Genomic DNA, 118,035 nt, shown 5'->3' on the forward strand with positions numbered 1-118,035 from the left:
AATTTATAGTTTAATTTCTTTATTTAAGCTTCAACGTTTATTACATAATCGTATTGATCCAACGGTAGAGTTATTAAGGAAAAAACCACCAAACTTAAAATGTAAAAGAGTTCTAGACAAAACAGAAACAGTTAGTGTGCCACCTGCCGGCGCACCAAGCTGGTGTTTGAATAGAGAAGCACTTGAAAAATTCAACCGTTTAACCAAAAATATCCCGGTTTATGATTATGATACTGATGAAAGCATCATTCAAGACAACAATGGTGCCGATGATGATGTTGATAATAACGTCGTAAATAACAAAAATAACAACAAAAGGAAAAAAAAGAAAAATAAATCTAAATCAAAAAATAAAAAATCAAAAAAATAAATTTTACAATTATTACACTTTTGCCTAAATAGGTTTATCGTCAAAAATACTAATCAGACTTTAATAAAAATCAGAATTCAAACATTTTCATTTAATTTTTTTAAAAATTGATTGATTAAATTAAAAATATCATGGTTTGATAAAGCTATAGATTACAGTTTATTTTTATTAATAAACAAGTTACGGTATTGATTACTTTATTACAGTAACAATTTAATTACGGATAAGGTATTTAATAAGATATCAAAAACTGATTAATAAAATTTTCTATATTAACATACGATAAATTAGATTAATAAGCTAAATACGATAATATTATTTTTTCAAAAAAATTAAAATGAAAATATACACAAATTTTTGTTTTTGGTATGTAAGTCAAATTAAATTACTATATGCTTAAATCATAACTCATAACCCAAAGTTGAGGATTAACCGGGTACCTTGCTTTAGATTCAGCGACACTTCCCAAGTCAGATGAGGTGCCACAGGTACGCTTTAAGAAAACTCGCTATGATAATAAGGATAAGTATATTCGAAAATACCAGATATGAATAAACATAGGATACGATGAATAATCTCAAATAGAAAAATAAAAAATAAAAAAATAAAATAAAATAAAATAAAAATATAAAAAATAAAATAAAATAAAAAAAATATTTTCAATTAGACAAAGCATCCTCGTTCCTTCCTGGAATTCTCATTTGACTAAATTATTATTGTTTGTAATTTGATCCATTTGAATCCACCATAAATTGCCAGACAGGGCGAACCCTTATTAGACAATTATAGCTTCATCACCAAATGGCTGCGATGTGTTTAATGATATGGCAACCTGTTTAATTCATTTTTAAATGAGCAAACGTGGCCATAAAACTCATTAAAAAGGTAGGCTACAGAGTGCAATGCAACCTACCTAACCTAACAAGTAGGTCTAAGGGTTAGTGAATAAAATACACCCTAAACCCATGCAGTTGGTATGGAAATAAAAGTTTACAAACGGAAGTTTCAGACTGTGCCTGACGACAAAATGGGTGAGGTGCAATCAGGACTTTTTCCTCTAATCCAGCCCGGAATTATAGAGGCAACATTGTTATCGTACAAAGCACATCGACGAAAACGTCTCTCAAAGAAATTAATCAATAAAGAGTATACTTGGGCAATAGCCGATCTTCATCGTCACCCTATAAACTCCAAAAGGACAGGGATCAGCGCAGGCATTTTGGCTTACGTATCTCTTTAAAGATTAATTAAATTGAAAAATAGGATTATGACTGAATCGATCGCCTCCGGTTATCAAACTTCCATCAGAAGTGATCGCTAGAATCAAAGATACCAATAATCACCCTTATCAGTAACGATCGAACTAAAGATGTTAGAGAAATAAAATCCGTCATTTATATGGAATTAGTTTGTATTACAATTTTATTACGATTTGGGTAAAAAAAATATCTCCTTAAAATTTATTTTTTTTCAGGTATCCTGGCTATATGGAAAGATTCCTAATATGGTAATAGTACAATACACCTTATACGCCATTTTGCAAATTCAGTGTAATAGTTTACAAAGAAAAAAAGGGGAACGTATTTATTTTTTTGCCATGAGAAATTTAATTACAATAAGTGGATTTCAGAAAATCGCGGTAATTTGAATAATTTGTATATGCTTTTGATAACGGGTTTGAAGTTTAGGTATTCTCTGGCCGCACTCTTGTATTACTATGATCACCGAGAGTTGGCTTATATAATAATCTTATCATTCAATATTTCCTAAAAAAGTAAATAAACATCATCTATTTATAAGTATTCATGATTTGGAAAAACTCCGTATGAAGTTGTGAAGATAAATGATACTTGGATCAAGCACTCCATAGCAATTATCTTTTTTCGTACACTGTATTACATTTTTACAAAGTACAAAGCGTACAAAGCCAATACCAAATAGACAGAAATCAGTAGCTGTTTTCTATACTACGATAATATTAAATACACACAAATTTTTTTAAAGATCGTACAAATATCGGTGACCGATATATATTAGATAACGGATCGGTGACTAATAGTTTGGATATCGGACACTTAGTAATTTACATTTTTTTAACCATATTTGAAATTTGCGCATTATGTGACAAATCGGGTACCCGATATGTTGTTAATATGTAAAAATGCCCGATATGTACCTAATTAGTCACCGATATATAGGTACCCGATATGTGTGAGATAGATCGTTTTTTGACCTGTGACAAGTCCTGGGACCGACCGGTCCAGGACCGAGTAGGACCGGTAGGACCGATGACCATCCTTAATCCGAAGGGATGCCATATTCACTGCAATTCTCCTTCTCAGATACCCTGCAAAGAATGCGGTGAATTAACTTATGGCAGATATGGATTTTGCGATATTCATGTTAGAAAGTACCGTAAAAAAGAACAGTACCATCGGAACAAGCTGGCGAACTTGGCTTCGACGCAGTTATTGGTAAATAATTTATAGGTAAACAAAAATAATACAACTTGTCACTAGTGGATTCCAAAGGGATCGTGTCACTAGAAAAAAAAAGCCAGTGACAGAACTAGTGACGTGAACGATAGGCTCTTTAAGAATTACGGAGGCTGAAAGAAACCTTTCTTGATGGATGTCACTAGTGTCACTAGTGTCACTAAAAAAAATCTGAGTTCCTTAACTTTTTTTATTTTTTTATAGCATACATTTATTATAATATATCTTGTGTAAAGTAGGTAGCATAGAAAAAATTTGATTTTTTTTTCTAATTTATTACTTTACTAGTGACACTAGTGACACTAATCAAGAAAGAAATAAAATAGCCTAATAATCTCAAGAAAGATAACAAAGCTGTCACTAGTTCTGTCACCAGTTAGTATTCGGAACTAGTGACACTAGTGACAAATTTACCGATGAACAAAAATCGTAGAAAGCTTCAGGAGAATACACGAAAAAAGGGTATGAAAGTAATATAGCCTGAACTAATTCGGCACTTCGTGCCTCATCCTCGGCAATCAAAATGGTCATGGACAGGATTGCAAGAATGGCACAACATCGGCACTTCGTGCCTGACCGGCAATCAAAAAGTGAGTAAATAGATTGCGGTACATCTTCGGCAAATAGATAGATTGCAAATTCGGCACTTCGCATGTGCCTCATCCCTGGCAATCAAAAGGATTATAGAAGGCGGGATTGCGCAGGTTACCAACTCGGCACTTCGTGCCTCATCCCTGGCAATCAAAAAGTGAGGGAATAGATTGTGAAATGTCTTCGGCAAATAGATGGATTGCAAATTCGGCACCCTTGTGCCTCATCCGGCAATCAAATGGGCCGGCCATAATAATGCCTATCACACCAGGCCCTCGAAAGTTACTCAAAAGTTACTTGAAAGTGACGGGAAAGTGCCTGGAACTGGCGAAAAGCCGAACACGTGATTGGCACAGTAAATTTCGTTAATTTCGGCCAGCACTATTCCATATTTTTTTCCAAATATTTGGGACGCAATAACTCGGCATCCAGGCATCCGATTCATACGATCTTAGCATCATTGGAAAGCCCTTAACGCCCTCATTCAAACGATCACAAAACCGCATGAAACCAATCACAGGAAGCCAAGATATTCCGCCCCAAAGATCAGGTTAAAAATATAGCATAGTGCCGGCCAAAATCTGATTAGCAAATTAACTGCGCTACCTGACATGATATTTTTTTTACCATATTTCGGCATTCTGGCAGGCAACAAAAAAGGTAAAGAAGGAAAGCACCCTCGACACTTTAACAGGCAACCAAAAAGACCCAGAAGCAGGTAAACAAATAAATAGCTCTTTATTAATAAAATAAGTACAGACCATTGAAAACAGGCAGATAGTTAGAAGGTAATAAAAAAGAAATAGAGCAATAAAATCAAGCGAATATCTATAAGACAATAAAAAGATTACAGAGTATTAAAATCAAATGGATAGTAATTTGATTATAAAACCCTCACAGAAAACTGAAATCATTAAAGTAGGTAACATTATACTCATAAGTAGGTAACATTATACTGCAAGTAGTTAACAGTCTATTAGACTGTTAACTACTAAATTGATCCATTTTATCGAATATTGAGCTTTTATTAGTAAACTCCGGTATATCAAAACTATTTTAATATATGTGATTTGGTTCCAGCAAAAAAATCCGGTTTAGGCCCAAATCCGGTTTATCGAAGATCCGGTTTATCAAATTTCACTGTGTATTACGCAAGTTTACAGTTTCGTAAATTTTCAAAATATTTTGACCGTAATATTGCGTAAATCTTACGATATTGAAAACTTGTGTAATATTTTAACCATAATATCACATAAATCTTACAAAATTGTAAACTTACGTAATATTTTGAAATTTTTCAAAATATTATGCCATAAACTTTTATAAACTTACAAAATCGTAAACTTATGCAATTTTTCACGCTATAAAATTTTTTGATGAATATTTTGAATTTGTAGGTAAGTCAATTTTAAAATCTCAGTTGTACTATATGAAACCAACTTGATTTTGTCTATTTTAACTCCATTTTTTCTGAATAACATAAGATGTTTTCTAGCCCTAAAAGTTTTCTTGTGCAAGTTATTTTGTGTGATTTTAGTAGGGAGAAATCAGATCTCTTTGTAAATCATTGATCTTGCCATTTTATCTTTGATTCTACCATCAGCAGTAAGAGCACCTACTTTGCTCTTAAATTCAAAGGAATAATTGTACCAGTCTAAGATTTCCTGCTAACCAGATTTTATTGCTGTATCAAATAGATAAGATAAGTGTTGGGCAGAACTTGAAATCATATTCTCTGATCCAATGCAAGAGGAATTAGTATGATATTGTCTTCAGTGGATATGGATGAGCAGATGCCAAAGGTACCACACAGCTTTTGTATTAGTCCCTATTCTACAATTTGATTTTTATCTAGCGATTCCTCTGGAATCAGCTCATCATTATCTTGCTCCATGAGATCTGGTTCGTATCTCTAGTTAAAAAATTAATATAGCCCAATAGGAAAATTTTAAAGTACAAGCCACTGGGCCAGGCTGGACTGACATTTTTGACTCATTCTATATACATTCTTGAAGATTAAAATCCCCTTTTAGGGAATACATTTCAGAATTTCTACATATGACATACTTAATTCTCATTATTTCTTTATTTTTACTTGCCTTTTCATTTTACATAAAAACATTTCCTGTGAAATTATGGATTAAGATCACAGTTATGTATAGATATATTTGAATACAAAGAATAATAATAATTCTTTTCTGTAATATGTTAGTGATATTCTTTGAATACTATTATATAATGTTATGAATTTATGTATTGCGAAATTTTTTGTAATATGACAGTGGACAATCATTAAGGAGATGAAAAAAATAGCCGGTTAAAAAAAAAGTAGTTGAGAACTGTAAAAAAGTAAGACAAAAATGCTGATGCCTTAAAAACCACCTTGCTAATATTATTAATTCGTGATCTGCCAGTGAACCATAAAATTTGACTATTAAAAGGCGGTGATAAGTTCATATATATTTTTATCAATAATTTAGAATCTGCGATTCCGGAGAAAAAATACGGGATAACTCGCCTTCTATTGGTCATGGAGACATAAAATTATTACCATTAGATGCGTCTTGACGAGACGAATCCGATGAACCAAATTTTATTTTCCTACGACCACTAGATGATGAGTTATCTTTAAAATTTTCAAAATACTAAATTTTTTTTTTCAAATTCAAATTTTCAGCTCTTATGAAAGTGTCTTTTAGTGCTTAAAATTTTTACCGGTCTTTTATTATTAAGATAGCCAAATGGCATATTTTTATGCCTATAATATTAGTTTTCATATTATATTTTAGTAATTTGTACCTTGCATTGCCGGAACTGTAGATTCCGCGCTATTAGTAAATATATATATAACTTTCACCAGAATTTAATAGCCAAGTTTTATGGTTCACTGGCGGATCACGAATTAATTCATTTCATAGTTCAATTTCTCTTTAATTAATTTTTTGGACTGTTTCGGTTAAACCGTTTTTAACTAAAAGGATTTGGACCTTGGGCATCATTTTTTAGGACAAATTCCGGTCGATTAAAGGCATGATAAGCAAATTAAAATGGGGATTTTCACATTTTTATTCATTCAAGATGCGCAATTCATAAAAAGGCAATAGATACTAAGAAAACACAAAACTTGACAGAAATTATAAAAGAAACCCAGGTCAACAATCTCGAGACCAAGCAAAACAAAAGTGAGCATAAAACATCATATAACGTTTCTCAATTATTTTTATTCTGATCAACAATGTTCACCATGCAATATTCTAGTGTCACTCATAAACTTATATTCATCATTTTCATCTGTTTTTTGTTTATTCACATGGCTCAGTGTAGGTTTTTAATTCCGTATAAGTACTTAATTTTCGATTATGTGTAGCAACTAACTTTCTGTTCTAATAACTTCGTCTATGTAACAATGTGTAGCATACTACACTGGAATATCCGGTGACAATATTGTTTCTTGTTTGGGAATCTTTCACATATATGTAACGGACTGTCATGGTAAAGTGATACGCAATAAGGGATGGATTACTTGTACAGAAAAAAGCATGTTTGATTGGTATCAGGCACCAAGCTTATATTGTGTTCATGTGTATCCACAAACACATCCCAAAAGAAATCGATATTTTATAATTCAAGATAGTGATTCATGTTTTAGGCTGGAAGGCGACGAGGAAAGTTGGAATTACGAAAGAGTAGATGATGTTTCATTTTGTCAAAAGGATTAATGACCAACATATTTTTTATGTCTTTATTATTTGTAAAATGCTACCTATACTGCACCATATTATCATTATGTATTTATAATTTAATACATCATATTTTTTTTTGTACGATCAATATAGCAATAACAAATATGAAATTAGTAAAAGCCCATATCGGGCGAAACTTTATTTAAATTTCCATATATTTGCCTTTTGTGGCTAAGAAATAAAGAATTTAGAGAAATGGTAAAGATAGTAAGCGAAATAATATGATGCTACCCAGCATCAAGTTAATTCTTTGCTATCAGAATATCTATTACTAGTAACTACAAGATTCTCAGCCCCACACTCCTTTATTACATTAGATTTTCGAAATAAATAATCCCACCCATATCTACGCTTATACATATCACTCCTACCCACACAGACTATGTAAAAGATTATTTCCCGCAAGAGAACCTTCACCGAGATGAAAAAATTTCGAATCTATAGCATAAATTCCGGAGATTATCAACTGAGGTAAAAATAAGCATTACAATATTTCTGATTCACACTTACCACTACGATTCATTTTCACAGCATTCCCTTCCGCCTCGTATTCAAGAAATTTGTTGCTTGATGTGTTATAATAAAGGTGTTTCCACTTTTTTATCACCAATATTATACTGCGCCAAACATCTTTATTTGATAGCGACAGATTTCGTGGCATATGATTAAAATCAGGTGAAATTTGTGAAGCCACAAAAATAACACTGCGCCGATGAGACACATTCTGGCGATCATGATTTTCTCTACGAATATCAAATATGCAGAAAGGATCAAGAATGGTAATATATCCGCTTTGACTTTAAGCATCTATAAATCAAAAAAATTTTTGATTAACATCATGATGACGTAAATCTAGAATCAAGCTGAGAAATCAAACCAACTTCTTGGTTATTACTTTGCGGAATATACTCGTTTGATTGATTGTTGATATTGATGATTAAAATAATGGTAAGTTATTTCGTTTGATTTTTGTTTAATTTGCACAAGGCGGATAAAAGGATCAGTGAACCAAGGCCTCACCTTTTTATATGATTTGTAGTGGGCCTAAGAACCGATTTGAGGAAACTAAATAATTGTATCGCGTACAGACACCCCACCTAATTATCAAAAATGGCTGACCCTTGAATCAAAGGCGTGTTTAACAATGATCGTTTAAAATAAATCCGATGGAATTACGGTTTTATGACGAACTGATGTTACCAATTAATACTAATGGAGAAATAAAAATGGGTCAAATATATACTGTTTATTGTCAAGATCGTACAGATCCGAAAAAAAGAAAATCGGTCACGATTTTTTGCGTAATTGCACGTTACTTTTATTACTATTCGTACTCCATACAAATCGTTCAACTACCCATAAATGGAATTTTGTTTAATTATGTAGAATGGATGATGCTATTGTACCCTTACATTTCATAGGATCGAGATCTGTAAATCGGCAGATCAAGACTCAATTCCCATTCTTATCCCATTCTAACCTCAAGGACATCGGATTAATCCGCGTAATGCTAATTCAAAGATTTGTAATATGTGTACTTTCCAATGATTTGGTTTACTTTGTCTACTTGTCAGTTTGTTGAGAAGCTTTTCTTTATAATATAACACGTATGACGTACTTATCATGGAATATCTATATTCTATAACATAGAGGCACATTATTACATAGTATATTCATTAGTCATTATATTGTATATTCGAAGTACTAAAGAAATTTTTATTTCGAACTTTGATCTCTAATGTGAAATTGCGAAATGTAAATCATGTGATAAACTGATATTTAGTTTCGTCATGTGATAATTTTGTTAAATGATGAAATATTTCAGAATTTCAGAAATTAAGTATAATGACAAAATATATTTCAGTTTCGTCATGTAATGAAAGATTTCAGTATCATTACTGTTAATTATCTTAGATGATTATCAATACCATTAATTATCTTAATGATTAATTTTAATAATTATCAAAATCGTTAATTATCGTTAATTATCAAAATTAACATTTTGATATCTTTTGATAATAATTACCAATAAAGTAATAAACATTGATAATTATTTCCTGAAAAATTTTTCCAATAACTTTTTTTCATTAAAATTTTAGAATTTTTCACGCCTAAAAAAAAAGAAAAAAAAAATAATTCCACTTGCCAATCATATCCATGATTCAAAAAAGTTGTCTAAAAGGAAAATACTATATTCCATCAAGACATTTCAGTTTTAATTTTAAGATTTCATTTGTTATTTGTAAGTTTAATTTAATTAGAGAGAGAAATGAAAGGTGAAATTCAGCTATGACTTTTAATTAATATTTATGTAGTATGTGATATACGTGATAGTTGTGATACATATTTTACATATATAGGGCTGATTTAACTTTACAAAAAGCTGTTATAGTGATTAAATTATTAAAAGTATATTAAAAGTTTTAAATAAATACAAAATAAGTGTATTATAGACATTATAACCCTAGGTATCAAGCTTGATCACATGATTGGATAAACAATTAACCAAAAGGATAAACATTTAGGAAATGGAATGATCTATATAATGTAATATTTATTGAATGATCAATAAAGATCAGAAGATAGTTTAATTATTCTTATGACAAAGATTATTCTTATAATAAAGATTATTTTATATTTACAAAATTATTAAGAACAATAGATTCATTGATTTACATGATGTAATATTTATAATTAAGAAGTCAATTAATTCTGATGTAATAACCAAGCTTATCGAGATTATAAATAGGGAGTAATTATTAGTCATAAAAGATAGATTTATTTACAAACAAATAGAATAGTCTTTTTATAATAGTTTATAAGATTATTCTTAAATAGAATATTCTTTTTATTCTTACGTTAAAGATTAGTTAAGAAATAAGATTAATTCCTTATCAATAGAAACCTATTTTTTGGTGGATTATTAAGAAATAATAGATAAAAAGAAAGATGAATAAAAATATTTTCTTATTTTTTTATTTGTATATTTTTGTAAAACATAAATTGTTATAAATATTGATAGAATTCAATAGGGATTCTGCAGTCTGATCTTCAAACTCAATAAAATATTAATTATTAGAAATTATTTTAAATATATTTATGGTTTATCTAAGTTTTAATTAATGTTTAATTTTACAAATTATAAATAATGAGTTGGAATAAGGATAAACTTTTGTAAAGAGAACCATCAAAATCCAAAAGTTAAGTACATAAATATAAAAATCCAAACCAAGCAAAAATATATTAATTTTTTGTTGAAAACATTTATAAAAGAGATACCTTGTTTATCAACTGGTGGCAAACATTGGTGACAATATATCCCTTAAACTATAGGGGCTAAAATTAATTTTAAAAATTTTTAAATTTTAAGATCTAGTGATCATAAAAAGATAAAATTATATTTATTAGATTCCTCTTATTAAGGTGTATTTAATGGTAATAAAATCATAACTCTAAAATTGATAAATAAAAAGTTATATTAATTCATAAATTTTTAGATTTTATAAATTATCCTATTATCACATAATATTTGTAAAAGAACAATTTTATTTCTATTAAATTCTTCTCATTAAAATGCATCAAATAGTAGTAATTTTATATTTTTAAGATTAATAAATAAAAAGATATTTCAATTTAAAAAATTAAGCTACTATTTGTTATAATTTGTTGATTATTTACTTTTAAAAAATTATTAATCAAATTGAACTTTTTTTTTGATCTTTATTTAAAAAATACTATAAAATTTATTATAAAAATATTGGTTTATGTTGTTAAAATAGAAATGTGGCGCAGTAATTTTATGTAGATCAATTTTGTAGATCATTTTGTAGATCCCTTGATTTTTTCGATTTTCTTGATTTTCTTGATTTATTTGATAAATCTGATAAATCTGATAAATTTGATATATTCAATTTATTTATTTTATTTTATTTATTTATTTTATTTTATTTATTTTATTTGTTTAATATATTTATTTTATTTTATTTATTTATTTTATTTTCTTTATTTTATTTATTTATTATATTTTGATTTATTTATTTTATCAAATATTCTTGATTTTTATTTTATTATAAATAGTGATAGGATTTTACCAAGTAGGAGAGAGGTCAGTTAGATAGTTAAGAATGGTATTGTAGTTTTTGAGTTATATGAAAAGAGTATTATTCCTAGTAGTATAATTCAAGATAGTTAATTTCGCAACCAAGAGATTATCTATATTTTCGTCGTATTCAAAATCTTACATTATTTTAATAAAACTTATTTTCTTTAACTGAACATCCAACGTTATTTCACGTGATTATTTGTGATCAACTTAAGACTCTCCTATTAAGTTAAACTCCTGTTAACCTGTTAAAGCGTTAAAGTTTTTCAGTCAACTTTAATCGTTGACAGGATAACAATTTGGTGCGAGTTGGGTGGAAACTAAAGAAAAATAGTAACCGTGAATGAATAAGGAATTTCAGTATTTACAACAGATTTTTCAGCATATAGAAGATCATAATCAAGGAAAACAGGATTTAATTGAAGATTTATCGTGTGCAGATTGCTATCCAGAAGATCAGAATTTAGGATTATTAGAGAATCCCAGATTTATAGAATTTTGGCAATTCGTTATTTCACCCAGGTATCCAGATAGTGTTTTTACACAAAATACTATACAAATCTTTAGAAAATTACAGCAACAACGAGAAAGCCAAGAAGTTTACAGATTAATTCAGGAGTTAGTACAAACTATTAGGTATATAGTAATACCAGCATTTGATACATTAGTTAAAACGATACAATTCTATTGGGAAGTCACAGATCGCTTCAATAATTGGGAAGCATACTATTTGGATCAATCATCAGATACAGCCAGTAATACAAGTAAGATGTCAGGAAAAGTGAATCAAAATAAGGCAGATAAAAATGATGAAAGTTTAGGTAGTGAACAACAATTTGGAGGAACTGAGCCTATAACAAGTATACAAGACAAAGCATGGCAAGATCAATGAAATGAAGAAGGTGAAAACGAAGAAGCAGAAAGTATAGTATCACATGATACAGTACTCAAAAATGGTGAAGATAGTAGTTTCAGTCAAATAGGTATAAACGATACCTCAAATGACCACATTTATGATCCAAAAAAAGAAGTGAAAGAGAAGCAAAAGGCTACAACTAGCGGTAATTCAAATAAATGGGGTATAAATCCATTTTCAACTTATAAACTATATTCTGGTACTGGATTATTATCAAATCCTACATCATTTGTAACTGTAAAACCGTTTCAGGATTCATTCGGTTCTCCTAATATTAGAACATCAACCTTAAAAACTTTTCGACAGAATGACCTTCTTGATTTTTCTAGTAATAATTTACAAGATAATGAAGAACCAGAAGAACAAACTCCTATTAGTGAAACTGAACAAAATAAGATCATGTTACAGTTTTTTCAACAGGCCCAAAAATTTTATGCAAAAGGAGTTGAACCTAGAGAATCTAGACTGGTTGATTTTCCAGTTTTTAAAGGAGGGAATCAGGATCTTGTCGAATGGATTGAAGCTTTTAGTAGAGCATGTGTAGCTAATAGAGTCAGCGAAGAACGAGCGATTGTTTTAGTAGCATCATATTTAAAAGGGACAGCATTAACTTGGTACAATCGTCAAAATATTACTTTTTGAGTGAATGATAATAACCCTCAACGATCATTTACACATTTATTTAAGGATCATTTCTGTAATCCTTTTAGGATTAGTCAGTGGAAACATCAACTGCGAAATAGGAAACAAAAACAAGGAGAAACAATTGAAGAATATATCGCAGCAATTACAGAATTATGGAAAAGAGTAGATCCCACTGATAGACGAATGGAATTAGATAAAATTCATGAATTTATCGAAAGTTTAAGACCTGAATTTGTTGTACCTGTACAATCTGCTATGCCTCAAACAGTAGAAAAAGCAATGGAAAAAGCACAAGCATTAGAAACTGCTTTTTCAATGGGAATAGATCTATCAGTTTATTCGATGATGCCAGGTTATTTACAAAATATGAATGGAGGAATGATCCCTGCTCGAACCAACTTGGCCATGTATCAACCTGCATATTCAATGAGTTATTCCAACCAAAAAGTATAGAAAAGATGGTTGAATGGAAAATCAGTGAAGGAATTACTGCAGCATTAAGCCAAATGCGCACAGAAACTAAACCAACCAACTTTACTCTAAATAATAACCACAATAATAATCAAAACAGAAATAGTTCAGGATGCTATGTCTGTGGAAGAACTGGACATATCGCGAAAAACTGTCATCAAAGAAATAATCAACAAAACAATAATAATTGCAACAATAATGGGAGAGATTTAAGGAATGTCGATTGTTACAATTGTGAAAGAAAAGGACATGCATCTAGAAATTGCAGGTTATCACCATCAAATAATAATAATAATAATAATGGAACCAATAATGGTTTCCAAAATAATGGTCGTTTAAACTACTAAGCGCACCTCTAGAGAGGGAGAGTGTGAATTTTAGAAAAATTTCTAACAAAATTAGTACTAAAAGAGTGAATTGGAAGGATCCATTAGAAGAAATCAGACCTATTGAAAGGCCAATTCAACTATTAAAAAGACCTACATATGTTCTCAACATTTTATATAATAACTTTGGAATTTATTTATCGAAACAACTACAGAAAAATAAAACAATGTATAATTTATGGCAAGTAGCAGGAGGAAAAGTAGAGAATCGTGAATCTTCTCTTCAAGCTGTGCTTAGAGAAACAAAAGAAGAAACAGCGCTAGATATTAAAAAAGATGAATGTGTATTTTTATTTAACGATTCAGCTTTTAATTGTGATGTTTATATAACAAAAGTACCTGATTATCAAGAGTTACAGCGAACTGAACCTGAAAAACAAGGAGCTTGGACAATTACTTCTTTTGAACAATTCCAATTTATGGCAAAACATAATGAATTAACCCCAACACTAGCTAATTATTATACTGATATTCTTAACCAATTGATTAGAGAAGAACCAGCATATCTTAACCAAAAAGAAAGAGCTGAAGAAGCTTTGTATGGAGAAGCGATTGTATATGGACAGCCTGTTAATGTCTTTATAGATTCAGAAGCTGTAGGCTGTATTATTTCTAAAAGATTCCTAGATAAAGTCAATAAAGGAATTGAATTACCTACAAATATTAAGATCATTGATGTAACAGGACAAAAATCATCACCACTAGGAAAGGACCCCGGAAAATACTTATATAGGTAAGGTCCCAAAAATATTTTTTATTAGTAGCTCTAAGCACAGGTTTTTACTATGATCACTAAGCATTGTTGATATCTAACCTTAAAAATTATATAAAAATAAGCAAATCAATCTTCTAACCTAATTAAATTTTTATTATAACACATATAATTTATAAAATATATTTATTAATTAATATATTTTATTAAATCCAATTTTAAATATGTTGTGAAGCTAAACTAAACATAATATACAAGTAGATTAATAATATTCAATTAATAAAGTTAATAAATAGTAAGAGAAAAATTCGAAATTAATACTATTACAAAAAATGTAAATTTCTCCATAAGTATTATACTTACACCCATAAAAATTAATATGTAGGTAGTTTCGACCTTGCTGAACAATTTTCAATTAATTTAGAAAGTCGATTTCATTTGACCAAAGGGGTGTAATTACGCTCTGAAGTTGTAAACGGATAAATGAAAAATTCGGAAGTTAGTACCGTTATGAAAAATGCACTTTTCTACATAAGTATTATACCCACACTCATAAAAATTAATATATAAGTAGTTTCGACCTTGCTGAACAACTTTCAATTAATTTAGAAAGTCGATTTCATTTGACTGAAGTGGTGTAATTACGCTCTGAAGTTATAAACGAAAAAGTGAAAAATTTAAAAGTTATTACCGTTAAAAAAAATATGCTTTTCTATATAAATATCATACTTAGCCTTATGAAAATTAAAATACAAGTAGATTTAACTTGCTGAATAACCTTACTTAAGCATAAAAGATAATTTGATATAACCAAAGTGGTAAGTAGTGAAATTATATTTTAAAGTAAAATATATTTACAGTAACTTTATTTAACAAAATAAACATGTATAATATAGTAATTTTATATTAAAAATAATACACTGAGTTTAATAAAAATTAAAAAGATACTATTGAAAGATAATTAATAAAACATTGAAAAAAAAAACTGAAATTCCATCAAAAAAAATTTTTGTTTATGTATTTATATAAAATCGTGAAATGTAGTACAAAATTAACACTTACCGTTAGTGAAAATAAATAAAAATTAATTATAAATTCTATATATAATAATTTAAAAAGTTCTATAAATATGAAAAATAAGCAACTAGAAACTCTTAGTATTTTAAAATAATACCAAAAATATGCAATTTAATTATCTTACATAGTATAAAATTTTCTTAAAATTAAGCATTATAAAATTCTTACATCATAAAATTTTTCTATGTTGGCTAAGCACCTTGGTACCTTACATATATAAGCATTTTCCGGGGTCCTGTCGAGCCCCCATTGTTTCTCGCAACTAGTTCATCACGAGTTGGAAGGCCCGACAAGTAATTCTCACTTCCATATCTGATTACCCGACCTGATGTTTTATTTATTTCGACCTCTGGGCGAAAAGGGGCGGGCGCGTCGGAGAGGAACTCTGAAAGTGAGGATTGGGTCATGTTATTATATCACAAATATACAGTTCGAGAGAAACTATATACTCTGGGAGAAATAAGTTTAAAATGAAAATTAATTCCGAAATATATAAATCGACACATAAACCGACTATTCATAGTTATTAAAAATGGTATTTTATCGATGTACTTATATTCACAGGAGTGGTAAGATTTGCAATCGGGGATGCTACCATCCGAAAGGATGCCATATTCACTGCAATTCTCCTTCTCAGATACCCTGCAAAGAATGCGGTGAATTAACTTATGGCAGATATGGATTTTGCGATATTCATGCTAGAAAGCACCGTAAAAAAGAACAGTACCATCGGAACAAGCTGGCGAACTTGGCTTCGACGCAGTTATTGGTAAATAATTTATAGGTAAACAAAAATAATACAACTTGTCACTAGTGGATTCCAAAGGGATCATGTCACTAGAAAAAAAAAGCCAGTGACAGAACTAGTAACGCGAACGATAGGCTCTTTAAGAATTCTAGGCTGAAAGAAACCTTTCTTGATGGATGTCACTAGTGTCACTAGTGTCACTGGAAAAAATCTGAGTTCCTTAACTTTTTTTATTTTTTTATAGCATACATTTATTATAATATATCTTGTGTAAAGTAGGTAGCATAGAAAAAATTTGATTTTTTTTTCTAATTTATTACTTTACTAGTGACACTAGCGACACTAATCAAGAAAGAAATAAAATAGCCTAATAATCTCAAGAAAGATAACAAAGCTGTCACTAGTTCTGTCACCAGTTAGTATTCGGAACTAGTGACACTAGTGACAGCCGATGACAACAAAAAATCGTAGAAAGCTTCAGGAGAATACACGAAAAAAGGGTATGAAAGTAATATAGCCTGAACTAATTCGGCACTTCGTGCCTCATCCTCGGCAATCAAAATGGTCATGGACAGGATTGCAAGAATGGCACAACATCGGCACTTCGTGCCTGACCGGCAATCAAAAAGTGAGTAAATAGATTGCGGTACATAACGGCAAATAGATAGATTGCAAATTCGGCACTTCGCATGTGCCTCATCCCCGGCAATCAAAAGGATTATAGAAGGCGGGATTGCGCAGGTTACCAACTCGGCACTTCGTGCCTCATCCCTGGCAATCAAAAAGTGAGGGAATAGATTGTGAAATGTCTTCGGCAAATAGATGGATTGCAAATTCGGCACTTTGTGCCTCATCCGGCAATCAAATGGGCCGGCCATAATAATGCCTATCACACCAGGCCCTCGAAAGTTACTCAAAAGTTACTTGAAAGTGACGGGAAAGTGCCTGGAACTGGCGAGAAGCCGAACACGTGATTGGCACAGTAAATTTCGTTAATTTCGGCCAGCACTATTCCATATTTTTTTCCAAATATTTGGGATGCAATAACTCGGCATCCAGGCATCCGATTCATACGATCTTAGCATCATTGGAAAGCCCTTAACGCCCTCATTCAAATGACCACAAAACCGCATGAAACCAATCACAGGAAGCCAAGATATTCCGCCCCAAAGATCAGGTTAAAAATATAGCATAGTGCCGGCCAAAATCTGATTAGCAAATTAACTGCGCTACCTGACATGATATTTTTTTTACCATATTTCGGCATTCTGGCAGGCAACAAAAAAGATAAAGAAGGAAAGCACCCTCGACACTTTAACAGGCAACCAAAAAGACCCAGAAGCAGGTAAACAAATAAATAGCTCTTTATTAATAAAATAAGTACAGACCATTGAAAACAGGCAGATAGTTAGAAGGTAATAAAAAAGGAATAGAGCAATAAAATCAAGCGAATATCTATAAGACAATAAAAAGATTACAGAGTATTAAAATCAAATGGATAGTAATTTGATTATAAAACCCTCACAGAAAACTGAAATCATTAAAGTAGGTAACATTATACTCATAAGTAGGTAACATTATACTGCAAGTAGTTAACAGTCTAATAGACTGTTAACTACTAATTTTCTAACCAGCTATAGTAAAAATGATTCGATAAACTGGATCACGTGATCATTAACCAATAAAATTTAAGTAACGTGATGCGGTAAATCTTAATTTTGGCCAGAATTATAAAAATCTTAATTCCAGCCAAAGTTATATATTACTTATATATTCAATTAAAATATTTTATATTTATTTTCATGACCTCTATGACTAAAAACTAAGATAAAAAATTAAAATATAATGTGTATTAATTTTATTAGCATGAATTTTTCAAAAAAATTCAGTATAATAGATTTTTAATATATTCGCTATACCAGATATTCTGATAAACTGGATATTTTTAGTGAAACCGATAGATCTGGTTTATCGAATTTCACTGTGTATTACGGTTAAAATATTTTGAAAATTTACGAAACTGTAAACCTGTGTAATATTACGGTTAAAATATTTTGAAAATTTACGAAACTGTAAACCTGTGTAATATTACGGTTAAAATATTTCAAAAATTTACGAAACTGTAAACCTGCATAATATTACGGTTAAAATATTTCAAAAATTTACAAGATTGTAATATTACTATTCGATCGTTAAAGCTGCATATGCAGTAGCACGTATACAAGGGGCATGTAATACTATTGAATAATCAAAAATAATATAAACACCTTTTCTTTTATATAAACACCTTTTTTTTAAAGTTTGGAAAAGCAAATTTATTTTTATTTACGAATTTTTTATTATTTACAATTTTTATGTTAAAAATTAAAGTAAATTCTAATTTTTATTATAACTTAATAAAAAAATACACATTTGATACTTGTTTGCTACTATTTTATAAAATAGTACCCAGGCTGTACAGTATGGACGTCAGTATTAGTCACAGCCCAAAAAAAACGTGAGTCTCCAGCCGATATTTGGTACGGACTGGGCTTAGCTACTCACTTAATAAATAATAAAAAAATAAAAATAATTATCTTCTTTTACGATACGTAGGTAAGTTTCTCCTTACCTTACGATCGTTATGCATGACTAAAATTAATCAAATTTATCAAATTTAAAACATAAACGTAAATATTAATTATAAATTTTATTATAGTATAATTACCCAGTCTTTCCCAAAATCTCGTTCTAAATTCACGATAATATCTTTGATTAGTACGCGTTCACAGCCGCCGCCCAGGGTTACCATTACGATAAAGGACATAGTTCTAAATATCAAAATCAGTTTGAATATTTGATAAATACATTTAATTTATATGAATGTAATTTTATTTATTTACTTACATGGTAATCCCTGACGAGGTTTCTCCACTTTTAGCTGCACTGTTGCCCAGAAACCCTTATTCGAAATATTCTATTTATTTTGATTCAATTAAATGGATTGGTTAATTTGAATTTAAATTCTTTCTTAAAGAAATTATAGATATTAGTCATATGAACCTATTGGCAACAGAGTCCCAAAAATCATGGCGGCTTCTACCATTAATATTGTGGTAGGTGCGGTTTCTGTCTCGGTGTCACAGGTCGAAAAGTGAAAAATCAGGCACCAATTGGTGCCTGATTGGCATTTTCGCCAAATATCGTCACCAATCAGGCAGTTTGCTAACTTTTGATCCAGTGATCAGAAAAGGATGAAATATAGCTCATTGGAATCGCCTTAGCAAGACGAATCTAATGGTAATAAAATCGCATTTCTAGGATTAATACTTGATGAGAAATTAAGTAAAATATAAAAATAAAAATGTATCATTTATATTTTATTTAATTATTTATTAACTATTAATCCTAGAGATGCGATTTTACTACCATTAGATTCATCATGTTGAGACGATTCCAATCTATATTTCATTCTTTTCTGATCACTGGATCAAAAGTTAGCAAACTGCCTGATTGGTGACGGTATTTGGCGAAAATGCCAATTAGGCACCAATCGGTCACCAATCAGGTACCTGATTGGTGACCGATTGGTGCCTGATTGATGCCTGATTTTTCACTTTTCAACCTGTGCATATGTCAACAAGTTCGTCTATCATAGCCCAGTTCTAATAGGCGTTATAATGAGAATGATGTGAACATGTGTGGTGAGGCATTATTATATTAGATTTGATTTTTATAATTTGATTTTGGGATGAGTAAAAATTTGAAAGAAAGTCGTAAAATGTCACTTTAAATAAAATTTGAACAATACCTCTTTGGTTTGATTTTATTTCTCGTTTCAATTAAAATTTAATTTATTAGACTTTTCATCATTAAATATACTATTAATTAAATCTCATGCGGATATGGATTATCTAATTATAAATATGATTAAATCAAAAAATAAAAAAAATCTTAGTTTGATTTCAATTAAAAATAATTGAAAATCATGTACATATTTAATTGTTTTAAATATAAATATTAATATATCATATTTAAAAATAAAACAATTTATTATTAGCACATTCTATTGAATTTTAAATATTTTGCATACATTTCTTAAAAAAATTAATTTTTTTTTAATCAATTTAATTAAAATTAATTGAAAATTATGAATTATTTTAAATATAAATATCAATATATTATATTTAAAAATAAAACAATTTATTATTAGCACATTCTATTGAATTTTAAAAAAATCAATTTTTTTCTTTAAAAAAAAAATCATCAATGTATCATATTTAAAAATAAAACAATTATATTCTGATTAAATATTTTGCGTACATTTCTTAAAAAAATCATAAAAAAAATCTTGTACATCGTACATGCAATTACTAAATATCATCCTTTTGTGATAAATAAAAAATTACACAACACAAATTCAACACAAATTCAACATAAATTTATCAAATTTAACAAAATTTGGCCAAAATTAATAATTTTTTACCAGAATTATCAACACAAATTGAACACAAATTGAACACAAATTTCAGTCACGATTTATTTATGTCACACCCGCGTTGTTAATAATTAAATAAATAAATCTGCATTTTATTTATGATATGGAAAATGTAACCATAAATTCTTTTAAGGATATAATTATATTAAAATAAATCAAAACTCCTATATCAAGTGACTAAAAAATATATTTATTTACAAAATTTTCATTTTGTTTATCAAATCGGGATACTATGTAAACGACATTATGTATAGACTCTATAGCTACAAAGTTATATAATTCTATCAATTTTAAGTGAGGACATCCATATAAATATGGGTTCCTTTTAGATTTAAAATCGTACCATTGAATTAATGCGAGATTTAGCGGTAGGTCTGTTAATACTTCTGCTAACAATAAGGCTTATAAATAATAAATATTTATTAATACTTTTATAATAAATTATTACATAAATTGGAAAAATACCTGTCTATAACAAAGTCCTTTGTCTGATATATAATCATTTGATTCTTCAGAATCCATTGAAATAGCTATGTCGCTAAACCATACTTTATTATGATACCTGTTTGTGATACGCATTATGGTACCATTTTCCAGTATTACTGATCCGTATATGTTTATTCGGGTTTTACCAATAATTGTAAAACCATTAAGTAAATCTAGATATGAATCCAGATAACCTATAAATCTAGCAAAACTGGTCTGCATTTTATTGTCTACAGAATTTTTTTTTCATTAAAAAATGTATTTGCATCTTGTAAAGAGAATTCAAAGAGTCTTGCAGAAAATTTACAAGTGCGAGGTGTTTTTGCCGGATTCACTGAATGTTGAGACATTCTAATAGATATTACTTGATGTTTTATCTATTAATTTAATTTCCATCTTAAGTTATATAATAAATATATACAATAAATAAATTTCCAAATACTTACAGTTCGTAAAAGCTGAGGTTTGACATCTTTTTTATTGCTAATTCGGTAAGGTATTTTAACGAAATATTTATGAAGATTTTCGTAAGTTTCTGTGGTATAGTCATTTATTGCACCATAAGATCGTATTGAGTCAATAATGTGATAAACCCATGAATGCAATTTAGGCAACTTCAAATTGGAAGGAGAAACAAATTTAAAAGCCTTGACAAACATCCGGGCCCATCTATGTATTGCATCCTAAAATTTAAATGTTAATTTAATTTATTTAATTTAAATTTTCAATTTTACTAAAATTTTAATACATACATTAAATTTCTCCAAGTCACTTTCACTAAATTCTTCATATCTACTTAAAATATACATTTCATTCCAATATTTGTACAATTTCGCAAGATCATCATTATTTACAAAATTATCTACTTCGTTATTATTTTCATCATATAAATTATCAATAACAAATATCATAACTTTTATCAAACTTCGATATTCATTAGCAGTTAATCTTGCAATTGACTGCAGTCCATTGGAAAAAATTTTAATGGTGGGAAAACGTGGAATTGCTGCTAGACGGCGATCTACTTCTTCAACTAATTTATTACCATTAACATGTTGCAATTTTAAAATATTGCATGTGAAGATAATTTGATAACGAAATAAACTCAAATCTAAATGATACATTCTGTCAGGAACAGTAGTCAAGTAGATATTTATATTCTTTGATAATATAAATATTTATAATTAATATATATATATGTTATTATAATTATTTCTACTTTTGCATACTTATGGCAAATCCCAAAAAAAATTATATACAGATTCTATGCAAACAGATTTTTGTGTATCATTTTCAAAATATTTACATATTTCATCATGAGTTCTTAGTATTACATCATTAACTGATAAGTCTATATTTGCAAAATTGTCCCTTTTAATTAAACAGGAGTAATATGAAAGGCTTGAATTGGAGGATTTATAAACTAAATAAAAACTTGCGGCTTCTGGCTAATCTGCAATAGAGCTCTGAATGGGTCAGGTAGGATCGGGTAATTGACTTAACCCAACCTGAGGGGGAGTCACAAATTTGATGATCTGACCCGAATATCACGGATCAGTTCAGGTACTTGACCCGACCCATTGACCTGATATTTTAGATCAAAAAAAAAATGTTTCGGCATTTTTATATATCAAATTATAAGAAAAAACTCTAAACGTTTTTTTTTTACAATTATTTTGTGAAAAAAAACGTTTCAGCATTTTTTTTACATATTAGATTATGCCAAAATGTTTTTTATATCGGGTTGGGTTAGGTACCCGACCCAACCTGTTGATGTTTAAAAAAAAAAACATTTTTTTGATTCATTTAATGAAAAACGTCGGGTTGGCTTTTTTTCATTAAAAAAACGTCTTTTTTGATTTATTTAATGAAATAACATCGGGTTATATAAAAAAACGTTTTTTTTATTCATTTAATGAAATAATGTCAGGTTCGGCATTTTTTCATTTAAGAAATGTTTTTTTTATTCATTTAATGAAATAACATCAGATTCGGCGTTTTTCATTAAAAAAAACGTTTTTTTTATTTATTTAATGAAATAACGTCGGGTTCAGCATTTTTTCATTAAAAAACATTTTTTTTTATTCATTTAAGTGACAGTTCGGTACCCAATAGGTGAAATTTAATAATAACGGTTTACACAAATCATTGCCAAAAATGGCTAAAACCCGATTTTTGTTAGATCGACATCTTCTCACGTGATATTTAATGAAAATTTTGAATATAGCAATAAATAGTGTCAATCCTAGCCAAGTCACTTGCAAAGTTTAAAATCGCTAAAGTTCATCGTCATCGACTTTACTATGGAGGAACATGACATTCCGACCGCAAATTTCCAGCTGATTCAAATATTGAGTGAAATATTTTTGAATAATTTTAACCACAACCGAATTGTATTTGGTTTTTATTTGGTTTTAAAGCCTTTATTTAGTTTATTTATTAGTTTTTGCGTATAATTTCTTGTATTTCGTTCTAATATACAATTTACATTTCTGCTTATTATAAAGAATTCTCATCACGAATATCTTTTATCATGTTTTCTGTAGCTTGTTCTTTGAAGGTTCGTGCATAAGTTGAAATCCAATTTTGTATTGTTGTTATCTTAGGGACATCTTCAGCTTCTAATTCTCCGGATTCAACAAATTTCATCAATTCATTATACATATCCTTTGCTAACATCTTATCTTTTTGGTTGAGATTTCTATTCAAGAAAAAACTTTTTAACAACTCCTTTACTTTCTTTTTCATCCTTTTTCCTTTCCCTTTTCCTCCAAATTTTTGATTGCTTTTTAGCGCCCATCCCATAGGAAATTGAAATTTTACGTCAATAGAACTAATTCAATACAAAACATGTAAGAAATTAATTTGAATTATATTTGTTTTAAGCTTCACATTATTTACCTTGCATCTTCTAATTCATCATTTTCATTATTATTATCCATAAATTCTGGTACAATAGGATCAACCGTATCTGTATCTATAGAATGCATTAGCCAAAGGCTCTTAACGAACCTAAAAAAAATATTTTTTACAATTGATCACCTGGCAGAGTTGGAATTGGAATTGTCCAAGCTGATTCAGGTTCAGTTTGTTCAGAAATTTTTGGATGGGGACGAACAATTGGTTTGGTGCAAAGTTTGGCAATTGTAGAAGGAGGGAAATTGTTCCATGGTCGAAAATGTGGGAGTGATCGTGCACATATGTAACCTATCATTTCACCAGAAACTGGCCATTTCCAATAAAACAAGTTTGAAATGCCCTTTATCGTTTTGACATTTGATCCCAATTGATCTCAATCTGGTTCTAAATTTGCCAATGATGTACCAGATAAATGTTTAGCCGCCTCCACTATATCTTTTCCTTCACGAACATCATATCTAATTCAAACATATCTTCTAATTGAATGGGCAATCTAAAGGTAAATATGATTTTAATGTGTAATTTATTACATAGCAATAAGCAATAGAATACTTACTGCAGCATGATGGGAATCAATAGTTGTTTTAGCTTCGCCTGGTTCAAGAAACTGCCAATCACGAACTTCAATTTGGTACCATTCATTCCAATGTGCAATTATAGCCATAAGTTCTAATGAATGATAATGTGCTCCATTGTCTGACATTATTCTGATCCATTTTGGTTTATGTTTTATTGTTTCAAAAACAGCTTCAAATGAAGAGGCGGTAAACCAAGCATCTTGCTTAGTATCAGTTGACCAGTGATCATAAGCTCTTATCTCTAATTCCTCACAATTTTCTTTTTTTCTAAACATTAAGATCGTATGAAGGGTCCATCCTCTTTTACCAAAAAACTCTGCCTTTGTTTCTCGAGCAAATCTTGGCAAAATTCTCATCTTGTAATTAGCAACAAATAATGCACCATCCTCATCAAGACTTGCCAAAGTAGCTTTAAATTGAGAATTCAAATATATCTTTCGTGTTGAATGGGCCAAATAATACTGTAAGTGTTCTTTAGTTTCTTCTAAAGTAGCTATTTGATCTTCTTTTATATGTAGATGCATGAATTCAAAAAATTCAAAAAATTGGTCACATTCTGAGCATCGTGAGTTATGATTTTCAAGACAATTTCCAAAAGCATATGGCAAACAATGAGAAATACAAGAATCATGTTTTGTTGTACCATCAGCATTAACCACTAATTCTCTTTCATAACCACGACGCAGATGACGTTTCAAGGCATCAATTTTTTGTAATACACTATTCTAATGATGTGATAAATAGGTAAATTACAATTATTATGTATTTTATTACAATAATATATTTATCAAAGAATATTTTTTTACTTACTAGTTGATCCTTTTGTAAAAATGTATTGCGTGCAATAGCTATTAAGGATTCAAATGGAATATAGCCATAATCATTACAGGTAAGACAAAGTCCACCTATATCATCTCGATATTTAATATTACTGCAGTTTGCTAATCGACCCATAAATGATGTTTTTTTCATTCCATTAGGAAAAGTTTCTTCAAATTTTTTCCACAATTTAATTTTTTGATCACGCATATATAATATTGGTAATCCATTTTTATTAACCCAATAAGAACTTTGTGTAACTATACTTCGATCTTGAAAAAACATTAAAAATTGTTTTTCTTTAACTTCTGACATACATTTAACAGTTCTTTTTGTTTTTACTAAGGTTGGTACTTCTGGACCATATAGTCTTGCGTGTTTTTGTGTAGAATTGACTATATCATTTTCTACCTGATGAAAATAAAGAATTGAAAATCAATGATGAAGAATTGGGATTGATGACAAAGAAAAATTAGTGATTGGTGATGATGAAGAAATTGGAGATTGGTGACAAAGAAAATTTGGAGATTGGTGACATGACAAAGAAGAATTGGTGACGAAGAAGAAATTGGAGATTGGTGATGAAGAAGAATTGAAGGTTGGTGACGAAGAAGAAATTGAAGATTTGTGACGAAAAAGAATTGAAGGTTGGTGACGAAGAAGAAATTGGAAATTGATGGTAAAAAGGTTTTACCTTAAGCTTTTCTTTGAGTTTTTTATATATAAAATTTTCAGCAATAATTGAAAGAATTCTTATTTTTCCATCAATTCCTCTTTTATTTGCCTTTAAAGCTTCTTGCAGACTTTTCCAAAGTATTTCACCTTCACTATCAGGCTGAAAAGAAGATTTCTTTTCTACCAACAATAACATTCCTGATTTATAAAGATTTGCTAAATTGTCTCTATCAGATAAAGGCGATCATATGTTGTTTTTTTGTAAATGGAGTAATATTAATACAACCAGAGGCACGAAACATTGCTCGCCATGCACCTAATTCTTTTTCTTGAAACTGATAATTAGCTGGATAGATTTGAAATAAAATATTAGGAAATTGAATTATTGTATTATTTTGTTCGTACCAATTCTTAAATAATTTTGACCAATCTGAAAATGGACTGGCAATTTTACGAGTTTTTATTTGTTGTCTAAATATAAGATTCAATTTATCAATATCATTCCAATCATTGCTCGTACATGTGATTGAATTATTTCTTAACTTGTCCAATTCTTGTTGAACATATGAATTGGTAATTCCAAATAAAGCTGCCCCGTCAAACTTGTTAAGAATATTAATAGACTTCCAAATTTCGTCAGGAGTAATTCCTTCGTTATGGTATTGATTAATATCGCCATCATAAACATCTAAATTACAATTATCTTCTATAGATTGTACAAAAAGTGATTGTTTGCCCTTATATTTTATTATAAGTGTAGAAAGAAATCCTGGACCAGCACCGTAACAACCTTTATGAGATGAAATACCAATTTGACTAACCACAATTAAAATTCGATCTATACGAATAAAAATTGGAATAAATAAAATATCAGACAATAATTTATTAATAATTATTTCATCATCAAATCCCATAACAACCATTCCCGAATAATCTGTCTTATTCTTTCTAAAAACTTGTTTATACGTGTTGTTAATAGTTGCAGAAGCTGATTGTTGAATTCCAGAATCTTTGCCATTACAAAGACAACGAAAACTTGGCTTGTGTGTTTGTTTATTATCAAGAATTGTTATTGCAAAGTTCTCATCATTTAAACAGCAATTAATAGACATAAATATTCGATAGGGTATTGCTTTAATGCAGATTTGATTAGACTTAACGCTAGTTTCGCTAGTTTGGTCAAATTTGTGTGGTTCCCACCAATATCGTGCATGAATACCATAATGTAAGTCTTGTATAATATCTCCCTTGGCTAGAAGAGTTATTGTATACTGTTTTTTTTACTCATTAGAAAAATTTTAATATAAAAAACGGAACATTCCAAAAAACGGTTTTTTTATTAATACAAAGCCCGTAAAATTAATTATAGATTGCCGATCATTTTATCCTAATGAGTGACGATTTATCCCTTAATAAAATAACATCAGTTTCAGCGTTTTTTCATTAAAAAACGTTTTTTTTGATTTATTTAATGAAATAACGTCGGGTTTGGCGTTTTTTCATTAAAAAAAGACATTTATTATTATTATTTTTATGAACAAACGTCGGATTCAAGTCAAAAAAAATGGGTTGGCATTAGAGCATTAGAGGTACGATCCGAGTTCTAAAAGACCATCCGGATTGAATTCGGATGCTCATTAGCACATCCGGATTCAATCCGGATCGTCAAACTAATCTTAATTCTGGCTGAAATTGTAATTTTGGGCGGAATTGAAGTTTCAATAACAAGAGTTAGCTCTGTCTAAACTTTTAGTACTGGCCCAAGCTAACTATAATGCTGGTCAGAATTAAAAATCGGATCAATCCGTCAAAAATAATCGGATATGAATATCCGATTTCAATTCGGATGAACGGATCAATCTGAATTGACCGGATTACGGATCGTAGTACTAGTTGGCATTTTTTATATATAAAAAATGCCAAAACGTCTTTTATTGACCCAAAATATATCAGGTCAACGGGTCAGGTCAGGTACTCAACTTGTGACTAACCTGACCTGAGGTCAGGTCATTAAATTTGCTACCCGACCTGAATTTTTTGGGTCAACCCGCTGGGTCACCCGGGTTGACCTGACCCGTTCAGAGCTCTAATCTGCAATAATAGTTAAAACTCTAGGATAAAACCAGGTATTTTCATTATTTATAAAAAGGTCTATACCATCTTTTAATAAAATAATTAGTTCTAGTAAATGATGTAAAGATTTATGAAAAATATCACGAACCAGATCTTTATTTGCAGCTTCTAAAATTGGTAAATATTCCAAAAGTTGCTTTGCATCCTGTTTATTACGATGCCATATTGGGATATTGCCTAATGTAATATATATTGGATGCAATTGACTTTTTCCTAATGTATCTGTGGTTGTTGCATCTGAATATAAAATAATTGATAATAATTTGGAACCAGTAGGTAAGGATTCTTGCATAGTTTTCCACCATTTTCCAGTGTTTTGCTCACCGTAAATACTTTCTCCATTATACTATCACAGGTCGAAAAGTGAAAAATCAGGCATCAATCACACAGGTCGAAATTAGTTAAATAGGGTATCAATAGGTTATCAATAGGTTATTAATCGGCTATCAATAGGCTATCCTATTGGTAGCCTATTGAACTTGCGCCATAATCCGTCACCAATCGGGCAGGCTCATTGATAACCTATTGATAACCTATTAATACCTTATTGATAACCAATTTGATAAAAATACCAATAGGATACTAATAGGTTATCAATAAGTTATTAATTGGCTAACAATCAGCCTGCCCGATTGGTGACGGATTATGGCGCAAGTTCAATAGGCTACCAATAAGGTAGCCTATTGATAGCTGATTGATAACCTATTGATAACCTATTGATAACCTATTGATACCCTATTTAACTAATTTCGACCTGTGTCAGTCACCAATCGGTCACCAATCAGGTACCTGATTGGTGACTGATTGGTGCCTAATTGGCATTTTCGCCAAATACCGTTACCAATCAGGCAGTTTGCTAACTTTTGATCCAGTGATCAGAAAAGAATGAAATATAGCTCATTGGAATTGTCTCAGCAAGACAAATCTAATGGTAGTAAAATCGCACCTCTAGAATTAATAGTTAATAAATAATTAAATAAAATATAAATGATACATTTTTATTTTTATATTTTACTTAATTTCTCATCAAGTATTAATCCTAGAAATGCGATTTTACTACCATTAGATTCGTCTTGTTGAGACGATTCCAATGAGCTATATTTCATTCTTTTCTGATTATTGGATCAAAAGTTAGCAAACTGCCTGATTGGTGACGGTATTTAGCGAAAATGCCAATCAGGCACCAATTGGTGCCTGATTTTTCACTTTTCGACCTGTGTATAAAATAATATAAATAAATTAAAATAAATATTATTTAAATTATTGGATTAAATAATATTTGGCATTTACCTCAAAGTTTTCGTAAGATAGCGCAAAATTTTGTGTTATGTCAGGAATAGCTAAAATATTTTTGATGCATTGTATTACATTTTGATAATAAAGAAAATAATCTTTATCCTTATGTTTTGTTATGAGGACTTTACTAAATTCTAAATTAGAAAATTTCATGTTATTCATAAATGTTCGTCTTTATTCAATATTTTTTGGTAATGGTGATTCTGTAAAATTTGAATGTTTATTAAAAAATCGTATTATTTCATTACCACCTTTATTGTTTATTTTGTATTTCGTTACTAATAACATTAGATCTTTATAAGCATCATTAGGAAATTCTGTGCAAGTTTTGGAATTAGGATTTTCAGATTCTTCAAAAATTTCAGGCTCTTCGGAAGAATCTAATATATTTTCAAAGTTATCTTCAAGGTTTATCACTGATATTGCACTTCCAATACTATCAAAGGACATGTTTTGTGCATCATTATCATCATCCACCTAAAATTATAAGCTAAATGAGTTAGTATATCTGAGCTTTTTCTTAAAAGCTCCAAAAAGAATAATCTGGAATACATAATTACCTCAACTTTATCATTTTCATATTCACTACTTTGATTACTTCTTGTATCCATTTCACTGTTATATTTTTCACTATCGTTATTTTCATCATCTTCTACTTCTACATTTTTTAAGCATTTCTAGGCGTGTTGAGTATATGCAAAGCATTGACTGAATATTCGCATACAAAGGGCATTTGAAACTCATGTTGCTAATTAATGCGTCAAATTTGATGAAAGCATCGATTCACTATTCAATTTATATGAGATTTCGTATGCTAACAAAATTTTGAGTAGATACGACTACGCATTAACGAATGGCTGTAAGAATCCGGGTGGCTAATATGGCTTATTCAATTGGCTAATCATCCACAAATTTACGCATTAACGGGCTATAAGAATCTGGGTGGCTAATACAGCTTATTCAATCGGCTAATCATCTGAATTTCATCACTAATTTGGACAGATAACCAGCACAAATTTATGCGATAATCAGTTATAAGCGCTATCAATCTGATCAGCCAATTGGCTTTAGCAGTTTACTGGCTGCAACTTTTTTTTGCTATGCATAAAAGCCCCAATATGTGTAACATGTTATTTTTTTTATAAATGGGTGTTGATTAATACTTCGATTGTACTATATGCTTTTACGAGAGTTTTTTTAAAATTCTCTCATGAAAGTGTTACAATTTTTTTTTCGTAATATCACAATGCAAAATTTTTGCATTAGTTCATTCATTTTTCGTAATATTTCGCATTAGTTCATCCATTTTTCGCAATATTTTGCAAGTTTTTTTTCTTTTTTAGTATAGAATGATGGAAATGACGTTATGACAGCTTGCCTCTTTTTTCTAAACCTCTGGTTTATGTATTCCCCCTTTTTCGTATTTTTAGTTCCTCATTTTCAAATTTCTGGTCCATGTTTTTCCCCTTTTTCTCATATATTCTCCTTTCGTATTTCTAGTTCCTCTTCAAATTTCTAGTAATATCTCTTTCTCCTTTTTGAGTTTAGTTTATATCTCCTTCCTCACATATTATCCCGATAGCTACAAAATGTGGCAAAAAATAAAATATTGATGATAATGAAAGAATCTCAAGACGTAATACTGAAAAGAGTAGTGAAGCTGAGAAATGAATAAGATTATCAGACGATAACGTCGAAAGTATATATGACATGATATGTATTATATTCTTTATAAGAAATTATATAATATATAGTTAAATTATATTTTATTGTTAAAGTTAATAAAAAAACAATAGAAAAACTATTAAGAACCAATTTGCAAATAATTTTTAAGCTTGAAGTTCTTATCACCGGATAAAAAAATCTTGAAATTTGTCTCTCGGGCATAGAAAAAAAGCTCAACGATAATAACAAAAATAATAATAATACAATAGATCTGGAGTATGTAAAGGTAATAAAGATGAATATTATTTAATGTAAACCTGAAATGCTAACTTTGTTTGATTAGGAGTTCGTTAAGAAGGTGTCAAAAATTTTATTTGAAAATTTTGTTTATCCTTCACAAGACGAATACAAACTCGCTACTGAAAAATATTTAAAAGACGAAAATCTGGAATTTATATGCCAGTTCAAAAAAAATCAATGGATTATTTTTTTGAAAAAAAATTGCCCCGACTGTAAGTTAAAGCAATTATGAATTTTATTAAATTTCATACTAACATTTTTTTTTAATAGTTAGTACAACAACATAAAAGCATACGAGGGACATTCACATCTAGAGTTAAAGACGTTATGTATTCTGTTTTTGAAGAGACTGGGCATAAATTACCATCTATTAACACTCAGGCTAGTCCATCAAAGATTCAGGAATGGAAGAGTAAGGCGGAAGTGAAAAGATGTTACAACAACCTATTTAAAAAGGTTAAAGATAGGCAACCTACGACATATATGTCGCTGATAATTGATAAGTTGTAAAAAGAAAATAAAAATCCCTCAAAAATACAAATAGCGTATGTGATTAGCATATGTGAAACGTACTTAAATCCTAATAATCAAAACATTCAAATGAGCGAAAGTATAATGAAGTCAAAGATAATCAACAACTTAGTAAGTTTTTAATTTACAATTTGCAAAATGTGAATTATTTGAATTACAGTTTATTTATTTATTTATTGATTTTTAGCAAAAATTGGAAAATAGGGATAAATTTATACATTCAGACGACGATTCTCATGATGGTAATGATGTAGATGATGGTAGTGATGGAGCAGCTGATGATAGAGCAGGTGCGGCTGGCGATGGTGCGACTAACGATGGTAGGTTTAACGATGGTGCAGCTAACGATAGTGCAGCCAACGATAGTGTGGCCAACGATGGCATAGCTAACGATGATATACTTTCTATTGACTCTTATAACACGGAGGAGAAAGGTCAGTATGTAAATAGTTTATTAGAGAATTATGGGTTGCATAGGAAATAAATATTATTTTTTATATATATCACATATAATAGCATTTTTTTACTATAATAATATAGTTTTAATAAATAAAATGGTTATTAATTCTTAACAACACAGGTATGACATAAATAAATCGTGGCTGAAATTTGTGTTCAATTTGTGTTCAATTTGTGTTGATAATTCTGGTAAAAATTTGTTAATTTTGGCCAAATTTCATTAAATTTGTTAAATTTATGTTGAATTTATGTTAATTTATCACGAGAGGATGATATTTAGTAATTGTGCATATACAATTTCTATACGATATACACAGTGAAATTCGATAAACCGGATATTCGATAAACCGGATTTGGGCCTAAACCGGACTTTTTTGCTGGAACCAAATCATGTATATTAAAATAGGCTCGATATACCGGAGTTTACTAGTAAAAGCTTGATATTTGCTATAACGGATCAATTTTCTAATCAGCTATAGTAAAAATGAATCGATAAACCGGATCACGTGACTGGGAACTAATAAAATTTAAGTAACGTGATGCGGTAAATCTTAAATTTGGCCAGAATTATAAAAATCTTAATTCCGGCTAAAGTTAAGTATTACTTATATATTCAATTAAAATATTTTATATTCATTTTCATGACCTCTATAACTTAAAACTAGATGAAAAAATCAAATTATAGTGTATATTAGTTTTATTAGCATTAAAATTTTTTAAAAATTCAATATAATAGATTTTCAATATATCGAAATTTTTTCGCTAAACCGGATATTCCGATAAACCGGATATTTTTAGTGGAACTGATAGATCCGGTTTATCGAAATTCACTGTGTACATGATTTTTTAAAATACGGATTTCCATAATTTTATGATATCGTATTTTCTGGCTAATCAAAATTAGGCTGATCTTTGCATATAATTTAATTATTTAATCATGCACACATTTTTTGTCTTATTTATTTTTGTCTCTTATTTCTTTATTCTTTTATTCTTTTGTTCAATATTTTTAATTTTTTTGTCTTTTCTTTCTATTATTTCTTTAATTATATACAATATATTTACATATATTTCATAATTTATTGCTTTGCAAATATAGAAATATTTGTTTATTAATACTAATTATTTTCATTTTTTTTTACCTCTTTGTTACTTTGTATCATAATACTAACAATAATATCCATGTTTTCTTTATTCCTTTTTACTTGTACTTTAATGCTAACGATACTAACAATACTAACAACATATTTATTTTTTCCTTTCTCTTTATTTCTTTATTCTCTTGTTCAATTACTTTACAGGTATAGAAATATTTATTTATTAATACTAATTATTTTAATATTAACGCGTTTTTTTTACCTCTTTGTTACTTTATGTCGTAATACTAACAATACTATCTACGTTTCCTTTATTCCTTAGTAAGACAATCTTGGGGGTTCTGGGACAGCGGTTATCACATAGGTCTAACCATAATTTAGTGTACCCCCAGACCACCTAGCCTTGTTTTCTGATATGATAACACTATACCTGTTTTTCTATCCCCAGACCACCTAACCTTGATTCCTGATATGTTATTACTTGATAGCTAAAAAGAACCCCCCAAGTAAGGTTGCTTGCCGAAACCTAGGGGTTTAGGCAAGATGGCGTTTCGCCGAAAAGCGAAATTCTGCCGAAACTATATTAAAGTTATATTAAAAAACTGGCGAAACTTTGGAGAAAGGCGAAACTGCCGAAACTTATTATAAATGCCGAAACTGCCGAAACTCTGCCGAAACTATAATAAATCTATAGTAAAATTTTGACGAAACTAATCGTAGGATTTTGAAGAGGTTTAGACAAGCAACCTTACCCCCAAGCGTTGTAGATAAGATTAACATCATTTATTCCTAGGCATTATTACCACGCATGAATCCATTCCAGGGTATCATAATTTTATGCTATATCAGATTGCCTTTATAAGTGCCAAAGGTATAAAGGACACGAAGTGTCTGTAATACCGATGGCACAATTCAGCAATCCATTGTGGCATACTATTTTTATGATACTCTAAAAGGGATTCATTCGATGATTTAAGCCATTCATGCTCTAACCAAAAATGTATAGCAGAAAGGCAACTAGATATATTGTAAAGCTTTCCCTGCTATACGAAAAAATCTGGGACAGTGAAGTCTAACCAAAAATCTGACCCAGGTCTAACCAAAAATGTATAGCAGGAAGGCAACTAGATATGTTTTAAAGCTTTTCCTCCTATACGAAAAAATCTGGGACAGTGAAGTCTAACCAAAAATCCAACCCAGGTCTAACCAAAAAATGTATAGCAGGAAGGTAACTAGACATATTGTAAAGCTTTTTCTGCAATACGAAAAAATCTGGGACAACAGAGGACCCCGGAAAATACTTATATAGGTAAGGTCCCAAAAATATTTTTTATTAGTAGCTCTAAGCATAGGTTTTTACTATGATCACTAAGCATTGTTGATATCTAACCTTAAAAATTATATAAAAATAAGCAAATCAATCTTCTAACCTAATTAAATTTTTATTATAACACATATAATTTATAAAATATATTTATTAATTTAATATATTTTATTAAATCCAATTTTAAATATGATCAATACATTGTGAAGCTAAACTAAACATAATATACAAGTAGATTAACAATATTCAATTAATAAAGTTAATAAACAGTAAAAGAAAAATTCGAAATTAATACTATTACAAAAAATGTAAATTTCTCCATAAGTATTATACTTACACCCATAAAAATTAATATGTAAGTAGTTTCGACCTTGCTGAACAATTTTCAATTAATTTAGAAAGTCGATTTCATTTGGCCAAAGTGGTGTAATTACGCTCTGAAGTTGTAAACGGAGAAATGAAAAATTCGGAAGTTAGTACCGTTATGAAAAATGCACTTTTCTCCATAAGTATTATACCCACACTCATGAAAATTAATATATAAGTAGTTTCGACCTTGCTGAACAACTTTCAATTAATTTAGAAAGTCGATTTCATTTGACTGAAGTGGTGTAATTACGCTCTGAAGTTGTAGACGAAAAAGTGAAAAATTTAAAAGTTATTACCGTTATAAAAATATGCTTTTCTATATAAATATCATACTTAGCCTTATGAGAATTAAAATACAAGTAGATTTAACTTGCTGAACAACCTTAAGCATAAAAGACAATTTGATATAACCAAAGTGGTGAGTAGTGAAATTATATATTAAAGTAAAACATATTTACAGTAATTTTATTTAACAAAATAAATAGTATCTTTTTAATTTTTATTAAACTCAGTGTATTATTTTTAATATAAAATTACTATATTATACATGTTGAAAGATAATTAATAAAACATTGAAAAAAAAAACTGAAATTTCATCAAAAAAAAATTTTGTTTATGTATTTATATAAAATTGTGAAATGTAGTACAAAATCAACACTCACCGTTAGTGAAAATAAAATAAAAATTAATTATAAATTCAATATATAATATTTTAAAAAGTTCTATAAATATGAAAAATAAGCAACTAAAAACTCTTAGTATTTTAAAATAATACCAAAAATATGCAATTTAATTATCTTACATAGTATAAAATTTTCTCAAAATTAAGCATTATAAAATTCTTACATCATAAAATTTTTCTATGTTGGCTAAGCACCTTGGTACCTTACATATATAAGTATTTTCCGGGGTCCTGACAACAGGTCTAACCAAAAGTCTAACCAAAAATCCGACCGAGGTCTAACCAAAAAATATACAGCAGGTAGTCAACTAGACATATTGTAAAGCTCCCCCTGCAATACGAAAAATCTGGGACAACAGGTCTAACCAAAAGTCTAACCAAAATTTAACCCTAATCATAAATTGCTCTGATTCTTTGTCGAAGCCTATTTTCATACCGATTTTGATAGTAATAAGATGGGAAACATTTTAGAATTTATTAATTGAAGAAAAAAATTTTTAGGTTATTAGTACACAACCAGTATGGCAACAAGCAATCAAACTTGTGATAGATGTGGAAAGACTTTTGCAACTTCACAAAAGCTTCGTGGGCATCAAAATAGAAAGTTTCTATGCAAGCCTACAGCTAACCCTCAGGATCCCACACCTGAAATTGTACAATTGCAACCACAACCGGAGCAATTCCAGGATCCCACACCTGAAATTGTACAATTGCAACCACGACCGGAGCAACTCCAGGATCCCACACCTGAAGTTATCCCAGCTCATACAGAGAAAACTCCTAACTTAACAATTGATGAACTAGTAAAATGGTTAGCAGAACCTGGTGATTACAATCAATATACTCCACGAAAAAGAAGAGTTCCACAAACAGATAATGAATGGTTTGCTTATATGCAAGGAGATTATAGAGGAAGATGGTGTGATATTCAATTTGTAAAAAGAGGTCATGATCCTGCACGTCCACATAAATCTCTAAAACATAAGACAGTATGGCAAGCTGATCTTAAACCAAATGTTAGAGATATACCATATTTTCCAAGTATAATAGCTGATACCCACCAGAAAATAACAGAAATTCTTGAGAGGGAACTTGAAGAAAAGGGGCAAATCAAATCAGCTATCACTATATTGGCTACATATACAGATAATAGTGGAACATATAAGCAAGTTTATCATAGAGGAGTCATGCGTGTACTTCTTTTAAAGAATGATATAGATGATCATTTAACAAAATCAGCAGTAGATATCACGGATAAAATTGTCAAATTTATGAAAGGAGGGTCTGGTTGGAAAATTGTTAGTATAGATATATTAACTATTGAGACGTATACTTACCGCCGAGCAGAAGGAGGCTCATACATTCTTACACCTAAGGCACTTGCAAATAAGAAGTGCACTATCAATCCGATAACAAAGATCTCATAGATCCGGACACAGGCTTGCCTTCTGAAAAATGTTTGCAAGGAGCTTTAGGTGCTTACTTTGCATATAAAGATGGTCATACACAAAAACTTGAGCGAATCTTTCGGGCAGAAAAATTTAAGCCATACTTGGAACAAGTCAATCTCAATGCAATTCCCATGCCCACTCCTGTTTGTCCACGCATATTTAGCAAGATTGAGGACCTCAATCCTGAGATCTCCATTAATGTATGGGAATGGGAGGAGAAAACTGGTATTCCAAAACCTGTTATTGCAAGTAAGAATTACAACCGTCAATATATCATACACCTCATGGCCCTTACAGATATTACAAAATCGAATGAAGGGAAGTATGGTCAGAAGAATCACTTCCTTTGGATCAAGAATCCTGATGCTTTAATATACAAAGATACATCCCACAAGGGAAAGAAGTATCTTTGCAATCGGTGCTTCCAAAGCTTTCCATCATCTAAATCTTTAACTAATCATCAGGAATGGTGTTTTGGATTAGGTGAGGCACCACAAAGAGTTGAGTTACCAGTTAAAGGTAAGAATGATTTTGAGGAGTTTAAGAATTTTAACCGAACAATGTATGCTTCATGTGTAATTATTGCAGACTTTGAGGCTGATAACAGAAAGTGTAATGAAAACTATGGTGGAAATATACATAAGATTATGGAGCAAAAGGCTAACAGCTTCTGCTATATGGTCCACTGGATTGAAACTGATGAAACATGGGGGCCATTCTTATACCGAGGTCCAAATGCAACAGAAGAGTTTGTCCACAGACTTGATAAAGAATTAAAAAGGATTAATGATGTATTAGAAGTAAAAGTAGAACGTATTGTAACAGAGGAAGCTAAAAAGGAATTCACTGAAGCAGTTAGTTGTTGGATATGTAATGGGAATTTCAATCAGGACGTGCAAGACAAAAAAGTTTGGGATCACTGCCACATCACAGGTAAGTTTCGTGGGGCTGCTCATAATGCATGCAATCTTAAGCTTCAAATCGAAGCATGGAAGACTCCAATTCCTGTAGTCTTCCACAATTTCCGTGGCTATGACTCCCATTTAGTTTGTGAATCTGTTGGGCGATCAATTGGAGCACATCAAATCAAAGTTATTGCAGAGACATTCGAACGTTACAAATCTATGAAGGTAGGGCAATTCAAGTACATTGATAGCATGCAGTTCATGGCCTCCAGTCTTGCAAACCTTGCAAAGAATTTAGGGACAGATAAACCCCTCACAAAGCGACACTTCAAAAACTTCTCATCTGAACATATTGACCTAATCACACGTAAGGGGGTTTATCCTTATGAATATATTGATTCATATGATCGTTTCAAGGAGACAGAACTCCCATCTATTCATGACTTTTATAGTACTCTTGGAGGAGAGATCACTCAGGATAATTACAAACATGCACAAAAAGTTTGGAAGGAATTTGGCTGCAAGAACTTGGGCGAGTATCATGACCTTTACCTTAAGACTGATGTTCTTCTCCTAGCAGATGTCTGGACAAAATTTAGACAGACAGCAATGCATCATTATGGACTTGACCCAAGTCATTATGTCTCTGCTCCTGCACTTTCTTGGGATGGCATGCTTAAGATGACTGGAGTTAAAATAGAGCTATTCACTGATATGACCATGCATGATTTTACTGAAAAGGCTAAACGTGGAGGAATAGCTATGGCAGGACACCGTTTCTTAAAAGCCAATAACCCTAAGATGGGTGACTCCTTTAATCCCTCTAAACCTACTACCTGGATTTCCTATATAGATGCAAACAAACTGTATGGATGGGCTATGAGCCAGTACTTGCCTATTGGTAACTACAGATGGGAAGCATCTCCAGAATATTTCAAACAGAATCTAGATAAGCAGAAGCAGATACTTAATGTAATTTTTAATACAAAACCAGATGCTGCCCGTGGTTACTTCCTAAATATCAAAGCGCACTTCCCCCTTAAAACTCATGATTATCTACAAGATTTACCTCCTGCAGTCAATAGTATAGCTGTAAAAAAGGATAGGTTAAGCCCATATATAACCAAACTTGTTGATAACTTAGATGGAGGGCGATTTCCTGAAACAGAGAAGTTAGTTCCACATCTTAGTAAACATGAAGATTATGTTATACATTACCAAGAGCTCCAGTATTACATTAAGTTAGGCATGGTTGTAGATGAGATTACACAAGTCCTATCATTTGATCAAGATAACTGGTTAGCTCCTTATATTGCAAAAAATACAAATTTACGTCAACAATCCAAGAATTCATTTGAGAAAGACTTCTTTAAACTCATGAATAACTCAGTCTATGGCAAGACTATGGAGAATGTACGTAAGTATCAGGATGTCAAGCTTATGAGAATGATCAATGAAAATGATGAAAAGAAATTCCTTAAGAAAGTTCGCAAGCCCTCCTTCAAGTATGCTCGTCAACTTGGCAACACACACACGTCAAATAAGTAAAAATCAGTCAAATATCGGACTGCCGATTTTTGGCTGTATTTGCGTGATTCGTAGCTTTATTCAGCCGATTTTATGGCGCGAATTGCTAAAAATAGAAATTCCTCTTTTTAATGACAAAAAATAGGAATGCCGCATTTTAAACCATCATGCCGATTCAAACAATAATCGGACTGCCGACTTGTAAATAAATTTACAAAATATCATCACAATCAGACTGCCGGCATGAAAATAAACATGCTGATTCATAACATATAGAAGTGCCAATTTTTAAATCAGAACCTGCCGATTCTTCAATAATCTCCAAAATCGGACTGCCTATTGTACCGATTCGTATAATAATTTTTCAAAAAATAAGTGCCGATTTATAAATTGGCACAACAGACTTATACTACCATGCAGATTCATGCAGTAATCATCCAAAATCGGACTGCGATAATCATGCCATTCTCACAAATAGAAATGCCGATATATAGATCAGTAAGAACAATACTTAAAATAACATATGCCTGTTTTTATTTTGATCACAAATAGTTTTGAAAAGGAATGCCGATTCATAGATCGGTAAGAGCAATACTTAAAATAACATATGCCTGTTTTTATTTCGATCACAAATAGTTTTGAATAGAAATGCCGATTCATAGATCAGTAAGAGCAATACTTAAAATAATCTATGCCTGTTTTTATTTCGATCACAAATAGTTTTGAATAGAAATGCCGATTCATAGATCAGTAAGAGCAATACTTAAAATAATCTATGCCTGTTTTTATTTCGAGTAAGCCAGAATCTTTCTATTTTTGATTTTTTCGTAATTCATCATTACCCGTTTTTTTCTATTATTGACCGATTTTATTTTATATGAACACATTGTAATATACGTTTTTTTATTTTGCAGTTTATGATATATTTATTATTATATTCTTGCTATATTTATTATTACTATGTGCTATAATCATCTTACTATTTTCTTTCACTTTTTAAAAGAGAACGTTTTTTAGTAGTTGATCTCCTAATAATTTCTTTTGGAACCACTAGTCGAAATGGATCATCCTTTTCATCGCTGTCATCGATAAAAATATAATCATTATTATCGGTTTTCTTATCATCATCATTCTTATCGTTATTATCATCGTTAACGTTATTGTCGTTTTTATCGTTACTAGCATTGTTTTTATCTTTGTCGTTATTGTCATCATTGTTATCGTCATTGTTATCGTCGTCACTATTATCCTCTTCATCACCATCTTCGTCGGATTCTTGTGCAACCCAGCTTGACGAAATCCACCAACTGGGAATGTTCTCCTTTGGTTTGCTTTTTTTGTCAAAATTTTCATCTGAGCGGTAACGTGGACGACTTAAACCAGATCCGATGCTAATACCAATTTCTTCCGATCGATGTAGAATTTTTTGAATCTAATAAAAATTTATAATTTATTAAGCATAAATGTTATATTCATTAATAACATCACGACTTCGCATACTCCCGACGACCGCCACTTCTTGTCGTAAATCTTTATTACTGAATTATTGTTAATTAATCGACCTGATCTTGTATTTTTACTGCGTTCTTTGTTTGCTAATTCCTCGTCTTCTGTGGACCATTCGTCCGAGTGTATGTCTGAAGTATTAGTCGCCTTTATACAATCTTTGATAAATTCTTCCCATTTTAAGTTACGAGGTTGGCATTCAGTCAAAAGTTTGTCTCGTGTCGATATCATGTGCTGCAATCCTCTTCTGCGCCAGTGACATCTTCTATTGAAGAGTAAATTAAAAAATTAATTAATTGTATATGTTTTTATTATTAAATAATGAATTTTATACCTGATCCCTTCTGGATATCATGTGTTGTCTTTTGGTATGTTCCGGCATTTTACCCTCTTTTTGCAGTTTCCAAATCTCTCGGCGAGATTTATGCAATTGTTTTATGATTCTTACTATCTCTATATCATATGCTACAATAGAAGGATTCATGGCCAATTTTACTGCTGGCAAAAGTTTTCTTTCTATTGTTTTTTTTTGTTCACTGTACGTCTTTGATAGGTCGAATTGAAGCGACTGATTAAGATTATTGAGAATATGGACTACTTCATCCTATTTAATAAAACAGTCATTAAATGATCAAATATTTAATTTAATAAAGATAAATTTTAATAAAAATGTATATTTACGTGAAGTGTCTTCTTATAATTACTTGACATGAGTGGCAGCTCACGTTTCTGTTCTCTAATAAGAATAGGCGATAAGCTTCTATTGGGACGATTAACTAAAGGTTCTTCATGACTAGCATTTTTTTCGGTTAGGTTATTTAAGCGTTGTGTGAGATTTAAGATTACATTTCTTAATTCTTGAATTTCTTGGTTTTCAACGCCACCTATTATAAGTCAGTATTTAATATAATTCATTTTGAAAATTTTTTTTTTACATGTAAGTCAGAATAGGAGCGTGAGGGAAATAATACCGCTATTTAGAGCCGGAGTAATTGAAGAGGAAGGTTGATTTTGCAATATCGAAGATTGATTTGTAAGTGTTCCTATAATAATTATGTTAAATCGGTATATGTTTTGAAATGTAATTAAGACTAATTTAAATAATATTACTTTTTGTTAATGATCTCCCTCTATTTTGTGGTGATGAATCTTTGGATGAGAGAGTGGTAAATTGATCATTAGAATCAGATACTTCATAATAGGATCGATGATGGTTAGAACTGTGGGATCTAGATTGTGATTTATGTGATCGATGATGTCGACGTGAACGGATAGGGGAACTAGAATGGGATGGAGAGATATGTTGTTGTCGTAATCGGTGACTACGAGATTGGGAATGACTATGACTACGACTACGAGATTGGGAACGACTACGACTACGAGATTGGGAATGACTACGACTACGAGGTTGGGAACGATAATGGGAACGACGTGAATGAGAACGACGATGTGAACGACGTGAGTGAGAACGACGTGAGTGGGATCGTTGATGAGAACGACGTGAGTGAGAACGACGATGGGAACGACGTGAATGGGATCGTTGATGAGAACGACGTGAGTGAGAACGACGATGGGAACAACGTGAATGGGATCGTTGATGAGAACGATGTGAGTGAGAACGGGAATCTGATTCTTTTTGTTGAGATCTAGTATTGAGGTTCCTATGCATCCCGAGAAATTTGTAAAAATTTAAATCTTTTCATTATGGTATTTATTATTAAAGATCGGACAAGAGATAAAAAGGCACTTTATATACATATTTTGAATCATCCTATCATTTAACGCGTAATTGCCTAATCAAAATAAACATAAAATAAATTATTAACTTCGTTATCACATATCAATAAATTTATACTACATCGCTATCCATCAATTAAATATATTAATAATCAATTAATATCATTAAACTTAATTAAATTAATTACTTACGGAAGTTTGTTTTTCCGGTAGGAAATCTGTGACGCGACGAAATAGCGATACGTGACGAAAAAGCAATAGGAAATATTTTTGAAACCGTGATGTGAACGCAAAAAGCGATAGAAAATATTTTCGAAACTGTGATGTGAACGAAAAGAGAGAGGAAATATTTTCGAACTGTGATGTGAACGAAAAGAGAGAGGAAATATTTCGAACTGTGATGTGAACGAAAAAAAGCGATATAAATATCGTCGAAGAAAGCGTGGTAAACATACACAAATATATCATGATCGGCACCTCCGATTTTGTAGGATTTATGCATCTGGCGCGTGACACTTATGCGTCATCCAGTCACGTGTAGTAACAAACTGCGCCCAAGGCAGAAAATTAGTACTTATTGGGCAATAAAAGAATAACTTTTTATACTTTTATACGTGATTTTGATATTTTGATTAAAAATAACTCAATCAATTAATTTTTAATAAAAAATAATATAAAATCTTTCAACTAGATAACATACAAAATCGCCAAAATTTTTTTTTTCATTCTTTATGAAACTTGATTAAAAAAACAGCGCATAAATTTAACCACTAATAACATCGTTGATGTAATAAAGTTCTGAGTTCCATTCTGCCTGCGTACATGAATAACATCTACAGGGAGATGTTCTCCATGTCGATAGGGAGGATGATCCCCATACTAGACTGACTTTTTGTTTAAATTATAGTTCATATGTATTACTACTAAAATGATAGATGCAAGTTTATCACGATCATTCAGCGCTGATGGACAAATCGTTCGTTGAGATACTTGTTACATGCAGTATGATGATTAATTACTATTAGATTTATACAAAATTTATGACATTTTAAATCGATTTTAAAGGTATTAATATTATCTTATCTTATATTATGAAAAAGAAGCTGGTTTAATAGCCAAAAAAAAACATCATATTTACAAAATATAAAGGAATTTTCAAATTAAAAAATGAAAAAATGAAATATAATTGATTAATCGTGACTTGTGAAATTTGAAGTATTCTGATAAGCTGCTAAATGTAGGTGATTGCGATTGTTGTTGCGATTGTTGTTGCGATTGTTGTTGCGGCTGCGTTTGTTGATGTTGTTGCGAAAAATATAATCGTAAATTTAAATCATAAATTTCTTTTTCATAGTCTTTTATTTTTTCGTCGTATATTTTTAACCACTCCACCAAATTATTGTTTTCACGGGAACTTTTCTCCAACTTATTAAGTAATTTCTCTCCCGAATCGTACACAACTTTTTTAAAGTCCAGCAACTGGACTTGCAAATCGGAAACTTCCTTATCCTACCCCTTTAATTCCTTTAGCATTCGCTCTCTTCTATTTTTTTTTGCGATTTCGCGAGGATTTGCGAGAATTCAACGATGGTTTGCCCATTTTTGCGAAAATAATCTTTCTGGCTAATCTCGGAATTTATAATTCGATGAATAAAGCATGTATTATTGCTAAAAATGGCTAATAACATTCATTATGCTATATTTTAGGGGGTGGGAGAGGCGCAAAAGTGCCTGTCGGGTGGTATTTTCCAATCATATATATATAAATTGGTTAAAATCCTGAAAGATTTTGAGTAAATATTTGTAATATTATAATTAATACAAATTAAAAAAATGTGGCTGATTGTTTCACTTTAATAAGTATCTAGCGGCTTTTTGTGAATCAGAAATTAACCTTTAATATTAATTCAGGATCTCAAAAAATTTCCTAGATAAAAAAATTTTTCAAAAAAATTTCCTATATAAAAAAAAATTTTCAAAAAATTTTCTAGATAAAAAAATGTCTAACCCTCGAGCTGTTGCCAAATCTAATAGAACAAGAATAAGAACTAAAGTATACTGCTTTTGTAAAGAATGTAATGGCAAGTTAGTGGACCCAAGAACGAAAACTAAACATGGGTTAAAATATAATATATCTTATGCGAATAATAATTTTAGTAACAATTATCAAGAAGCTGAGCCTTCTAATGCTAATCCATCTAATAATTTTGGTGATGATTATCAAGAGGCTGGGCCTTCTGATGTTGGACAATATACTGACGATAATAATGCAATGGAATGCGAACCTTTACTCGAGATGATACCTATACATGAATCGGCAAAACATAAATTCACAAAGAAAGGGAAAATATCTGATCACGTTCTTGAAAATTTATTACCGGATAACGGAAGAGATATGAATGATGATCAAGATAGAGATTTTGAAGACTATGACGACGAAAATAGAGATTCTGAAAGTTTTGAAGATGATGACGAAGATGGTGTTTCTAGCGATTTTAAAGATGATGACGAAGACAGTAATTTTGGAGATTTTGAAAGCGATGAAGAATATAGAGACTCTGAAGATTTTGAAGATGATGATGAGGAAGAAGTCAATTTTGCGTCAAAAGATTTTGACGATGGTGAACCAAAACTTCCTAATATCAACAATGATAATTATACCTGGATTATCTTATGGATATTACAATATCAACAAAGATATAAGCTTCCTAATGTTTCAATAGATTCTTTATTTAAATTTCTAAGGTTTTTTCTTTTAACGGTAGATGAAAATAAATTTTCATCTTTTCCTTCCTCCCTGTACGTAGCCAAAAAAATATTGGGAATATCAATGAATATTATCAAATATGCCGCATGTAATAAATGTCACAAATTGTATGACATAAATGAAATATCAAACACAACCGAAGTACCAACATGTAGTTTTATAAACTACCCGAATCATAGCATAGAAAGATTTCGACAAAAATGTAATAACCCTCTAGTCAAAAAAATAGACAGTAATAAAGATGGTGGAAATAATCCAATTATCCGTCTGATAATGACATTTCCATTAGTTAACATTAGGCGCCAACTAACCCTATTTTTCAGTCGCAAAGATTTTGAGGTGACATGTCGAAAGTGGGCAGAAAGGGAAAACGAAACTGAAGCCTTATTTGACATTTATGATGGGAGGATTTGGATGAGTTTTGAAGATGGCAAAGGAGAACCATTCTTCAAAAAAGAATACGCCGAAACTCATATCGGATTAATGCTAAACATGGATTGGTTTCAACCCTATATAAATTCCCAATATTCTGTCGGTGTAATATATGCCGTTATTTGTAACTTACCCCGAAGCGAACGTTTCAAGCCCTACAATATTCTCACACTAGCAGTTATACCCGGTCCTAAAGAGCCAAAGAAACATGAAATCAACAATTACTTATACCCCATCATAAATCAGCTGAATCGGTTATGGGAAGGGTATCATATAAAAACCTACGAATATAACAACGGTCGTTTTATCCGTGGCGCGATAATAGGTTGTGCTAGTGACGTTCCTGCGACTCGAAAATTATGTGGTTTTATATCAGCTCGAATCGCATGTTATCGATGCTATAAATCAGCAAACTTGGTAAATAATCAACCCAATTTTGGTGGGTTTGAAGACATTGACGACTGGTTTGTTGAGAGAGATATTAATTTAATAAGGGAGAAGGCACGTGAATGGAAGAAATGTGCAACCGAAGAATCGCGTAAGGCTCATGTCTCACAGTATCATGTTCGTTGGTCGGAAGTATACCAATTACCTTATTTTAATTCTGTGCGCTTTTGCGTAGTTGATCCCATGCACTGCCTCTTTCTCGGGGGTAGCAAAGTGGATTGTAATGAAGCTCTGGATCGACGAAGGTATATTAAATAATGAAAAGCTCAAAATAATGCAAGAGCGAGCCGACTTGATAAAATTTCCAAGTGACCTCGGTCGCCGTCCCGTTAGAATAGCCACTGGCGACGGCTTTTCAAATTTTACGGCGGACATGTGGAAGACGTTTGTTCTAATTTTTGCAATACCTATCACATGGAATCTCTTGGGAGAGATCGATCGAAAAATTCTTGCTTATTTCGTACGTTCCTGTAAAATTTTAACAAATCGGGAACTACAAAAAAGTGATCTAAACGAAGCATTTACAAAACTACTCGAAATGAATAAATTAATTGAAAAAAAATACGGACAAAAAAATAAGCCCAAATCTTCATTTATGCCTTCACATATGTGAATGCGCTTTAGATTATGGACCTTTATCCTTATTTTGGTGTTTTAGCTTCGAACGAATGAACGGAATTCTAGGTATGATATATTAATTTCGCCGATTTGAAAATCGTATTGTTTTTTTTAATTTATACAGATTGACCAATTTATTTCTTAAGAACATAGGATCGTATAAAAATAGCAAACGTAACATTGAACCAGAGCTATTAAAAATAATGGTTGAAAGTTCCTTTTTAAACTATTACCTCACAAATTGCGATAGCAATATATTAAACACCACTTTGGACATTATAAAGCCTAGAAAATCTGCAGGAAGCTTGGCTGCACTTGACGATTTTACAAGTGATGAGTATCAAAATTTTCTGAGGCTTTCACTTATCGAAAATAAATCGGCTTATGGAACAGAACGTTTTCCCGGGTTGTTAATGAAACCGCGCCAAGAAACATGTCTCCCAAACCGCGTCTTGGACTTACTGGTTGAGTTTTATAATAGTTTGTATGAAGAACATTTCGTCCCCATTTATTCTATAACGGGTCCAAATAACGATATTGTTGTAATTTCCAAAATTATACAATACGGTAGAATAAGAATTGGGGCGGATATATTTGGTTCCATTCAGGCAGCTCGTCATGAGAAATCATCATACATATTAGCTCGTTTTGAGCAGGAAGATGGAACTATAGACACATACCCCGGTCAAGTTCAATTTTATTTTGAACATACTATTTATTTAAAAAATTCATCATCATTAACTCATTCGCTAGCACTAGTTAAATGGTACAGGCCGGCCCAAGATCATAGGACAAGATATTTTTGTCAAGTAGACGATGACATAAAATCATGTAATATAGAATTATGGACAAATGGGTTTTATGATATGAGTCGAGATAGTATTATACCGGTACATCATATATTAGGAAAATTTATAAAATGTGATTTTAATATTGGAACGAGAAAGATAAAAGAATATATGGCCGTGATTCCTTTAAATAAAAAAATTTCGTTTTAAAAAACAAATGAATCTTATATAAAATTGTTTATATGTAAATCGGAATGACGAATTTGAATTATATAACATTTGTATTTGATTAAATTATAACTAATTTTTTTTATTAAAGGATATATCATATTTTTATTATATTATTATTATATTATTGTTACATATATTATATTTATAAAACTACTAAAGGGTTATTATCGTTGTTGTTGTTGTTGTTGTCATCGAATTCGTTGTTATTATTATTGCCACTATTGTTATTATTGTCATCCTCATCATTATTGTCATCATTATTATTATTGTCATCATTATTATTATTGTCATCATTATTATTATTGTTATCATTATTATTATTGTCATCATTATTATTATTGTCATCATTATTATTATTGTCATCATTATTATCGCCACCTTCATTATGACTTTCATTGCTGTCTTCGCTGTCTTCGCTGTCTTCGCTAACTGGCGCCCAGGTGGAAGAAATCCACCAGTCTGGCATTATTTCTGTCGGTCTACTTTTATTATCGATGACATTATCTAAACGATGACGCATACGGATTAGACCAGTTCCAATACTCTCCCCGATTTCATCCGCCCCTACTTAGAATTCTCCTAATCTAATTAAAAAAAAAAATATTATTTATAAATGTTATATTGATAAAGAAATAACTTTACATACTCTCGTAGATTTCCATTTTTTTTCATGTATTTTGATTACAGAATTCGATTTATCTAAACGTTCTGGTCTTTTCTCTAGATTTTTTTCATTGTTGGTAAGATTTTCATCTTCCGATGACCACTCATCGGAATGAAGTTCCGAGATCACTACAATTTTTTCACAATCTTTCATGTACTCGTCCCAGGTAATTTCTTGAGGTTTGCAGTCATTTAAAACCTTGTCTTTTGTGTTAATCATGTGTTGTAAACCGCGTTTACGTCGCGTCATTTTCTGTTAAAAAGTTAATTAATAGTTAATTAATAATGTTAATTGATTGCATAGACAATTAGAAATAATTGACAAATTTTGCATTTTATTAAATTTCGTACTTGGTCTCGCCGAGAAGTCATATGTTGACGTCTACTGTGCGTATCTAATTTGCCATCCTGGGTTATTTTCCAGATATCTCGGCGAGACTTATGAAGCTGTTTGATTACATTAACAATCTCAGTATCGTATACTTCAATCGATGGATTCATTGCCGCTTTTACCGCTGGTAAAAGTTTTTTGTTTATTGATTTCTTCTGGTCACTAAACGTTTGTGAAACATCAAACGAAATTCTGGAACCTAAATTATTAATGATTTGAACAACTTCATCCTATTTAAAATAATAATGAATATGATTAAAGATTATAAAAGATAAATATTTTATAATAGAGGTGTAACTTACACGAAGTGTTTTTTTAAAGCCTGGAGTCATTGGTGATAGTTTTTTTCCTTTATTTCTGCTTATTACGGGTGATAGACTTCGATTAACACTTGTTGTTATACTCGCGATCGTCTTATCACTGGAATGGCTGGAGTTACTGCCTGTCAAAGCCTCCAGTCGACTAGACAATTGTGATACCGCGCTTTTTAGTTCTTGAATTTCTTGATTTAATAATTTTATAATAGGAAAAACAGTTATGCAAAGAAGCGCGAAGTTGATGAAGCGATGATATGAATGGGTCCTCACCTAAAGATTGCGAAGATTGCTCTTCTTGATGATGTTGCTGTTGTCCACCTATCAGAAGTTAATAAAATATTATAAATTTATTATATTTTTAATTGATTTGATAATAATATATATATATAACCACCTTCCGATAAATCCGGCAAATTTCCTATTATTTTACAAGTAATTAGTACAGGTCATATTAAATATAATTTCAATAAAAATATAAATAATAATACTTTTTGTTAACGATCTCCCCCTAGAGGGGAGAGAGGATTGTTGAGAATGAGAATTGGAAGAATGAGAATGATAATGATGTCGACGTCGACGAGAGTGAGAGGAGGGAGAGGAGGAGAGAGAATGATAATGGTGTCGAGAACGAGAATGATGTCGACGTCGACGTCGATGAGAGTGAGAGGAGGGAGAGGAGGAGAGAGAATCATAATGGTGTCGAGAACGAGAATGATGTCGACGTCGACGTCGACGAGAGAGAGAGGAGGGAGAGGGGGAGAGAGAACGAGAATGATGTCGACGTCGACGTCGATGGGAGTGAGAGGAAGGAGATTGATGATATTGCTGAGAGCGACCCTGAGAAGGAGAACGAGGATGTGATTCGCTACGTGAAATAGGAATAAGCGTCAATTTATTTTTTTTTCATTTTAATAATGTAAAGAAACAAGATTGAAACGAAAAGAAAGGTGAAAAGTCACCTATTTAACCATTACTTACATCATTAAAATAATATCATAATCGTTATCTCTTAATTAAAAATTAATATCATCGATATCACTTAATTAAATTAATATCATCGATATCACTAAATTAATTATCATGTGTATATCACTATTAAAATTAAACTAAAAATTGATACCATCGATATCACTTAATTAATTATCATGTATATATCACTATTAAAAATCGTAAAATGAAATTTACTTAGCAAAACAATCAATCAACCATCGTTCTAAAATTCGATAAAGGGATGGAGAAAGGTTTATATAAATAATTATTGATTTGTTTGTTCACGTGAAATATTAACAAATAATTATACTACGATTATTGCCGTTTTCGACAATTGGAATGTCAAACAATATAAGGCGATTTTATAGTAACCAATCAATTGACAAAAGTATTTTTTTTAATCATGATTGTTGCAATTGGGCGTATGTATCAGTTTGGAAACGGCTAAACTATCACTCGTAAATACTAACCATTGTGGGTCCAGAGTGAAAATTCATGTGATTTGCAAATTTTTAGACATTCCGGACCTATAGACCTTAAGGGACAGGTCTATTTAAATAATTACTTGCACTAGTTAAATGGTATAAACCGATTCATGATTCTCAAGATAAGATTTTATTGTCAAGTATATAACGACATAAAATCATGTAATATAGAATTATGGATAGAGATAGTATAATACCAATATATTACATGTAATTTAATGTTGAAGTGAGAAAGATAAAAAATTATATGGCAGTTATTCCTTTAAATAAAAAAATAACATTTTAATAAAATGAATTTTCTATAAATTTGAATAACGTTATTAAAAATCGGCTCAAATCTCAAAATAATATATTACTAATTTAAAGTTGCTATTCTCCTTATTCTAAAAATAATTATTCTAAAATTCACGTGTATTTTCATCAGCTTGTTCGCGTTTTTCAGGACGCGTATTTTTATTATATAAAGTCTACCTTTCATCATTCCATGCCCTTTACTTTCGCTCAATAATTTTTGTCTTTTCATCAATTATATTTTATTAACGCCATTATGGGTTCTCGCCGTTCCACAACCTCGCAGAAAAAATCTAAGGAGCGTTTTAAGACGCTCAAAGCGAAGCGTATGACGACCGTAAAATTTTTGAAAAGTGGGTATCGTACGCAAGGTTCATGGTTGTATTTCTCTAATGGAGTCGCCTGTAGACGGAGTTTTATACTCCCAGAGCTGTCCAGTTCTTAGATGGGTCACCTGAAGAGACGAGGTCTTGTACCTCCAGGGCAGTCTCGGTTCTTAAATGGAACAATCCTGAAGAATGCTTCCAAGGACTATCGACTTATTCACTTAGCTTTTGCTAACCACCCATTATTTTTATATATATGTATTTTTTTTTATTGCTCAGTAAATGCTCACCAAAAGGACTATTAATGCACTCTGGGACGCAGAAGATAGGGTTGAGGAGCTGGAGAACCATGAAGTAGAATCAATTTCTATCTTCTTCACCGGCAAATACGCAAATTACGATGTAAGTATCTTCCTTATTACTTAAAAATATCTTTGTCCTATTATTTCATATTATTTCATTAACATATCTTTTGTTAATTTCAGCGGAAAATCAAGCTCTAAAAAATCCGAGAAACTTATTACGTTCGCGCTCCAACTTACCTGATAATAATAATAATAATAAAAAAAAAATCAAAATAATTTTTTTTTAAATAATTATGTTCTCTTTTTCTTATATGGTATAAGTATATTTCCATTTGTTAAGTTAAGAGCACTTAACTAATTTTCCACCTAAGGTCCTAAGTTTATTATCTTTAAGTATATCGTGAAGGTTTAATTCACTTATTTTCCAATGCTTCCTTTTTTTCTTCTCTATCCGAATTTTCATTGTTATGAAGTCGGTACATTAGTGTATATATATATATATTAAAATTATTAAGTCTGCAGTATTACCGCGACAGTATTATACTTTAAATCGGCAAAGATATGCTGTAATCGGCATGGCTATATTTAAAGGAGCGAATTCCGATTTGTACATCAGACCTGCGATATGAAAAGCGAACAATACTATATAATAATAACAACATCCGAATTTAATATCGGTTTTATTTAACAAAGATCGGTCATTAAAAATTGGTATTTCCGACTGAATTATCGGATTTCATCGAAAGCTATACTGAAATTGGCATGGCTATATTTAAAGGAGCGAATTCCGATTTGTACATCAGACCTGCGATATGAAAAGCGAACAATACTATATAATAATAACAACATCCGAATTTAATATCGGTTTTATTTAACAAAGATCGGTCATTAAAAATTGATATTTCCGACTGAATTATCGGATTTCATCGAAAGCTATACTGAAATTGGCATGGCTATATTTAAAGGAGCGAATTCCGATTTGTATATCAAACCTCCGATGTGAAAAGCGGACAATACTATATAATAATAACAACATCTGAATTTAATATTAACAAAGATCGGCCATTAAAAATTGGTATTTCCGACTGATGTATCGGATTTTATTAAAAATCGGCATAAATGGGCAAATCTATACATAAATACGCGAAAATCGGCATGTATATGCTAATATCGGCAAAACTATTTTAAAAGGGTCAAAATCCGATTTTTTTTCATTCGACCTGTGACACTTGTAGGAGCACATATGGGTAAGGCTAGTGTTATTCTCAATAAACCTATCATTATCGGTGCATCTGTCCTTGGTCTCAGTAAACTCTTAATGTACCGCTTCTGGTATGGTTTTGTCAAAGAGAAGTATGGAAACAAAGTACGACTTGGATATATGGATATGACTCCTTTATTTACCATGTCGAGACAGAAGATATTTACAAGGATATGGCAGAGCGTCCAGATCTCTTTGACCTTAATGATACCAAGACAATCGGGCTTTTCAAGGATGAGACTCCTGGAAATGTAATTACTGAATCCTACCACATCCGTGCAAAATCCTACCACTATGTCTTGGCAGACAAGTCTACAAAGTCCAAACATAAAGGAGTAAGCAAGAAGGGTATGAGTGATATGGCTAAGGACACATATTTCCCATCTTTAGGTGGAACTTTATTAGATGATACAGTAGAAAAAGATGAAATCTTCGATCCTATGACTCAAGTATATCGGGACTGTCTGTTTGAAAATGGTGTCTTCTATGCCAAGAATGTGGGAATGCGTACAAAAAATCATGTAATATCACTAATCGAGTCAGAGAAGAAGGCATTATCCCCAATCGATACAAAACGCTGGATTTGGTCAGATGGTATATCCTCCTTACCATTCGGACACTGGCGTATTCAAGTATATAAGAAACTTCTTGAGCGTGGTACAAGTCATGAGGCAGCAGAAAAAATAGCTATAGGGACCAGATTACCAGAGAAATATTAGAATGATATAGAATAGTTTAGTGATACTTAGGCATATATTAATAATAAATTATATTTTTTCCCGATAGTTAAAATGAAAGACGATCCAATCTATGATATACATAGTGAAGAATATATCGATGACCTTATACATATCACAATTCAGAGAGGTCTCTTTAAAGATGTAGAGGATGCAATAAAAAGTATAAAGGCATTAGCTAAAATGGTCATAAGTTCTAAGACTAGTATTGATGCATTTATGAAATGCCCTGTACCAAACATTCCAAATGCCTTTTATGACTTAGTAGAGGCATTTTATTATTCAATACTAAGAGAAAGACAATCATTAGCACATGACATCTAACAGATTTCTGGGAGGTGTCATATGATAAGATATTCTATGGAATTCTTCAGAATTCTTTGGAATTCCAAAATTTTTTTTTCGTAATAAGAACTAATGTCTTTCAACCAGGTATACACTGAGCTACTAGTTATGTTACCAGCTTCTGTAATACATGAGGCATGGATTCGTCTCACAACAAGGAAGCGTAGTCCACTATCTGTGTCCGATGCCCAGTGGAGTAAATTCCATGGTAGAGTTATTTTTGAAACATGAAGTAGAAAGATACCAGAAAAAATTAGCACGTCAGAGACTAACTGTTAAACAGACATATATGCCAAGAAACAGAATGACACAAGACATGATTAGTGAAAAGGTTTCCATACTTCAGAAGCACTTGCTTGAATATAATAAGGTTACTTTTGGCCGATTCATGCAGAACCTTACTAAAGAATATGAGAAATTGATCAAGACAAATCATCAGATACGACATGAAATTGATACCATGAAGAAGCAAGTACGAAAAATAGAAAAAAAACTTGCTTCTATGTCGTAGTTCCCATTATTCATCAAGAAATAGACGAATGGGTACTGTTGCTTTACTCAAATTTTGTGTGGACTGCGCATGGAATTTTTTTACTGTGCATAGACTTTGCATGGACTTTGCATGGGAAATTTTAACTGCACATAGGCTTTGCATGGGCTTTACATGGGACTTTTTTACTGCACATGGATTTTTTCGTAAAAAATGTTGTTTAAGATTAGAAGGATATGGGAATTCCTTCCCACAATGCTGACAGGTACGATCAGCTAGTTTTTTTTTTATAGGCTGGCTGGCTATCTACTGCAAAAACATTACGTTGTGCCTTATGTACAGAGAGAGGAATTGAGACAACCTGTCCATTTACATTTGCTTTGAACTCACCCTTTACTACAGGTTCCCAACCTGCACGATACTGCCACTGTGTACCAAGTATTAGCAATGATTTGTCCTTACCATTTTGATCCTTCTCGGTAGGTATAACAGAGAATTCGTCTGATATAGTGACTGTATTTGTACCTTCACCGATAGTTATGGGAATTTCATTGATAGTGCCAAGAGTTTTGGTTGATCCAGCTACACCATTAAGTGCATGTATATTCTTTCGATCTATTTTGAGACCTAGATGCTTAGCTACATTTTCAGAGATTACTGAAGAGTCAGACCCTGTATCGATCATAGCATAGGGTATGCATACATTTTTGATTTTACAGGAAATGGTCGCTACATCATTGGGATCATCTAACTGGAGAAAGTTGATTTCTAAGGGTCTTGGCCAGTATAGGTTTTTCTGCTGATAGGCACGTATTGCATGGTTCAGTATTTTGTCTTCTTTCTGTTCTACTTCAGATGGTACATCTGCAGGAGGAGTTGGTAATAGTGGAGTTGCTGTATTTACAGCATGAGCTAGAGGAGATAAAATGTCTTGCATATTTGCTGAAAGAACATCCCAGAGTTTCTTTCTTTCACTAACTGGATAGTCACTAACAAAATGGTTTAAAAGCGGGTCTTTCAGATTCTCATATGCTTGATTGGTATAAGCATTAATCTGTAGGAGGATTTCTTTAGGACATTGTACTGCTAGTGAAGCAATTATAGACTTCAGTGCTGCATGAAAGACTTCATCAGTTTTCTTGAGAATAGGTTCTCTTTTAGATTTGGAAGTACGGGATTTTTTCCCTTTATTTTTTACCGAAATTCCACGTTGACGAGTTTTTTTTTTACACTAAAGCAATTCTGAGGTTCATCCTCCTCCTCTTCTTCTTCAGTTAACTCTTCCTCAGTTTCTTCATCAGTTTCCTCATCACTTTCAGATTCTTCATAGTCAACTATGTGAGTATTGTTAACTTTCTTAGTACGTCTACTCCGTGAATACTTGTTTTTGGAATGACCTGTTCTACCACGCAGTTTGAGCAATGACGTTTAGGAGAAGATTTGGTTGTCTTTGTCACCTTTTTAACCTGACCAGTTCCAAAGTGATCTTTTCTTAGATGTTGTGTTTGTCCACCTAACTTTCTGGTAAGATCACTCTCAATGAAAGTATGTATTGCTACAGGATTTGTTATGTCACCAGTATAGCCAAGACGTACTGCTATATCTGCAAGCTTTTCTAATGCAGTTCTATTCTGTGGTTGTTCTACTATAGTGGTTGGATTTTTCGCCCTCCACTTTCATACCATTTATTACGCAACTCATTAAAGAAAGCATCAAGATCAGCAGGAGCAGCAATTCTAACTCTCATTTCTAAAACATCAGGCAAATGATTATATAGATAAGGTAAAATTTCAGCATATACTTGTCCTTGTGCTAATGATCGAATCCTTTTTGCATATGTATCTGGTGTATCTATAGGAGAAAATGATTCATTCATGAGTGCTATTATAGCACCTTGATTTGTTCCAACCATCACATCTTTATATTTTCCTTGCAGCCAGTTTAGAAACTCTGGTTCTGTATTAATAGCAGCATTGGCATTATATGGATTATTTGCTGGAACAGGAATAAATCTACCAGACATTTTATTTTTCATAACACTACACCTCATAGCAGCATTAAAAACAGCAACAGCTAGTGGACGAGCCATTTCATTGACAGCTCTAAGCTTTTGATAATAAGAGTCTGGCGGCTCTTGTCCATCATAAAATGGTAACTGTGCAAGACCTGGTGATATAGTATGCATGACATCTTGTATTGTAGCCATGTTTGGAGGATTGTTTTGTAACGCTAATATTTGTTGTTGTAAATTTAAAATATTTTGGGCCTGTGCTTGTACTTGGGTCTGTGAAATCCTATATTGTCTTTGCCAGTTTTGTGCCTGACGTATACAACCTGCATGCCTTCTTCTCCAACGTTCTGTATCAGCATTATAGCGTAACATCAGCCTGTGTGCATTCCTTCTATGCTCAGCTATCTGATTCTGTTGGTTTGCTATCTGATTCTGTTGATTTACCAGCTGATTCTGCTGGTTTGCCAGTTGTGCATCTTTACGTCTATTCAGAAAACGTATACCTAGATTGGCTATTTGTATTCCTGCAATACGTGCTTGATTCTGTTGTGCAACAGTTTTCCAGTGTCTACGAGCATTTGTCTCATATGTAAAATCATCACGTACTCTTATTAAGTTTTGATTAAGAGCATTTGTACGATCTAAAGATTCTCCAAGTAATGTCTGCAATCCTTCTATCTGATTTAGTTGGTCTACACCAATTTCTTGCATTAGAGCAGCTTGACGAATAATTTCATCAAGACTTTGAGTGGTAGCATTAAAGACATCATCTATGTCTTGTAGAATTGGAATCCTATTCCGATCAAAAAATAGTCGAATCTCAGACACACAATCTGCAACTGCCCATCGGCGGTCTAGTATTCTTAGAATAGCATTGAATAATTCATTATCTTCATCCATTTCTATCTTTCCTTTACATAAAGATAATTCTTGAATGCGTTTTTTGAGTTTATCTACTATGTATTCAAGCTGAATGATACGTTCATCCTGGGTAACAAGTGCCTCTTCCTTTAACTCTAAGTGATCTCGATACTTTCCAAGTTCAACTAAAGTGGACTGACACTCTGCTTTTAACTGATCGATATCATCCTCACGTGAAACAAGATTTTTTTCAAGATAGAAGATATATTGTTCACATGCCTCTATCTCCTTTGTGAGTTTACGGATTTTCTCCTTATTGGAAATATTATTTGTTTCCTTTTGAACTAGCTGTTTGCGCAAATCAAAGTTGCTATTTAACAAATCAAGATATGCCTGTTCAACTCCCATTGATTCCTATTATTCCAATAGATTCTGATGAAGCACGAAATGTAGAGGTGACTTCGGCTTTATGCAGAATATTCTACCAACCATCTGGATATCAGAGGACTGCCAAAAAGTTGTATGAGACATCACAAAATGCTGGATATGATTTCACCTTAGATGAAGTGCAGGATTGGCTTGAAAGACAGGCAGTACATCAAGTCCACAAACCTCATCCCCGATTTATCCCTCGTGTAAGTTTTAGTTCTATACAAGTTCCCAATGAAGTTCATCAAGCTGACATTTTGTATATGCCATATGACAAGGTTGGATATGTGACTTATCTTTTCTGTCTCAATATAGTTGATATAGCATCGAGGTATAAAGAAAGTGTCCCTATAGGTTCAACCAGTGTTAAAGATCGACAGGGAATCTTAACTTCTCATACTATTGCTCGGGCTTTTGAAAAGGTATATGATGATACAACATGTCCGCTCACTTGGCCAAAATTATTGATTACAGATAGGGGTTCAGAGTTTAAAGGTGAGTGTGAAAAGCTGATGACTTCCCATAGTGTAAAGATTCAGAAGGCCAAGTCTAAGCGTACTGTTGGCATTGTGGAGCGATATAACCGTACCTTGGTTGAGAAACTATTTCCCTCTCAAGATGCATCTGACTTACTAACTTTAGGTAAAACGAGATCTCGAGTCTGGGTAAAAAACTTACCTATTGCTGTAGAAAGTATAAATAACTCAGTGACCCAACAACTTGGTATATCTCCTGCTGTAGCTATAAAAAAATCACGAGTGTCTTCCAGATCTTCTTATCCTCGTGATGGACCTGTTGGGTATGAAGAAGAGAAACTACCACCTAATATAAGTGTAAGGTACTTACTTGAACCAAATGATCTGGAAGGTGGAAGACGTCGAGCAGGGAGATATGAATTGGTCACCTAAGATTTATCATATCCATATATCTTTAACACAGAAAAATCAACCAGTTTTGTACTGGCTTATTGATGATGATGGTAAAGAATCAGAGAGATCCTTTGTGAGGGAAGAACTTTTGGTTATACCAGATGATACAGAAATTCCACCACAATGGGTACTTATGAATTAAGATAGTCTTCTACCTCATCATCTGCTTGGGAGTCTGTGAGGAAGTAGTCTTTTGCCAATTCATAGTATAACCTGTATAGCTTATTAATAGCAGACAAAAGTTTTGGTTCTCTGCTATACCAGGTCTTATAATTTTCCAAGATTTGCTGATACTTTGTCTCATTAGGTAGAATAGATTGTGCTGTTTCAAGAACAAAATTTTCTGGTTCTTCTGCTTGACGCAATTTGATTATCCTTTGTTTGTAACATAACATGAATTTACCATCTTTTGGTTTCTTGTAAAGGATGCCTGCTTTAATTACTGCAATTAGAGCTGACTCAATTTCATGGTATGTTGGCTTAGCTGGTATAGCTTGGGTAGACATCATTTTTATATCATGTAAACTTTTTTTTAATTTAACTTATTTATACTTAATAAAAATGATTGGAGAATATACTTGTGAATATTTACATAACACAGGAAAGCCTTGTGGTCATCCTTGTGTGAGGCCAGAAGGTTGTCGCATTCATTGGAAGACAAAATCACGCTTTCCTTGTGCTGTATGTGGTAAACCTACAGGTTCATCTAGTGGTCGATGTCAATCTCATATTGGGAGTTACTATCAAAATCGGTATGAAAATAGGCTTCGACAAAGAATCAGAGCAATTTATGATTAGGGTTAAATTTTGGTTAGACTTTTGGTTAGACCTGATTGTCCCCAGATTTTTCGTATTGCAGGGGGAGCTTTACAATATGTCTAGTTGACTACCTGCTGTATATTTTTTGGTTAGACCTCGGTCGGATTTTTGGTTAGACTTGGTTAGACCTGTTGTCCCAGATTTTTTCGTATTGCAGAAAAAGCTTTACAATATGTCTAGTTACCTTCCTGCTATACATTTTTTGGTTAGATCTGGGTCGGATTTTTGGTTAGACTTCACTGTCCCAGATTTTTTCGTATAGGAGGAAAAGCTTTAAAACATATCTAGTTGCCTTCCTGCTATACATTTTTGGTTAGACCTGGGTCAGATTTTTGGTTAGACTTCACTGTCCCAGATTTTTTCGTATAGCAGGGAAAGCTTTACAATATATCTAGTTGCCTTTCTGCTATATATTTTTGGTTAGAGCATGAATGGCTTAAATCATCGAATGAATCCCTTTTAGAGTATCATAAAAATAGTATGCCACAATGGATTGCTGAATTGTGCCATCGGTATTACAGACACTTCGTGTCCTTTATACCTTTGGCACTTATAAAGGCAATCTGATATAGCATAAAATTATGATACCCTGGAATGGATTCATGCGTGGTAATAATGCCTAGAAATAAATGATGTTAATCTTATCTACAACGCTTGGGGGGTTCTTTTTAGCTATCAAGTAATAACATATCAGGAATCAAGGTTAGGTGGTCTGGGGATAGAAAAACAGGTATAGTGTTATCATATCAGAAAACAAGGCTAGGTGGTCTGGGGGTACACTAAATTATGGTTAGACCTATGTGATAACCGCTGTCCCAGAACCTCCAAGATTGTCCTACTTCCTTTTTACTTGTACTTTAATACTAACGATAATATCCATATTTCTTTTACTCCTTTTACTGTTTCTTTAACTCTTTTTACCTTAATACTAACAATAATAACAATATTTCTTTTATCTTTATATTTAATACTAATGTTATTATAGCTGTTTCTCTTCTTTTTACATCTAATAATATTGTTACTCTTTACTCTTTCTTTTTTTTACTTTTATGTATTCTGTATATATTAATAAATACTTGTAATTTTTTATGGTTTAATAAAATTATATCTAATAAAATATACATTATATAAACAGAAAATGATGAAGTATTATTTATCAAAATATTTTGAAACATTATGAAATATTAAGTTGTGTAAAATCACAGAATATTACGAATTATTAAATTATAGAGCATTACACATCATAGAATTTTGAAATATTTTAAAAAGTTGCGAAGTATTACACAGTAAAATTACAGAATATTACGAATCATAAAATTACGAAACCTTACATACACTAGTCGAAATAAGGCAAATCAGCTAAAAATTGGATATCCAATTTTAGGTCGAATTATGGCTGAAATATGTCCAATTTTTACAAAAAAATATATTCTAATTGTTATTTAATTGACTGCCAATCAGATGTACTTCGGAACTTAAATCGGATATAAATCAGAACTAAATCATACTAAATTCGGACAGTCAATCAGATGTACTTCAGAACTTAAATCAGACAAAAATCGGACTATTTTTTTCTGAATTTATTTCAATTTTTATTATCAAATTTATTAAATGTATTTATTAATTAAATGCTTAAAAACTTTATAATTATATTATTATTATTAGCATCTATCTAAATTACAAATAAATATTGCTAATTCAAAATTATAATAAAATAATAATAATAAAATAAACCATGATTCGTACTTACGAATCTTGGTTTTGGTTTATCCATTCATCGGAAATCCACCCAAGTCTATAAAAAAAGAAAAGAACGGTTATTAGTAATCGTTCATTAATATTAATAAAAAAAATTTAACTAAGATTCGTATATACCTACGAATCTTGATCTTTTTCCGTTCTCCATAACTTGGAAGCCCACCCGAACCTATAAAATAAAAGAAAGGAACGGTTAGTACCCGTTCCAAAATAATAAAAAATAAAAATAAAAAATAAACCAAGATTCATACTTACTTACGAATCTTGGTTCCTTTTTTTCCGATCTTCGGAAGTCAACCTGAAACCTAAAAAATAAAAGAAAGGAACGGTTAGTAAACCGTTCCAAATAATAAAAAAAAACAAAAACAAAACCAAGATTCGTATATACTTACGAATCTTGGTTCTTTTCTGTACTTCAGAATTCGAAAATCCACCCGATCCTAAAAAAAAGAAAAGAACGGTTATTAGTAACCGTTCATTAATAATATTAAAATAAAAAAGAAAAAAAAATCAAGATTCGTAATTAGTAGTTACTTACGAATCTTGATTTTCCATTCTTCAGAATTCAGAAATCCACCCGATCCTAAAAAAAGAAAAAACGGTTATTAGTAACCGTTCGTAATAATAATAATAAAAAAAAATTAAACCAAGATTCATACTTACTTACGAATCTTGGTTCCACTTTTTCCAAAGATCGGAAGCCCACCCAAACCTAAAAAAAGAAAAGAATGGTTATTAGTAACCATTCATTAATAAAATTAAACAAAACAAAAAATTAAAACCAAGATTCGTATATACTTACGAATCTTAGTTTTTTTCCGTTCTTCGGAACTCGCAAACCTAAAAAAGAAAGAATGGTTATTAGTAACCATTCATTAATAAAATTAAAAAAAAACAAAATTAAAACCATGATTCGTATATACTTACGAATCTTGATTTTTTTCATTTTTCAGAACTCAGAAGCCCCTCCTGAGACACCGAACCTATAAAAATAAAAGAAAAAGAACGGTTAGTAATAACCATTCCAAATATTAAAAAAAGAAAAAAAAACTAAGATTTGTAATACGGAATCTTAGTTTTTTTCCGTTCTTTGGAAACTAACCCAAACGGCCGAACCTATAAGAAAAAGAAAGGAACGGTTAGTAACCGTTCATATAATAGGAAAAAAAATAAAATAAAAAATAAACCAAGTTTCATACTTGTACTTACGAAACTTGGTTCTTTCCATTCTTCGGAACTCGGAAGCCAACCCGATCCTAAAATAATAAAGAAAAAAAGGTTATTAATAACCGTTTGTTAATATTACAAAAAAAAAACAAAAAAAATTAAACCAAGATTCATTTATTTACGAATCTTAGTTCTTTTCCATTCTTCAGAACTCGGAAGCCAACCCGATCCTAAAATAATAAAGAAAAAACGGTTATTAGTAACTATTCGTTAATATTACAAAAAAAAACAAAAAAAATTAAACTAAGATTCGTTTACTTATGAATCTTAGTTCTTTTCCATTCTTTAGAACTAGAAAGCCCACCCGAAACCTATAAAAAAGAAAGGAACAGTTAGTAACCGTTCTGAAATATTAAAAAAAATAAAAACCAAGATTCTTAAGAATTTTGGTTCTAAATCCCCTTCCCCTTCCCCCTTTCCCTATTTTTTACCTTAAAGTCCGGTTTTGTATTAAGGCCGGCGTCCTCTTATACGTCCTACAAAAAAAAATAATGAAAAGAAACGTTAGTTTGTTTCTTAAATTAACAAAACTTCACTTTCCCGTTTTTTACCTTAAAGTCCAGTTTCTTGTTAAAGCTGGTGTCCTACAAAAAAAAACAATGAAAAGAAATTTGTTTCTTAAATTAAAAAAAAAATTAAAAAAAATATGTAAGTTTCGAAACGAAACTTATATTACTTCCAAAAAAAAGAGGCAGAAGAAAGGTGTGAGAAAAGGAGGAGAGCGAAAGGGGAAGCAAGGGAAGGATGAAAGAGAAAGGAAAGGACAATAGGGGAAGGAAGGTGAAGGACAAAAGGACAGGAAAAGTAGGGACGAAGTGAAGTGAAAGGAAGGGATGAAAGGGGAAAGTTTAAAAAAGATCCTTTTTTAAACTTTGATACACGTAACACATGATGTTTAATTAGACTATTCGACCAATGTCTAATCGTAGATCATGGTTGAATTTTTAATTGAATATAGGCCGGCCTTTTTTGACTAGTGAAATTGGAAATCAGCTATGCCGAATGTCATCTGATATACAGACGATCATCAATTATTAGCCAAAATTTAGCTGAAATAAGGATGATTTGCCTTATTTCCGATTTGCCTTATTTCGACTAGTGATATAGTAATATTTTAAAATATTTTAAAAAGTTACAAAATATTACACTTAAAGTTGCTTGCCAAAACCTAAAGGTTTAGGCAAGATGGCATTTCGCCAAAAGTGAAATTTTGCTGAAACTATATTAAAGTTATATTAAAAAACTGGCAAAACTTTGGAGAAAGGCGAAACTGCTGAAACTTATTATAAATGCTGAAACTGCCAAAACTCTGCTGAAACTATAATAAATCTATAGTAAAATTTTGATGAAACTAATCATAGGATTTTGAAGAGGTTTAGACAAGCAACCTTAATTATGCTTACGCAAACTTGTGGTAGGTCTGAAAACTTACAAAATATTATGTAAAATTACGAAATATTGCAAATCGCAAAATTATGGAATATTACAAATCGTAAAATTACGAAGCTTTACCTATCGTAATATTTTGAAATATTTTAAAAAGTTACAAAATATTACGCTTATGCAAACCTGTGACGCAAATGTATTATTCTTGTACCATCAGGTGCTATTTTCTTCTACCACCTTACTGTAAAAATATATTATGCGGTGAAGATCAACATGCATATGGTAGAAGAAGATAATATTTGCACCTGTGGCGGGTCTGGAAGCTTATGAAATATTATGTTGTGTAAACTTGTGCAACTTTTCACACTATATAATTTCCTGATGAAGGCGTATAATGATGAATATGATAACTGTTAGACATTCTCATTAAGGATAGTATATGAGGACCCCGAACAATATATATATAGGTCAGATAAAAAATTCAAAATTTACTAAGGTCAATAAGCAAATATTTTTCATGTCTGCTAAGCAAACTTTTATCTAACCCATAAATTTTTTACACTGCTAAGCAATTTATTTTATGACATATATATATTTATATATAATTTTTTTTATAAAATATGTATATAAAAAAAACTAAAAAAACAAAAATTTTTGAAATAAAGTATGGATAAAGTTATTATTATTTTTTTGTAATATTACAACTTATAAATGTTTCTTATTACAGTTTACGACATAAATATTCAGAATTTTTATTTTTATGCATAAAGGAGTGCTGTCACACCAAGTCTTGTGCAACCAAAATAATAATTAAAATGGAAGTTGATCAGCCCTTTTTAAACATAAATATAGCGTGAAAAATTCTCACCTGATTGTTTATCAGCAGCAAAATAAAATTATGGCACCCACTTCAGTATTTGAAATGCAAAGGTTGACTGTTAAGGAGCTATGGAATAATAATATACGAAAACCCTCTGAAATAATTAAAATGACTGGTTTTCCAAAGTCTACAGTATATGACATTATCAATCGTCTAAAAAAAACAGGAAGTGTTGAACACTTACCCGTTCCTGGTCGTCCTCTTGTTCTGATACCAAAAAAACGTTGATATCTTGGCCGTCTTCTTAAAAATGATAATGCAACAACTTCAGCTTTAATGACAACAAAGCTGAATAATTTGTATCCAAATCTTAATGTATCAACCCGAACTGTACAATGTACTCTTAAAAATAAACTTAATTATATTGTTTGTAGACCATGGTCTGTTCCTCTTCTTAAAGAAAGTCATGTTGAAGCTCGTCTTCAATGGGCCTTAAATCACATCCAAGATGACTGGACTCACACAATTTTTTTGGATGAAAGTACATTTCAGACGTTTCGTAATACTCAAATTGTACGTTACAAGGCTGGAAACCCACATCCAGTACATCCTATGGTAAAACATCCATATAAGGTTCATGTTTGGGGTGCATTTTGCCGCCAAGGGCCAATTGGAGTTGCATTATTTACAGAAAACATGAATTCTGCTAAATACTGTGAAATCCTTCAATCTCAACTACTTCCTAATGCTTATCATGCTGGTTATGGATGGAATTTTCAGCAGGACAATGCGCCAATGCATACCGCGAAGCTTACTCATCAATTTTTTGTGATTAATAATGTTCCGGTTATTGATTGGCCTGCAAACTCACCTGACTTGAACCCTATCGAAAATTTATGGGCGATTCTTAAAGGAAATGTAGAAAGAAGGGTTAATAATTGGGTTATGAAAAAAAAATCACTTGGTGCTAATGATTTTCAAGGCATAATTCAGCAAGAATGGGATAATATTGATAAAAATCTCTTCTTTAGTTTAGCAGATAGCATGTCAGATCGGATTAACATGGTCATAGAAAATAATGGTTATACGATAAATTACTAACTTTTAAAGTATGTTTATCTGCACATCTTAAGCTATTAATGGTATAAATTTGAAATAAAAAAAATAAAATTTATTATGTTTTTACATATTGTGATAAAATTCTGGATATTTATGTCGTGAACTGTAATATTTCGTATATCTGTTCTGTGACTTCAGAGCGTAATTTAGGCACTTTAGTCAAAGGAAACATCTAAAACCTTCTTAAGTAAAGTTGTTCAGCAGGTTCGAATCTACTTACATATAAATTTTTATCACGATTGAATAGATATTTATGGATTTATTCATGTTTTTTGTAACGCCACCAATACGCGGAATTTTTATTTTTAAAATTTACTGTAAAATTTGTCAAAAAAAATATTTTTAAAAAATTTTCTAAGTAAAAATGAAATAACTTTTACTGATTATTACAAAAATTATAGTGTAAAATTATAAAAAAACAGAAAAACACTTATTTTTCTTGCTCTCATTTTTAATATATATTTTTTTACTGTTACACGGACGCGTATATGATTTATAATTTACGCGGACGCGTATTTGTTTTATCAAAAACATGATACACAATCACGTCTAAAAATGATTCCTGTAATACGTATACAATTAACTTATTCTTTGTATTAAAAATAGTAAATTGTTTTTACACAAACATGTTTATAACTTTGTTTACATATTTTATTAAATTTTTTTAATGTGAAAAATGTAAATATATATTATATTATATATATATATTAAAAAAATCTATCCTGCTACGCAAATATATATCTGACTATTAATAATTTAATACTCTGCTACGCATAATTATATCTGACTATTTAAAAATTATGGTATCAAATAAGCAATAATAAATCTCACATAGGAAAAATTTTTATATGTTGGTTAAGCAAACTCAAAACCTACCTTTATATATATTGTTCGGGGTCCTAGTATATGGATGGAAGTTTTTAGCTTTGAGCTCATTGTTGGAGCAAGTCTAAAGGTTTTTAATGAACACTGTGAGCACTTCAAAAAAATATGCTTAACTTCATTAATGCTTCATGCTCATGGTGAACATTTGTATTGAGAATAAGTTTATTAATCACTTTGGACCAGATCATGAAAATGTAACTACTGTACATATAGTCTATAATAAAAGTAAAGGATGTGCAGTGTTGGTATATAAGGATAGAAAAGTAAGTTTATCAATCTTGAGTACTCCATGGCAAGATGTGTTTTTTAAACATTCTGATTGATTCTATATGGAAATAATAATTTTTTGTTATGTTGTTAAAGGAAGCTAAAAATATATAGACCTCTTTATAACCCAGAATCAAAATTTATCTTGTATTAAAATACAATATTTTAGCAGTGGCCAAAATGCTTAATGTTTGTTTCTGATGTGTATGCATTGTGGTGTGTTTGCATATGAATTGGAAAATAAAATACATGTATCAGTATTTTTAAATTATTGCAGTTTGAAAGAAGCATTGACAAAGATTTACTTAAGTTTCGATTACCTGAAATGCACAGTATGGATATCAGAAAAAATTTTCGCATAAATGTCAAGTGTCAGCAAATATTTTTTTTCCTTTTGTCTCACATTCTGTCATCCGGTTGAAGGGATGCCAAAAGATATGATACTACCAATAAAACAATATTCAATCAAATATGGATATTTTTTTACGTGTATGGGATACGCTGTAATGCTGGGGATGTGTATGCTAATCTTTTGTCATTTTTATAGATTTGCAAGGGGAATTAACACAATGACAATTTATTTTGCTATAAAAAGAGACTGGATGAATTGTGTTGACCAAAGCTAACCCTATAAAAAATTTTTATCTGAATATTTCCATTATTTCTCCGTGTCTTCTGTAAATTCTGTGAAAATGATACATTCACGGAATCATGGATATCCATGTTAGCGAGATGAAAATTTCCATAATTTAAGGCTATAAATTCCATTAAAATGATACATTCATGGAAAAAATATGGAAAGATAAAACACGGATCAGATTTTTTACAGGGTAATTAATATACCCAATATGTCAGATTCAAAACAAACCAAGACATCAAGAAAAAAAGGCAAAACTCCAAAATCTGTCAACCATCTCTAGACAATATCATATGAAGCTATCTTGAAAAATCATGATGATATCGTAGGGGATGAAGAAATTCCAGAGCTAGACCGGGGCACGTTGCTATGCACCTGCGTATAAATTTTAAAATATTTTTTAAGTTTTATATTTAAAATATATTTAAATTTTATACTTAATTGTTAAATATACTGAAAATTAGGTCAAATGTTACACACGATGATCCAATTTACTATTTTTTTTTAAATTATAATAACTAGCAGTAGCCCGTTGCTTCGCATCGGGTATACAGGTATGTATTGTAATTATATTTGATCGTCATTTTTGATCACACGTTTATCAAATTTAAATTAATTTTGATGGAAAAAAAGGTTACAGTATGTGATATATATCAGTTATAACTTTAAGTGTAGAATGTATATTTAAAATTTAAATAATTTCTGGAAGTCTTGGCAAATAATATATAATTTGACACAATTAAAATTTTTAATTTATAATGTGGATGGTCTTTTTTAATTATTGCGAAGGTATAATTCCGGCCAGAATTATACAAATTTCCTTTTCCTGCATTAGAATGAATTTGCCGATCAAGTGGTCTTAACTATTAAGAATAGATCAGGCGCAACGCCATTAGTAATTAACATTGTATGATTTGTATAACGTAATAGATCAGGTGTAAAGGCGCAGATGAATAACGCATTGCACAATTCAAAGATTATTTCTACAGGCTAATCTAAACGTTAGTCACACAAACACAATTTTTTTAGATAATTAAATAGATTATATAGACAAACAATTTTTTTTTTAATTATATAGATTGGAAAGAGAAAATCAGCGCGAAATTTTCACGTACTCTCATGAATATTTTTAGAAACATGTACTTTTTTGTATGTTTCCGAAAATTTTCTAAAAAAAAAAATTTTTTTAGGAGAGTATCACAAAGTTTTTAAGTTTGGCTAACTATTAAAGTATGACAGTTATATATATTAATGCAATTGTGCATTAATTAAAAATTGAACAATATGCGTAAGTTTTACTTTATAGAATCAGTAGGTTATCAGAAGTTTTTGATCGCGCAATACTGAGAAATAAAATATTTGTCGTACATTTGAGCCTAATTTTTTGTGTATACATTTCACGTTTCTCAAAAATTTCTCCATATTTTCATATTTAGGCACATACGAATATATGAATTGACCTTTTAAAGTTATATCGAGCGATCTTTACAGTCATACAACAAACACAACTCTGTAGTACATATTATTTGTATTACGATCTTTGTTGGATAAAATTCGATAATTCTTATATAATCTCTTTCGAAGGCGTCTATGTGAATGTTGTGAACTAAGCGCACAACATATTCTTATCAAAGCCTTTCTCACTATATTGAAATTGATCAAATATGAAAAAATTGCATTGAACGAGCCAAATTTGGAGAAATCATTTTATTCACTTCCATTTTATTTATAAAACTAATCAAAAAAAAATTTTTTTTTTTTTCATAATCATTCATGATAAATTAACAAATTTTACAATAATAAATAATGACCTTTTGCTTTATTATTTTTATTACTTTCTTGTTTCCTTTTGTTTCAGCACAATTACCTGATGATGATTATTCTTTAGATGCATTTTCAGGTTATTTCGATATTTTAATTGGTTTTTTGGTTCCATTCCTCGTTTTTATAATTGTAGATTACGATTATGATGATGAAGGTTCAAAACCAATCGCACAATTAGCTAGGTCACTCATATATTTTTTAATTATTGGCTTACAACAAGAAATAGCTTACGCATTTTCTCCAGATAATGTTTCTAGCCATGTTAAAATTTTACAACATATCGTGATTAGTTTATTGTTAATTGGAATTATTGGGGAATTTATCTTACTTATTAAATCAAGAGGAGCAAAAACCGAATCTTCATCAGATAATGAAGAAGAAGAAGAACGCATTGAATCCCTAAAAAGACATATACGAAAACTATTGCAAGGTTTTAAACGAACCCTTGAACAAAGCATTAAAACACAAATTCAAAATCTTAAACAAACCCTTGAAGAAAACTTTAATATAAAAATTCAAACCCTTGAAGAGAAATTCAATAATAAATATGAAATTCTTGTAAAAAGCATTAATAAACATTTTCAAATTCTAGTAGAAAATATTGAAAATCGATTTCAAACTCTAGTAGAAAGTATTAATAAACAACTTGAAAATCTTAAAGAAGACCTTGAAAAACAAATTGAAACTCTTAAGAAAAGCATTGATAAACAAATTGAAGCTCTTAAAGAGAAATTTGAAAAACAATTTAAAGAACAAACTCAATCTCTTGAAAAACTTAGGAATGAATATGAACAGAAAGTTAAAACCCTTGAAGAAAGAGTTAAAAACCTTGAAGGAAAAGAAGACCAATCCCAACAACGTATCATATGTCAATCGATTAATAAGATAGAAAGTAGGAATGCTCTGATGCCTATGCAATATATAAGTTCAACAAACGCTATTAGATCTATGAAACATATTATTGAAAAGGGTGAATCACTAAAAATGCAAAAGATGACAGCAGACCTTGAAGAAAAAGAAAATCTAATTTATGGTGAACGTAGTATTCATGTTGGAAATACATCAACTAATTCAAAAAGTAAAACTCAAAAAATGGTTAACAAAATTAATGAATTTCTTGATTTTACTAACTTTATTCGTTTAGGTTTCTTACTAGATTATTTAGGTTTAATCCTTTTTATAATTTCAATTGGCTTTTTACTTAATGATTTGAAAGGAAGTATTACACGAAGTTTTATCTTAACTATAATTATTACTGTTTCTATCACATTTTTCTTTCAATTTATGATATTAATTATTGCATATAGTAGAAAAAATTTAAAAAGATATATTAAAGAGCATCAACAATCTTATAGTAATATTTTTCCTAAATATCATGCTCATATTACTATTGCAAATGATCTTATAACCACTAATGTACTTTATTTGCCTTCTTTAATCAATTATTTCCTTTTGCAAACTCCCGGTATTTTCAATAAGATATTTCTAAATTTAACTGCTTTGTTTGTTAGTTCTTGGATTGTACTTACGTATAAAACAGTTTTAAACAATGAAGGAATGAAGGAGGAAGGAGGAAAAGAGCCTGAAACTATGGATGAATTGAATGAGGAAATGGAGGAAGGAAAAAAAGAGTCTGATCATGAAAATGTTTAGAATTAAATATAATTAGAAGTTTTTGTTATGACTTTTTATTTATTTGTATTTTTGTTCTTTCCCATTTTTTAGTATAATAAAATATTTAAAAATTTCGCTATATTTTAATTTACTGTAAGAATTTCTAATCGCGTGACCGCACAATTTTTGTCGGACTATTTTATGTTAATCTGATATCCATCACAACTAGGGTCGGTTTCCAACCTGAAAAGTCACGTGAATAAATTTTATTTGTTAAAAAAAAAAAATTCCCAAAATATTAATAATGTCAGTCAAAGATATTGTTCCTATTTGTCCCAAAGCAAAATTGCGATTTATTAAAAATTACCTATCAATACATTTAAAGAATAAAAGAAAATCATCCTTACCGTTTTTGATCGTCAATCTATAATTAAAATACACAATCCCGTGAAAAGTTCTGTATTCGCCTAGACTTTTCTGGATGCCAACGTGTAGGTTATTTAAAGCCAAATTTTAATATTAAGGGCTTATATAAAACTATTTAAATAGATTATCTCGTGAGTATTTTAATATTAAAATAATCACGAATAATATTGCACTTGTTGTCTTGTTGTGTACAGGTAAACTCTCTTAGAGTCAGTATGCTTAAAAAACAGTATTTACATATCAAGTATTTATTTGTTCATTAAATTGCTCGTCGTATTAAATAAAATAATAGAATATCGGCCAAAAATATTGTTCACTAAATTGAAAAAAAAATGCGAAAATCATTAAAAATTTCTAAATTTATCACTATCGCCAATAATTAAAGAATAAATAAAAAACTTTAAATCATTCTTACCGTTTTTGATCAAGTCGATACACATATATAGTTAATATATGAAAATGAAATTATCAAAATTTTTATTGAATTGATCAAATATAGCAATCGATTGGGTGAGTTATTTTGTTTTCCTCTTCCTTTAATTTAAATATAAAACATGAAAATTTCCCTTTTTTTTCGCCATCATCACGGCAATCTTTTCACAATAATAGATAATGTCCTTTTTCTTTACCATCTTTATCACTTTCTTGTGTCAGCACAATTACCTGAAAATGATTATTCTCAAGAAGCATTCTCAGGTTATTTTGATGTTTTAATTAATTTTATGGTTCCTTTCGTCATTTTCGTAATGGTAGATTTCGATTATGATAAAGAAGGTTCAAAAACAGTCGCTCAATTAGTTAGGTCGCTCATATATTTTCTTCTCGTCGGCATGCAACAAGAATTAGCTTTTACATTTTCGTCAGTTAAAGTTTCTAACTTTATCAAAGTTTTACAACATATTTTAGTTGCTTTATTATTGATTGAAATTATTGGAGAATTTACATTAAGCATTACAAAAGAAAAAAGCTCTATCCGCAATCCATTAAATAATGAAAAAAGCTCTAGTATCCATGAACGAAAAGTAGAACCTTTATTAAAAAAATCAGAAACTAAGATTTCAATTTCAAGTTCAGCCGATAGGGATACAAAAACTACTATTGAAAACAATGTGCAATCTGAAGAAAAAGAAAATGAGTTAAAACCAGAACCTAAGATTTTAATTTCAAGTTCAGCCGATAGGTATATGGATGAAATATATGAGCAACCTGAAGAAAAAGAAAATGTGTTAAAACCAGAACCTAAGATTTTAATTTCAAGTTCAGTCATTGACTGGATTATGGGAAACAAAAGTACTTTTATTCGTACATTATTCTTAATAGATTATACATCTTTAATCCTTTTTATAATTTTACTTGGTTTTTTGCTTAATGATTTAAAAGAAATTATTACGCGTAACTTCGTCATAGCTTTAGCTATTTCTTTTTCTCTTACATTTATTGTTCAATCTACAATATTAATCGTCGCAAATCGTGGGAGCAAATTCAATAATTATATTGTTCATCATCATCAAGTTTATTATAAAATATTTCCTAAATATCATGCTTATATCACCATTGTTATTGATATGACAATCACTAATGTGGTTTATTTCCCATCTTTAATTAATTATTTTCTTTTGCAAACCCCAGATATTTTTAATAAGATATTTCTAAACGTTAGTGCTTTATTTGTTAGTTCTTTGGTTATGCATATGTATAAAATAATTTTAAAAAATGAAGAAATGGAAAAAAAAGGTGGAAAAGTGGATGAAGGAAGAAAAGGGTCGGAGGATTACGTATAAAATAAAGGAAAATAATGTAGCAATAGAAATAGTGGAAGAAAATTAAAAAGTCTGACCATGAAAAGTTTGGAATTGAACGCATTTCGATTATAAGTCGGCGTCGCCTAATATTTTATTAAACCTCGCTTGCTGATTTATTGTCTAGTTATGTGGTTTCTCAATTTAAGCACGAATTAGTATTAATCTTAATAGTCTCTTAGTTTAGTAGCATGTATTAAGTATATAATAAATAAAGTAAGGTTCTTTGTGACAAATTTGTTCGATCAAAATATGTAGACGTTTAATCAACATCTTTTCCGCGTATAAATAAATAAGGGTTATATAAAGTTTTACTATTTTTTTTTTTAGATCGGATAATTTGCCATTACTGAATGGCTGTGAAAAGAGAATGATATTCTGATAGGCGGATAATATTTCTTTTGTTATTTGTTTTACTTGCTTCAACAATTCAGCAGAGCTTGCGTTGGCTGTCATTTCACTCTAAATGCGTTGGTTAACTTCTATTTCATAATTTATACTCATCTCTTTATACAAGAAGAGTGACCTTTTGCACCTTGTAGCTTGTAGTTGCATTTTCGCTTTAAATTCCATCGATTATTTGAAGTTGTACCTCCCATCATCTGTTAGGTTTAGAAGTGAAACAGTAAATTTATTTAATGTACTTCTAAAAACCGGTGTTATAATATATAGATCTATATAGCAGCAGCCAGCAAGTTATTGAGCGAATAATTCAAGATATTTAATTTCAATCAAAAATCTACCGTTTAATACATATTACTATTGTTGTTACCTTACAACTTTGACTAATATTTAGTATTTCATCTATAGTGATACAGACGATTTACTAGGCTTGTTCAATTCTGATCGTTCTGGTTTTTTGATCGAAAATCCATTAATCAATCCTATCATGTGAACAAAATCAAAATTGAGTTACTTTGATCAGCTTATTGAACGGTTAACCTTGGTCACCTTATATAAAATATTTTTCTTTTTAAAATTTTAAAAATGGTAAATAAGCAATACCATAAAGGTATATTAAACTTTTTGAGGGCGCGTATTAAAACTTTACTAGACACCAAACACGTTAAAAAAAGGTGATCAAAATGATACCACATTTTTTGTTGTTCGGAAAGTTCAGGTTGTTGATCAGGTCACACAATTTCAAACGAACGGATCAGAATTGCTGCTGATCAAGTTGATCAACACGTACGATATCTGTTGGCTGTTGCACAATATCAAAACGAATTTTTTTACGATTTCTTTATTCTTATTTTCACAGAAAAAAAGTTTAATTTATGGAAGGTAATTATTCTATTTTTTACAATTAAAAAAAAATAAGGTTCTAGTTTATTATATATATAAGAATATTTTAATTGTTCGAAACCTGTGCATTTAACTTATAGTTAGTTTTATGCAGTAAGGCCGGACATAGAACAAACTTAAACATCTAAAAAAAACTTCTCTTTGTTTGCAAGCATTTAGAATTGTTATGTTTTAGATGAGATCTCTTTTATGTTCAAGTTTCATAGTTTTGAAATATTGACAAAGGCAGAGATCAACAATTATTAAAAATTTATTTACAATTACAGTAGCTAATTATTAATTTTTTTTTTTCCTTTTTTCGTGTTCTGATCTAAGTAAAACAGAAATATCTACAACTTATTTTTAAAAAAAATGAATTAGCATATTGCCAATTTTTACGTGAATGTTTTACGTATTGTGCTGGAGCACCATCAGAAGTTGCGTACAGCCATCGCCACAAACTAAATATCTTGGAGCTATTAGATCTTTGATTTTTGGATAATTTGTCAAGGATTTATTTATTAGTAGTAAGTATATTCATTCATACATTTTATATTACGGTGCTTTGGCAAGAGCTTTTTTGAGTTAAAGTTACTCCTAAAAGTGGATTATACAAAGCAATAATAAATAACATTGTTTTTTGGTATATTTTATATACTACTAAAACCCAGCAAAAATTTCATAGTTATGATATTTTTGTGAGGATAGGTGTTGACATTTTAGGAATGTGGAATGATTAACTAAATTTCTTTTATTAAATAATATAGAAATCGATGGTCAACGACGCGTAATGATGGTTGAAATGGCGAAAGAAATAACATAAAGATTCTAACCTACGATCATTTGGAATCAGTGTTCTGCATATAACATTAAATTAATTATTACGTATAGACCAGAAGTATCATCAGTTATATTCAAAACAAAATCTTCCTTATCTGGATTAATTGGTAATAAAATTTATTATTTTGAATAAAATATATTTAATAATTTAATTAACACAAAAATTTAAAATTATTGTAATAGCTTCGAAAATATAATGTCAGCAGCAGCAGCCAGTAACCATTTTAGGAATTTCGTGTCGGACTTTAAGATAGTTATAGTTTTCTTGTTGAATTTTTTCTTTCTATTCCTCCAAACAACCTTACTTATTACAAGAATAATTGTCTTCATATTGGGATGATGCACGTCGTGTCGCTTTACTCCAACATATCATTGCCTCATTTCTCGCTTAATATTATTAGGGAACCTCTTGTGTACAGTAGTATATAATATATAAGTCTTATTCGCGAAGAAAAAAATATATCCTTGGATTTTTTAATGGTGATTAACGGGATATGTAGAAACCATCATTAAAATTGTATATTGAGGTGATGCAAATTTTATTATTAGATAAGTTCTATAATACATACGTTCCTGTCGTATAATTTAAATATATTGAATTAAAATATTTTAGGGTAAAGTGTAAATGATCTTTTTTTTTTAAATTGTTAAATTATGATAAATTGGAATTTAATAAAAATAATATACCTATTCCGAAAAAAAAAGGATCCCACCTTTCTTGCCACCTGATTTAACCTGATTAACCTGATTAACCTTCATGATGTATGTGATGATTAATAAATGTTATAATGAATTTTTTTTTGCGTAACTTGATTTTAATTAGTTGAATCTTTGATGGTTTTTTTTTATTTAACGTAGAAAAAAAAAACGCCTAAAAAAAAAAACTCCTAATCTTCTAATCCCTTTAATCTCCTAAATAATCTCCTAAATAATCTTCTAATTTCCTTAATCTCTTAATCTCCTAATCTCTTGATTTCCTATGGATGAAAAAAATTCTTTTACAGCCAAAGAATTTTTACCAAATAAAACTTCCGAAATAATACTACAATTTTTCAATTGATAACCTAATTTAAATTGAGAAAATTCTAATTTATTAATTTTTAAATATAATAAAGAATCAGGTATAAAATTAATAAAAGATAATATAACATCTTCATTAATTTTAATAATATTAAATTCATAAACATATAAAATTTTTAAAAATTTACAATGTTTAAGTATAGAAAATAAAGCTATAAAATCTTTTTCTTCAGATATTGGAGTGATTAATGAAATAAGTGAAGAACAATTTTTTGATATTAAATCAAATAATTTTATACAACGTTCCATACTTGTATGTATATCCAAATGAGTTAAATTATGTCCATTATTTTTTATAATAAAAGTAATTAAAGAATTTTTTGAACTATATTCCCAATATGTTAATTTTTTTAATTTAGGAAAGTTCAATGAAATAATAATATTATTATTAATATCATCATCATCATTTTCATCATCATCATCATCATCATCATTATCAATTGTAAAATGTAATTGATGTAAGATTAAATCTTGTAAATTATCAAACTTTGATAAACTTTTAATCGCGTCATCATCAATTATGCATGAATTGAGTTTAAGCTTAATTAAAGTTGAAGTATGAATTTGTAAAGATTGAATTATTGGGGTAACAATTACATTATTACCAATTATAGAAACGGATTGAAGAGAATGAAGAGAATTAATAAAATCGATCACATCATCAAATGAATCTTCCGATGAGATACTTAAGGATATTGAAATAATATTATATTTTGAAATCTTTTTTAATATTCTTGAATCAATCATTTGACAAAAATCAAAATGAGATAAATTTGATAAAAATTGATCATTATTATTATGATCTAATTGAATTAATTGTTTACAAAGATGATTTGTGATGATTGAAACATCCATTATATAAAGGGAATCAATCATGGAATAATTAAATAATATTTTAAATAAAGATTCAATTATAAAATTAAAAAAAATTTGTGGATTTTTATCAAAATTAATAAAAGGACAATGAAAATTAATAGAATTTGTCATATAACGAAGATATTCCCAACCACTTAAACTTTTATATAAATAAAAATTGAGAAACCTTGAAGAATTTGATAATGTTTCACTTAATAAATTATTTAACCATTTATTTACCAATACCACCAAATCAACAAAACTAACAAGTTTAATATATTTGGGATAATCAAATGATGATGATGATGTAGGAATTTTTAAATCTTGAATAGGAATTTTTAAATCATAATGTAATCTTGGATAAAAATTTGAAGTATCTTTTGGTATATAAAAATGTTTTGATAAATTATTTAAATCTTTTTTAGAATTTAAATCAAGAAATGATAATAATATTGGTATTATTTTATAAAATTTATTAAAAGGATATTTTGTTGTTAAATTTGTTGAATTTGAATTTGAATTTTTTAAATTTGGATTTGAATTTGTGATTAAATTTGAAAATGATAAAGGAGCTCTCCATAATCGTACTATACTAAATTTACACCAATCATGATTAACTAAAGTGGCGGAATGTAAAGTTTTGATATCATTTTCTTCAATTTGATTTATAATACATTCTATACATTTACTTGGTAATTCTGGTAATATCATTTTTAATTATGAAAGAAAAAGGAATAGAAGGATATTTAAAAAAGAGAAGAAATAGTGAGAAAGAGAAAAAAAGCTTTTAAATAAAATGATTTTTTTTTTTTTTTAGTTGTGAACTTGTGATTGATGAGAAAATTTTTGGTTTTTGAACTTAATATATATGCATTATACAAATATATCATAGTTATTACTATTGGTTTGCATAAATGTTTACATATCGCATAAATTATTTTTTCTATTATAATTTCCTTATTTTTTACAGTAATTAAGTATATTAAAATGTCTGATATATTAAGAATTTTAAGTTACACGAACTCGTTATAAAAAGTAAATGTGTGTGGCGTTTTTTTCCTTCTAACGAAATACAGTATATAAATGTGAATATAATGTGTACACATCTGATAAAATTATATTTTTACTGTAAAAAAAAACTTTAACAAATTCAGCATTATGAATTTTCATGAACTTTCTTTAAATTATCATAAGAGAAAAGTGAAAGGAAGTTCATTAAAGTTCTTTGTTATTTTTTATTATTAGAATGTGGCTTATTTTACACGTGGTTACTATTTTGTATATCAAATGTGGCTTACCCTTTATTATTCTCGGTTATTAAGAATAAAAATTAATAAAATGAAACGCGTATAAAGCGTATTACAAATTATGAATAATTGCATTATTATTATAATAATTTGTTTTAAATATCTAATTATTTATTTATTTATTTATCGATAGTTATAATTTGTTGTTCTCTCCATTTAGCACCTTTAAAATATACGATGATTAATGCTGATACACTCAATAAACTAGCAGCTCCTAATAAAGTAAACATCCAACCTAATCCGATTGAATCTTGTAATAGAATAGTAAATAATGAAAATATTCCTGTTAATACACTTCTTAAAAATACATGAGTTGATATTGCCGAAGCACTTTGATCAGGATACGAATCTATTAAATATGCTGATGTTGAAGTATATACAGTCATTACACTGAATCCACCTAAAAATAAATAAATAAATATTATAATGTCTTCCGGACAAATTATATAATCCCTTGTTACGCTCCGGACTAAAAAACAAAAAATTTCTTCATTTCAATACTTAATTAAATACTTACTTAAGAATATTAATATAATTGGTAATGAAATATGAACTTTTCGTTCAATTAACCATCCATACGCGATAAAAATTAATGGTATAATTATAGAACCTAACCATATACTATTAATTCTTTGTTCAGGTATAAGTTTACCATTATTCTTATTCTTAAATTTAATTAATACAATATCAGACCATTTACCACCTATTACGTTACCTAAGATTTGACCCAAACCTAAACTAATAAATACTAATCCAGCTTTGGATGGGCTTAATCCATAAAACTTCTTGGTATCGAAGATGTTTTAATATTAATAATTCCAAATAGAATGCTCGTGTAAATATTTATTAAGATTACATTCGGATATTTAAACATGTATAAAGGTAAGAATGGATTGAACTTTTTTTTCTTCATCATATCATCATGTTTGATAGTAAAAGTTATTTTTGAATTGTATGTTTCAGAAATAAAGAATAAAGAAATTAAAGTTAATGATCCAAAAATTGAGAGAAACCAAAAAATCCATCTCCATCCAAGATAATCAGTAATATAACCACCAACAATTGGACCAATTATTGGTCCTATTACTATAACTAAACTAAAATAACCATAAGCTGTTCCTCTCTCTGTCGGAATGTAAATATCTGAAATAGTACCAGCTCCTATACATAAAGCTGCTGATACTCCTGATGCTTGTAATCCACGCATTATTAGTAATAACCAAATATTTGTGGCTACCGCGCATGTAATACTCGTAATCATGAATAATAACAATGATATTACATACGCTTTCTTTCTTGTTTCATATACTTCTGAATATGATGCCCATCCAAGTGGAGCTATTCCATTAAAAAATGTGCTAATGGATATCAATGCATTAGAAAGGAATTTAGTGGTATGAAGACTTTCGGTGATATCTATAATTGAAGGGTATAGGATCGAATTGGCTATGGGTGATGTCATTGTCACAAATCCCACCAAGCTTAGCGTAAATAATTTCTTATTTTTACTCCAATTTAATGGATTTAAATTTAAATTATTTACTTTTTCTTCTTTCGAATTTTGAATCGATTCTTCAACAATTATTATATTTTCGTCCTTGGAAATTTGTTCTTTTATTTCCGTCATTGTAATAGAATAAAATAACTCGTATTATCAGTCATACGTTTATATAAAGCATAATCCAATCTCTTTTTAAACTTAACTTACACCATATTTACACATAATTTAATCTAATTTTCACGGATAAATATCTTTAAATTGTAAACAAGCCATAAAATCTATTAAAAATTTCTTTTATTTCATTTTCTTTTTATCTGTTATGTAAATATTTCTTCAGCGAATATATTATTATATCGACGAATATATTATTTTAATGTCATATACAATAAACAATACGGAAAAGTGGAAAACGCGAACCATGTCATTGACCAGTGACCACCTCAATTCATTAAATTTCTTAAAATGTAATCCGAATGCTTTCTTAGTCCTAAAAAAATTCCATGAAATAAGTCAAGATTGACGATTTATTATAATAATGAATAATAATTTGCGATCATAAATTACAGTAAGTAATTCATAGCGTAAATCTTATGATTGGTGTTCATTGTTGATTGTATGATTATACTTACCATTGTACATATAGCATTTAATTGATAGAAACACTAGGAAATAGAAACACATAAGGACTTAAGGAAATTCATTCTTTTTTTATTTATTTTTTTTTTCAAAAAAAAAATAAATTACAAAATTAAAAAAATTTACAAAAAATTTAATACAAAATTCTATCAGTTGCTACAAAATTATAATAACCATCAAACGTATAATTTAAACTAAGACCACTATCTTTCTTTTCTCGAACAAAATCTTCCAAAGGATCCAAATAATATTCATCTGATTCACTATCAATATAAAAAGTGATCTCATTAAACATTGTAGAAAAATGATCAAAACGTCTCTTAAAAGAATTAGAAGAAGAATAATATTGATCTTTTAAAGAAATGAAACGTAAAGAAGGGAAATTAATGAAATTAATATATCGATCAAAATCCTCAATATAACTCATCACATAATATGTAAAATCGGCAGAAAAATATTTTAAATGTTTTAAATGATTGATATAATTAAAAAAGGTGGGTTTTTTTCTTCTTAAATCATCAACATATTCATCATCATCATCATTAATCATTCTAATACTAACTTTTAAATCCAAATGAGATAAATTTGGACATAATTTTGATAAAGGTAAACTATTTTCAATTATATCAATATAAATATTTAACTCTAAATGTTTTAGAGTTGAACCGGATGATTTGATAATTGATTCTACTAAATCATATCTAATCTCAATATCATTAATCTTCAAAGTTACTAATTTAAGATTTGCTCTAATCAAAGGTTCTAATATTATATTAATAGGATAACATTCATTAATTTCAAGATATTCTAAATTAATTAATTGATCAAATGTGTTAAGTAAAAACATATCATTATGATGAATGTATCTTAATACTAATTTTTTGAGGGAATTTGCTTGATGTTTTATAACAGAAATTAATCTTAATATATTAACGAAATTATAAGTTAAATTAATTGATGTTAAATTCTTTTGACTCTTAATCACATTACATAATTTTAATTCCATAGTTGGATCGATAAAAAATAGATCATAAAACCTGACCTTTTTTATATTTTTGCAGACTGTAGGTAAAAGGTCGAGAAATTCTTGAATATTATCAAATTGTTTTACTGAAGAATTCATGATTGATAATTTTGTTATTTCTCTTATACCATGACTTGGATAATTTGATTGATATGATTGATAGGATTGATCTAAATGATTTGAATGATTTGAATTATTTGAATGATTTGAGTGATTTGAGTGATTTGATTGGTTTCCTTCCCCTCCTTCTTCTCCTTCTTCTCTTTCTTGTAATTCTTTAAGAAGGAAAATATTACAATTAGGTATATCCTGATATTTTTCTGCTAAATCCAATAATAAATTTTCAATCTTTAAAGAATTTTTTAATATCAATCTTAATAAAGATTTTTCAATAATATCAATGATTTGATTATTTTTAAAATCAATATAAATATCAGAATAAGGAAATTTTTCAACATAATAATTTTTCAACCAATAAAATGCCGCACGTCGAACTCCTCTTGGATCAAGAATTTTTATATAACATGTATAATTAAATAGTGGCTGATAAGAATCTTCAATATCAAGTTCATATTGATTTTTTAATAAATTCTTAACTTTTTCATCAAAAAATCTAATAAATATTTCAATATTAACTGGTGAATATGTATTTGGCATAGGATTATTCCATAAATATGGTATCACTTGTTTACATAAATTTCGATTTACTCGAACACATGAATATAATGTACTTATATCTTTTTCAAGATAATGAAAGATATTATGTATAATTTCTACGGGAAAAGAATTAAGTCCTCTCGTTTTTTCTTTAGACATTTTTTTTTTTAGAAAGAAAAAAAAGGAAGAGTTGAAATATGATCCTAACGTAAGCTATTTATATATTTTTTTATTTTTGGAAATTTGCGGAAATCATCCGACTTCTAAATTAGAACAAATTAAAGTGTGAACTAGTTTTTGAAGACCCTATTTTTTTAAAAGCATATTACTGCATAATTTATCATATCCCTAATTTAATATTGTTAAATTTAGAATACTATTTATGTTGTTGTATTACTCATTAATACAATAAAGGTTAATAAGGCTTTAACCTTTTACTAGTGAAGATCGACACAAAATAACGTTATTATATCGTTATTTCCTCTGATTCAAACTCATATGATTAAAAACAATTAAATTTGTATTACTTTACATAATTGTGTAACGGAATTATACTTTTTATGATTGATAATAGGTTGTGTAATGAAATTATACTAAATATAATAAATAATAGTTGTGAGAAAAAAAAAAGCTAGGTTTCTTTTTTAGCTTATATCTGTCAAAATCAAATCAACTTTAATTAGAAAATTTGGTTTAAACATAAATATATAACTTTTTTCCTGATTATATCCTTTAAAAAGTTCATTATAACATTTAATTGAAGTTATTCTGTAAGTTTCAAGGATTTTTAAAGAAGTAAGAAAGTATAAAATATTAATATATATTAATAAAAATTTTAGTTAGTATATTTTTTATTAATTTTAATTACATTTTTTAATTTCAAATTATTTAATAAATTATTGTAAATTTTAGTAATATGTATAGTAATTATTCTTTATACCTTAATCTTAATTCTGGCCATACTGGTTTTAACTTTAATAATTATTCTTTATAACTTAATCTTAATTTTGGGCATACTGGTTTTAACTAATAATTATTCTTTATAACTTAATCTTAATTCTGGCTATACTGGTTTTAACTTTAATAATTATCCTTTATAACTTAATCTTAATTCTGGCCACACTGGTTCTAACTTTAAATACTTATTAAGTATTGAAAGAAATCAATTATTATATATATTGTTCATATATATTTCAATATTATATATTTTAAATTTTAAATTAAAATTTTGTTCATTATATAAATCATTAAAAAAAATAAAAAAAATTAAAATTTTGTTAAATTATAAAATTATCATTATATCAAATATCAATAAATAATAAAATCAATAAAAGATAAATTCAAATTTATTATAGTTACTGAATTTTATATACAGTATATTATATAGTAATTATCAGTCATCTTCATATTGTATATTACAATCTAAATATAATTTAATTTAATTTAATTTAGGAATTTGTGATATATCATTTGACCAGTTAAATGTTATATTCAATGGATAAAGTGCGGATAAGTCACCGAATTTACAAAAGTTAAAAGTATGTTTTTTTATATGACCATAAATTATTCTGCATATTATATTGTATATGCATATAAAAATCCTTTTATAGAAATAAAACTCCTTAAAAAGTCAGGCTTACAATTTAAAAATAATAAAGCGAAACAAAATTTTTATGATCATTCGTCTGATTTGCTTTTTTTTCTTCTTTACAATCGCGTTGTAATGTTATGATAACACGTCCATTGATATTGAAGAAAAAGAAAACCATACAAAATTTCTTAAAAGAATCTTCTGTATAAGCTATATAAGCCTTGCGGACTCGCGGCTATCATCACGTCTTGAATTATTAAGATAAAGAACATCTAAGCCAAAATGTGGCAAAGAATTTGATGATAAACGTTATACCAACACAGCCATGATAATAACCATTCGATAATCGAAACTCTTTGAATAATTTGATTTGTTTTTGTTTAAAAGTTAAAAAGTTATTTCATGTTTGAATCAGGAAATTAATCCAAGATTTGTGTAATATTGTACTACAAACAATTATATTAACATACCAAGTATTCCTTTTTAAGGTAAATTACTGGACCTAACAAAATAATTCATTTTAATTCATACATTTTCAAAATTACGAACAAATATGTTTAAAATGTTTGTAAGATTTTTGATACACAAATAAATGCCTTGTGCATACATGCATAATACGACTAATCCGTTTAATTTATCATTTATCATATCAGCAAACGTTATTATAAAAAAATCTTGTTTTCCAAATTTTCTAAATTCTTCTTTCATCTTCTAAAGGTTATGGTCAAAAATTCTAACTTACATTCGACAAATAGACAATTGTGCTCAATAATTCCTATAAAAGATGTCAAAAGAGAAATGTTAATAAGTGTTACCTTCGGAACTATGCATCATTTGCATATCAAGCAAAAACTGTAGATCAATAGATGTGTATTATATATAATAAATCATAAATACAATTATTATTATATAAATAAAATACAATAACATACAATACACTACTAAGCCACCTGTATATAAAGATCCGATCCCCCATTCAAAAGGGCGTGTTTGAATTTTCACACTATCTTTCGCTATTTGCTTTGAATCGAAGGCAAAGTTTATTGTATTTTATTAGCCTCAAAATATACTTTAAATGTTTGGTGTTAATAAGGAGTTATGGATAAATATGATATATTGTTGAGTTGTTTGGTAGCAATGCACATTTTTCTATGTCCTTTTACTAAAGTAGAAGAGAGTTTTAACCTCCAAGCGACTCATGATATTTTGGAATATGGAATAAGTTTAGAAGCCTTAAAAAAGGTAGAGTGAAAGACCTTATATTTAGTTATTCAAATTATTATTTTTCTAAAAAAAAGTTATTTACTCATAACATATACATATTTTTTTTTTTTTAATTATTTAAAGTATGACCACTTTGAATTTCCTGGAGTTGTTCCACGTACTTTTGTTGGACCATTAGTATTAAGTGGAGTGAGCTTACCATTTATTAAAATTATGAACTTTATAATTCCTAACTTAAACAAATTTATTTCTCAATATGTTGGTAAGTTATTAAATCTAAAATTTTTTATTTTTATTTGTAATAAAAAAAAATTTTTTTCTAAAAAAAAAAAAAAAATAATAATAAGCCAAGTTTAATAAATAAATTGAACTTATTTGTTTCATATTACAGTACGGCTTGTTCTTGGATTATTTAATATATACTCACTCTCTCGCCTTCGATCATCGATAGAAATGTCATTTGGTCGTCGTATTTCAAAAGCTTTTGGTATACTTAGTGCGTGCCAATTTCATACTATTTTCTGGGCAAGCAGAACTTTACCCAATATGTTTGCGTTTACATTAAGTATGAACAAAATTCTAATTCAAAATTCAATTCAATAGTATCATGAACATGTGATTCATTATTATTAGTTATTCTTGCATTTTCATATTGGATTTCTGCGATTACCTCTTCCGATTCAAATAAGAAATTACTATCAATGATTCGATATATGACATTTACTATAATAATTTTTAGATTTGAAGTAGCTTTATTACTTGTTCCGATTACGGTGTTGGAATTGTGGTTAGGAAATTTGAAGCTTCTCGATGCTCTTAAAACTGGAATTTTTACCAGTCTGTGGAGTTTAGGTAATTATTATACCAATGCTATAATTTTAATATGAGTTATAAGAGATCATATAGTTTTCGTGATTTGATAGGTCTGTCTTTATCGGTTGATTCCTATTTTTGGCAAGAGAGATGGATGTGGCCTGAAGGTTACGTATATTATTTTAATATCGTACTTGGAAAAAGTAGTGAATGGGGTGTATGTAGAAAGCATTTTTATAACTGTTCATTTTTTTTTTTTTTTTTGTTTAAAATTAATTATTTATTCATTTTAAATTTTTTTTTTTCAATGATGCTATTAGGTTTTGCCCTTTCACGCATATTTCACTTCCTTCCTTCCACGGCTTCTTTTAATATCTTTACCATTAAGCGTATTTTCCGCATTTGTTGATAAGCGTACTCTTAAGTTCTTACTCCTTATGCTTTTTTTTGTAACTGGATTTTCTTTCCTTGGACATAAGGAATGGCGGTTTATCGTTTATGTTGTGCCTATCTTTAACATGTGTGCAGCTATCGGATGGATTTGGGTGTATGTATAATTTAATTCATTAACTTACTGATTTATAGATTACAAATATTTTCGTTTCACTAATTTAATAATTTTTATACATTAAAGAGAACGAAAAGGTTCAAAATTCGTATTTATTTTGATAAACTGGATTATTATACTTTTGTTGATTATGAGCTTTTTAGCAAGTATATCGATGACACTTGTCTCTAGTGAAAATTATCCCGGTGGCGTTGCCTTACAAAAACTTCACAAGATTCAAAATGATTATAATAATGGTGAGATAATTTATTATTATTTTTTTTCTATCGATCTTTTTTGTTTTTTTTTTAAAAAAAAAATTTACTATATATAAATATATTACATACATAACATATTATTAGCAAAAGTCCATCTTGATGCTTATACAGCAATGACCGGTGCATCAAGATTTGGTCAGATTCGTAATGACTGGGTATATTCCAAAAACGAATCCCATTTATCACCATCTGACTATATAGATTATACATATCTGCTGACCAGTACACCTCAAGATCATGAATCTTATTTTAAGGTTATTTATACAGTAGATGGTTATGAGAGATTAAAGTTGAAAATGCCAAAAGTACTCGTTCATAATTGGCTGGAATTTGTTGGAATTGTTTTTTTACGTTACGATAAAAATGCGGTTTTATGGAAATCTTGGCTTCCAGTACATATTATTACTGAGCCAAAAATCTGGATTATGAGAAGAAATTCTAAAACCCTTGAATCTTTCTAAATCAGTTCTATTTGCAGAATAAATGAGACAAACTATATTTATACACGATTAACTGGTGAGTATAAAATTGTTTATTATTTTTATCTATTTTTCTTTCTGTATTATCTGACTTTTATATTTCAGTAACTGCCGTTCATTACCTTTATTGCCTTTGAATATTATATATACGGATATCAGAAATCTTGACCTATCATTTTTGGTTCAATATGCAATTTTTATAATTCGAACGAATTATCGGGAATTTGAATTTGGAAATTTTGTAAAAGTTTATTTATACAGTGAACCCGTTCACATAATTTTGATAAAAAGGGGCGTGTAACCAACCAAATTGTATGATGTCTGACAAAATTAATAGCTAATCGTCACCGTAAATTGTGTCACGTTGTTGTACTTTTTGTGCCCAATGACTCATTGAATATTATATCAATATTATTATTACTCCATGATGGGGTACCTAACGTGGTACCCGGTTTTTTTTATGCTTTGCCCCAACAATCGACTAAGTTACTAAGGGAGACGAAAAAAATACCTATTAAAAAAATAATTCCCATATCCGAAGGAAAGACGGGAAAACAATAAAAAAAAAAACATTTGAAACTTTTTATAATTTCTTTAAGGACTATTAATCTAAAATAACTTCTTCAGTTTTATACTTGTTTATGCCACCTTTGAAAAAGTTTTTTGTTTCGTTGTAATAAGCTCAAAAACTTTAGTAAATTACAAATACACTTAAACATCAGACTGCGCCACGCCAAGATGACATTTCTACAGAACAGTACAATCAATCGAAAGTCGTTTCGTCACCGTAAGGTTGACAATAAGAAACCACTACGAATCTATACACCAGGTGAAATCAACGAAGATGACTGTATACCAGTCAGTAGAGCGGGAATAGAAATAGAGACAGGGGTAGAGAAGGAGGAGGAAGAGGTTCGTTTAACCGTTTCATTGTTAATAATGTACTATATAATTTTAAAAATTCAAAGAATAAATACTATAGTTTTCTTTAATGGAGTGAATAAATTTCTCGTTCTTTATTAAAAAAAAATTGTCTTTTGAATAAGTGTTCTTTCTTTGTTATTGTTGCTGCGGCAAGATTATGTCATCAAAAAATAATCGTCACATGTATTCTTTAAAATTAAAAGAGAACGATCATATCCAAAAGATTTAGAGATTTTGATCTAATACGTGAATTTCAAGTTTTTACTCAATGACTCAAAATTTTCCTCTTTTTTTTTTTAAAAAAAACAAATTAATAATAGGAATGGCATTTAGTGAATGCATTAAAACTTCGTACAGAATCAATGGAAAAAGGAGCCACAGCTTCTGGAAAAGCCACGATTCCTGTACCAACGTCAAGTCGACGTATTTCATATTATGCTGATGTTTATCAGACACACAAATGGAAAAAACCTTCAACATATGTTAAATTTTCTTTACCTGTTGAAGAATGTATAGGTTGTCTGTACTGTATGGACGAAAAAGATGATATATGGTTAGCGGAGCATAAACAAAAAAATAATTCAACGTTAACTGAAGATCAATTTGAGGAAATAATGCAACACTTTGAAAATGTTGCAAAGAATAAACCTCAATTATTGGTTTGTAATAGTTATTTGAATCAAAAACGACATCCATTTTTTTTTTGTGACGTTTGATTCTTCATGTTGATCATTGCTCAAACCTAATTACTTCTTTCGTTATCATTCTTTCATCCTATAACACAATAGGCAAAGAAACAATTCCCATCTTGGCAAGATTGCGAAGCATGTCTTTCAGAATCGTTACTTGTCTTGAAAAGCGAAGCCGAAAAAGTGTATTCATATTGGAAGAATAAACGTTGGGATCGGCTTAAACAATATCAAAAAGTCGGCCCATTAATGTTTGAAATAAAGGTTTGTTAGATCTTACATATAATTATGTAAATAAATGAATTTGATTAAAAATTGTTAAACCTTTTCTTTCTTTTAATTCCAGACACAAGAAGGTAAAGATGAAGAAGATCATCCATGGACCTGTTTCCGTCGTCGTGAACTTAAACCTATAAGAAGAACACGTCGCACAGAGACAGCATCATTTGATAAATTAAGGAAAATAAGGAAAGATATAAATTCTGGCCGTCAAATAATGGTCCATGTAACGATGAGAGAAAAAACAAAGAAACAGAAGATTGAATTAGATCGTAAAATTTTTGAGAAAGAATGTACCGCCAGAGAGCTACGAAAGAAGTTGGGTATTAGGAATGAAATAAGTCATGAGCAACCAAAGGTATATATATATTCATTTAATTTATTGGTTGATCAAGTATATTTATAAATTATTTAATCTGTTTTTTTCTCCTTGCAACTTAATAGAAGAGCCGAAAATCATCTTTGGCGGACTTATTAGGGTATGTTCACATTAAATACCTTTTAACGTTTTCTATTATTATATTTACCTTCGAATTTCATCGCAATTAGTGTAACGAAGACAAAATCTGGTATCAAACTTTCTAAGAAAGATGACGAATATCCAATGACAGATATAACAGATGTAAGTTGATGTAATGATTTAATAATGTTTTTAATTTTAAGTAAAATTTGATAATTAATATACCTATGTTTTATTGTTTCTTGAAAAGTATCCATACCTTGTTCAAAGGAAATCGCTTGCTGCTTCCTATTTCAGAAAATTTGATTCTCTCAAACCAACAGATCGAAATTCAATACAATGTACAGCCTTCAGAAGTCGATTTGGTAGAGGGGGTCGTAGAAGAAGGATTATCGATCGTCTTGACGTCTTTTCCTATCGACGCATACGAGAGACCAACGAAAGGTACAAGTATGATTCAGATGGAATTGATGATGTTTTCAGTGACGACGAGTTGAACCAAGATGATGAAGAGAAGGAAGAAAATTACACAGAAAAGTATGAACTTTTAAATAATTTTAAATGCGAAATAAATGATCGACGTTTAGAAATTCATGTGATTAAAATCAATTCATAAATTTTCTCTTTTATAGTATAATCCGGTTTCATTTGTTTAAAGAGGAGGATTATCAAAATCTTGGCGTTTATCGTCGGATACAAAAAGAAAAACAAAGTTCTCCTACGAAACAACAAAGCTTCGATGCTTTAACGGGAAACAATATACCTGCTCAAAATCCTCAACATACACCTTTAACTTTAACAAATCCAGAACAGCGAATAAATGAACTGCGTCTTGCGTCTCGTTCAAATACGGAATCTCGCACTGTCTCACAATTAGATGCTCGCGCGAATCAAGATTCTCGTCAAAAAATAGATTTGGGTAAATATTACTTTACTATAATGTAATAATAAGAATTTTCTTTCCTCAAAGGCTAACATTAATTATTCAAACAGATCATCGCACAGGTGCTGACTCTCGAATCAATAATATGAGAAATAATGGACTAGATGCCCGTGCGAATGTTAATAATATATCGAATGTTGACTCACGTACATTTATCGATTCGCGTACTTATAATGGTTTGAATCGAAATCAAAGTGTCAATACTGAATCAAGTACGAGTCGAGATCCTCGTTTGAATTCTAATTCTCCATCAACACCACGATTAAATAGCGATTCTCGTACAGGTTCAAGACTAGTCAACAGTGTTAATACTGCAGATCCACGGGCACATAACGGTCTTATTTTAAGACCTACTGTGACGTTGAATCATCGCGAAAACATGACGAATCCATATAGACGCCCAATACCAAAAAATATTCGGATGCCAGATGATCCCAATAATAATTCTATCGGAGGTGTTACAAACGTTGTATCTGCTCTAAATGGGTTGACGCCTGCATCACTAGCTGTAGGATCAAACAATACAAGTATATCAGCCACCAGTTCACTTGCTAAAAATCCAATTACACAAATAAATTCTTCAGCAAGACCATTATCAAGTAATAACAACACAAATGGTCAAGGAAATGGCGATGGACTTACACGTACATTATCTAACCCAGGAATGATTACAAACAATGCGGGACAACTAGTAGGACAGATTTTAATGAGTTCTTCAGGTCAGATGTTAGATCCCAGTAAGATTAATGTGAACTCTGCAGGTCAATTAGAAGCACAAAAGATTAATACGGTTAAACAACAAAGAAATAGAGTACAGTTTACTCCAGAACAAATAAGCCAACTTTCTGATTCAAATCCAGCTTTTATGCAACAAATGCAAAAAATAATGTCTATGAAATCATCGTCGAATCCTTCTACAAGCACTGTTACTCAACAAATAAATAATCAAAATAGTCAACGTCAAACTACAGTTCAAACTTCAAGGCAACAAAATATTACAGTGCCAAGTGTTGGATCAAACATACCTTCTAATTCCACTGTTCCACAAAACATTGTTCTTTCATCTGGGATGGTACAATCCCCTATGAGGCAGAATAACATAGTACAATCAAGTGGATCGAGCGGTTCAGTGCCTCAAAATTTTGCCCTTGCTAATGGGTTCAATATATCGCCATCATCTGGATCGTCAAATGTAAGACAAAATATTGTACAATCAAATGGTGTATTGAGACAACAAAATGTTTCTATTGGTGTTAATGGATCACAAAACAATGTGAACGCTAACATATCTCTTGGCTCGCAGACGATCAATGTGAATCCAAATGTCACAATTGGCACCAACGGTCCTCAACGATTCGTTCATCCAATTCATCAAAATGGTATAGTTAACATTAATAATATGGTACGTTTTTCTTTAATAGATGTATTAACGTTAACGATAAAATGGGATCTGTAGACTTAATTAACGAGATATAATAATTTTTTTTTTTTTGAAAAAAAAACAGCCCGGTGTTATTTCAACAAATGGACAATCAACTCCTATAAGAACCATCAATTTAGGAAATCGAAGCTATACACTTGGAGCAGCTAATAATATGGTTCAACTTAACGGAATGAGACCAGGTTTAGCTAACATGGGGGTTAACCCTATTAATGCTAGACACCTTGGCACTTCAACAAATCTTCGACAGGTATCTACCGGCGCTGCTATTCCAAACTTAACTTATCAGAATGGATTCAATGTAATAGCTAATAGTGGTGCTAACTTTGGACATACTAATTTGAACCAGATGGTGCCTATAATGAGTCAAAATGTGTTAAACGGTGCAATGTTAAATAATCTAATACTTCCAAGTCAAAGTCCAAGACAAAATAACGTAAGCCCATCAAGTGTATCGACTTCAAATGGTGGCAACAATTCTGTTGGAACACCTTCACCACAACCTCAAGCAGAACAAAGAACTGTTCGTTAGAGTGTTATGTATATACTTTTTTGGGGTGAAGGAATTAATTTTAGCAAGAACTTTATATTAATATTTTCTTTCCAAAGATAATTAATTAGGGAAAATTTTTCCCTTCAATTGAAAAAAAAAATGAAAGGCTTGATTTTGATTATTCAGAGAATATTTTCAGAACCAGCAAGCAGTTCTTAATATAACACTCACCATATAAAAGGAAAAAAAAATGAATTAGTTTTTGGTGAGTAAGTTAATATAATTTGTAAATTGAGTTTTGCTTATGCAATTTTGCAAGAATACAAAATATTATCCTAAACATGCTATAAGCTAGCTGAAAGAGAACGCAGAGTGATCAAAATGATATGAAGTTGGTTAGGTTGAATAGGGATTGATTATTATGTTACTTGCAAAGGATAATAGTTATATTTGCTTTAATTAGAAAATACCAACAAAAAATTGAAATCATATTATTTAAACCCGTAATATATAAATTTATATAATATGATTTCACAATGATTCTTATTATTATAATTTTTTTTTTCAGTCCATTGTGTGTATAAGTAAATAAATTTGTAAATTTTTTTTTCTTTATGTTATGATGAATCCTTTTTTTTTTTAATTTAGATAAAATACATTGTATATAGTTATATAGTATATAATTCAAAAATTTTTTTTTAATGAAAAAAATTTTTTACCTTGTTTCATTCCATTGTTATTTCATCCTTTTGATTTGTTCCATTGTAATTAAAAAAAAAAGAAAAAAAATCAATAATAATAATAATTATTATAATACTGTGTTTACTAATACAGAAATCAAAAAAAAAGAGTAAAAAACCGTTATTTAAAATTGATTGATTTATATACAATTTTTTTTTAGGGCTTTAATTTTTTCCGTTTTTCGAAGAAGTAGGTCATTGTATCCACTTTCGAACAATAAAAATTTTTATAAATGGAATAAACTAAATGTGGTGTAACGGATATGATAAAATTACATTGTCCCAATATTTTGAACTTTTAACGTGTCACACTCTGTCAGTTTGCATTCATGTGAATCGGGTATTCCGATAATATCATTTTTGTGATGAGAACTTTGATAAGAACTTAAAACATTTTATTGAAAGTTGACAAGAGAAAAAAAAAGGAAAAAAAAAAGAATTTCTAATTATCATTTTTTCAAAAAAAAAAAGAGAATTTCTAAAGTATCATTTTATCTGTTTCTAGAAAAAAAAAAAGAGTTTCTAAATTTATCATTTGATTTTAAAAAAAAAATTTCTAAGAAAAAAAGAGATCAATTGATCAATTCTATATATAACTTAAATTATTTATCTTATTTACTTAGATGATTTATCTAAGAAGATACCTTCTGGTTTTTTAATTTTTTTTACAATGGTATGCCATCAAGAAAAGCTTTATTGCCTTCTCTAGTAACAACAATTTGAACATTACCCAAAATTCTTGAAACGAAACCTCCTTCACAATAAGCAAAATAAAATTCCCATTTCTTTTTGAAAATTTCGACATCATTTCGAGTCATATTGGGCCAACTTTTTAACAAAGCAGGGTGAATGTGTTCATCAAATACTGAAAGAAATCTTTCACGCCACAAACGCAATGTACGCGCGTAATGAGGTCCAATGTTTTCAATATCATCAACTATAAGGTTACCTTTTGAACCCTTGTTAATCGCTTCTACTAAGGTTGTCACACTTGGAACATGACATCCTAAAAAGTTGAGAAGTAAAAAAAGATTTTTTAAAAGACATTTTCATGTGAATGAACCAATTTTTCTTAAATTGTTCGAATCTTACCTGGGAAAATATATTTTCTTATAAAATCGACCTCTTTGCAATATCTATCATATCTCGTTTCAGGCATAGTAATAACTTGAAATACACCAACACCATTTTTTTCGTTCAAAAATTTGTCACAACATTCAAAATACGTTTGAAGATATTCATAACCAACAGCTTCAATCATTTCAATACTAATGATTTTATCAAATTGATGAGAAGCAGGTAAATTACGATAGTCACATAACAAAACAGTTATACGATCAGAAAATCCTGCATCTTCAATACGTTTTTCAGCGAGATTTTTTTGTTCAATTGAAAGAGTTAAGCTCGTAACACGGCATCCTGTTAGTCTTACGGCCTAGTATTAAAATGCAATTAGTAATACGAGAAATTAGTAGATATACTTTCTTTTGAAAAAAATAAATAATAAAAATACCAAATATTAAATACCTCGATAGCAAGAGAACCCCAACCAGTACCAATTTCCAAAACGTGATCATCTTTAGTGATTCTTGCTTTTTTGATCATCATTCTCAATTTTCTATATTGAGCTTCTTCTAAACTTTCCTCTTCATTTTCAAACACGGCACTGGAATAAGTCATGTCACTACTTAAGAAGGCAGCAAACATTTCATTGCTTATATCATAGTGGGCGGAAATATTGTTAATGGCGTTGGAAATTGTATTTGCAAAGCGAAGGTTCATAACATAGTTTATAGAACTGAAAACGTATGAAGGAACTGTTGTAAGTTCGTCGAGGTGAGACCTATTCGCTACGAAAATCTGAAGAAAGGAAGTTGATTCAATATCCCCAAAAAATCAAGATAAAAAACCTAACAATTTATAAATTTATAAATACCTTAATAAGAGTTACCAAGTCGTCGCATGTTACATCTCCTAGCATATACGCTTCAGCGTATCCCTATTAATTAACATTAGAAAAATAAGGTGACAATGAAAAATGGTTAGTATTTGTCAAATAAAGTTGGACAAATATATGATCGAATACTTTGTTGTGCAGATCTGAAATCATGTGAAATAAATATATGCTAAACAAAAAAAAAATATTGTACAACAAAAATAAAGAATACTTCGATGTGTAATACATCTTGTCAAACTGTGTAATATTAAAGCGAAATTAATTTAGAAATGATCATATAACTTACCAAATCACCTAATATTAACAAACGAACCCAAAAAGAGTCGTTTATGATTTTGATTTCGCTCTTTAATTTCGAATCTTTAGGGCCAAATTCATAAATACAATCTTTACTAAGTACGCGAAGATGACCGACGTCAATTCGTGACATCAATGAAAGAACAGTATTTCGAGCTAATTAATACCATAATAACAAACAATAATAGTAATTTTTAAATTAGTAAAAAAGACTGTTGAAAAGCCATCTTCGAAAATTGAAGAATTTTAGAAAGAAAAAAAAAAAAATTTAAAAATTTTTTAGTTGAATATACCAAAATGGAGTAAAGGCTCCCATGAGTTTGAAACGACGACCTCTTTTGCATATTGAAAGTAAGAGTCGACAGTCGAAATAACTTTGCTTGATGTATGATTTTTTTTTATATATGACATGTTTAATTAATGTTTCTTTCGTAAGAGAGGAAACTCTTAGCAGAAAGACTGAAAGGTAAATTTGATGGTATTTATATATGCACAGATGTAATTATTATGTATTGTTTAAAAGTAAGTTCGAAAAAATTTTAAGACGATGTACTACATTGTATTTCAGTTCATTTTTCGATTATACCAAGTTTGTGAAATGAATGAGCTAATCTCTTATATCTTTGTATCCATTACAAAGATTATAAATCAAAATAGTATATACGAGTTACTTTTTGGTAAATATGGTAAATATGATTTATGCAGAAATTTGTTTATGTTTATATTTTAATAAAATTGAAACGGTTTCATTTGTAACACGAAACACCGGATAAATCATTAACCACCACTCTCAAATCGTATGACAAATTGATGATAAAGTTCCATAAATGTGATACAACGCGCGAAACGCGTTAAATTAATATATCTTATACATTTCTCATTATCAAATTAAGAAACGATTGCATGAACGAGTAAAATTTAGAAAGAAGAATAACAATGATAACCTTTAATACTCGGTGAGAATGTCAATAATAGACTAGTTGATTATTTTTTTTTAATAGAAGATAGAGGCTATTAACTCAATAGATTTAATTAATATTATCTAGTAAATACTCCAAGCAATATATGCCAGATATGCCGGTAACCTCATGGTAATTGCCGACTGGTGTAATGGTATGTAGATCCAAATTATTTTAATAATTGATAAACCAGGATTAAGGTTAACGAAAACCATAATTAGCTATGATTTTTAATTATTGGGAAAGAGAAACATTTTAATTTTTCCAAATTAAGTGTCATCGGAAAAAAAATAATGAGATAAGGTTACAAATAATGAATTCTCGGGATACTCGGAATTGCGGGTATCGCGCGGACAATAATTACTCGTATTTCCCAATTATGATTTATGACAAAGTAATATAAATATGACAGAATAATATAAACAATGCTGTTGTATAACACTACCGTAATTTTCATATAAGCTCACCGCAGCTTTTATTTCTGGAAATCTATCTTTCTCGTTTTATTACTGATAAGGAGGAAAAAATGTCAAAGATAGATATATTTTTATATGTTGTTATCGCTATTAGTACATTATTTTATATATTTAAAGTACCATTCTTTATAAATAATATATTTGAAATATTATGTTTAATTATTATTATTATATTTTATTATATTATAAATAAAATATTAGAATCATCATTAATTTCATTAAATCAAGTTAATACCCGACATAAAATATATTTTTGTAAAACTTATCATTCTAGATTTTGGCCTGTTAAACATTCTTTTAAATATCCTGTATTATTTGTCGGAGTTGATTTAGATATATTAGAACAACAACAATATAAAAAAGATGGTCATAGTTTGTAAGAATTTTATTTATTGTTTGATATACTTGTATTCTTTTTTTCGAATATTTTGCTTTTAATTAACTTTATTTTCTGGATAGATTTGATATCGGATATAATAATAGTTCAATTATATTTAATATAAATGATGATGATTATCTTGGTAAAATAAATTCCGGAGATGATAATTTAGAAAATCCGTATATACAAAAACCAAAAAATCAAATTAAATCAATCAAAGAAAAATTATTATGGCATATTAAACAACATGTAAGTTTTATTATTAATCTGCTTATCCTTCACTTCGATGATTATTGTTAAATAATTTTATGTGTAATTGTTTTTTAATTAGAATATCCCGACAGATGACTTAAGTAGATTTGAATTAGTTACGATGCCGAGATTTTTAGGATATGCGTTTAACCCGGCTAGTTTTCATTATTGTTACAGCAGAAATAATGAACTTAAAGTTGTAATATTAGAAATTAATAATACTTTTGGAGAAAAACATTTACATGTTTTAAGTAGAGATACTGTTACTGATCAAGAATCACGGAACGGGTAAGATTCTTTCTTAATAATTAATGGATGTAATTTAATATCTAAATTTAAAATAACTTTTATCTTTTTAATAGTTATGATATGAGTTTTACCATGAAACGAGCGTTTCATGTATCCCCATTTAATGATCGTTTAGGGACTTACAAAATGCTTTGTAAAGATCCATCATCGGGTTATTTAGATATGAGGATTGTAATGTACGCAGGTCAAGATAATAAATCACAACTGAAAAAGAAAATGGTTGCTACAGTATCAGGACCTTCATATATATTATCAATGAATAGCTTATTATATGCTATAATAAGATATCCTTTTGATATATTTTTGACATTTCCAAGAATATTAAAAGAAGCATATAAGTTACATTATAGCAAAAAGTTAGGGATTTATCATAGACCAATTCCTATTGAAGGGACTGTTGTTAAACTTGAACCAAATTCGATTGAATTGTATGTATTCTTATTTTTCAGTTTAAAAGTTTTTAATTTTGAACTTAATATATATCTAATCTTTTTCATTTTAAATAGACACGCTCAAGAAATTATTACAAGTTATTTACGTTACTTAATAGAAAGTTCGTTAGAATCAACCTATATTACGATAAATTTACCTGACAAGAACAAATTACCAATAATAATTCGTCCATCAAATCTTCCGATAATATCATTCTCAAACACTATAACAATAAATCTTCATGATTATTCATTTTTTACAAATTTATTAATAAATCAAAATATTTATAGAGCTTTATTAATAAGTTATTTTGAAAAATCTTGGGATTGTGACGAATTAGGATTATTATTAAAATTATTTTTTAACAATAGATTAGATATAGAAAATAAAGTAGATAATAAGAAGGAACCTTTACATAGAGATTATAAAATTAAATTAAGTAATTTTGAAAATAGAATATCAATATTAAGAAGATGGTATTGGAAAAAATCATTCAATAATCAAGAAAGTTCGGGTGAAAGAGCTAAAAAAGAGTTTGATCAACTATTACAAAAAATGTGGCCTCCCATAGGAGTAGATAGAGATTTTATTGCTTCTATAGTACAAAATGATGTTTGTTTTGATATTAGATTGGATGCTACCGTACGTATTTTTTAAAATTTTTTTTTTCTTTCCCTTTTTTAAGCTAATGTTAAGGTAAATTCTTTTTAGATAAATTCACATGAGGAAGTAGCAGTAGCGTTGAGAGATTTATTTGCAATAAATAGCGAAGGGAATACAATAGCATTATTTGGTTATACACATCTTTACATGTTATCACCATTTACATTTCCTTCTTCAGCAACAATATCAAATATTTCACCAATCATAGCGTCAAAACTTCACTTACTTCCATTTCCACCAAGATATCTTGCCTATGAAAATAAAGAACCACTAAAACATCCAATAGATAAATTTATACATTCAAGCAAATTATTTACTAATAAAGATAAATTAAAATATACTTGGATGATGTTATTAATGGTTTTGGGTTATAGTTTTGATGCTGGGTTTTGGCAAATGATAACGGGATTTATTGAAGGTCCTAGAGGTAATCTTTATTTTGCAGAAAAATGGTTATGGGAAGGTATCGTGGATCTATTGAAAAGGTATGAAAGAAAGGATAAGGGTGAAGAAGAAGATAAGGATGAAGTCAAGAATGAGGATGAGGATGAGGATGAAGAACATTGGGCTGAATGTGAGAGTGATATTGAAAGTGATAATAGTATCAGTATTAAGAGTTCAAATGAAGAGAGAAAGAAACAAGTATTTGATGGCTGGGAGGTTGTTTATGAAAGGATAGGTATGTAGTATTATTTTTTTTTTCCGTCATATTTTCTTTTTTCTCAGCTAATTTGTTTATTTCATTTTTAAAAAGGTAATAATGATAAATTGCAAAAAGTTAAACCAACGCCTACCCCATCTTTACCATCACCATCAACTAAACCTACAGAGGTTAATCCTATGATAGAAGAAGATAAACAACAAAGATTATGGCTATTTACAAAAATTTTTAGAGAAGTGATATTATTGAGAACAGATTAAAAATAATATTTTATAGAATTTTAAATTAATTAATTTAGTTTAATGAGTGAAATTTTAATAGATAAATAGATAAAATACTCAATGACTGCTTAATTATAAAGATTTATATTATGAAATTACGATAATTACTCATAAAATGTAATACAACTTTATAGCAATAAAAATTTTGTTTCATTAATTAATTTATTCATCAAAAAATCTTAATACAAAATTACAAATTACAATATACTATGCTAATACAAATTACAGATGTTATTATTTTATATTACACAATTAAATAAATGTTCTTTGTCTAATTTTAAAGCCTTAAAACATTATCATTATCAGTATTATCATTTTTTTTACCGCTACATTTACCTTTTGCTTGTTTTTGCAGAAGACGTCGTTTCTTTCTCTGTCTTCTATTTTCTTTTGGTTTAACCTTCAAGTGAGAAGAAACATTTCCCTCTAATCTTTCCATAACCATATCCATACCACCATGATTAAAGATATTCATCAAAGTTTCATTATAAGTATGTGCAGAACCAGAATCTTTAGCTATTTTCTTTATCTTAAACTTATTTACAATGCTATCCAATTCACCAGGTCCTGATTCAGGATTATGTTTCATAGCGAGATTCGTAATGGCTAATTTTTGTATAGCATCTGCCATCATACTTTTATATTGCTTATCAGATTCAGGAGAAAGATCGGGGATTGGCCATTCTTCATGAGGCACATGTCTACGTATACTATATTCTGTTGTCTCTATTTCATTATTGCTTGATGGATTCGGATCGATTTCATTTGAAATAATTGTGGTTGTTGTTTGTGAATCTGATTCAACTAAAACTTCTACAGGATGTTTTCCTGTATTTGATGATGTTGAAGCAACTGTTTGTACTGCCTGATTATCAGAAACTCCATAAAGTGTTGAAAAATTAGTGTTTAATGTGGGAAGTATAGGGCTATTAAATGTCTGTTTACTCCCTTGAGGTGATACGGAAAAGTTGGAACTTCCGTTTGTCGATTGAGTTATTGAATTAATAAAGCCTCCTTGATTAAATACAAACTTGTTCAAATGTTCCGTTATAGATAACGAAGGTGTTTTAGTATCTATTTTGTATTCAGGTAATTGTACCGCAGAATTCAAAATTTTCTCAAGATCTACTTTGGGCCCATTTGAGGATTTATTTTTTTTGACTTTTTTATTCTTCGTCTTTTTACATTTTATTGCGGGTAAATTGCTGCCAATTTGAGAATTTACAATTGACATTTTTTCTTCACTAAGAGATTTAGCAGTAGAGTGAAATTTATCACTATGAAAAGTGGTCCTATATAACCCTTGCCGTCCTATTTCTAAAATATGTGTAAATAATTTTATTTACATAAATATCATTATAAACAACATAATCACCTTACCTGCACTTTTTAGCTTTTCATAATATTCAGCTGCTAATGTCTCCAAATTAATAAAATCCGTCCCATGAACACCTGCTAATAACAGAAATAATATAAAATTTAAAAAAAAAAGAAAAATTAATTTACGAATCAAATAATTTTATTTCGAAAATTTTACCCGAATTGAGTCTTCTCGACAAAAAGTTACTTAATAGTTCAAGTAATACACAAGGATTATTATGATAAGATTGTAAATGTGCACTGTCTTCTTGGAACATTTCTTGATATTTATTTGAAAAATCAATTACAATATCAAAAATATCAAATGTATAATTATATAAGTTAAAAAATTTAATCACTTTTTCAACATAATTAGGTTCTCTTGCTTGTTGCTCTTTTGGTATATTATTTACCACAGGTTCAAGTCCGGTATCAGTAGTCCAAGACTTTAATTGATTCGAAACAAATGTCGCAGGTTGTGGAATGTCATAATCAATTTCCATATCAACGAGTTCATCATCCGAATCATCTATTGAAACCGTAGCATTGTGAGAATCTTCTTCTCGTTCTTTGTTTTTACCTTTGTCATACACCAAGGATTGATTACTGGCACCAAATGAATCAGATTCGTTTAATTGTACGGTATTCATATTAACAACAGAAGAAATGGTACCAAAGTCGAGATCAGTACTATATTCTCGTTCTTTACCTTTATCTTTATTAAACGCAACAAGTCTATTATCAGTGCTCTTCAATTCAAACTCTACTTCAGAATCTGAAGACGAAAGCACGATAATTTCATTATCAGGGAAAGTGTTATTATTGGAATTCACAGGAAAAGAAGGAACATTATTTCCCAATTCCTTTTGTGAACTTTCATACGCTTTCGGCTGATTATTACATAGTTGTGAATAAAAGAACTTTGAGGTAGAAGAACTAGAGCTTCCTGGTGAAAAATCCATAGAAAAATTTCTTATTATCCTAAGGCATGTGTTTTTTTGACCATCTTATAAAAAATATATATGATAACGTGATTTGATTAAGCCATATTTTTGGGGACGAAAATATGATTTTCCGGATTTTCATAAATTTGAACCGTGTGTAAATTGAATGCAGCTTAAAGGGTCGCGCAATTTTATATAAATTGACAGTGAATTACCCCGAACTAAATTTTTTTTTTTTTTCTGCTCAAAAAATGTCTCAAGAGCAAAGTAAAAGAATAGCAATAATTGGAAGTGGATGCGCTGGATTGGGAGCGGCATGGTTGTTATCGGAACATTCTCCGCATAATGTTACTATTTATGAGCAAAATGATTATTTGGGAGGACATACTCATACGGTTGATTTTACAGTTCCTTCTACAAAGTCCTCTAATTCTCCGCTTACAACGCCGGTCGACACCGGATTCATTGTATTTAATCATGTTACGTATCCAAACCTTATTAAGTTTCTTCAACATAAAAATGTTGAATACATAGGTTCTGACATGGGTTTTAGCGTATCAAGAAACAAAGGAGAATTTGAATGGGCGGGAAAAAATATATTTACAGTCTTTGGGCAACCAGAGAATTTATTGAATTTGAATATGTGGAAAACTGTTTTTGATATTATGAAATTTAATTTTCACGCAACTGATTTATTAGAATTGGAAGATGATCATCCCGAAAAAAAAATGAAACTGGGAGAATATTTGGATTTACATGGATACTCTTCAGCATTTAGGGATAATTATCTTTTGGTAATGTAATTTATGTAACTATTAATTTATGTTTGATGAAGATTCTAATTTAACAAACACGTGATTAATTAGCCGATGACTGCGGCGATTTGGTCTACTCCGCCGGACAAGTGTGCGCTTGACTTTCCCGCATTGACGTTAATACAATTTATGCATAATCATTTTTTCCTCCAAGTAATGAATCGCGTTCAATGGCTTACTATAAAAAATGGAAGGTTAGAAATTTGAAAACGTGCACAAATCGCGTTCATTATTAATTTAAATTGATTATTATTTATTTATTTATTTTTAGTCGCAAATATGTGGAAACGATCGTTCCACATATTCATAGTGTACGACTTTCAACAAAAGTAACATCAATCACACGTAAATCATCAAATCCTTCGGATCCTTCTTCACCACCAATCATTATTATTACAGATAGCAATGGGGGACGCGAAGAGTTCGATCATGTAATTTTCGCCACTCATGCTGATCAAGCTATACAAATTTTGGGTGACCAAGCTACCGATGACGAAAAGCGTATTTTGGGAAAAGTTCGTTTTAATAAAAATCGCGCCGTGTTACACTCCGATCTTTCGGTAAGAGAAATTAAATTTAATTGATTTTTATTTTTATTTTTTATTCTTTTTTTTTTATTATTTTAAATTGATAAAATTATAATTGTACGAATAGTTAATGCCAAAGCGCCGTTTCGCGTTCTCTGCTTGGAACTATATTACCAAATCTACTGAAAATTCTCTTAACACTGATCAAGTTTCTTTGTAAGATTTATCGTTATTTTGTATAAAGTTTATTATGTTAATGGAAAATTATAATTGAAATAAAAAAAAACTATATATATTTTTTTTATAGGACTTATGACATGAACATTTTACAATCAATCGATGAATCAGTTTATGGGCCGGTTCTTGTAACTTTGAACCCTCTTTACGAACCCGATCCATCAAAAGTCGTAGGTTCGTGGTCATATGACCATCCGTTATACACACCAGAAACAATTGCAGCACAAGCTGAATTGCGTACTATCCAAAATCTTCCAAATCTTGCTACAACATTTGCAGGAGCCTGGACAAAATATGGATTTCACGAAGATGGTTTTACTTCGGGTTTAAAGATTGCCAATGAATTTTTGGGTGCTTCATCACCATTTGGAATAATTGATGCCACTCATATTAGAGGAAGACAAGCTGAATTAAATTTAACTGAGAAAGTACAAAAAAGACTTTGGATTTGGTTTGAAATGTGGGTGGAAATGTTATGCGTTATATTAACTATAACGAAAGTTTATTACGAAATGGCCTACAAATGGACTAATCAAAAGAAGAAAGATTAACTTAATAAGTAATATATGACATGAACAAAAGATTTTCTTAAAACTAATTTATTTTATAATTGATACTGTTAAATTATAAAAGATATAGTCACATCTTTTCTTTGATAAATTTTTTTATTTTATTTTATTCTGTAAGAGTGAAATCCGGACTAACTTTGTGTAGGAAAAATACTAGAGGTAATAAAAAGTGGTACTAAATACAAAGTAAGAATAACTAACTAAAGTAAGTGTTCTCCATGTAAGGGGACTTTCTTTGATAAATAGAGTTAATAAATTATACCCGATTTTCCATAAGAAACTCAATCACGTGTATGTATATCACGTGATTGCAATCATTTGATATACTTATTTTTTTTACTTTTTCAATGAATAAATAAATGAGAAACTCTTTCCGACGATCGTAAAATACCAAAAATTCACAGAAAAAATTTTCGTTAAAAAACATATTTCTTTATAGACAAGTACCACTTTTTTCACCAGTTTTGGTCTCTACGTTCTTCTCGGAACATTATCATATGAGTTTTAATATCGGAAAAAAATTTTCAAAAAAATTCCTTAAAAATATAGAAAAATCTCATCGTTCGGTGACTAACGAAGAAGACATATACTTTACATATTCTTCACCAAATACAGTTAAAAATATGTCTAACAGTAAACCCAATAATAACACTGTAACCAGTATCGATAAAGTATCTACGGACTGTCCTATGGAAGAAGTAATAGCTACCTCTTCAACTCATGACCTTTCTCACAGCGAAATTGAACTCACATCACGTGACTCTTTAAAAAATGATACTCACACGCAAACACCAATCAACGATAATTTGACTAATATGGAAGAAGATCCCTCAGAACCTAACCCAGATAAAGGAAAATCACCGGAATCACAAACAGCCACACAAACAAACTTGCCAAATGCGATTCCAATGACCGTGCTAACTGATATTTTTACACAAACATCACAAGCTTCTAACAAAGCACACAAAGGATTTATTCCCAGAGATAGTTTTAAACCTGAACTCTCTAACAACGAAATCATTAACTTACTAAAAACGGCATTTATCCGTGACAGTAACGCCTTTAAATTTGAATCTAATACAACTTCCACATACAAATATTTCACTATATACTTTAGAACACGTGACTCGCTTAACTACTACATAGAAAAGAGTCCCAACAACCTTAAACAAGTTAAAATATACGAATTAACCAATGAAGCTATCAACACATTACTGGATAAAAAATTCGCTGATTTGGACTCAGCAGTCATAAAAATCATGGACATACCTTATAATTACGACACAACAATGCTTATCAAACACCTCGCTATTAAAACCGGCAGCAACATCATAGACCAAAAAGAGCTCAAAAAGCCACCAAGAAAATTACCTAACCGCAACAATCGCGGACGCCCAATTTTCATCAAACCTGCATACAAACAACTAATCGTACGCTTCGATAAACAATCTGCCTATGACTATTTCATGAAAGAAAACTATTGGAGCCTAGAAATAGAAAATTTCGTAGTAAGAATTTTACCAGGCAATCAAAACGATCCCGAATTTCAAAAACGCACCAGTAAATATTTTAAAATTACTGGACTACCGCTTAACACCACTGCTACGGATCTTGATCCACTTATCAAACACATTTATGGACGTACTTGTACGTTTACACAAACTACTCGATACTCAACCATGAAAAATGCCTACATATACGTTTCACCAGAGAATTATCCTGATAACGCAACGGGAGGTGCATCATCACAATTCGCTAACCACACCATCTTCATCATCCCAGGGCACATATCAGCCAAAACATGCAACACTTGTGGATCACCGTTACACATTTCTCAAAACTGTGACGATAAGAACTTCAAAACAACAAGTGACAACCGTAAACTCTATAACAAAAGATTCATTGATAGAAAAGAAGAAAAAATCACAATCCACGAAAACACCAGAAATAGATACAACCACGTGATTTCCCTTAACTCCAACAAAAATTCAAATTCATCTCAAACAAATAACAAACGCTCATCACCACAAACAGATAACCGCTATAAAAAACTACAACCTAATAATTTACAATACCCCCGTCAAACAAGACACCCGTACAACAAAACACACAACATAAATGATATTAACAACTGGGACGAACCCTCCATGTCTACCCCCATAACCTGCATCAAAAATACGTCAAATGATGAGACAGACAAAAGAATTACGGAACTTGAAAAACAAGTCCAAAGTCTCCTAAAAAATATTAAATCTTTACAAGAAAGTAAAATTACAACGGATAAATCGATCGCGGACATCCATCACAACACTAACCTAATGAACACATCACTCACGAAAGTGAACATACGACTAGACAAATACGACACAATCATTGAACATCTCACCACTAACATCAATTTACTTAGCAAGAAAGAAATTTCATCCACCCAAGAACGTCCTCGCAAAATATCCAAAAAAGCTACACCATATGATCAAACTTCATATAGATCAACCAAATCCAAATATAACCTTAGAAATAACAAAGAATACAACAATTCAGCCGATGATAGTGAATTCGTTCCGGCAACAGAAGATGACACTGACATCCCTGATGACAATGCTATGTCGGATGGTGCCGTCTTTGAAGGCATAATTGACAAAACACTAGACGAACCCGTGAAAAATGACACTTTCACCGTTAAATCTTATAACCCATTGAACCTCCTCCCGAGCTTCAACGCGACACGTTAATTGTTGAAAATAACTCCTCAACAAATATTTGGACTCACTTACGATTTCTCCCTTTTTTGATTTTAACGTTTAAATTGTTTTCTACACATTGTTTTTATTAAAATTATTTTTTTTTATGGAATACACCAATTTTACTAACATGGTTGGCGTCGAAAACCAACCTTCATTTCAAGTACCTATTAATTCTTTACCTTCTTCTTCAAAAAATATAGAAAAAACACAAAAAAATTCAAATAATCAAAATACCAAAAACAGATATAACAATAACAATAACAACGACAACAGTCACCACAGCTCAGGATCTACATCATATACTCCTGATGTAAACGACGTACCTAACGAAGAACATATTACTAATTTACACGTCGTTAACACCGATAATAATTATTTTATAGATTACCTCAAAATTGGAACCATCAATATTCAAGGGGGCTACAAAACCAAATTAATTGATATTATCAATTATTTTGATACACATAACTTTAACATCCTCAACCTAACAGAAACACAATATTGCCACAAACATGAAAATAACAAATTAGTCGAAAGACATCCTCATCCGACTAATAAAAATTTATCTATTTACATAATTTTAGACGCTAATGGAGATAACAGGGGCTCTGGCGTAGGTATAATGCTTACTAGTACTTTATACCAACACGTCCATCAAATTCGTTTTCACAAAGGTCGCGTCTTAAATATCGAATTGGGCTTTAAACGTGACTATAAATTGAACATTACATGCCTTTATCTACCTGCGGGAAGAGACAAACATACCAATATTATTAAAAAAGAGTGCAACCAATTCATTGACCAACTATTTAGAACACAAAATACTAATGACGATAATCACAAATTTTACAACCTTATTATGGGGGATCTCAATTGCTACCCAAAAGAAAAAAATAATCTTAATCACCATATAATTCAGATGGCAAAATTAAAAGGCTTCAAAGACATGGCAAAATTCCATGCAGAAAACCAAACTCCAGATATAACTAGAACCACACACAGAATAGATTATATATTTGGCAATAATAACATTTTAAACGCATCAATTCATACTTTTGCACAAAAAATCCCACCATCACATTTCACTAGCGATCATAAAGCAGTGATTACTTTATTACAAAACGACCTTTTCAAACGCTCTCGACATCATCAAGGTAACAGACGAAATGAGCAAAAAGAGAAACCAAACTATTCACTAATGAATGATGATTTATGGGAAAATTACAAATCTCATTCGAAAACATATTTTAAACATCGTTTTCAATACATCGATTTAGATAATATTTCGACACAAGATGAATTGGACCATATTTGGAATATATTTGAACATAGTTTACATAACATCAAAAAGTCAACTATTCCTCAAAAGAAAATAACACCCCAAGAACACCATCATTTATACCCTTTACACATTCGCCAATTGAACCGACACGTGATTACTTTATATAAAACGAAACAATTCCTAAATTTAAAACACATTTATATCAGGAATAAAATAGAAATACCAACAGACAAATCTTTGCTTGTCTCATCTATTCCCGACTCAATGTGGACTTCATATTTTAAAAACTGGAAAGTTCATCGTGATCATATACAAAAAATAGCACACTCAATGGATCACGATATAATATTAAATAATTTTATCACACAAGAAGATTTCTTTGCACAGAGAACAGAAATCTACAAATTATATAACCATTTAAAACTAAAAAGAAATGATGAATTATCACAATGGAAAACTGAACGTATTGATTATTTTATTAATCAAAGAAATTTTGATTTATCAACTAATCAAACAAAAATGATTAATTCAATACTTCAAAGAAAACCTAGAAAAATTACATTGGATCGATTAATTTTCAAAGATAATAATAATGATACCATATTTACTAATAATCCACAAATTATACAAAAAGAAGCTATTAAACATTATCAAAATATAGGTAAACATGATAATCAATCGACGTACCGCTCTATTGACGATTTACCTCTACCGTGGCGTACGATATATGATCCGGCCAACCACCATTCCAATAGTGATTGTTGGGATACGCTTCAACAACAAATTGATATTTCCGATGTATTAGCCATCTTAAAAAATTCTCCTACGAATAAAGCACCTGGTCCTTCTCAAATTACTTATGAAGACTTGAAGCACCTATATAAAGATGTCTTGATATTACTTACCCAGATCTTCAACTTATGTATCCATTTAGATACGATACCCACAAAATGGTGTGATGCTCTGCTATTCCCAATACCGAAACCACATGACTGGGATAGTAAACTTACGAATACAAGACCTATCACCCTTTTGGAAACGACGAGAAAATTGATGGTCTCCGTTTTCTCTCAAAGATTAAATCAATCATTAGCGAAATACAACATCTTACAATTCAACAATCGTGCGGGTGTTTTGGGACAATCTTGTTTAGAACCACTGTTCCAAATACAGCATTCGATCGAACACGCACGTATTTATAAGAAACCACTATGGATTGCCATACAAGATTTATCAAAGGCTTATGATAGAGTCGATATTACATTATTACGATTAGCTCTGCAACGTATTAAAATTCCGGAAAAGATAATTACTTTTTTCATTAATTTATTTTCTAACCGATATAACTCCATCATCCTACCTAATGGAAACCTAGCATCATATAAGGTCCTACAGGGTATAGACCAAGGCGAAGTTGTTTCACCGCTTTTATGGAACATATATTACGACCCCCTGTTTTATCACATTAATCAACAATCACATCTTGCTTACAAATGTGATACTACGAAAATTAAAAATATTTATCACAAAGACTCTGACATTATTCATAATTTTGAATTATCTTTGGTCAGATACCTCGATGACACCACCTGGTTTAGTCCTTCTCTAGAAATACTCGAAACTAAATTAGATATCGCACACTCATTTTATGAATTAGCAAAAATTAAAGTGAACATCGACAAATACAAAATCCTCACCAACCAACGATTAGGTAATGATAGAAAAACTGTACAACTCACCATCAATGGACAAAACACAGATGTTAACATTGTTTCTAAATATAAAGGCACAAGAATCTTAGGATTATATATCAACCCTTTAGATAGACACCAACAAACATTACTCAAAGCGCGCTCGATCATCATGAACCACGTGATCACAATGCGCCACAAAAAAATTGCACATTCTCACGCAATCTATATTATTAACAAAGTCATCTTCCCTAAGTTGGAGTATCTCTTCCAGCACACCATCCTAAATTATGCCCAAGTACAGAAATTAGTTGTACCTATTAAAAAATTATTCAAAAAATTTTTTTCTTTACCACTTAATACGGCAGACAATATCATTTATAATAACATGTATCCACATATTGATAATTTGATGGATTTACTAGTCAAATCACAATTAAATGCACTATCGGCTCTATTCAATACTGATATCCTAAGACCTATAGCGATCCAAAAATTGGATATATTAACTCACGAACTTTGGTATCCAGGTATACCTCGCGACATCAATAAATACATTGGAAAAATTTCCTCACCGAGTTATTTATCAAAGAGTCTAGCTTTACTAGAACAATATCAAATTCATTTGGACCCTACTATCAGTTATGGCATCACAGGAGGACATATACCAATAGTGGAATATCTTCCAAACTTATCTTCTAATGATTACAAATCTTTACGAAACAAAAGGATCATGTACCTCAATCAACTTGTGTCCACAGATGGTAATTACCTTCTGACCTGGAACGAAGTGAAACGTCTAAATAACAACAATTTTAAAGGACCTAAACCTAAATGGTTTAAACTATTAGAAAATGATTTCACCCTAAGTAATTATCGTACTTTAACACACCCGCTTAACGATAATTACACAATTCCAGCACGCTTACAACAAATCCCTGATCAATCCCTGGGTAATCACAAAAAACGTAATGAATGGACATATCATTGGGACGCTAGAATACAAAATTGTATTATTGGAAAAACATATATACAAGATACTGACACGTGTAATTCTATTACTACCATGGAACACTATTTACCTTTTAATAATGCTTCAATATTAAATAATGTTACCCCGCAATCACCACGCTCTTTACCTTTAATTTTAATTCCTTGTTCAGGTTGCCATCTTAATGACCACAGTTTAATTCTACAAGACGCTCGTATTAAATGTTCAATTTCTATTCGTACGAATCGTCTTTCAACCTTTAACATTTTTAACCGTTTAAATCAAGAACATAAAAGATTCAAAAATCTTCCCCTATCTAAATATTATGTCAGCACCAAACCCTTATATCAAATTAGACATAGCGCACACAGCATTTATTTAGCTCAACATAATGTCAACACAGTAACTACCACTATTATAACACCAGAACTACCATCTTTGCACAACCAAAATCATGTTCTTCAACAATTGTCGTCAGTAATAGACTTTGCCCTGTTATGTGACGACAAAATTAAATTAACTTTAATAGACATAGCTTCAAAATTTCTTTCTCATACTAACTTTCAATTTTATTCAGATGGTTCTGTTTCAGATATAGGTACAATTAACAGTAAATCCGGATTCGGTTGGGTACAAACGAATCCCTTCTACCACAAATTTCATTTTTGGGTTCTACAATTTTTTTTCCTTCTTCTTTTAAAAGCGAAAGCTTTGCTATTTTGACAATTTTACTAGTTTTACCTCCCAACGCCACATGTGAAATATTTACCGACTCACAAAATTGTATAGATACTTTTAATCAACGTTTAGGCTCACCTATCATAAGTCTACGACGCAGGCTTAAACAAAACAACTTTTTAATATGGGACCTTATAATGTGGTTAATATCACAACACTCCCTTATTATCCAACTGAGAAAAGTTAAAGGACATAGTAACGATAAGGCTAATGATCAAGCAGATGCCCTGGCTAAACGAGGCAGATATTCGCCCGACCCTATCATCATCAATCACAAATTTTTTTTCCGAACTTCCCTAGCGCTGTTCAATTACAACCATATCAACGTAATTGATCGAAATTTACGCAAGTGGAGCAATATACCTATCCAGTCTAGAATTTTTAACATGGCTATGAATAACAGTTCACTGTCACCTATTAATTATCAAATCACATATGGCGACATTGACTGGACTTACACCAAACAATGGATCAATTCTAATCCTTTTGACATGCCCACGTCGTCTAAATTATCATCTATTCAATCGAACAAATTGAAGAAATCTACTTTTACATATCCAACAGGCAATATTTTACAACGCAATTATCCTAATCTTTATCCTTTCGGGCGTATTAATTGCACGGAATGTTCGATAGACGAAGACACCAACGCACATATTGGCTTATGTCCATCTCATCGTCAATCCATAACATCACTCCTTACAAAATTCAAAAAAAAACTGATCAATCTTATCAGAAAAGAACGCACTAGCAATATATCTTTTGATATCGAATCAAGGATTAATAATTCTAATATGTTCAAAGTTTTTCCAGACATCTTAGACGCTGCTCGTCTACCTGATTCTTCAGATCAAATACGTATTCCACGAGAACAACCATGGATTTTACTATTACATCATCTTATCCCACGAGACTTAGCTGTATTTTTTGATAACTACTTCAGCAATGCGGCGGATAGGTCGCGTTTCCTGCTAGAGTATGTTTCCGCTTTTACCTCGGAATTGAGAACTATTACCTGGTCACCACGTTCCCGCTCATTTAAAAAGTGGGAAAAAAGTTTAGATATTACTTTAAAGAAAAAGAAAAATTATCGCAAACACACGACTACTGCTTCCGGTCGGGCGTCTTCATCGACCACTGCTTTATCTTCTACCGTTGCCCGTAAGCGACGAAGTCAATATACTCGTTACTATCACAACAAAGTGTTACCTTACTTCAAACAAACAGTCAATTTTGATGTGTCCGCGTGTATACGTTGGACGACCTGTAATTTTTTACATAGTGGTTCATGGGAATCTTATAGAGATAATCTCTTATTTAATTTAGATAATTTCTCCCCGGTACAATCCTTTTTAGATTCACTTAGACCGCGTAATACTTAGTTCAAAAGCCTTTACTTTGGTTATTAGGGATGTGATGTCGTGTTAGGGACTCCCCCGGATTCGTCAAAAGTACCAGAGTGGCGCTGTCCTCGGGCGGTTTGATTATAGCTTAGTATCAGATAGCGTTCGACATTTGTATTATCTTTTGTTCTTGTCTATCTTTCTATAATCTTGTTCACGTGGTTTTAAAAAAAAAAAAAAAAAAAAAAAATGAATAAATAAATGAAATAAATTTCATCATAGACCGTCATTGTCTACATTTTTAAAATAAAATAAAAAATAAAAAAAATATCAATATAATCTTGCCGTAATGTATAAAAATGAAGGTGTTGATAAAGACGATCTTCAGTAACGATTAGCAAATACTCATTAATTTATTTACGACGATCCTGCGTACTGATAAGGTTGTGGCGTAGTACTTTTATCTGTCAATAATTTATATATTTCTAAAAAATATTTAATTATACAACAATGATCGATCTTCTTTTAAGTATAATTATAATCCATAATCCATTTTCCAATTAAATAAATAGAATACTGTCACATTACGGCCTAAATATATGCTTTAAAACTTGGTGACTTACCACCTCCTTTACTTCATTACGTGTAAACATAAGAATGAATGTATGAACAAAAGAGACAGAAGGTAGGTCTCAAATTTGATAGTAAAAATTTCCGACAAATTCAGTAAAATTCATGGGTAAATATGCAGGAGAAAAACAACACAATGATGCAGAAATATATTTTTAGAACGGACAGTTTTATTTATGGATCTTCCCATAGCCACAAATGATTAATTATAGAAAATATATAATAAAAAGTCTCATTAAATTAGTTTCATTACGAGCAGTCCTTTTGTTGCTTTTTAAAAAAAGCATTAATGATAAATTTGCCCTCTAAATTTAATTATATTAAATATTGTTTAAGAAGAATACGTACTTTTTAAAGGTTTAATGTCTGGTTACGAGTTTTTCACTTCAGGTGCTCCAAGACAAGCCGATGAATCAGCATGGAAATATCATTTACGAAAATTATTTACGACCAAATCTTTAGAAAGTTTTGAAATGGAAAAAGATACATCGGGTTTAAAAAGAACTTTGAGTGCATTCGATTTGATAATGATCGGTTTGGGGGGTATTATCGGCACTGGAATATTAATTATCACAGGTAAAAAATAAAACAGTGTTTTTTTTTGCTAAAAAACAAAAAACGATCAATTTAATTAATTTAATTAATTTCTAATTCTTTTTTTTAATTCCTTTTCTTATAGGACAAGCTGCAGCTACAAAAGCAGGACCAGCTGTAGTAATTTCATTTATAATTTCGGGAATTGCAGCTAGTTTCGCGGCATTATGTTATTCGGAGTTGTCGTCAATGATTCCGGTGGCCGGCTCTGCGTATACGTATGTTTATGCGACATTAGGTGAACTCGCCGCATGGATTATTGGCTGGAGTTTAATTTTAGAATACGCAGTTGGTGCTTCGACAATTGCTGTTGGATGGTCAGGATATTTCGTTAATTTTTTTGATCATTTTGGAATAAAACTTTCACCATCATGGACGAGTGCACCACTAGTTTTTGATCATTCTACAGGATATTTACTACGAATCCCCGGTGCTTATATCAATTTACCGGCGTTTTTGTTAATTTTATTTCTTACAATTATATTGATATTGGGTATTAAGGAATCTGCAACTGTAAACAACATAGCCGTTACATTAAAAGTTTTTGTTATATTATTATTTGTTATAGTGGGAATAACTAAGATTAATCCAAAAAATTACGATCCTTTCATTCCTCAAAATGAGGGATCATTCTCAGAATTCGGCATAACTGGAATATTATCAGCTTCAAGTGTTGTATTTTTTGCTTATATTGGATTTGATTCTATATCTACTGCTGCTCAAGAAGCTAAAAATCCACAAAGAGATTTACCTATTGGAATCATTGTGAGTTTAATCATCTGTACTATTTTATACGTGGCAGTTTGCGTTGTCTTAACAGGGATTGTTCATTATCCCGAGTTGAATGATCCAGCTCCCGTAACTGTTGCGATTAATGCGATGGGAATGAGTTGGTTAGGAGTTATTGTAGATTTTGGTGCTCTCGCTGGATTATTATCTGGTATACTTGTTTTTCTCATGGGACAAACACGTATTTTTTATGCAATGGCAAAGTAAGTTCTCATGTTACGTGACCTTTTTTTGCAATTTATAAACTCACATTCCTTAATCTTTTTCTTTTGAATTTTTTTTTATTTTTTTTAGGGATGGATTATTCTTCCCGACAATTGCATCAAAGATTCATCCAAAGTATAAAACGCCGCACATTTCAACGGCTGTCACAGGAGTAATCTGTGCAATTATATCATCTCTTCTTCCGATAGGGGTACTAGCAGAATTAACATCAGTTGGCACTTTATTAGCATTCCTTTTAGTAAATATTGGAGTTTTGGTATTAAGAATTACAGCTCCTAATGCACCAAGAAAATTTAAAGTTCCGGGAGGACCTTATTTGATTCCTATTATAGGAGCTTTATTAGATTTATTATTATTGTTTACTGCTACTACTGCTAGTTTAATAAGATTACTTGTTTGGATGTTAATCGGGTTGGTTATTTATTTCCTTTACGGTAGATCACATTCGGTCGCTAATAATAGTAATCAATATATGAAAAATAAAGAATTAAATGGATGAAATAGAAATATTTTTTAATTTATTTTAACATTATGTAATTCCATGTAATAATGAAATATCAAATAAATTTTATAACTGAGAATGATATTGAAAACGGGAAAATGTTTTCGAATGAATTATGATGATACTCCAAAACGCGTAATTTAATGATTCATTTTATAATTACCTTATAATCTAAAATACAATCGTTTTTTAACAAATAAACAAAGTCAGTTCTAACCAAGAAATAATAAAATAAAAGTAGTTCTCAAATTATTACATAAAAAAAAAATATATATATATATTATTAATATAATAAAACATTAAATATAAAAATTAATTAAATTTATTTTTTCCAATCTACGCCATACCATCCTTCTTCGCCATTCTCCCAATCCCATTGTTCAAAAGTGCGATCCACGATCGGTTCTTCAACCCATTCTTCGCCCCAATATCTCAAATTCCAAAATGTAGGATATTTTCTATCTTCTTTATAAACATAATCAACCCGATTAATAATTGAACGTGCTTTTCTCAATCCTTCACTAGTTACTTGTGAAGGTGATGCATAACTAACATCTAAATGTTGTAAACTATCACCTAAATATTCAGTTATAACGCAAAGGTGATTATCACTTATTAAATAACAATCTGGCATATGTAAACTTCTTAATCTAGCTTTACAGTTCTCTAACCCAATTGCAAGTTCGTTTGCGGAAAAATGCCAATCCGCATTAATTATTAAATGTTCTAAGGTAGGTGGAAGAGCGTGAAAGAAATTTTCTAATAAACTATCAATACGAAGAATGCTTCCAAAAATTTCTAACTTATTAAGATATCTACTAAAACTTAATAAAGTTAATAAATATGGTAGGTCAGGCCTTTGAACATCTAATGCCAAATCTACAAGGTTCGGACAATATTTTGTGATTAAATCGATTACTATATTTGGATTATACACATCTTTAATTTCTATTGGTCCTAAATATATTGTAGATAAAGTTGATCCTGCATTTTTTATTAAAGCTGCTAAAACATCATCCCTAACAGTAGACTTTTTAAAATTAAGTTTTTCTAACCGATTTAATGAACTAGAAACAAATGGTTCCATTATATTCTCAAGACTTGAACATTCTTCGAATGTTAAAGTCACTAATTTTTTCGATTCTGCCAAAGGTGCTAATGTAACACATTCTATAAAATCTACCTTAAAGAATTCCACATGAACTAAAGAATTAATTTGACTTTCAAGCAGCGCAGAAATTATGCGACTTGATTTGTTGCAAGTATGAATAACAAAATATTCAAGAGATTTTTGTCCTTTAATAAGATTTATTAAGGAATCATATTGTTTCTCAGGAACAGATCTATTTCCCGAAGTGCAAACTCGACCTGGACTTACAAATAATGTCTTGATATTTTTGCAAATTTTAGCAGCTCC

The 118,035-nt window shown here is 30.1% G+C and overlaps 29 protein-coding genes across 29 annotated transcripts; 16 read left to right on the forward strand and 13 right to left on the reverse strand.

Moving 5' to 3' along the window:
- Positions 1-21,122: 21,122 nt before the first annotated feature.
- Positions 21,123-22,343, reverse strand: OCT59_020230 (uncharacterized protein; the record flags this gene model as incomplete). The annotated part of the gene is made up of 5 exons (XM_066149050.1): positions 21,123-21,134; positions 21,199-21,449; positions 21,527-21,596; positions 21,666-21,902; positions 21,972-22,343. 5 exons carry the CDS (start codon positions 22,341-22,343, stop codon positions 21,123-21,125), a joined length of 942 nt encoding a protein of 313 aa, XP_065990002.1.
- A 1,375-nt stretch (positions 22,344-23,718) lies between these two features.
- Positions 23,719-27,322, reverse strand: OCT59_020231 (uncharacterized protein; the record flags this gene model as incomplete). Its single annotated transcript, XM_066149053.1, has 7 exons — positions 23,719-24,052; positions 24,121-24,196; positions 24,262-24,478; positions 24,695-25,441; positions 25,527-25,946; positions 26,230-26,426; positions 26,497-27,322. 7 exons carry the CDS (start codon positions 27,320-27,322, stop codon positions 23,719-23,721), a joined length of 2,817 nt encoding a protein of 938 aa, XP_065990003.1.
- A 2,491-nt stretch (positions 27,323-29,813) lies between these two features.
- OCT59_020232 (uncharacterized protein) lies at positions 29,814-30,250 on the reverse strand (the record flags this gene model as incomplete). Its single annotated transcript, XM_025328872.2, has 2 exons — positions 29,814-30,116; positions 30,200-30,250. The coding sequence occupies 2 exons, from the start codon at positions 30,248-30,250 to the stop codon at positions 29,814-29,816; spliced, it is 354 nt and encodes a 117-aa protein (XP_025164803.2).
- Positions 30,251-31,931: 1,681 nt separating this feature from the next.
- Positions 31,932-32,619, forward strand: OCT59_020233 (uncharacterized protein; the record flags this gene model as incomplete). Its single annotated transcript, XM_066149054.1, has 3 exons — positions 31,932-32,016; positions 32,149-32,246; positions 32,323-32,619. 3 exons carry the CDS (start codon positions 31,932-31,934, stop codon positions 32,617-32,619), a joined length of 480 nt encoding a protein of 159 aa, XP_065990004.1.
- Positions 32,620-40,928: 8,309 nt separating this feature from the next.
- OCT59_020234 (uncharacterized protein) lies at positions 40,929-41,686 on the reverse strand (the record flags this gene model as incomplete). The annotated part of the gene is made up of 2 exons (XM_066149055.1): positions 40,929-41,381; positions 41,489-41,686. 2 exons carry the CDS (start codon positions 41,684-41,686, stop codon positions 40,929-40,931), a joined length of 651 nt encoding a protein of 216 aa, XP_065990005.1.
- A 97-nt stretch (positions 41,687-41,783) lies between these two features.
- Positions 41,784-43,124, reverse strand: OCT59_020235 (uncharacterized protein; the record flags this gene model as incomplete). Its single annotated transcript, XM_066149056.1, has 4 exons — positions 41,784-42,059; positions 42,137-42,339; positions 42,427-42,498; positions 42,566-43,124. 4 exons carry the CDS (start codon positions 43,122-43,124, stop codon positions 41,784-41,786), a joined length of 1,110 nt encoding a protein of 369 aa, XP_065990006.1.
- A 2,067-nt stretch (positions 43,125-45,191) lies between these two features.
- On the forward strand, positions 45,192-46,051 carry OCT59_020236 (uncharacterized protein; the record flags this gene model as incomplete). The annotated part of the gene is made up of 2 exons (XM_066149057.1): positions 45,192-45,937; positions 46,000-46,051. The coding sequence occupies 2 exons, from the start codon at positions 45,192-45,194 to the stop codon at positions 46,049-46,051; spliced, it is 798 nt and encodes a 265-aa protein (XP_065990007.1).
- A 2,566-nt stretch (positions 46,052-48,617) lies between these two features.
- OCT59_020237 (uncharacterized protein) lies at positions 48,618-50,829 on the reverse strand (the record flags this gene model as incomplete). Its single annotated transcript, XM_066149058.1, has 9 exons — positions 48,618-48,979; positions 49,044-49,059; positions 49,122-49,391; positions 49,490-49,759; positions 49,832-50,031; positions 50,117-50,164; positions 50,241-50,264; positions 50,335-50,711; positions 50,825-50,829. 9 exons carry the CDS (start codon positions 50,827-50,829, stop codon positions 48,618-48,620), a joined length of 1,572 nt encoding a protein of 523 aa, XP_065990008.1.
- Positions 50,830-53,677: 2,848 nt separating this feature from the next.
- OCT59_020238 (uncharacterized protein) lies at positions 53,678-54,223 on the forward strand (the record flags this gene model as incomplete). The annotated part of the gene is made up of 1 exon (XM_066149059.1): positions 53,678-54,223. The coding sequence occupies one exon, from the start codon at positions 53,678-53,680 to the stop codon at positions 54,221-54,223; it is 546 nt and encodes a 181-aa protein (XP_065990009.1).
- Positions 54,224-54,295: 72 nt separating this feature from the next.
- OCT59_020239 (uncharacterized protein) lies at positions 54,296-54,565 on the forward strand (the record flags this gene model as incomplete). The annotated part of the gene is made up of 1 exon (XM_066149060.1): positions 54,296-54,565. One exon carries the CDS (start codon positions 54,296-54,298, stop codon positions 54,563-54,565), a length of 270 nt encoding a protein of 89 aa, XP_065990010.1.
- Positions 54,566-54,770: 205 nt separating this feature from the next.
- On the forward strand, positions 54,771-55,097 carry OCT59_020240 (uncharacterized protein; the record flags this gene model as incomplete). Its single annotated transcript, XM_066149061.1, has 1 exon — positions 54,771-55,097. One exon carries the CDS (start codon positions 54,771-54,773, stop codon positions 55,095-55,097), a length of 327 nt encoding a protein of 108 aa, XP_065990011.1.
- A 250-nt stretch (positions 55,098-55,347) lies between these two features.
- Positions 55,348-57,987, reverse strand: OCT59_020241 (uncharacterized protein; the record flags this gene model as incomplete). Its single annotated transcript, XM_066149062.1, has 4 exons — positions 55,348-56,214; positions 56,307-56,473; positions 56,548-56,691; positions 56,769-57,987. The coding sequence occupies 4 exons, from the start codon at positions 57,985-57,987 to the stop codon at positions 55,348-55,350; spliced, it is 2,397 nt and encodes a 798-aa protein (XP_065990012.1).
- A 3,884-nt stretch (positions 57,988-61,871) lies between these two features.
- OCT59_020242 (uncharacterized protein) lies at positions 61,872-62,829 on the reverse strand (the record flags this gene model as incomplete). The annotated part of the gene is made up of 8 exons (XM_066149063.1): positions 61,872-61,920; positions 62,001-62,052; positions 62,139-62,188; positions 62,272-62,323; positions 62,422-62,466; positions 62,547-62,595; positions 62,686-62,723; positions 62,811-62,829. The coding sequence occupies 8 exons, from the start codon at positions 62,827-62,829 to the stop codon at positions 61,872-61,874; spliced, it is 354 nt and encodes a 117-aa protein (XP_065990013.1).
- A 2,565-nt stretch (positions 62,830-65,394) lies between these two features.
- OCT59_020243 (uncharacterized protein) lies at positions 65,395-65,604 on the forward strand (the record flags this gene model as incomplete). Its single annotated transcript, XM_066149064.1, has 1 exon — positions 65,395-65,604. One exon carries the CDS (start codon positions 65,395-65,397, stop codon positions 65,602-65,604), a length of 210 nt encoding a protein of 69 aa, XP_065990014.1.
- Positions 65,605-70,030: 4,426 nt separating this feature from the next.
- Positions 70,031-71,701, forward strand: OCT59_020244 (uncharacterized protein; the record flags this gene model as incomplete). Its single annotated transcript, XM_025310015.2, has 1 exon — positions 70,031-71,701. One exon carries the CDS (start codon positions 70,031-70,033, stop codon positions 71,699-71,701), a length of 1,671 nt encoding a protein of 556 aa, XP_025187013.2.
- Positions 71,702-72,834: 1,133 nt separating this feature from the next.
- On the forward strand, positions 72,835-73,869 carry OCT59_020245 (uncharacterized protein; the record flags this gene model as incomplete). Its single annotated transcript, XM_025329294.2, has 1 exon — positions 72,835-73,869. One exon carries the CDS (start codon positions 72,835-72,837, stop codon positions 73,867-73,869), a length of 1,035 nt encoding a protein of 344 aa, XP_025187014.2.
- A 1,248-nt stretch (positions 73,870-75,117) lies between these two features.
- On the forward strand, positions 75,118-76,614 carry OCT59_020246 (uncharacterized protein). The gene is made up of 4 exons (XM_066149065.1): positions 75,118-75,171; positions 75,508-75,698; positions 75,939-76,118; positions 76,195-76,614. The coding sequence occupies exons 1-2, from the start codon at positions 75,165-75,167 to the stop codon at positions 75,660-75,662; spliced, it is 162 nt and encodes a 53-aa protein (XP_065990015.1). The 5' UTR covers positions 75,118-75,164; the 3' UTR covers positions 75,663-75,698; positions 75,939-76,118; positions 76,195-76,614.
- Positions 76,615-76,817: 203 nt separating this feature from the next.
- Positions 76,818-78,657, reverse strand: OCT59_020247 (uncharacterized protein; the record flags this gene model as incomplete). Its single annotated transcript, XM_025324256.2, has 1 exon — positions 76,818-78,657. One exon carries the CDS (start codon positions 78,655-78,657, stop codon positions 76,957-76,959), a length of 1,701 nt encoding a protein of 566 aa, XP_025187015.1. The 3' UTR covers positions 76,818-76,956.
- A 715-nt stretch (positions 78,658-79,372) lies between these two features.
- Positions 79,373-80,880, reverse strand: OCT59_020248 (uncharacterized protein; the record flags this gene model as incomplete). The annotated part of the gene is made up of 3 exons (XM_025331476.2): positions 79,373-79,653; positions 79,771-80,038; positions 80,110-80,880. 3 exons carry the CDS (start codon positions 80,878-80,880, stop codon positions 79,373-79,375), a joined length of 1,320 nt encoding a protein of 439 aa, XP_025187016.1.
- Positions 80,881-81,480: 600 nt separating this feature from the next.
- On the reverse strand, positions 81,481-83,252 carry OCT59_020249 (uncharacterized protein). The gene has a single exon (XM_025313487.2). The coding sequence runs from the start codon at positions 83,228-83,230 to the stop codon at positions 81,524-81,526; it is 1,707 nt and encodes a 568-aa protein (XP_025187017.2). The 5' UTR covers positions 83,231-83,252; the 3' UTR covers positions 81,481-81,523.
- A 2,508-nt stretch (positions 83,253-85,760) lies between these two features.
- OCT59_020250 (uncharacterized protein) lies at positions 85,761-88,312 on the forward strand (the record flags this gene model as incomplete). The annotated part of the gene is made up of 9 exons (XM_025324257.2): positions 85,761-85,904; positions 86,010-86,148; positions 86,278-86,451; positions 86,520-86,738; positions 86,810-86,916; positions 87,020-87,246; positions 87,334-87,503; positions 87,609-88,040; positions 88,109-88,312. The coding sequence occupies 8 exons, from the start codon at positions 85,761-85,763 to the stop codon at positions 87,983-87,985; spliced, it is 1,557 nt and encodes a 518-aa protein (XP_025187018.1). The 3' UTR covers positions 87,986-88,040; positions 88,109-88,312.
- Positions 88,313-88,496: 184 nt separating this feature from the next.
- OCT59_020251 (uncharacterized protein) lies at positions 88,497-94,002 on the forward strand. Its single transcript, XM_066149067.1, has 13 exons — positions 88,497-88,915; positions 89,248-89,586; positions 89,716-89,880; positions 89,963-90,253; positions 90,340-90,374; positions 90,445-90,517; positions 90,606-90,892; positions 90,988-91,274; positions 91,349-91,510; positions 91,583-92,490; positions 92,602-92,700; positions 92,804-92,989; positions 93,089-94,002. Exons 1-13 carry the CDS (start codon positions 88,742-88,744, stop codon positions 93,269-93,271), a joined length of 3,189 nt encoding a protein of 1,062 aa, XP_065990016.1. The 5' UTR covers positions 88,497-88,741; the 3' UTR covers positions 93,272-94,002.
- Positions 94,003-94,334: 332 nt separating this feature from the next.
- On the reverse strand, positions 94,335-96,637 carry OCT59_020252 (uncharacterized protein; the record flags this gene model as incomplete). Its single annotated transcript, XM_025313488.2, has 6 exons — positions 94,335-94,978; positions 95,065-95,407; positions 95,500-95,832; positions 95,909-95,971; positions 96,216-96,382; positions 96,520-96,637. 6 exons carry the CDS (start codon positions 96,635-96,637, stop codon positions 94,638-94,640), a joined length of 1,365 nt encoding a protein of 454 aa, XP_025187021.1. The 3' UTR covers positions 94,335-94,637.
- A 1,074-nt stretch (positions 96,638-97,711) lies between these two features.
- OCT59_020253 (uncharacterized protein) lies at positions 97,712-100,809 on the forward strand (the record flags this gene model as incomplete). The annotated part of the gene is made up of 7 exons (XM_066149068.1): positions 97,712-98,037; positions 98,121-98,289; positions 98,372-98,580; positions 98,655-99,029; positions 99,108-99,675; positions 99,745-100,375; positions 100,451-100,809. The coding sequence occupies 7 exons, from the start codon at positions 97,712-97,714 to the stop codon at positions 100,615-100,617; spliced, it is 2,445 nt and encodes an 814-aa protein (XP_065990017.1). The 3' UTR covers positions 100,618-100,809.
- Positions 100,771-102,959, reverse strand: OCT59_020254 (uncharacterized protein; the record flags this gene model as incomplete). The annotated part of the gene is made up of 3 exons (XM_066149069.1): positions 100,771-101,955; positions 102,019-102,090; positions 102,176-102,959. The coding sequence occupies 3 exons, from the start codon at positions 102,957-102,959 to the stop codon at positions 100,916-100,918; spliced, it is 1,896 nt and encodes a 631-aa protein (XP_065990018.1). The 3' UTR covers positions 100,771-100,915.
- Positions 102,960-103,192: 233 nt separating this feature from the next.
- OCT59_020255 (uncharacterized protein) lies at positions 103,193-105,410 on the forward strand (the record flags this gene model as incomplete). The annotated part of the gene is made up of 5 exons (XM_025309020.2): positions 103,193-103,735; positions 103,808-103,950; positions 104,028-104,316; positions 104,411-104,499; positions 104,591-105,410. 5 exons carry the CDS (start codon positions 103,193-103,195, stop codon positions 105,069-105,071), a joined length of 1,545 nt encoding a protein of 514 aa, XP_025187024.1. The 3' UTR covers positions 105,072-105,410.
- A 302-nt stretch (positions 105,411-105,712) lies between these two features.
- Positions 105,713-107,821, forward strand: OCT59_020256 (uncharacterized protein; the record flags this gene model as incomplete). Its single annotated transcript, XM_025310016.2, has 1 exon — positions 105,713-107,821. One exon carries the CDS (start codon positions 105,713-105,715, stop codon positions 107,819-107,821), a length of 2,109 nt encoding a protein of 702 aa, XP_025187025.2.
- Positions 107,822-112,921: 5,100 nt separating this feature from the next.
- On the forward strand, positions 112,922-113,917 carry OCT59_020257 (uncharacterized protein; the record flags this gene model as incomplete). Its single annotated transcript, XM_066149070.1, has 1 exon — positions 112,922-113,917. The coding sequence occupies one exon, from the start codon at positions 112,922-112,924 to the stop codon at positions 113,915-113,917; it is 996 nt and encodes a 331-aa protein (XP_065990019.1).
- Positions 113,918-114,742: 825 nt separating this feature from the next.
- OCT59_020258 (uncharacterized protein) lies at positions 114,743-116,707 on the forward strand. Its single transcript, XM_025313490.2, has 3 exons — positions 114,743-115,084; positions 115,188-116,094; positions 116,186-116,707. The coding sequence occupies exons 1-3, from the start codon at positions 114,871-114,873 to the stop codon at positions 116,613-116,615; spliced, it is 1,551 nt and encodes a 516-aa protein (XP_025187026.1). The 5' UTR covers positions 114,743-114,870; the 3' UTR covers positions 116,616-116,707.
- The last annotated feature ends 1,328 nt before the right edge of the window (positions 116,708-118,035 follow it).

The sequence above is a fragment of the Rhizophagus irregularis genome, chromosome 3 (assembly GCF_026210795.1).
Source record: "Rhizophagus irregularis chromosome 3, complete sequence".
Taxonomy (NCBI): Eukaryota; Fungi; Glomeromycota; class Glomeromycetes; order Glomerales; family Glomeraceae; genus Rhizophagus; species Rhizophagus irregularis.

Bases quoted from the DNA above. Each gene is read 5' to 3' on its own strand.
- OCT59_020249 (XM_025313487.2), bottom strand. From the start codon at position 83,230: ATGTCTAAAGAAAAAACGAGAGGACTTAATTCTTTTCCCGTAGAAATT.
- OCT59_020258 (XM_025313490.2), top strand. From the start codon at position 114,871: ATGTCTGGTTACGAGTTTTTCACTTCAGGTGCTCCAAGACAAGCCGAT. The intron at 115,085-115,187 runs GTAAAAAATAAA...CTTTTCTTATAG, and splicing joins TGGAATATTAATTATCACAG to GACAAGCTGCAGCTACAAAA. The intron at 116,095-116,185 runs GTAAGTTCTCAT...TATTTTTTTTAG, and splicing joins ATTTTTTATGCAATGGCAAA to GGATGGATTATTCTTCCCGA.
- OCT59_020251 (XM_066149067.1), top strand. From the start codon at position 88,742: ATGACATTTCTACAGAACAGTACAATCAATCGAAAGTCGTTTCGTCAC. The intron at 89,587-89,715 runs GTTTGTAATAGT...ATAACACAATAG, and splicing joins AGAATAAACCTCAATTATTG to GCAAAGAAACAATTCCCATC. The intron at 90,375-90,444 runs GTATGTTCACAT...CATCGCAATTAG, and splicing joins TCTTTGGCGGACTTATTAGG to TGTAACGAAGACAAAATCTG.